Source organism: Lampris incognitus, chromosome 10 (genome assembly GCF_029633865.1).
Source record: "Lampris incognitus isolate fLamInc1 chromosome 10, fLamInc1.hap2, whole genome shotgun sequence".
Lineage (NCBI taxonomy): Eukaryota > Metazoa > Chordata > Actinopteri > Lampriformes > Lampridae > Lampris > Lampris incognitus.
In genome coordinates, this window is record NC_079220.1 from 55,630,502 (window position 1) to 55,744,437 (window position 113,936).

Consider the following 113,936-nt stretch of genomic DNA (forward strand, 5'->3'; position numbering starts at 1 on the left):
AGATGCGAGAGACTGGTTAGTGGTTACAGAAGACGTTTGGTTGAAGTAATGGCTGCAAAAGGAGGAGCCACAAGCTACTAATACAAGGGTTCACATACTTTTGCACATGTTAAATTTTCAGTTTTTGTGAAATAAACCACCTTTGTTGAATTAAATAATGAAAATATATCTCTTTTTGTGTGTGTGTCCATTATTTGGAAGGTGTGCTTTACAAATTGGGATTTGGATCTATGTGTAATAAGCTTATTTTAATGTTTTTACAAAAACAGTGACCATGTCTGGAGGGTTCACAAACTTTCAAGCAGCACTGTATCTGCCCAGAGTCCTTCAGCCGTGGGTGAAACATCAGCTGACAACAACATTTGAGAGCTGGACTGGATCATTGACAGAGAGCAGTTCACAGAATACCCATTGGGAAAAGTCACTACCAGTCCCTCTGGCCCACACATGACTGATGCCCCGCACCTCACCAACACATCCCGTCCCATCAAATTGACTGGGCACGCTGGTGATGAAATGTATTGATGTAAAAAAGTCTGTCCTGCCACCGTGGTAGTCAGAGGTGTCGTCAACGGCAGATTTTCTGGTTTACCCGAGAACCCTACTAGCTGGACGCTGGAGGATGAAAGGTTGGACCGAGACATGGCGCACGTGATAGTGGAAAACCTTGCACCTGTGTCAACTAGGAAATGCAGATCCATGTCCATTACCCTTATTTGCAGGTAGGGTTCTGCCAGCCCCAGCTGCCCTTGAGTTCCCGGGCCCCTTCAGTACTCATCCCCCTGACCACCCTGCATGGTCTGGGGATACTGTCCCTGCGGTGGAGCTGTTGCTGCATGAGGGTCTTGATGAAGTGGAACCATAACTGATGGCTGCCCTCGGACCGGGGGCTGCACATAACCACCCCTGTTGCTGACTGGACCTTGACCTCCCCTGGGTCCCCACAGCATGGGACACTCCCTGCTCCAGTGCCCAAGCTGGCCACATCCAAAGCATGTAAGTGGCTTACTTCTGGGTCCTCCGCGACCCCTCCCTCCTCCTCTCATACCTCCTGTTACTCTGACAAGCCTGCCCCCATAAGGGGAACTAGACACCCATTCAGGCACTGGGTACAAATTTGGGGTGTAGTTTTGTGGTGGCGGCTGTTGAACCATCTGATTGGCTACCTTTTGGTTTGTCTTTTTAGCATCATTTACCTTTTTCCTTGCCTCATCCAATTGGAGCTTTAGGAGCTGCACCTGGGCTGACTCTGTGCTCTGTCTAACCTCATCCTGTGTAGCCTTGTGTCTTTTCATATGATGCATCAGATGTGTTTCCCATTGCTCAGTAGAGCAGCCTGGGATGTCTGGATTGCCCTCCATGGCATCTTGTACTGTTTTGGGCATTCCAGCCATAACAGCTTTTCTAAACAGTGTGGTCTGTAACTGTCCTGAACCTGGATGGCTTCCTGCGGTGTCCGTCCATATGCCTTTGCATCTGCCTAAAAATGCTGACATGTCTTCTCCGTCTTTCATGGAAAAGGTCAGTGAATGCATTGCTCCGGGAGGAATGGGGAATTTATCCCTCATTGCCCCTTCCCACAGCTGTGGCTTCACTGGTAAATGGTTCTGAATCTGGTAGATAACTAGTGCCTGCCGCAGCCTCAATCTGCTGTATTTCCCACATAGCTAGTTGTTTTCCCAATAATGCTCTCCAATCTCCCATAGCTAATTTATATCCCAATGTGTGTTGGCAAAATTTCTCCATCCAGGGCCCTCCTCCCTCAGTGGGAGGGGGCATTTTATCCAGGATGCAATTCATGTCTGTGAATGAGAATGGTTGATACACATCCCCCGTTTGGGGTCCTTTATATATCAGTGGCAGTTGATGGTATCTAGCGGGTGGTTGTATCTTTTCTCTGTCCCTAAGCTGGTGTCTATGCCTGTGGTCAGCACAGGGCGCTATATGAGTCTGGCTGTGCCTGGTTAGTGCCCCTGTAATTGTGACCTGGTATGTGTCTTCGTCTCCCTCATTACTCTTCACACCCCCTGCCTCCGTACCTGCCCCCAATCTCTCCTCGGGACCTTCTGCCCTAATTACTTCCTCTCTTATCTCTCTGAGCTGTCTCTCCTGGAACCCATCCATTGTTTCAACCCCCTGACTCTGTATCCTCCCCTGTCCTGCTCCTCCCCCGTTTGGGGTGGAGGATGTTTCTGATACTGTCGTGGGTGAGTTTCTTGCCTGATTTATCTCTTCCTGTCTGCTCATCTGCTCATGTATTTTCCTATTCACTTCTCTGGCTTCCTGCATCCTGCGCTCTGCCTCCCTCACCAGGTCCTCCACCTCTGATATTCTCCTTGTTACTACTTCCTCTAACGTCTCCCTAATCTCTCTGTACTCCTTTCCTATTGCTGTCATTTTCATTACTCCTTCTTCCTCACGCACGAGTGGCATTTGCGGTGTGGGATAAGGAGGGGGTTGTATTCCGGGTATTTTGGGATATATTGGCGCCGATGCTTCTGTCTTTGCATTTCCTTTATCTTTTTCTTTGATTATTTCTGAGTGTTTTTGATTCATTTCTACTGCCATGCAAGCTAAGGTCATGTTGTGTAAGTGGGCTCTTCTCTGCTCATTTTCCTCTCCGTCTTTCTTCCATTTTCTTTTGACTAACGTGGACACTTTTTCCGCCTTCCAGTGCTCATCTGCTTTCTTTTTAGCTTGTTTTTCTGCCTTCCCTAGGTATAATATCAATCTCTTCCTTTCCTCCTCTTTGGGGACCTTACCCTGTGTTTGTAAGTCTTTCCATATACTGTCATACACCCCAATCTTGGTGTCCCGCTTGTTCTTAAGGAGCCCTGCAAACATTTGACTCCTGGTTCTTTCCCATTGTTGCTTAATGGTCAACATAGCATTGGGAGGGCAACCTCCGTATTCTTCACACTCCCTGTAGGATTCCCCTTCCATTGTGTTTTATCTGTCCCCCCCCAGTAGCCCTCTGGTTTGTATGGCACTTGTGTCCCGAGCAACCGACCCAGTCAGAGAAGAGTTCAGTAGCCAGTCAGTTTGTATGGCACATACGTCCCGAACAACCGACCCAATCAGAGAAGAGTTCAGTAGCCAGTCAGTTTGTATGGCACATACGTCCCAAGCAACCGACCCAATCAGAGAAGAGTTCAGTAGCCAGTCAGTTTGTATGGCACATACGTCCCAAGCAACCGACCCAATCAGAGAAGAGTTCAGTAGCCAGTCAGTTTGTATGGCACATACGTCCCGAGAAACCGACCCAATCAGAGAAGAGTTCAGTAGCCAGTCAGTTTGTATGGCACATACGTCCCGAGCAACCGACCCAATCAGAGAAGAGTTCAGTAGCCAGTCAGTTTGTATGGCACATACGTCCCGGGCAACCGACCCAATCAGAGAAGACTTCAGTAGCCAGTCAGTTTGTATGGCACATACGTCCCGAGCAACCGACCCAATCAGAGAAGAGTTCAGTAGCCAGTCAGTTTGTATGGCACATACGTCCCGAGCAACCGACCCAATCAGAGAAGACTTCAGTAGCCAGTCAGTTTGTATGGCACATACGTCCCGAGCAACCGACCCAATCAGAGAAGACTTCAGTAGCCAGTCAGTTTGTATGGCACATACGTCCCGAGCAACCGACCCAATCAGAGAAGACTTCAGTAGCCAGTCAGTTTGTATGGCACATACAGTGCATCCGGAAAGTATTCACACCCCTTCACTTTCCCCACATGTTGTTATGTTACAGCCTTATTCCAAAATGGACTAAATTCCTTTTTTTCCCTCATCAATCTACACGCAATACCCCATAATGACAAAGTGAAAAAGGTTTTGTAGAAATTTTTGCAAATTTATTAAAAATAAAAACTGAAATATTGCATGTACATAAGTATTCACACCCTTTGCTATGACACTCAAAATTGAGTTCAGGTTCATCCTGATTCCACTGATCATCCTTGAGATGTTTCTACATCTTGGAGTCCACCTCTAGTAAATTCAATCTACTGGACATGATTTGGAAAGGCACACACCTGTCTATATAAGGTCCCACTGTTGGCAGTGCATGTCAGAGCAGAAACCAAGCCATAAAGTCAAAAGAATTGTCTGTGGACCTCCAAGACAGGATTGTATCGAGGCACAGATCTGGGGAAGGGTACAAAGACATTTCTACAGCTTTGAAGGTCCCGAAGAGCACAGTGGTCTCCATCATTCGTAAATGGAAGAAGTTTGGATCCACCAGGACTCTTCCTAGAGCTGGCCGCCCAGCCAAACTGAGCAATCGGGGGAGAAGGGCCTTGGTCAGGGAGGTGACCAAGAACCCGATGGTCACTCTGACATAGCTCCAGCGTTCCTCTGTGGAGATGGGAGAACCTTCCAGAAGGACAACCATCTCTGCAGCACTCCACCAATCAGGACTTTATGGTAGAGTGGCCAGACGGAAGCCTCTGCTCAGTAAAAGGCACAAGACAGCCCGCTTGGAGTTTGCCAGAAAGCACCTAAAGGACTCTCAGACCATGAGAAACAAGATTCTCTGGTCTGATGAAACCAAGATTGAACTCTTTGGCCTGAATGCCAAACGTCACGTCTGGAGGAAACCAGGCACCTCTCATCACCTTGCTAATACCATCCCTACAGTGAAGCATGGTGGTGGCAGCATCATGCTGTGGGGATGCTCTTCAGCGGCAGGAACTGGGAGACTAGTCAGGATCGAGGGAAAGATGAATGGAGCAAAGTACAGAGAGATCCTTGATGAAAACCTGCTCCAGAGCAATCAGGACCTCAGACTGGGGCGAAGGTTTACCTTTCAACACGACAACGACCCTAAGCACACAGCCAAGACAACGAAGGAGTGGCCTCAGGACAAGTCTGTGAATGTCCTTGAGTGGCCCAGCCAGAGCCCAGACCTGAACCCCATTGAACATCTCTGGAAAGACCTGAAAATAGCTGTGCAGCGACGCTCCCCATCTAACCTTCCAGAGCTCGAGAGGATCTGCAGAGAAGAATCGGAGAAATACCCCAAATATAGGTGTGCCAAGCTTGTAGCTTCATACCCCAGAAGACTTGAGGCTGTAATCGCTGCCAAGGGTGCCTCAACCAAGTACTGAGTAAAGGGTGTGAATACTTATGTACATGCAATATTTCAGTTTTTTATTTTTAATAAATTTGCAAAAATATCTACAAAACCTTTTTCACTTCGTCATTATGGGGTATTGTGTGTAGATTGATGAGAAAAAAAAGGAATTTAATCCATTTTGGAATAAGGCTGTAACATAACAAAATGTGGGGAAAGTGAAGGGGTGTGAATACTTTCCGGATGCACTATACGTCCCAAGCAACCGACCCAATCAGAGAAGAGTTCAGTAGACAGTCAGTTTGTATGGCACATACGTCCCGAGCAACCGACCCAATCAGTGAGTCTCATCAGGCAGTTTACGTTGACACCAGTTAGGTTTCCACTGCTGATTCTTTCTCACTGAGACACTGCCTCCTTCCTCTCTGAGACACTACTGAGTTTCTACCACCCTTACGCAGTTTTATCAAACAACACACTTTTTAATCGTGCAAAATATCAAACATTCACACTTGCCGTTAAAACACAGCACATATCATAAACCAGTGAGCGCTGCTTTTATGGGGACCTCCGTTTTTTTCCTTTTTTTTTTATTCCCAAGGGTCTCTAAACCTACTCACTCAGGGTCTCTAAACCTACTCACTCAGGGCCTCTAACCCCTTATATGGACACGCGCTGCTTTTATGAGTTAATAGGGATTTGGTGGCTGCTAGGCAGGAGACAGTTATGTTTAAAACTAGTTTGTGTTTATAAGAAAGTTTACAACTAGTTTATATGTTTATAAGCAGTTTGTATGTTTATAACTGGTTTTTGTGTTTATAATCAGTCTGTGTTTAAAACTAGTTTCTATGTGTTTATAAGTATTTTGTGTTTATAAGCAGTCGTAGGCAGCACTTCCGCATGGGTGAAGAGTTGGGCCCTTGTTCCAAGGCCAGGACGGAATCCGCGTTGTTCCTCCTGGATCCGAGGATCAACTATCGGCCAGAGCCTCCTTTCCAGCACCCTAGAGTCGACTTTCCCAGGGAGGCTGAGCAGTGTGATGCCCCGGTAAGGGGCGCAAATGGTACCTTCAGCAATATTAGGTCAAAACAGTGCAGCTAGCCAAGCATGAGGACTGACTATACATTGGATAAGTGCAAGAATCAGAAGCCGTCTTATCCAAATATCCTATGCATCTCCTTCAGTGTGCCTGTGTAACAAAAGTGGCACATTTCACCTCGTGAGAATGGAAGTTGGTTTTTATTGCTCTTCAGTTTTGCAATCTGTTCTTTGCATCTCTCAACTCGTTCTTGAATAAAACATTTTCTTCATAGATTTAGAAAAGAAGAAACATGCCTGGAACATTTTAAATGGTTTATTCAGAGTTCAATAAAGATTCAGACTTAAGGAGGCAGAACACCACAAATAAATCCAGAATGAGAAAGGTGTCCTAATTACATGTGGCTAAACAGCAGAGCCAATCCTTGCTTATTACTTTTGATTATGAATGTTCGAGTTTTCCCACCCAATCTCTTCCTGTTATGAAACACCTCCCGGGTAACAACATGTTAGTCCTACCCTCAAGAACAACAACACAACACAGCATGTCAGCATTCACGTTCAACATCTTTTCACAGGAGTTAAATCTTCAGCAGTTCTACAGCGTTGGTTTGGAGCTCATTCGTGATACCAGGTACGTCACTGCGAAGCATTTAGGAAGCCATATAATCCTTGTGACATTACACAGAATGAGGTTAAGTGGAGTTACACAGCGTCGCTTGAAATGTTCTTGATGGAGCTATCACTATGTATGTACTTACCAGTGGAGTTTGGCTTAAAGGCAGTCTAAATGACTGGATTACCATTACAACATGAAGTGTTTTTCAAATGAGCTGCAGTTCACTTTTGAAATATTTCCCAAAAGGTTCCACACATGACGTTCTTCACAATCCTTCCAATTCTTCAAATTATGTGTGCAAAAAGCAGTGGTACTTACAGCTGTAACTAACCTGTTACTGGCAGGAATTCCCCTTCATCTAAGTAGTTAAATGCAAATGACCAAGTGAGGAAAGCTGACAAAACAGACAGGATTAGGTGGCAAAACCAATTAACAAGAGTATAGGGTCTAATTTTACAGGGAAATGCCTCCCAAAATACATACAATGACTTTCTGGCTGGAGATGGCAGGCTGCTGATGTAGTGCTCTTATGTGGGAATTCAACAAAATTATTTGACACTGAAGAAGTCGTTTCGAGAACTAACTCAGAATACAGGCCTAGCTATGGTCTACGAAGGTGTTTAACTTAATTAAGAGCTATTAATGAAAACAGATTTTTGAAATGAAGGACACAAGTTCAATGACACAATGGCATAGCAAGAAAATGTTCATTTTACATCAGCTAACATGCTGGAAGAAAATGGTGCCTACACGCAACAACACACACAAGGGCCTTCACCAAACTTGCTGCAAGTTTGGGGATGTTGAGATCCAACAGCTTGTAAGCTGTGAGGGCCCCTGGTTATGAATGAAAAGACAGAAAATGGTGAGACTTGCCTCAGGCTGAAACAGGGCTACACTGAGACAGGGCCTCAGCCAGTCCCCCATGGCATAGCTACAGGGAGAAGAGAAATCTTGGTTTTAGCACTGTAGCTTCTGGTACCCTGAGACCTTCGTAGCTATGCAATACACTCAACACATTAGAAGCAAGTATCCCCAATGCCATGTAGTTCAATTTAAAACAAAAACACAACATTCAATAATAATAATAATGCAATAGAACATCTTAAAATCCTGAAATTATGCAAAAACAAAAAACAAAAACAAACAAAACCATCCTCTTTTTTTTTAACTTCAGCCCAACAAAAGAGTTGATACAACTTGCATGAAGGTTTGGTTTGCCCAGTTGACCCTTGGGCCACAACAAACCAACCACCACAATCACAAGGTCCATCATACATGACTGAGTACAAACCTGCTCTGAGGGGTCTCTTTCCCACAACGTCCCGCAAAGAAGAGTCTTAAAATTGCGGCACATTTTATTACAATACAGTTTTACAACATTACATAAACAAATTCATTCGGTAATTGTATGCATTTGATATATCTGTGGTTTGGGAAGCAGTTACGTAATAAAATATCGTGGAACGTAACACAAAACGGTGAATGACTATACAATTATCTGAAGCCCTCACCAAACAAAGTTGGGGACACAAAGTCCAACAGCACCTAAATGTGCTGTGAAGGCCTCACCACTTTGCTTAAAACAATAATGGATTCACAAAAACTTGCCTTGATAAAAGGTGGGTACTGCTCATGTAACTCCAGCGCCTTCACAACACTACGAACCATATCTACTACACTTCTACACACCTAAATGAAACATAAGGAAAAAAAAAACCACAGGACAAGGATGGTTTGCAACAATAGTTCATAGTCTCCAATAGGTACAGTGTAAATATTGTGTCCCATGCGCTGTGGGATGCTTCTATAGATTTCTTTTGTTTGCCGTTTATTCAGTGTCTCTTCCTCATATTGCGAGTAGAATGTACAGTACATTGTTGTACTATGTTACCAATACTGGTTTGTCTACTAGCAGTTGAGGACATTAAGAAAAGGGTGGAGTGTCCAAACCTATAGTAGAGAGTAGAGCGGGCTTCAGTAGCGGGTTCCAGGAGACATAACAGGGGGTCTCATGCCCATGGGTGGCCGTGGTGGGGCTCCTTGATACCCTGGGGGAACCATTGGGGGACCCTGCCCATATGGAGGCATCGCCCCTGGCATGAAGCCTGGCATTCCCTGGGGTGGAGCACTGTACTGGCCTGAGAAGACATGGGTTAGACAGCGTTTAATTCATTTAAAAGAAAACAAAAAAAGTCTTACTGTACAAATACAAAATTGAATGGCTAAAACTAGGGCTGCATAATTTGGTGACAGTCATTATTGCGATTATAGTGGACAATATTGCAATTTGCAATTGCAGTTGTATTAAACAATGGTATCACGAGTCTACTTGCTTGTTTAAGGTGCTGATACAAATTTGTCTTGTTGCTGCATGATGTAGCGACTTTCATTTGGCATGTTTTGCACTGAGCTTGAATCCAAAATATCACCATATAACAGAGGCCGTTTTTTTTTTGGCCACCCGTCAGCCTGCTCTTTGGCATCCATTTCCACCTGGTTTGCACACCGGATAGTCATGTGACCATAGACTGCACACGCTTCACTGCCTAAACAGAGGATGACTGGTCATCTCTTAAATTATGGGCGTAGATATGCAGACTGCACACAAACAGACATCCACACACATACATTTTATTATTTAATTAAATCATAGCCTTTTGCAGTTATATAATTGCACAGGCTGGCATTACGATTGCGATTAGATTAATCGTGCAGCACTAGTCACTATCTTCTCCACTCCCTTCTCCTCACAGATATATGTTTACAACATAAAAAAATATCACACCTAATTTTATTGTGTAATGTTTGGCAAAACCACATTCTTTGTTCCTTCAGTAAGAAAATGTCTGCAATAGTTTGGCAGAGACAAGTGGAGACCAGGGTTGTGATGGTGTGACAGTTCCTCTTTTTGTTTTGATTTTTTAAACATACAGAAATTAAAAAAAATTTTTTTTTTCTATTTTTGCCCGTGCGGGAGGTGGGATTGTTAACACATAGCACATCAATGAACATAGCACAAAAAAGCAGAGGTAGAAAGTACACACCAGGCATGGGATGCCTTATGCCAGGCTGTTGAGGACTCATCATACCGCCCCCCATGGGACCAACTGGTGGAGAAGGAACAGCAGGCTGGCCTTGGCAGGGAACATTCCGCTGGTACCTGGGCAGTTGAGCACGCAACTCTTCCTACAAGATACAGAGAGAGCAAAAAGAAGCAGGACAAATTAGACAACCGAAGCAAAAGTCAACAGTGTTATACCAAAAAAAAAAAAAAAACATCACCAAACCAAAGAGATTTAAGGAATTGAATTTCATACTGCATAAATCATGTACTCATCCTGTAGCATAAAAGTGACAAAATAAGAGACGTATGGCTTTACTAACACCACAGACTAGCTCTGGACACAAATTGCCACTTACTGTAGAAAATAGAGAGACCATTCACGCTGGGGTACTCACCAGTGAGATATCCTCATCAGGGTGGATCAACTTACTGGTTGCACTGGAGATGGTGAGGGTTGCAGGCTTACTGGTCACAGTAGAGGGAGGCTTGGAGACAGTGGTGCTGCTGGCATTGGGACTGGCCACTGAGACAGTGGCCTGGGTATAAGCTGGGAATGTGGGTTTGGCGGGGTCAGAGGAAGTAGACGGGGTTGGGTGGGGGGTCCCTGACACTGTCTGCTGGCTCTGAGAAGGGAGAGTGGAAATGGACATTAGACAGAGAGAATGGGCAAATAAAGACAATGATCTTTAAAAAAAGAGGAAAAGAATCTTGTTGATCATACTTTAAAATTGCTGTCATGACTGTGTGATGACATTAGCTGTATATCAGTTTATGTATCGCTGTTTTTGCATGGGTAAGAGAGCAACTTGATAAAAGTATGAGCATAGTCAGACATTTCTTTAAACCTGCAAGGAAAGAAGAAAAAACAAAAAACATGCTGTGTTCTATTGTCCTATACCAAGTGAGAAATCATTAACCCACTTTACAAATCTGCAAAAGAAGAACAATCAACTAAAAAATATGATTGTTTTGGTCCAAATGTGAGAAATCACTTACGTACTTTATGTTGTTTTAATAATGCAGATTTGTGGTAAAGGGGGGAAAGGCAAATAATAGGGGAACAAATCCTTTCACAAGTCATTTCTACACACAAAGCTATTTGGATGTCACCTCTTGGTGACCACTAAACAATGATTTGCAGAAACACTAACTTTTCTAAACACCTTTTAGCAAAAATAAAACCTAAAAAAAATAAAATAATTGTGTCACACAAAAGTAAACAGAAATAAGATATCCAGTCTGCCCTACCTATCTACAAGCAAACTATATACAATTGGGTGCATGCCAATTGTAAAGCTGTACTTTATCAGAGTGGGGCAGGCAGACAGCTTCGTACTTGTGATGTGCTAGAGAACAGAGCTTTAGTGGAGGCGGGCTGAGAGTCTACACTCGATGAGCCCGCACTTGTACTTGGGCTCGCAACCCGATTCCCCATCTGTAGCACAGGAAAAGAGTAAAGAATAGAATGGTAAAAATATCCTGCAGTGAAAAGAATTACCTGGTAATTTCTTTTTTAAAATCACCCTGTGGGTTAATGGGAAATTTCTAAAATATTAAAAGGAGAGCAGAGGAGGTTTTTTTTTCTTTTTCCTTTTGGTTGTTTCGTGTTTTCTGATGATGGAATGAAGGAAGGCTTACAATGTAAGAGTTTTCAATGTCACAGTACCTGTCCAGCACTAGGGAAAAGGGGTTTGGTGACAGCAGGCTGGGAAGAAGGGGCAGTGGCTACAGGTATGGCAGGTCGAGTCAGCATGGTTGGCCCTACTGTGGGGGGACCCTGAGCCACATGTGTCATGCCCGGACGGTGGCCCACTGGAGGGGGGATCCCTGATAGTCGAAATGCAGAGACAAGTTAGCCAACATATGAAATTTGCATTTTTACTATACTTTGAAATCAAACCCTTGAGCGCAGTGGGTACCTGGTGGCATTCCTGGCATCATTGGGGGCATCCCTGGACCTGGAGGCATCATCCCACCCATTGGCATCATACTAAAGGTGTGAAGGGGAATAGTCACTTAGAAAATTCAAGATGGGATATTGACAAATTCCAAACATCACTGTCAAAAATTTTAAATATCATGCACATACCCTGGTGGCATTCCTGGCATTACAGGGGGCATCCCTGGCATCATAGGGGGCACACCTGGCATCATTGGGGGCATTCCTGTGACAAAGAAACAACTAATTTGCAAAAAGTGACATCCGTGGGTTTAAGTCCCTGAGACCTGTGTGTATTTCCCATAAACAAGACAGATTTAGGTCAAAACATAAATGTCCTTTACCTGAGTAGCTGCCAGGTGGCACACCAGGAGCAACATTCCCAGGGGGTATGCCAGGCTGGGTCATTGGGGGCATGTAGCCTGCCTGAGGCTGGGCAGCAGCAGGCTGTTGGAAGGAGGGGCCAGGCTCCTCATCTTCATCATACTCATCTGAATCATCTTGGTTCTGTTTCTTTTTCTGTGACTCTGAGAAATAAAACGGCACTAATTGGCATTAAGAATAAAGGTGATCTGAATAGGGGTCTGCTGCCAAAAATGAACACGTCAAATAAGGCACTCTGATTTTAGTAATACCTTGGGTTTTCTGCTCCAATACTCTTCTCCTTTCCTCCATGTCTTTCTCTGGAATACCCTCCATGCCATAGATTTCTAATTCAATGTCTGTTCTACCAGGTATTGCATTGGGAACCCCATCAATGGTTTCTTTATGAACCTGAAAAAATATTTGATCAATGTAAGTAACGTGATCAGCTGGCAATGACCTGGGATAAATGTCCAAGTAATACAACGAAATTAAACGAGTCATTTCTACGTCGTGGTTGAGGGATGAGTTTCCCTTACCTGCATGCAGTGGATTGCAAGGCCAGGCCCGGTGTACAACTTTTTATGGCAGATGTGACACTTGAAGTGTTTTGCCTTCTGATGCTGAATGAGAATCTTTTCATCGTCAAAATCTCTGTTGCAATACCTATATTCACAGTTGAGGAAACGGTTCACCCTTTGCAAAATTAAACGGGGAAATGAGCATATTCAGACATTTCTTTAAACCTGCAAAGAAAGAAGAAAACACATGCTAAAACATGCACCAAACATGTTTCAAATCTACTACTACTACTTTTGGCTGCTCCCGTTAGGGGTCGCCACAGCGGATCATCCGTTTCCATCTCTTCCTGTCTTCTGCATCTTCCTCTGTCACACCAGCCACCTGCATGTCTTCCCTCACCACATCCATAAACCTCCTCTTTGGCCTTCCTCTTCTCCTCTTCCCTGTCAGCTCCATATTCAGCATCCTTCTCCCAATATACTCAGCATCTCTCCTCCACACATCTCCAAGCCATCTCAATCTTGCCTCTCTTGCTTTGTCTCCAAACCGTCCAACCTGAGCGGTCCCTCTAATATAATCGTTCCTAATCCTGTCCTTCTTCGTTACTCCCCGTGAAAATCTTAGCATCTTCAACTCTGCCACCTCCAGCTCCTCCTCCTGCCTTTTCGTCAGTGCCACTGTCTCCAAACCATATAACATAGCTGGTCTCACAACCATCTTGTAAACTTTCCCTTTAACTCTTGCTGATACCCTTCTGTCGCAAATCACTCCTGACACACTTCTCCACCCACTCCAACCTGCCTGCACTCTCTTTTTCACCTCTCTACTGCACTCCCCGTTACTTTGGACAGTTGACCCCAAGTATTTAAACTCAAATGCCTTTGTCACCTCCACTCCTTGCATCCTGACCATTCCACTGTCCTCCCTCTCATTCACGCATAGGTATTCCGTCTTGCTCCTACTGACTTTCATTCCTCTTCTCTCCAGTGCATACCTCCACCTCTCCAGGCTCTCCTCAACCTGCACCCTACTCTCGCTACAGATCACAATGTCATCCGCGAACATCATCGTCCATGGAGACTCCTGCCTGATCTTGTCCGTCAACCTGTCCATCACCACTGCACCAAACATGTTTCAAATTAAAAAAAAACACAATAACGGTGAGAATTTAATGAATAAAAATAAAATCTTCACAGCAATTACTCCCAGTAAAGACATAAAAATCCCTGCGAGGCAGTGAGCTGGGAGCCTGCCAGGGGGGGCGAGCGTTAATCGACGCCAGCCTCGGGCCAGGCTAAGCGACAGTTAGCTAACTTTGGCTAGGCTAGGCTAAGCTAAGCGGGGGGGGGGGGGACGGCTGTTACCTAGGGTTGGCTAACGCAACGTTATCTCACCACAGAGCCTCACCACAGTATTCCTAAAATGACGCCGCGAGTATTAAAAGGATACCAGCACCAAGGTTTCATTTGCTTTTTCTTCTTCCTGCCCATGTTTTCTTTACTGCCAGTCGGAGCCCGCGGCCACGGCGACACAACACGGCGCAACTGAAAATGGCGTCGTCGCTCCTCCAACGTCCGACAACCCCTTGCGGCATGGCGCTGACGTAGTCTCCATATTTTTGCCGGCGGTTCGTCGTAGTGGTTTTGTAAACACAGATAAATAAAAAAATTTTAAAAATCATAAATTCTTAGCGCAACCTTTCGAGGGTAAATATTTTGACAATAAACGACTTAGCCAACGTCCACACCTATTCGAACGCGCGTCCGTGTGGAACCAATGAACGCGGTGTGTGGAGCGTAGTCGGACAGCCATGCCAACGTACCGCTGACGTCATACCGTCAGGCTGCGTCCTGAACGGGTACATGTCAACCCCGTCTGTGTGTACGGTTTATTTACTTCGCCCGTCTGAGTCGTAGATCCTAACGTACACAAGGTCAGATCAGAGATAAACGCGACACCGTCCACCTCCCATTTAAGCTCGCCTGCAAGAGTAGAAAACATGTTTACCTCGCAGACGTCATCCTTCCAAGACTCCATTGATGTGGATGAGAGGGATGACTTTGACAGTGAGGAGATCGCAGGATACAGCCAGAAAACTCAGCTGAGCTGCTACTACACTATCTATCTATATCAAGGAACCAGGTAACCGTTTGCGTTGGTAATGCTGAATTCTCAGCATACAGGTTGATTTCAGTTCCCCAAACGATGCCCACGTCAAGGGTGTCGTTGAACTAAACCATGGGTGATTGGTCGGGTGTCATCTCTTCTCTACAATGAAAAAGTGCACAAATAGTTGTTTTTGTGTTGTTCTGCTATTCACCGCACTGGTTTACGTGGTACTGATACGAGTCTTTATTTGCATTCAATAGCGACCTATTTGTCGTCCCAGTATTCACATCTCGCAGCATTTTATGCAGTAAATGTCCAAGTATTAAATGCCCGTGGGAGAACCATTTCCCACGTGCCACTGTGTCAGTACGATGCTCTCTCCTAAAAGCGTTTTTTTGCAGATATCCTGGTCTCTTGTTCCCGAACTGCTAAGGGCAGTAATTTACGCAAAACCACATTTGCATTCCAATATTATTCAGAAGATGAGTTAACTGTCAATTGCCCTAGGTCTGAGACCACTGGGGAAAATGTGGCATGGAACCAGAGAAGAACAGACTCTACAACCAGTCAGGATGACTTTAGGTAACCAAGGAGCCATCCGACTACTTCTCCTTGCTTTCAGTGGTTGTTCATCTGTGGTTTTCAATGTTTCGCATTGATTTATCCATGGGGCTGCCACTGGAATCCAATCAACATGGAATCAATGTTTCTTCACTGGTTGTGTTCTGATTTCATTTCACTGCATTGACAACTGACAGCACTGAGTTGCATTGCCTTAAGGCCTATCCCATCCCTAAGGGGCTCTTCTATGACCCTCATAATAGAGAACTCTGGTGAAAGATCAGGAATGAAATGACTGAAAGGCCTCTGAATGTCACAATAGATAGGTTAAGAGTAACGCTGAAACATGTTCTTTGAATGACTTTCTGATGTTAGAAATACAAGGGTAAGGATTTGTTATAGGCTGTGTGACTCAGCAATAGGTTTTTCAACTAGAGAAACCTATTGTCATTCTATTGTGGTCTTGTGTGGGTGCCTATGATCATCGGCTTCTTCCATCTTTTCTCCGCTGGCTTGAATGGCTATTTCCTCATCAAACCTGCTGTCTTCCTATTGCTATGATAACTCTCTTTGTCCTGCCCACAGTCTGACCCTGGTGGACAGTAGTCTGCCGTTAGAGGCGGAGCCCGAGCTGCGCTGCTACATCTCCAGGAGGCTAAGTAAAGGAGCCTTGTTAGGTGGAATGGGGAACATTGCCACTGTGGAGCTAAGGTGATCCTCTCTTATACAATGTAAAGTACTCAAAAACACTTTACAACCCCACTCATATTACACAAAATACTTAAAAGAAAGATATTTATTAAATGACCTGGTACTTGAGCTACCATTGGAATATACACACCATCAGTTAAAGCTATAAAAAAAATCAGGTTCTAAAGCAACCACATTATTTAAGAGATTCAAAAACAATGTTTTGTTTACTCTGTCCAGTGTCCCAGAGCAGGCAGTAGGTTGCTACTGCTGTCTCTTGGAGCAGGAGAAGTCCCCAGAGCAACCTGATGGTGATGGAAATGGATATGTCATCTGCTTTATGGGGGGCTCAGAGAAAGGACTCAATTTATATCCTTTATTGGTGGTATTATTTTATGTGGTATTATCCATCTGTGAGGTTGAACACATGTAAAAAGATGTCAAGCTATGTAACAAGCATCAGTTGTTCTATCATACATTTTATTCTTGGCTATACTGAGCTTTTTTCACTGTGTTGTATTACATTTACAAAATGCTAACTGTCGATAGAGCAGTAAACACCTTTTTCTATTCCTTGACTCAATACACATTCAGACTAGAGCTGGATAAGTATGTCCAAGGCCTGCAGAACAGTCTACACACTCCAGAAGTACGAGAACCTTTATCCATCAAATCTGTCTGTCTGTCTGTCTGTGTATCTACAGTAGTGATTCATTTAGGGATGTGCACACTTATGCAACCAGGTTATTATAAGTTTTGTATTTTTCTTTACTTCCCTAAAATATGTCTGATTATTTTTCACTTTATTTTTATAGATTGCAGTTTAAAAAAAAAAGTGGGAAAAGTGCTGACATGATTTATCTTGACTTCCTTTTTTTACGTCACAAAAACCTGACATTTTAAAGGGTGTGTGTAGACTGTATATACACTTTATCTGTGTATACACAGTGCTTATAAAAAGTATTCACCCCCTTGGAAAGTTTTTGTTTTGTTTTACAACATTGAATCACAGTGGATTTAACTTGGCTTTTTTGACACTGATCAACAGAAAGACTCGTGTCAAAGTGAATACATCTCTACAAAGTGATATAAATTAATTACAAATGTAAAACACAAAATAATTGATTGCATAAGTATTAATCACCTTTAATGTGACTCACCTACATCATACCTGGTGCAGCCAATTGGTTTTAGAAATCACAAAATTAGTTACATGGAAATAACCTGTATGCTGTCAATGTGTTTCAAGTGATTGTGATTTGAATACACCTGTATCTGGAAGGTCCAATATCTGGTGAATTAGTATCCTGGCAAAAACCAAGCAAATCTGCAAAAACATTATTGAAAAGCATAAGTCGGGGAATGGATACAAGAAAATTTCCAAGTCACTGAATATTCCTTGGAATACAGTTGAATCAATTAATTATCATCATCATCAGCGGTCACTCATTGTCAGGTATGACCGTCCTCCCTTCTGGTTCCCTCTGGGTCCTCAGGTGGCTGTACGGGCTCATCCTGGAGCCACAAAATGGGAGGATGTCTGCGTGTGACAGTTTTTTATGTGGAGTGGCAGATGCACCTGCAGCCACCACACAGTCCTTGAAGGGGTGGCCATAGTCCAACGGCATGGAGAACCAAGATGATTGGGGACCACCCTCTGTTGCAGCCTTCTGCTGCCTTGACTCATTGTGACCTGAAGACATCTTCTGCTAGTTCCGCCGTTGAGGTCTTTGTTGGATCGCGCTTCGTCTGGAACCTCCCCCTTGACCAATCCACCTTGGGTGACCCTACCAGGAGCCAAGCTCCGGACGGCATAGCTTTTGGGATCATTGGTACATGCAAGCTTCTCCACCATGACAAGGTAGCGATCCAGGAGAAGAGTTAAATCAATTATTAAGACATGGAGAGAACATGGCATAACTGTAAATCTGTAAAAACTGAGTGACTGTGCAAGAAGAGGAACTAGCAATGGAGGCCACCAACAGACCTATGATTCCTCTGAAGGAGTTGCAAGCCTCATTGGCTGAAATGGGAGCAACTGTGCATACAACAACTGTTGACTGGGTTCTTCACCAGTTGCAGCTTTATGGGAGCGTGGTAAAGAGAAAACTACTGTTGAAAAAAACTCACGTGAAATCTCAGCTAGAGTTTCCCCGAAGGCATGTGGGAGACCAAAGTCAGGTGGAAGAAGGTTCTATAGTCTGATGAGACCAAAATTGAGCTTTTTGGCCATCAGACTAGACACTGTGTTTGACGTAAATCAAACACCACACATCATCACAAATGCACCAGCCCCACCCTGAAGCATGGTGACGGCAGCATCATCCTGTGGGGATGTTTCTCTGCAGCAGGCCCTGGAAGGCTTGTGAAGGTAGAAGATAAAATGAATGAAGTAAAATACAGGGAAATTCTAAAGGAAAACCTGATGCAGTCTGCAAGAGAACTGCGATTTGGGGGAAGATGTTTTCCAGCAAGACAGTGACCCCAAGCATACAGCCAAAGTTGCACATGAATAGTTTAAAAACAACAATGTTCATTTCCTGGAGTGGCGAAGTCAGAGTTCAGACCTCAATCCAATTTAGAATTTGTGGCTGGACTTGAAAAAAGCTGTTCACTCACTATCACCATGCAACCTGACAGAGCTTAGGTAGTTTAGCAAAGAAGAATGGAGAAAAATTGCAGGGTCCAGATGTGCAAAGCTGATAGAGACCTATCCACACAGGCTGTAATTGCTGCCAAAGGTGCAGCGCTAATAAATACTGACTTGAAGGGGGTGAATAGTTTTTATGTTTTATGTTTATGATGTTTACATAGCATTATTTGTGTGTGTACCAGTTACAGAACCTGGAGACTGAAGTGCGTCCCTATCTTAGTCGCTGGTACGAGGAGTCAGTGATGCACATTTATCGGGTCATTCAGCTGGTCCAAGGTAGCATCAGCTTCCTGCTACATGCTGTAAGTCACCTTTCTGCATAAGTATATTCCATGTTAACCATGACCTGACTGACTGACTGATCATGTTTTGATCTCTGTTAGATTGAAACGTTCCTCACTTACAGTTGCTGGGAACCATTAGCACGGTGTGTGGATCTTTTGTCTAATTCTTGCCTTTAAGTTGGGTTTTTGATCCAGCACCTGTAAGAGTTTTTTGGATGTGCATACCCTACACTCTGAGTGGTCAGTTTGACAGGATTGGGCCGCTGGATCAGGTGACCAGCAACATCACTGAAGTTACATGATTGGTCGGCGGAGCGCCAAGATGTATGTGAGGGAGGGTGCACAGTTAAAGCACCCTAAATAACAATCAGTCTGACAAAACACGCACTGGCGGATTCATAAAAGGATTGCGTGGCTTTTACGGCCACTAAACCTGCACAAATAAGACAAAAAGAAACCGTGTAATTCCCAAAGCACCCACAAAGGGTAAAACACACCCCTAACTGCACTGCCAAGCAAATAGCATCTCGGTGCTACGGTGCCGTTTGCACATATTTAAATTAGTTAATATGCATACATTTGGCACAAAATTGGCCTATTGATGTGCAAATGAGCCTCGTTGAAAGAAAAAAGTCCAATTCACAAACACCAGTGCTAATAGCCACATGCAGTTAGTGACAGTTATTGGTGTCTTCAGAGAGTTGGTGATAACTGACGCCCAGACTTTCCAGTGACCATGGCTGCAGTGACTGGAGCGAGACGAAGGCGTCGTCATGCTGGGCGTGCTCGTGAGTGGATAATTCAAAGGAGGATATCACTTTTTGATTTAACTGAGACCGAAACCATTCGCAGATACAGGTTCAGGCAGATACTTGATGATATCAAGGAGGACATTGAACCTGCCTACTGTGTTCTTGGCACAAAGCCACCACTTATACTTTGCCACATGGATAATTGCAATCAGATGCAAAACAAGGGCAAATTGCACTCAGCCCGCAAAACTTTATGGGTGTATTTGCGCTGTGATATCTTTTGTAAATCGGATAACGGTTGCAAGTGATACGCAATTCATGGTGCTTTCAGCAGCTGCAATCCATTCTTTGTGAATTTGCCGGTCAACACAGTGAGTCTTAGAAAAACGAGACATCCGCAGATAGAAACGGATGAAAGAGGAGGGGGAGTTAACCTATAATTAGAATAGGTATACTTACAATTAAATTAAGTTCTCTTTCAAGTCAAACATCCCAAGATATGATTGGAAAGTATTGTTCTTGCAACTGTATTTATAAACTTTTTTTTAACTTAAATGTAGCTTAACCATGTCATGTGATCATAACAGAAAATTACAGATGAACTTTTAACATCCAGGAATTCACATTATAGACACTACCACTGACTATCCCTCTAACAACTTGGCCACAATTTCGAACATTGACCATGCAAGGGCCAGCCATATACTAGGTTTTTATTACTTAGTCTTGTCTTTTTAGCAACCTCTTTGTTGCTGAAACAAAGTTCAAATAACTGAAACTTTCCAACTTTTCTGTCAATTCCACCACAAGGTACATTTTGTTTAGCAACTCACAGGAATAAAAAATCTCTTGTGCATACTTTGATACAGATTACTTTTTTCAGTGTCACTCAGATTCAACTTGTGTGCAAGAGATAACAATTTTCCAAAACTAAACAGTGCAGAGAGATGCTTGACAGCATTTTTTTCATTCAGGCTCTGAGTCATACGCACATAGAGGTCATCAATTCTGATGCGAGGACAAAGGCTGATGTGGCCAGGTGAGTTTACACACCTGTAATGGCAATGCTATTTTAAGTCCTAAAATGACTGAAAGAGCAGTATCCCTTGGCTCGAAGATACGCAAGCAATCATTATCACAGCCTCTCGAGTCAAAGTGTACATTCTCTGGTTTGGGATTTCATCAGTAACGTTCTCTCCTGTGTCTCCTACTCAGTTTTCCTCATATCTGAATACATAAAACTTGTTGCTCTACGTAAAACAAGAGCAGTAGCTGTGACTGTCAAAGTGCATGTGAGATTAGGTTAGCTCTATATGTTACACCGATCAGCCAAAACATTAAAACCACCTACCTAATATTGTGCAGGTCCCCCTCGTGCCCCCAAAACCGCTCTGACCCGTCGAGGCACGGACTCCACAACACCTCTGAAGGTGTCCTGTGGTATCTGGCACCAAGATGTTAGCAGCAGATCCTTTTAGTCCTGTAAGTTGCGAGGTGGAGCCTCCATAGATCAGACTTGTTTTTCCAGCACATCCCACAGATGCTCGATTGGATTGCGATCTGGGGAGTTTGGAGGCCAAGGCAACACCCTGAACTCTCTGTCGTGTTCTTCAATCCATTCCTGAACAATTTTTGCAGTGTGGCTGGGCACATTATCCTGCTGAAAGAGGCAACTGCCATCAGGGAATACCGTTGCCATGAAGGGGTGAACCTGGTCTGCAACGATGTTTAGGTAGGTGGTATGGTTCAAAGTAACATCCACATGAATGCCAGGACCAAAGCTTTCCCCGCAGAACATTGCCCAGTCCTCGTGCCATCTCTTCCCCAGCTAAACGGCGCACATGCACCCAGCCATCCATATGATGTAAAAGAAAACGTGATTCATCAGACCAGGCCATCTTCTTCCATTGTGCCACAGTCCAGTTCTGATGCTCACATGCCCATTTTAGGAGCTTTTGGCAGTGGACAGGAGTCAGCACAGGCACTTTGACTAGTCTGTGGCTAAGCAGCCCCATACACAGCAAGCTGCAATGTACAGGTAGCCCCCAGGTTATGAACGCCTGATTTATGAACGCCCTTACGTACAAACCGACCTTCATAAAGACTTCTTTTTTTTTAATCGAGTTACACACAATGGTTCGTACTAACGAACGGACAGACTACTTTGCGTGACGCTCAAAACACTGCACGTTTTAGGCGGTTTTTTCAGCCTGAGGGAGAACAACGCCGCGCCGTCGTCACCATGTGAACTGTATGTAAGTGTTCCAACTTGCATACAAACTCGACTTAAGAACAGACTCAAAAACAGACCTCGTTCGTAACCCAGGGACTACATCTTCTGACACCTGTCTGTCAAAGCCAGCATTAACTTTTTCAGCAATTTGAGCTACAGTAGCTCTTCTGTGGGACTAGACCATGCGCCTCAGGCGTCCATGACCCTGTCACCAGGCCAGGGGTTGTCCTTCCTTGGACCACTTTTGGTAGGTATTAGCCAATGTATGCTGGGGACACTCCACAAGACCTGCTGTTTGGAGATGCTCTGACTCAGTCGTCTAGCCATCACAATGTGGCCCTTGTCAAAGTTGATCAGATCCTTACGCTTGCCCATTTTTCTTGCTTCCAACACACCAACTTCAAGAACTGACTGTTCACTTGCTGCCTAATATATCCCACCCCTTAATAATCAATGTTATTCACTCACCTGTCAGTGGTTTTAATGTTTTGGCTGATCGGTGTACATATGCATATGTATGTCACTGGAGGTCAGTTTTACATTCTTGTTTAATGTTAGGTTCATCAAAGCAGCCAGCTTGCAGGGTCTGTCTCAGCAGGATACTACAACGGCTTCACTGTGTAAAGCCATCTCCGAGGACATACGCACTGACGTGATCATAGACTGCTCCACCAGCCCACCCACACTCTCCAACACTGGTAAGCAGTACTCAGAGGCACAAATTCATAGATTCTGATAATTGCATGTGCCTGAGATGAATAACGGAAAATAATTTATTCATTCTACAAATTTCACAAAGCCTATTAGTCTTAACACACGTTGTATGTCTGCAGTCAGTAACCGTTTCTGTGACGACTGGATTCAGGCCTTCCTAAACGCAGCAGAGCGATGTAATCCTTTCTTGCTCAGACAGATCCTCGAGAACTTCAAACTCAAGGTGGGAACACATATTGACTTTTGACTTCTTTTAAAAGACAAGTTACTTATATTTTACTGTGTATCATACTGTGTATGATATAAACTTTTCACTTTTATCTTAGCTGGCTTTTGCCATCACTTTCCACTTTTAATCTTACTCTCCAGGCCATCCAGGACATGAACAGCCTGAAGCGCTTTATACGACAGGCGGAGATGAGTCACTATGCTCTATTCCGCTGCTGTCAGTTCCTGCAGGGCTGTGGCAATGGGGATGTCTTGCTGAAAAATGCAAGGGCTGAGCACAGTGACCTGCCTGAGGCCTGCAGCATCATTACTGTCTTGGAGGAGTTCCTCAGGGAACAAACCCAGGCCCCCCAGGTTTGATCCCTTAACATTGCTGGCCACAGTTTGAAAGTGTGTACCAGCTGACAGCAAAATGGCAGTACACTTTAGCACTGGCTGATAAGATTGTCGAATCAACCCCTTATTTCCCAAGTAACTTTAACTGTCAGTTTGACATGTAAAATTGTATGATCTGAATTTTCCTGTTATTATGGATGTGAATGAAACCATGAAATTAGTACACTTGTTTATAACAGTACAGCCTAGCCAGGATGGTGGTGATAGGTAGGGATGCTGAAGAAAACGTAAACCTATGTATCAAAGCTAGGCTACTTTATACCAATTTGCTCTTTTTGGGTTCTTGGACATAGTTTATAAATTCAGAAACTTTACTTGAGTAATGGTCCTACAAATTGAATATTTGTCATGTATTTTCCCTATAACTGAAAAAGAACTTCTATTTTTTTTCATTTTTGTTAGACACATTCTCACAGAGACACCTCTTTGAATCCAATGCTAAGATCAGCAACAATTTTGAAGGCCTTTGATTTAGCGTAAGAGTGTCCAACCAACTGAAGCATCGTCTTTTAGTTAATATGATAATTGTTACTGTTTCTAGCACATTTCCTCAGCATTGCGTATCTATTTATAGTGCTGAATGACCAAGTGCTTGGAATAAGTATGAACACTGCAAACCAAAAAGACATCATATATGTCCATTCATCCATTGTCCAAGCTGCTTATCCTAATTAAGGTCACGGGGATGCTGGAGCCTATCCCAGCAGTCACTGGACAGCAGGCAGAGAGACAATTCATATATGTCATGGGTTGAAAACAGTTGTTATTTTTTTGCTAAACTGACAATAGTTGCAATCTATGGGGCGGCATAGTGGCCAAGTGGTTAGCACTGTTGCCTCACAGCAAGAGGGCCAAGGGTTCGAACCCCAGGCCGTCCCAGGTCCTTTCTGTGTGGAGTTTGCATGTTCTCCTCGTGTCTGCGTGGGTTACCTCTGGGTGGTCCGGTTTCCTCCCACCATCAAAAAGACATGCATGTTAGGGTTAATACTCCTGCCTGGGCCCCTGAGCAAGGCAATGGAAAAAAGAACTGGAGTTGGTCCCCAGGCGCTGCAGCTGCCCACTGCTCCTATACAATAGGATGGGTTACATGCAGAAGACAAATTCATATCAAGAATACAGTTCGTTCTAACAATACAATGACAAAATAAAGTGGCTTTCTAATTTATCCAAGCTTTAGTTTTAAACAACAGAATTATTGATAGATTTTCTTTTGCCTTATTTAGAGTTTGCTTTTTGTATATGATTTGATTTTAATCTTTGTTATGAAGAGAAATATGTTTTAAGAATGCACAAATCACTTTTGGCTATTGCTTTCATTTCAACACACTACTTTTTTTTGTTATATAAGAACTGCTATCTTTGTCAAGTGACATATCTATTTAATCTCTCTGTGGGAATGCAGTGCTGTAGGTATTGTGTAATTTGTGTATATCAGGTGTATGCAAAGTATAATTGTTTACATACATTATCTTCACAACCTTCACCAGCCCAATAATCCCTGGTAAAAACAGATGCCCATCATCCATCACTGTGCCATATGAAGACAATTTATGACTGGATTTAGTAAGCTTTATTTAGAGGTTGCGTGGAGTTTTTAACCACACAAAAAAGAGTGGAGTAGCTACAAAAAGGAAAACAATACTGGTTGCGTCTACCATAAATTTGGCATTTGTATGTTGCGTGTTTTTATCATCATGCATCGGAATATCATAAGGGATAGTATGCGATAATGAATCATTTCTTGTCTGAGAATAAAATGTTTTTGTTTTTGTTAATGCACACTACCAGGGCCACAAAACCAGTCCAAAGTATGTGATAAAGCAATATCGATGTTGGTGGTATGTACTCTAAGCTGTGAATCGCATGACTAGTTGGTAAGTCCATTTGTTTTAGTTAATCATCCTATGACTGATGTGTGTGACTTCTTAACTCTTTACAGGGCAATATGTCATGTTGTGAATTAACACGGGGTTCTTGTACATAGGAGCCCAAATAAATAGTGCTATTGATCTTCTTGATGGTCAGAGTCATGGATTTGCTTGTTAGTCAACTTCATACTATTGTAAAAAAGGAAAGTTCAACAAATATGTTTATAGCTAGATAACATAGGCCTATAAGTTGTAATTACAGTTGTGAATAAAGGTATGAAAACTCCTGTCTGTTGACATTAGTCCCTGGTTCTAGAAGTATACAGGTGTATATGGTCTCTCATAGGCTGCTGGAGCATTCGCTAGGCCAGCTGATTCTCCCCCTAAACTGGTCATCATGTCCTCTATCGTGATTTCTCCTTCCTCCACTGGGTCTTCTGCAATGAAAAGCACAAACAGCTGACTGAACTGTTGTTTTTCGTTGAAACCATTTAGTAAACAGTTTAGTCATTTGTGTCCACTGTCTTGCTTCTCTATTCCTGTCATCAATAATGTTCAATTTGGTCTTTTAAATGTGAAGTGTAAAGTGGCTTTCTTCTATGTATTTTCTTTTGTTCATCTGAGAAATATCTCTAAAATTAGGTCTTTCTTATTCCGCAATGATCTGAGCAGAGCTGTAAATGCTTCTGTTTTTTCTTGGCAGGATTACTGCAAATCATTGCACTCTGGCCTCAGTCAAAGCTCACTACACCCGCTGCAGTCTGTGCAACATGTGGCGGCTGTGAGGCTGGTAGCCAGGTCTAAAAGATATGAGCACCAGTTTCTCTTGCCCTCACTGGCTCCCAGTCACTTTTAGAATTGATTGTAAGATTTTATTGTTGACTTTCAAGCCTCTTCACGGTCTCGCCCCTTGCTGAATCTCTGAACTGCACCTACGTGTATCCTGAGATCGTCCCATTCTGTCTTATTGGCTGTTCTTAGGTCCAGGTTAGCGATGAAGGAGATTGCACTTTTGCAGTCAGAGCCCCTTGGCTTTGGAACAGCCATCCATCCTGAAGAGCTTAGGTTTGCCAGTTGCATCAGGGCTTTTTTAAAAAATGTCTTTTACAAGAAGGTATTTTAATGCCCTAATTTAGCATGGTGCTTGTGTTTATATTTTATACACCATTTTAACAGTCATCACTGTAAGAAAAGGTCAAAAGTTGCTACAGATAACCCAACCTATGATGTTCTGCCCCTACAAAGGTAGCTAATGTGTTTAAATTGTTTATCTTATGTAGTAAAGCCACCCTGTGGGAGTTCATGTGCAAGTTAGTTTTTTTGCTTGTTTAATTCTTGTGTGCGGGAGGCAGACTTCAGCAACCAGGCTTCCGGAAGTAAACTCGTGGTTCGCGATACACATCGCCGTCGGTCATCAGCTCCTCAGTTTAAACGCCGTTCTTCTATATTCTGCTAGCTAAAGCAACGTCTGTACAGCTCATCTGACAACATATGTTAATATAACAGCAGGATAACCTGTGTCCGAATGAATGTCGAAGTATATATTTTATGGTAGCCGTGGCACTGTGTGGCTAAGCTAGCCTAGCTCTGCACCTCCATGCTATCTGCCTAGAACTCACCGTAACCTGTTGTATGTTTATCGTTTAATACTGTGTCTGTATCGTGCTTGCAGTGTCACAAGATTCTCAGTAACTACCACTACTACTTTTGGCTGCTCCCGTTAGGGGGCGCCACAGCGGGTCATCCATTTCCATCTCTTCCTGTCCTCTGCATCTTCCTCTGTCACACCAGCCACCTGCATGTCCTCCCTCACCACATCCATAAACCTCCTCTTTGGCCTTCCTCTTCTCCTCTTCCCTGGCAGCTCCATATTCAGCATCCTTCTCCCAATATACCCAGCACCTCTCCTCCACACATGTCCAAACCATCTCAATCTTGCCTCTCTTGCTTTGTCTCCAAACTGTCCAACCTGAGGTGTCCCTCTAATATACTCGTTCCTAATCCTGTCCTTCTTCATCACTCCCAATGAAAATCTTATCATCTTCAACTCTGCCACCTCCAGCTCCGCCTCCTGTCTTTTCATCAGTGCCACTGTCTCCAAACCATATAACATAGCTGGTCTCACTACCATCTTGTAAACCTTCTTGTAAACAAGATTCTCAGTAAACTTCATGAAAATCGATACCCTTGCCATGTTTTTTTTGTGTGTGTTTATCTGATTGGATAGTTAGCGTCATCAGCTAACAAGGCCTACACATATGATAAGAGTAGCTGATAAGTACGTAGAGTTAGACTTACCGAGAGTGTGTTCAGAAATCCGCCTCAAAAAAGAGCTCGGCACATCATAGATGCTCTCTGTCATCTCTCTGTACTCTGAAATGGAAGAAATTGACAGCAAACAGTCATACTCTCCTGGTTTATCAAAGTATGTAAAAAGCTCCTTTTTTAATAGCTGGAAAAATAAAACCTCACCCGCACTCCTGTTGGAGAGAGGAACATCATACACAAACTCCTCAGCTAAGTCCACTTGGGTATGGCTGATGTAATACATACCTAAAGTAATTTAACACAGTGGAATGGCATTGGATCAGATTGGACATTTAACAGTCAGGAGCAAGAGGATGCAAAATAATGTGCATTTTAATTTATAAATAAATGAAAATTCTCATTGCAACACTAAGAAGAACACAATACTATTTCGAGGAGGTAAAACGTCATAGTCGCCTGCTTCAGTCTCCTCCACACCCCTGAAATCACTGGACCAGTCGGCTCTATTAAGCCTTTCACCTGAAAACCACATATCAACATCACAGATCCATACAAGACAGAAGTTTTAGTGACGTGAAGGAATATCTTTGAACATATCAACAGACTGGCTTTAGTGAATCATCATTACCAAGACACTCTCCCATATATGATTATTGAGGCACAGTTTAAACCCTTAAAATGTATTTGAAACACGTGAGTCCCTCACATTTGCGTTCTGTTCTTAGTTCTTTAATTTCCCTCAAAATTGTTCCTTCTTAATGCCACGGCATTAACCCCTAACCCTTAAGCCTGCTGTTCTTGCACTCAGCGTAGGGTTCTTTTGATCAGAGCGTCAGATAGACACCTAAATATTACTCAGTGTATGTAGTTGCATGAGAAAACTGTGGAGCCCCTTCAGTTCCCAAAAATCTTTTTTTATATTTTGCGGGACCAAGATGTCAGCTTGTGGGGAACGAGATCCTATGATGAGATTTGAGAGCGAGAGATACTCTATTGAACCCCAGAGGGAAATTACGCTCTGCATTTAACCCATCCTAGCTGTGTAGCTGGGAGCAGTGGGCAGCCGCCATGCAGCGCCCGGGGACCAACCCCAGTTCATCTTGCCATGCCTCGGTCAAGGGCACAGACAGGAGTATTAACCCTAACATGCATGTCTTTTTGATGGTGGGGGAAACCAGAGCACCCTGGAGAAAACCCACCACAGACATGGGGAGAACATGCAAACTCCACACAGAGGACGACCTGGGATGACCCCGGGGTTCGAACCCAGGACCTTGCTGTGAGGCGACAGCGCTAACCACTGGGCCACTGTGCCGTTTTGTTTTGGTTTTTTTTGATACTCTATTGATCCCCGTAGTGAAAGTGGGGGAGGGGGATGTGGGAACAAGTCATTAAATTGAGCGCACAATATCATTTAATATGAACGGACATGCTTCTTTTCCATGCAGCTTGCCCATATCAAGCACACAAGTCTCTTCAAAATGGAGCAAACCAAGATAATCAAGTTTTATTTTTACTTCAGAGTCAGAACATCATACAAAGACACTCTTCCTGCTTCAGCTCAAAAACACGTGATTGTCTTCAACAGGAGTCATCTGCCGCATGTTTTACATGACAGTAGACTTAGCCAATGTGAGAAATGTGCAGATTTAGACAGTGTTATTGATTTTATATTGATAGCACATCCATTCATATGTGGCCTACGGTTACATAGAAAAGCATTTTGAATTATATTAAAATTGTTGTATGTGCACAGTTTACTAACTCGTTCCCAAACCATATGGATCCTTTACCCACATTATTATAACCTCTCCCCACAACACGAGATCTTGTTACCACAAGTTAAAAAAAAATCAGTTTTTCAGGAATTCAGGAGCTGCGTAAACAGAACAACGCACACTAAAAACTTACATGGGTACTTGGCGGGTGGCAAGGTGTCCTGGGAGGTGGCCTCCTCACTGACTAGCTCATCAGGGGAACACAAAGAGGAGGGAGTGCTCCTGTTGTCCCGGTAGTAGCTCTGAGCTGGGGCGGCAGGGTCAGAAGTCACCCTACCACCCTGTGACTCCATCACACTGTCACAGTCTGAGTGACTGGATGTGCTTGAGGTATCTCTGTCTCGCTGCTCACACACCTCCAGTCTGAAGAACAGAATGAGATATGCAAGGCTGATTAGTGGGAGCAATTTTGCTAAGTTTTCACTCGGACACACACACACACACACACAGCTCAATGACAAGCATCTCATTGTTAATATCCTGCCTATTTCACAATGGAACTTTTTTTTCTTCTCCCTTTTTCTCCCCAATTGTACCTGACCGATCACCCCGCTCTCTGAGCCGTCCAGGTCACTGCTCCACCCCCTCTGCAGCCCTCACCACATGCTCACTTGACGGTGAGGAGTTTCGCCAGGGGGACGTAGCGCGTGGGAGGATCACGCTGTTCCCCCCAGTTCCCCCTTCCCCCTGAACAGGTGCCCTGACCGACCAGAGGAGGCGCCAGTGCAGCGACCAAGACACATACCCACATCTGACCAAGCCGGAAGTAACATGGGGATTTGATCCGGCGATTCCCGTGTTGGTAGGCAACGGAATAGACCGCTACGCTACCCGGACGCCAACAATGGAACATTATAATCCAGAAAAGATTGGTCATCACAGCATAACTGTTATGAACAATCTGTTGTGGGTTAAAATGTTGACAACAATTATACTGTGATGTGACATTACCGTGTATTGCTAATTCTGCTGTATAGAATTCATCTGCTGATTGCGGACTCTCTTGTAAGTCACTTTTGATAAAATCATCTGCGGGATGAGTAAATGTAAATGCTAAGTCCTCTGACTCCTGCTCGAGAGTCTGAACTGGACATGGTTCTGGTTCTGGGATCCAGGGCGTCTGTGACTTGAGGTTTGCTGAATAGTGACACTGGAGCTGGTAGGGATCCAGTGTCTTGACTAAGGACACTTAAGTGGAGCACATGCTTGGCAATGTGGAGGACGCAACCCAGGCCCTCCAGCTGAAGGGAAAACTAGCCACAGCATTCATTCATTCATTCTCTAGACCTGCTTTTTCCAATTTAGGATTGCGGCGGTTCTGGGGCCTCTTCCAACAGGCACAAGAGACAGAGGTAAGGGAGAAAACTAGAAAGTTCACCAGCTCTGGCACAGCTTTTACACATCAGTCACTCACACACAGGCAAATTTATGCATGTCTTTGGGCTGTATAAACTCTCGCAAATACACGGGGGAGAACATGCAAAACTCCTCAGAACTGGGGGTGGGATTGAACCTGGAACTTTCCCCCACTGTAAGAAAAATGTTGCTGACCGTTACACTAGTGTCACCCCTTTGTCTGCAATGAAAGACTAGCACAGTGCTAAACTTACTGTATGTTTACAGGGTCTGAGCCTGCAGAGTAGGAGAGATGCATGGCCCGCCATAGATGCTTTATCCACTCCTTTCTGAGAGCAGCTGTCTCCGCTGCCTAAACACACAAGCACACGCACTCACAAATGAGAAGGTGAGTGGATAAGCACAGACAGAACCCATGCACTCACCACCCAAATGACCGTTCAACAAGTTGAACTGGTAATGCAGTCAAACTTCAGAAGTAACTCACCAGCACTTTTCTCTTTCCGTTGTTCATGAGGATTTCAAACACAAAGCGCTTGCCGTCCCCTCTCTGTATTTCTTTCACCGACTGCACCTGGCCACAAGAGGTGTATATTCACATACATCAGTTCTATGGGTGGTGTCAGCATGTTGCCATGGATTTACTGCAATATTGAGTGCAATAAACTCTGAATTTCATGCACAAACCCACAGTATATATGTAGTACATGCCTCTCAGGTGTGACTGTGGAAAGAAGAAAGTCATGATCATATGATTTACTTGGACCATAAAAAAAGGATTAACAGTGGACACGTTTTTGCCAGCACTGGTGTTTTTTTGTTTTTTGTTTTTAGTTCGGTAACCCTTTAACTTACATGCCATTGCGCAGAAATAACTGAGTTTGTATACAAGTAAAATAGATGTAATTAAATGATGAACAGTGGTAATTACAGAGTAATATAGGAGCAGAATAGGGGCTTTTCTTGTTTCTAAAGGTGATGGACAGGTTGATAGATGAGATCAGGCAGGAGTCTCTGTGGCCTATGATGTTCGTGGATGACATTGTGATCTGTAGCGAGAGTAGGGTGCAGATGGTGGAGAACCTGGAGAGGTGGAGGTATGCACTGGAGAGAAGAGGAATGAAAGTCAGTAGGAGCAAGACGGAATACCTATGCGTGAATGAGAGGGTGGACAGTGGAATGGTGAGGATGCAAGGAGTAGAGGTGATGAAGGCGTATGAGTTTAAATACTTGGGGTCAACTGTCCAAAGTAACGGGGGGTGCAGGAGAGAGGTGGAGAAGAGAGTGCAGGCAGGGTGGAGTGGGTGGAGAAGAGTGTCAGGAGTGATGTGTGACAGAAGGGTACCAGCAAGAGTTAAAGGGAAGGTTTACAAGATGGTAGTGAGACCAGCTATGTTATATGGTTTGGAGACAGTGGCACTGATGAAAAGACAGGAGGTGGAGCTGGAGGTGGCAGAGGTGAAGATGATAAGATTTTCATTGGGAGTGATGAAGAAGGACAGGATTAGGAACGAGTATATTAGAGGGACCGCTCAGGTTGAATGGTTTGGAGACAAAGCAAGAGAGGCAAGATTGAGATGGTTTGGACATGTGTGGAGGAGAGATGCTGGGTATATTGGGAGAAGGATGCTGAATATGGAGCTGCCAGGGAAGAGGAGAAGAGGAAGGCCAAAGAGGAGGTTTATGGATGTGGTGAGGGAAGACATGCAGGTGGCTGGTGTGACAGAGGAAGATGCAGAAGACAGGGAGAGATGGAAATGCATGATCCGCTGTGGCGACCCCTAACGGGAGCAGCCGAAAGTAGAAGTGGTAGAATAGGGACTTTTCTGTATCTCTAGTTTCCATCATTGTCATGACAACATGCTGTATGGGATGAATTCACAAATCACATTTCACCAAACATGAATATTTTGAATCCTTTGTGTTACATGGATAAAAATTAGATAAGGTGAATATTGAACGTGGTACTATCTTTACTGTGGTTGTGTTACTCAGCAGGACATACAATACTGACATATATTCAAGTTTAAGAGCCAATTACTAGTTGTACTTGCAACACAAAGGATTCAAAATACTTGTTTGGCACAATGTGATTTGTGACTTTGTCCCCCACAGTGTTTGATGTAAATTATATAAAGCCCCACACTGAAATAATAATCATAATGATAATAATAATCATAATAATACATTATATTTGTGGGCGCCTTTCAGAGCACTCAAGGACACCTGACAGAAGACAGTAAAAACCAGCAGCACTGTATCAGACAGCATCACATCAAAACAAAGCAGGTAGACAATAAAAAGTTAACACAACAGATAAGTATGAAATCATCATCTGCACACAGCTCAGTGCAGCGTGGATCAGACAGTTTGAAAAGGTGCATTTTGAGATGGGATGTGAAGGTTGAAAGAGAGTCAGTGTTGTGAAGGTCTTGGGGAGAGAGGTCCATAGGCGGGGGCAGAACGACTGAAGGCTCTAGACCCCATGGTAGTGCAGCGGGCCGATGGTGTAGTGAGTTGGAGAGCAGAAGAGGCTCTGAGAGTGTGGGAGGGCGTGTGGCTATGAAGGAGTTCAGAAAGATATGAAGGAGCTAGGTTATTAAGGGCCCTAAAGGTGAGGAGCAGGATCTTGAAGAAGTCAGTACGGTATTTAACAGGGAGCCAGTGGAGCTGCTGAAGAAGAGGAGTGATGTGATCTACGGAAGGAGTTCTGGTACTGATACGGGCAGCTGGATTCTGGACCAGCTAAAGTTTATGGAGACACTTGAGGGGAAGACCCAAGAGGATAGAATTACAGTAGTCAATACAGGACATAACCAGGGTGAGTGAGTATGGTGGTGCTGTTAGGTGTAAGTGACGGGCGAAGACGATCAGTACTGCGTAGGTGGAAGTATGCAGGCCGAGTAACATTGCTGATGTCAGCTTCAAAAGATAATGTGCTGTCCAGGATGACACCCAGACTCTTAACCTGAGGCGGTGGAGGAACTACAGAATTGTCAGCAGTCAGGGAAAAACTATCAGGTTTGGCCGAAGCAGATTTCGTACCTACTAGGAGGACCTCGGTTTTATCACTGTGACGTTTGAAGAAGTGGTATGAAAACCAGGATTTAATTTCTAGTACGCAGTCAGAAAGGGAAGTGGGTGGGAGAGTGGAGGTAATGACAAATGACCTGGAAATGATAAGGAAACAAACAAGAGGTACACATAAAAGCTCCCATTTTACAAATACATGACTAGTATATGAGTACAAACCGCTCATCGCAGTTCAGTTTCATCCATTTTACTTGTATACAACCCGGTTATTTGTGCGTAACGACTTGTCGATCATTTAAAGTGTGAACCCATGTTCATAAACAGAGGACATGAGCGGGACAGTGACCAACAACACAAGGCTGGAGCTCACTAGGTGAAGTGTATGGTTAATTTACCGGTGTTGTGTGTTTTTTTAAACAACAGAAATTGTACTTACAGCAGTGCCATCCTTTTTAGTATAGAAGAATAAGGTTGTGTTTTGAAGCCTGAACCAGTACGTTGACCACCTCATTTTCTAGACGCAGGGAAAGAACGTGGAAACAGAGAAAGTTCTAGCGAGACACTGAAGAGATTGTATTTGATTCGGTCTTTTCGTCAAATCGAATTACGCCCAAATGTACTACCTGCCTATTCGTCGCTTCGTAACTACTGGATGACAAATGAGGCAAGCGGTAAATTTTAGACGGTACATGTGACGTCACTCGGGGCATTCTGTCCGACAAGCAGGTCAAACGTGTTATTTTTCAAACGCCATCGTATCGAGATACAGTATTTCATACGGCGCCTTACCATTCTATCTTTTCTTTTCCTTAGGAATCCCTCAAACAGTACCTCGGTCCCCTCAGCTGACATGTTGGCGTGGACTAGGTGGCGAGCTGACCGCTGGCTAGCTTAGACAACCTGTGCCCGCGATGACTTCCTCTTCACAAACCCCATCACCTACTCACTTCTCTTTTTCTCTCCACAAAGAGCCACTCAGTCTGGCAATATATAGGATTTCCTCTGCTCAGCGTCTGGTCTATTGAGGCTGTATTAAAAAAGAAGAGAAGGAGACGCCCACACGACCACACCAGATCACACACTTCTTTATTGAAAATGCTGGAAAAGTCAATGAGAAGAAATATTTCTGCAGTTTTAAGGTGGGACAGGTGCGTTGAAAGGCTGTTGTTAATAATAGCATGATTTCTAGCTTTGTGGCGTCTCTAAATTCATAAAAATAGAATATGAGGGACGAAGCGCTATTCGAAAACCAGAAAATAAGAACGGAAGCAGACAGTCGTGATACACATCATGATGACAACAGCGTTGATAATACCAGATACAAAAAATACATGAAAACACAATTCCCCTTAAATGTCTCATGCGGTGCTCAGGACGCCGCTCAAAACAGACACACACAAAAAAAAAGCTTACGAGAGAAAAATCAGGTTAATAAATTAATGAGAAAAAAAAACGTGGACACCAAAGACCCTTCTGGTGTTAAAATGGCTTTTTTTTTGTTGTTGTAACTCTTGTAGGCATGGTGTGAAGAGCTGCACTGCAAGTCACTGTGGCAAACACTACCTCGGGCTCCTGATCTCAAACGGATGGGGGGGATGGGGGTCTTATTCTAAAAAAAACCCCCACAGAATATATATAGATTTCCTGTATATGCACATATCTACAAGCAGATTGCTTTTTAAACCCCTTCTGTGTGAGCCTGTCTCGTCTCTCACCGTGCGGCCGGTACCACCGACCCGAGAAACAAAACGGACCGGGTCACAACGATACCACTGACCCGAGAAACAAAACGGACCGGGTCACAATGATCTGTTAAAAACAACCAGCGGGCGCCGCTGTCCGACCCAGACTAGGCCAGAACAACGGGTGCCAGGATGCCTGCAGTTACGTTTGATTGACAGGTGTGATTTTTTAAAAAACAAACCAACCTCCTCCCCTTAGATAACCCAGAGAGAAACTTAACTGGAAGAAAAGGCAGTCTGGATCTCCAGAATCTACATGAGCTGTGTCTGCAGGTCCAGTGTTGGTTCTTTTCGATAATGCCAGGAAATGAGGGGTGTGGGTGGGCTATTTGGTTGGTTGATCTTCAGTCTTTCGGGTAGGTGGGGGGCAGGCAGAGAGGACACTGGGAGTGGGAAGGAGGGTTGGTCTTGGGGGGGGGGGGATGTGTCATCTCATGCTTTCAGTTGGCCAATCATCGCTGCTTGAGAAGCGCTTTGTACATGGCGAAACCGAGAACAGCAAACACTGTGGCACCGACGCTGGCTCTCAGCCAAAACGTGGAGTTCTTCAGGTCTGCCTGAGCCATGTGCCTGAGGGGCAAAACCAGAAAGAGAGAAAGTAAGTGAGGAGAAAATAATGAGAAAAACACATTTTCATTTGTTAAAGCCACATTGACGCCAGCTGCCAAATGACATAAAAAAGAAAAAGAGTCAAACAAGTTATGACTCATGAAGAAAGGTCTTGAAGCAGCCGTTGGAGGAAGGCAAGGGGCTGGTGGTATGGCTGATTTCTTATAAATCTCAGGTCACCGAGCCTGTTTCACAAGTGAAACAGGCTGGGAAGAGGAACATAAGCACAGCTTCCTTCACCTTAACTCTGGTGAGTCGTCCTACAAGCAAGAAAACTAATTTGTCTGCGAACAAACATACATCACAATTAAAGTGTAGTTAAATTATATTATTATCCAAATGAGAGCCATTTTTTAACCGCAAAAACCTACTGAAGCTTGTCCTCAAGTAAAAGCAGGTCTGAATCTTGGAACAAAAATCATCCATCCATTATCCGAGCCGCTCATCCTGCTCTCAGGGTCGTGAGGATGCTGGAGCCTATCCCAGCAGTCATTGGGCGGCAGGCGGGGAGACACCCTGGACAGGCCGCCAGGCCATCACACAGGGCCGACACACACACACACACACACACACACACACATTCATACCTAGGGACAATTTAGTACGGCCGATTCACCTGACCTACATGTCTTTGGGCTGTGGGAGGAAACCGGAGCCCCCGCAGAAACCCACGCAGACACGGGGAGAACATGCAGACTCCACACAGAGGACGACCCCCAAGGTTGGACTACCCCGGGGCTCGAACCCAGGACCTTCTTGCTGTGAGGCGACCGCGTTAACCACTGCGCCACCGTGCCGCCCAAAAATGATCCATATACCAAAAAAAAAAAAAAAAAAACCTCGAGGAAGCACTCGCTTGCTTTCTTTTGTCATGTGGCTTGGCGTTGGGGTCGGTATAAAATACAGTCAACCAAGAGGGGCAAGGAAGAGTGGTGCTGGACTATGAGAGTCAGCATGGAAGCAGGTCTAAGAAGCCAAGACAGACAGACGGTCACAAAACCAGTGAAACACTACAAGTTAATATAGGAATTGTTCAAATCCGGGAGCACCTGCTCTTTTCATACATGTCCATCATTGTGCCGGCTGAATGTAACGGTGTCAGGTTTGGAAGAAGCACAGACAGTAGGGAGACATGTGGACTTGATGAAGATAAAGCGGATGAAGGGAATAGCCAAGCAGATACGGAAAAACACAGTTTCGACGTACACAAAGCGTGAGCAGGTGCGAGCAGTCAAAATGTTGGACAAATAAAAAGATTTGACAGGACAGATTTTAGTAACCTGTGCAGAAAAGCTGTATAACTGTTTTATGTGTATCAGGCCGAATTAGATTCATTTGTATCCCCACAATACATAATGCTTGAAAAATAGATCAGAAAATAAACTGCTCTGACGTCCGGGTAGCGTGGCGGTCTATTCCGTTGCCTACCAACATGGGGATCACCGGTTCGAATCCCCGTGTTACTTCTGGCTTGATTGGGCATCCCTACAGACACAATTGGCCTTGTCTGCGGGTGGGAAGCCGGACGTGGGTATGTGTCCTTGTCGCTGCACTAGCGCCTCCTCTGGTCGGTCGGGGCACCAGGTGAAAAGAAGCAGCTGGTGACTCCACATGTATCGGAGGAGGCATGTGGTAGTCTGCAGCCCTCCCCAGATCAGCAGAGCGGGTGGAGCAGCGAGCGGGACAGCTAATAAGAGTGGGGTAATTGGCCAAGCACAATCGGGGAGAAAAAGGGGGGGGGGAAGTAAAACTGCGGCAGGCAAAAACGAGAGCAGTCCTGACTATATGACTTGTTAGTGCCCCCCCCCCTTTTCTCCCCAATTGTACCGGCCAATTACCCCACTCTTCCGAGCCATCCCGGTCGCTGCCCCACCCCTCTGCCGATCCGGGTGGGCTGCAGACTACCACATGCCTCCTCCCATACATGTGGAGTCGCCAGCCGCTTCTTTTCACCTGACAGTTGGAGTTTCGCCAGGGGGACGTAGCGCATGGGAGGATCACGCTCTTCCCCCTAGTTCCTCCTCCCCTCCGAACAGGTGCCCCGACCGACCAGAGGAGGCGCTAGTGCAGTGACCAGGACACATACCCGCATCCGGCTTCCCACCTGCAGACACGGCCAATTGTGTCTGTAGGGACGCCGGACCAAGCCGGGGGTAACACGGGGATTCGAACCAGCGCTTCCCGTGTGTTGGTATGTAACTGAATAGACCGCCACACCAGCCCGATGTACTTGTTGTTTTTTGACTGGAAAGTACGTTACCCTACAACCAATCAAACTCTAAGATATGAGAGAGCAGAGCTTCTAAGCAGAGAATGCCAGAGATGATTATGACTATAAACTGGTCAACGTCTGAAGGGAAAGATGAGAACTTGGGTTATTTTGCTTCAGAATACGAGACACATCCTCAGTGGGAAGCAGGACACAGGGTGGACACAAGGCGGGACACCTGGTCATCCAGCTTTTTACCCTCGGATCACCTTTGTGTGTATGGTTCAGAGCCTAAAGGTCCTGAATAAAGTGGTCCTGGACAGCACAGCAACCTTCCTAGGATTTCGGACGGTGTTTTCACAGGATCGCATAGGTGTGAAAGGGAAAATGCATTTTCTGCCCTGGATATACAAGTGCAAAGACTTCGCAGCCGACTTGCCAAAACACTCCGCACTGTAACCGCAGCATGGAGCTGATGGGATTAGAACAGGAACTACATGTCGTGTAAATACTGGCAATATGTGAGACTGCAACACATCAGAACACTGCAGTCCAAGAGCCGTTCTTTTTCAAGCTCGGTGACGTGACGGTGACGTTCAGGAGGCGATCATAGGATAGGACGGGACCTGACGTAACTGAAATCCAGAGAAAACGTCTTTCCAGAATAAAGAAAACTAGAATCAACCTGAGAGGTGTAAGAAGGGGTTTAATGAAACTAAGCAAAATACCAGGATTTTGGTGTGAGGCCGGTACAGTAACTTGGGACTGGAAAGTTAACTTTCTTCCAACCTGTGTAGGGAACACATGATGCTCATGCAAAGACACAAGTCAGAGATCCACGAGGTACAAACGAAAGTGTCAGCTGAACCTAGCTGGTCCACAGTCAGGCCTACCATGCAAGTTACAACCCCAGATGTATACTTTAAGAAGCAAAGTTCGCCTTGAAATGTAACACAGATCATCCCAGTCGTCTCTGCTGGAAACAGAAACACATACTTGTAAAAAAAACCACAGTACGCCTACAGACCTAGGGGACCTGTATCAGGAAGAACCATTAAAACCCTTTGAGGCACTTAGGCAGGAATTCGACTTACCACACACTCAATTTTGGAAGTATTTGCAGTTAAGACACCTGCTGGTACAAATTTTCAGCTCACCCCTCAATAGCCCCATCTAGTGGGGCTATTGAGGGGTGAGCTGGGGCTAGAGGGTCCTTAGGATCTTTGGACATGGTCATGAGGCTTCTGTCTACTACTTTATGATCCTCACAGCCTCAGATTCCAGTATATTGACCCTAAACTTGACATGGGAAACTGATTTAAAGGTTGCATTTTCAGAGGCACAACGGGGCAGAATACTTAGGAACGGGGAAAACATGTCAAGGGAACTGCGAACAAGGCTGATCCAATTCAAAATTATAAACAGAGTCTGCCGGACGCCACCTAGGCCGCGTAGAGTGGGTTTGGTGGACGGCTCAAAGTGCTGGAGGTGTCCTGACAAAAATACAGGAGTTCTGGTCTGCTATACATATCTGGTCTGCTATACATACCGATTTTAAAAAAAATTACCGGCCTAGACATCCCTTTCTCCTCCAGTCTGTTTATTCTGGGTGACCCCTCTGCATTAAGTGAGTCAGTAACACTCTGTGTCATAATGGGACAACTGACACACACACACACACACACACACACACACACACACACACACACACACACACACTTATCGTTCTGGATGCCATATACCTGTTTGGGGGTACTAGTTGTTCGGCAGAGGTCTCCATGAAGATGGACTCCTCTACATTAGAGACAGCAGTAACCTGCTGCACCAAGCTGTACTCTTCCTCAGGCAGCAGGTAGGAGCCCATACCCTCCACCCAGCCCAGCAGCCTTACACACACACAAACACACACGACGCATGTGCATACACAGAAAAGGTAGGGAAGTTCAACCTCTACCCAAACCACACCATCTGCAACAAGCTCAAACCAAAACTGAACCCGGGTGAATGACACGGCACACAACCAACAACGCCAGACGATGCGCACACCTCATATATACAGGCTGTACACACCACACCACAGCCAGATGTGAAGGCTGCTGTGATGGTCGGGTGGCAACGTTTTTTTTTTCAACATTTTTTTTCTAAGAATAATGTCAGGATTTGACAAATACTTCTTGTACATCTGTGTCTATGGAAATTCTCTCGCCAGCTTTTTTTTTTTTTTGATTTTTCCTCCTTTTTCTCCCCAGTTGTATCTAGCCAATTACTCCACTCTTCCGAGCCGTCCCGGTCGCTGCTCCACCCCCTCTGCCAATCCGGGGAGGGCTGCAGACTACCACATGCTTCCTCCCATACACGTGGAGCCGCCAGCTGCTTCTTTTCACCTGACAGCGAGGAGTTTCACCAGGGGGACGTGGGGAGGATCACGTTATTCCCCCCAGTCCCCCGCCCTCCCGAACAGGTGCCCCGACTGACCAGAGGAGGAGCTAGTGCAGCAACCAGGACACATACCCACATCCGGCTTCCCACCCGCAGACACGGCCGATTGTGTCTGTAGGGACGCCCGACCAAGCCGGAGGTAACACGGGGATTCGAACCGGTGATCCCCGTGTTGGTAGGCAACGGAATAGACCGCCACGCCACCCGGACGCCCCTCTTTTGCCTGCTTTTTGCGTTGCCAATCACATGCCTGTGTATTAGAAGATTGTGTCTGACTTGAGGGACATGTATTAGAAGTGGATGAGAGGGTTAAAGCTGCAGTAGGCAACATGAACATTCCAACACAAATCCTTCTGCCTCTCTCTCTCTCTGCTGCCTCGTATCACTCCGCTAAGCCCCGCCCACTAGATGACCTCCGCATCACTCCTCAGCCCCTTACACTCGTGTACAACCAGGAAATGTCAAAGCGAGACTCATGAAACTTGTATCCTAGTTGATAATCTATCCGTGTAATAAAATATTTTTTTCAGTGAATCTCTGAAGCAGCCATTTTGAATTGGTCTCGTTGATTTTCAGGGTTACAACCACAAGCCACAAGTGGGGCGGGGCAGGGCGGATGCAAATTGATCGCGTACACATGCATCTGCATTTGTACAACAGCCAATAAGAACGCCCTCTCTCTCTCAAATGATCCGTGATTGGCTGAAATCTTCTATCCCAGGCTATTAGTTTTTCAAGCCTGAATACAGAGCCAAGAGGAGGTGCAGAAGTCTAGTTTTTTCTCACACCACTTGAATTCTTGAATTACAACATGCTGAAAGGTTATTATGGAAATTTTTGCCTAATGACACCATAAAAAAACTACCCGCCCCAGCTTTAACCTCTCCGATAAAGGGCTATGAAGTATTAAAAATGAATTTAGTTGCATTTGTTTGGCGAGGGAAACGATTGTAAATTGATGGAAATTTTTGGATGAGTCCGGTAAAACCTGGCCACTCAATCTGTCTCTAAAGAAAAGCCACAAGGGACCTCCAAAATTTTGTTTCTGCACTTTTTTTGGGGGGGGGGTCCCCCTTTCTCTCCCCAATTGTACTCAGCCAATTACCCAACTCTTCCGAGCTGTCCCTGTCGCTGCTCCACCCCCTCTGCTGATCTGGGGAGGGCTGCAGACTATCACATGCCTCCTCCCATACATGTGGAGTCACCAGCCGCTTCTTTTCACCTGACAGTGAGGAGTTTCACCAGGGGGATGTAGTGCGTGGGAGGATCACGCTATTCCACCCAGTTCCCCCTCCCCCCCCCAAACAGGCGCCCTGGCCGACCAGAGGAGGCGCTAGTGCGGCGACCAGAACACATACCCACATCTGGCTCCCCACCCACAGACACGGCCAATTATGTCTGTAGGGACGCCTGACTAAGCCGGAGGTAACACGGGGATTCGAACTGGCAATCCCCGTGCTGGTGGGCAACGGAATAGACCGCTACGCCACCCGGACGCCCAAAATGATCAAATCTGAATCTTAAATGAAATGTTTCCTTCTCATTAACAGAATCATTGTAGAGTTTTGTTGGGTCACTACACCTGCACACCTCACTAATGTTTACTTTATAAGTGTTGTGGTGAAGACTTTTTAACTTCATGCACTTGTTGCATTTCACAGCTGCACTCGTTGTTAGTCAGAGTGGCAAGGAGGACCCGCTTGATTCTCAACACGTAAAATGTTAATATTCAACAAAGTGAATCTGAACCAGCCAGCCATACCCACTTCCTGGAAAACAAACTGTCGTCAACGTGGTGTGTGGCTGCCTGAGTCAGGGCCTGTTTAGTGTCATACGACCGTCACCTGCCGGAGGTTAGAGAAGCATCACCACAAGTCATTAGTATGTGACAAAGTACAAACTAGGTGTGCCTGGGTCTGTGAATACCCAACCCTTATGCTGGTTTCCTAACAAGACAAACAAGTCTAATAATCTCAGTAGTCCAAAACCAGCAATGATTATAATGTGCAAATGTCCCAGTACAACGTGACAACGCCCAGTGTGAGCCGACCACGCCTAACCGTGCTCCACCAAATCATCTAATACAGACCGACAAGTTCAAGGATGTGTTCCAGTCCGTGTTTAAACAGTCACTCCTCATGTGGCCGTCCCCTAAACTAGTCCTGTTCCAGAGAAGGGACTAGGTGTAGTTTAGGCCTCGATGGAGCAGCATTAAATGTTATCCATGGACTGGAACAATATGGTATTAGCTCTACTTGCTTTTTCACCAAGAAATCATTTCCTGGATTGAAAGAGCCAGTTGCAATTGAAAGCGATGACAACTATTGTGGGCTCCAGCAGGGAAAATATATTTTTTTTTACCTATTTGCATAAATCTGGACAACTATCACTTTCATGTGCAAACTGTCATTCACTTCTTAGTCAGGCAGCCAATAACGGTGGTGAATAGTTTTTGTGTGGGAAAAAAAATGTGCTTCACCCACTGAAAACAGAGAAGTGAAAAACTAAATGACTAATTTTGATTACTTTTTCAAAAATAACTTCACTAATGTGTCACATAGATGCCTGGAATTACATAAAATTGGGGAAAACCTTATTCGCAATGTGCGGTAAGTAAACACTTCTGCTTCTAGCAAGGGAAGTGTGACTAGATAACAATGGCAAAATAAGATGGGAGTGCGGCAACGGCAAGCTTTCCTTCTTTTGACCCAACAGAAAAATGGAGACTAATGATGCAGAGACAGTCAATCCCTTTGACATTTAGATGAGTGCACTATCCATCCATCCATTATTCGAACCGCTTATCCTGCTCTCAGGGTCGTGGGGATGCTGGAACCTGTCCCAGCAGTCATTGGGCAGCAGGCGGGGAGACACCCTGGACAGGCCACCAGGCCATCACACAGGGCCCACACACACACACACACACACACACACACACACACACACACACACACACATTCTCACCTAGGGGCAATTTAGTATGGCCGATTCACCTGACCTACATGTCTATGGACTGTGGGAGGAGGCCGGAGCCCCCGGAGGAAACCCACACAGACACGCGGAGAACATGCAAACTCCACCCGGGACGACCCCCAAGGTTGGACTACCCCGGGGCTCGAACCCAGGACCTTCTTGCTGTGAGGTGACCGAGCTAACCACTGCGCCACCGTGCCGCTATGAGTGCTGAAAGATAAAAAATAAAAACACTGATGGAGTGCAACAAAAAAAGAATGAGAGCAGTAGGCTGCCTAACAAACTATTAATTCACTATAAATTAAAAAAGTCTAGTCTCTTTGCCTGATTTTTGTGCATTTGTAAATGTCTTCACCTTCTTGTCAGTACCTAATTACCTACATCTTTTCATTTGTCTCTACAGGAGTGTTAATTCTATGTGTTGCAAATACTTAGTTGACATGGGGACGGCGGTTCGAATCCCTGTGTAACCACCGGCTTGGTCGGGAGTCCCTACAGACACAATTGGCTGTGTCTGCGGGAGGGAAGCCAGATGCGGGTATGTGTCTTGGGCAATTGGCCAAGTACAATAGGCCAAGTACAATTAGGGAGGGGAAAAAAAGGAGGGGGAGGTCCAAAAAATAAATACTTAATTGGGTTTTTATTTTTACATTAGAACCCCACCCCACCCCCCACTTATTAACGAAGCGAAGATGTGAGAAGGCATCAAGTGTCAAAGAAGGAATTTGCCTTGAACATACAACTATCACACCAGTATGTAGTAGTTTCTTACAGTGATCCTTTCAGACTTACTCGGCAACCTCTTGTATTATTGCACTGTGGACACGTGAGGCAGGGCGCTACGCCACCCGGACGCCCCTCCCCTTTTACACTCCTTACGGACGGGAGGAAAAAGCAATGGAGACGGATCAAAGAAAAGCTGAAACTGCATCATCACACTTAAACTGGCGACACATGTACTCAGGACGGTGTCCGGAAACAAAACACTGGTCTGAATGCAACGTAGCCCTCGTCCTCTTAAAAGCACAGCACCTCTTTCTTATCGACAGTAGATGGCGACGTTGCGTAAAGAACTAAGAACCAGGACTACCCCAGAGACACAGGGCCTGAGAAACAGGTGAGACATGCAGACACGACAGCAGGCAGGCTAGCAGAGGGTGAAAACGTGCAACAGGACGAGAACGAGGGGCAGCCAAACACGTGTGTGAAAACACCTACACAGAGTGAAAGGGGGAAAAAACACAAGAGGAGGAAACAGAAGTACAAGGCAGAGAAGCAGAATGAAATTAAACAGATCAATAGACATGGTAAAAAAATCAATTCAAATACACAAACCAAAAGAAGGACACTGGATTCCCTGCAGTCTGTTAAGCCAGTTCATAAAGTTTAGATTTACAAGAGACCCAGACTAACGGACTATAGAAATCGGGGTCACGACTGTTCCCCAGAAACTGCAACATGGACTTGCATCAGTCAACCACGTGACTGACATCTCAAAATGATGAGCCTCTTGTAGATGTAAACTTCGGAATGTAGGTTATGTTAGAAGAACAACATCGGGCCATACAGGACCAAAACCTTCATGAGCTGAAGTTCTCGATCATGAAGAAACCTCATCATGCATCATCAGTCATGAAGAAACCTCATCATGCTCTCTGATCACTGACAATGTTCAGCTTTTTGTTGTTGTTTTTTTGTTACTTTCCCCCCCTTTTCCTCACCAGTTGTACCCGGCCAATCACCCCACTCTTCCAAGCCGTCCCGGTCGCTGCTCCACCCCCTCTGCCAATTTGGGGAGGGCTGCAGACTACCACATGCCTCCTCCCATACATGCGGAGTCGCCAGCCGCTTCTTCTCACCTGACAGTGAGGAGTTTCGCCTGGCAGTGAGGAGTTTCACCAGGCGGGCACAGCGCGTGGGAGGATCACGCTAATCCCCCCCAGTTCCCCCTCCCCCCCCAAACAGATGCCCCGACCGACCAGAGGAGGTGCTAGTGCAACAACCAGGACACACACCCACATCCAGCTTCCTACCTGTAGACACGGCCACTTGTGTCTGTAGGGACGCCCAACCAAGCTGGAGGTGACACGGGGATCGCAAGTTCGAATCCCCGTGTTGGTAGGCAATGGATGTTCAGTTTTTAAGAAAAATGGGTAGACAAAAACACTCAAAACACACTTTTAGGTGATGGAATGATCACACGGCCAAACATGAGGACATACAGACTTAATAAGGTGAAGGGTTTAAATGCGATGAAGCAGAAACCAAACAAGGCTAGTTGCTCTAGCTTCAAACTACAATCCTGAAGATGGGACTTTTTTTTTTTTTGTTCGGTGCAGTAACACCTATAGTGACACTGGTAATTGCCCTGATGTTTGAGCCCTTTAAATCCCTGACATCCATTCAAAATTAAACAGTTGTCAGTGCTGCTGTGTCAGCAGTACCTTCTGCAAAAGCGAATAAAAACACCAGCCTGTGTGTCCTCAAATCCAGACCTTGGCCTCTAACGCCGTTTGCTCGCCACACGTGACAGCGCCTGCTCTGCATCCTCCTCGCCATGTTGTCACCGTCTGGGTGAGGGATGTGCCAGGTTCTGCATGCTGTGTGTAGGAGTGCTCAATCCTTTGTCACCAAGGCTCTACAACAGTCAGATGAGGATGCTGCATGGGATGACACTGCTTTGCGATGACATCTTGGGGATGATGCGTCATATGCTACTGCATGCAGCACTATCCCAGTTGGCCATATTAAGAGTTTATTTACCTTGTGTTTTTCATTGTTTTGCTAACACTAAGTTTCATCATAAAGTATTTTCATCCATCCATCCATCCACCATTATCCGAACCGTTTCTCCTGAACTCAGGGTCGCAGGGATGCTGGAGCCTATTCCTGTAGTTATTGGGCGGCAGGTGGGGAGACACCCTGCACAGGCCATCACAGGGCCCACACACACACATTCACATCTACGGACAATTTGGTACGGCCGATTCACCTGACCTACATGTCGTTGGACTGTGGCAGGAAACCGGAGCACCTGGAGGAAACCCACGCAGACACGGGGAGAACAAACAAACTCCTCACAGAGGAAGACCCCAGGACGACTCCCAAGGTTGGACAACCCCGGGGCTCGAACCCAGGACCTTCTTGCTGTGAGGTGACTGCGCTAACCACTGTGCCACCATGCCGCCAAGTATTTTCATAAAGTACTTTATTTCTAAAACCGTTACCCCATTTATGCCCACCTGTTTTACGCCTATGCGTCCTGAGATAACCCCTCTTGATGCTCTTCCTTAACTTTTCCCCTTTCATTTATTTTTTTCCATGTGGAGGTTTTCCGCATCCGAATTGAAGGGCCAAGGACAAGAGGTGTAGTTTAGTGTATCTCATCGTTTCGACTGTCGGCATGGAAAGCCCCTTTGAGACTGTCACTGTGACTGGGGGGCAGATAAATAGAACTGGACTTCTGCATTTGGCTGCTATGATGAAGCTGTAAAACACTGGTGTCAAATCACTTTCTGTGGACAGTCCTATCCAACAACAACCATTAAAATGAACAACTACAAAAGCACTCCTGGTTCTGATATTCATGGAGCGTTCAGCTTGGCAATGCCAATTATAGAAAATATCACAAAAGGAAATTTGTATGAATGTAAACCTTCAGGATTGTAGTTTATTATGCAGATAACATGCCGATTAGTCAACATTTACACTTTGCATATCCACCGCACATGACAGGAAGGAACAAACAATTCTAGACGTATCCTGCACACGGGCAGTTGTAGGCCATCTTTCAATATTATCGATCAATGACCAACATAGCGGGCAAATATCAGGAAGTAAGGGATTAAAAGAAGAATGTGGTGCCCCTGCTTTATTTTCCAGGATTTGTAGTTTTTTTTAAAAGTATTTGTAGCAGATTATGCCTCACAACATATCCAGGTTGATATTAGAAGCCAGCATTGACATGAAAAACTCAGTCCAGTTGAGACATCATGCAAGCAACCTTCAGAGCAAGACCACACACTGTTACCTCCCTGGCTAGAAGCCGAGGCGTTAGGTGGTGCAGCCTGTCAGAGAGTACGGTCAGGAAACGCTGTGTCAGGCCAGACAGAATGGAGGTGGTCTTGATGGAGCTGGAGAGACCGAGACACATCATCACAACCTCATCTCACGGCCAGGGCATGAGCGGAGCGAGCCTCGGCTCACGTGTTTGGTTGAGGAGCGACGTGCCCATCGGACATTGCAAAAGATGTTTCCAGTCACTACGGAGATGTGCGAAGAACGCGGACTCCGATTGTCTGCCCCATAATCAGTTTGGAAAAAGAAAAAAACGCATGCACATGTATGCGTGCACACGGACGTGTGCACACACACACACACACCAATAATGCAAGTGAACCATTTTGCTTCCTGGGCAGCGTTGTGACTTACTGGTTCCAGAGGCAGGGCCACACAAGTTCACATTTAAATCCCAGCAAAAACCTGCTCTGCTATAGTGTCACCCCAGAGTACTGGTCTGCAGCGGATCCTGCACTTGACCTTACGTCAAGGAATCATCCGTCTCAACAGGGGGCGTAATGCATCAGCACTGGGCCCTACTGAAAGGCGGTCAAAGCGGGCCCTATAGTAGTAGGTCGGGTTAGGGCTAGCTGCTAGCTGCTGCTGCAGCAGGTGCAGCTGGCTCTTGCTCAGCTGAATTGGTCCTGCTTTCTACCCCCTCGTCGTTCTTTTATAAAAAAGACACTATTTTTGGGAGCTTAGCTTTTTCCTTCTCTGCTGCTTCTTTTAATTTTCTTTTTTGAAACCCTCTTTTGTGTTTGTACCCCATGCTGCTTGCTTTCAGTTTAGCTAACATTACTGGTCCAATTCAAGCTAGCTGTAGGCTATCGTATAGTCTCGTCGCATGACCGAATTGAGACTCGACATTGGGCAACAACAACATGCATGCAGTATTACCCAGCAATCATTGCATATTATGTGTAAAATTAGCACTCATTCATTTAATTGAACAGTTTTAGTTTATTTATCGTGTTTCATAGTTTACAGATTGCTACAGACTACTTTATGTAAAAACATAACGGAGAATACCTTTTTGCGGGTATATATGGCTCGCTCCACGGGCCCATTCACCTCTGTGGGCGGGGCCCAGTGCAGCCACGCTGCCTGCCTTGGCTATATTCGACCGAGCAGGGCCAGCCCCAGATCATCGCGGGCCCCTATGCAGCTGCATACCCTGCATATATGGTAGTTACGCCCCTGCATCTCAAGTGAGTTCTTTGTGTGGAAATATCCCTTTCCATGTGGTGGATATGCAACGTGAACCAGACTAGCTGTCAACAACGAAGAGCCTTCACCATCACAAGTGTTAAGGAGTTACACCTCTCTAGGACCCATCTTGGACATCCCAAGGAAGTGGGAGTCAGAGAGAGGGGGTGGAGTGGGGGGGGGGTCTATGTTAAACCATTAAAGCTTGTTCTACAGTAAACGACCTGTTGAAAATGACCCTGTGGAGCTGGGCCTTAATACGGCGCAGGAGTTCCGACTTGAGGATGTTCTGACACAGGCAATAGGTGCACCTGTTGCAGGCGCACGTGCAGTGAAGACGGGCATGGCTGCGGAGAGATATACATAAAAATGCGTGCGCACACACACACGCGCACACACACACGCACACACACACACACACACACACACACACACACACACACACACACACACACAAAACAGAAAGCAAGAGGAGGTAAAGGCCACACCGTATGAAACCAGGTGGGCAAATACCTCACAACTACATCAAAAGAGATCCTGAGGACGGGGCTATAATGTGATAAAGGGGTAAAAGCTAAATTTCATCTGTACCCCAATAATTACTTAAATCGAAGGATATATAAAAAGGGTAAAAAGAAAACACTTTCAGAGACAACTGCTAATTTACAGGAAAATAAGGGGAGGGAAGCCACAAATAAAGAGGGGGAGAGAAGCAAACGAAATGCAAAAGCTCTTGAAATCTTCTTAATCTTTGGGCCCCGCCGAGCAGATAAAGCCTTCTTACCTGCAGACCCGCTCACCTGCAGCTTTTTCACAGGTAAAAACAGTATCGTGCGACTCCAAACTGTCAGGTTTTCAATATTAAATGAGCCGTATAGAACAGGAGGGCTGATCTGAGGTCTCCGGTGAAATCCCAGTCTCTTAGCCACCCTCTCAGTGTTAAAGGGTCATTCCGGTATTTTAAACCTGGACCCTATTTTCCCCTCCATTTGGGGTCTAAATGACTAAGAGGGACAAAACATTTTTGGAATTGGTCCAGTACTGAGCGAGAACGCTTCAGCCGGCTGCCATGAAACAGGCCATTATGTAATCCTTATGGGCAACTGCACCTGTCAAAGCACATCCACTAAAAGTGCTTGTTTTCACCACTGACAGGCTCAGATTGTTATCATAAATGTCTGCCAACATTATGGAAAGGATCCCCACATATATAGACCTTTTTCTTTACGTTTTGCTGCTTCTGGTCTCTGTTGTAGTATCCCTTACCGTTGCTACTATTTATACGGGGGTGTGGTTTCAGATGTTTACAAAAGAAGTCGTCACGCCGAATCGTATCAGAGCTGACCATTCATTTGAGGCAGCGTGGTCTGAGACATCGAGGAACTGCTCGCAATAACTTATTTCCAACGTCCGATTTCAATAATGTGGACGAGGCAACTGAATTCGATGGTCGCCCGTATTTATTTGAGCCAGAGCATGCGGATGAAGAGCTCCTAGAAATTGAAGAGAAGATGAGGAGCGACAGAGAGGGGGGCAACAGGCAGACGAGGGTGAACCAGCTTCTTTGGCTGGCCGGGGTTTTGCTGTTAGAGCCCCCACATTATGAAACTCTGCCTACCAAACTCAGACACACCAAGTTTCTAGCTTCTTTTAACTCTCTTCTTAAAACTTTTCTCTTAAGCTTTTGGAAATGTTTGATATTTATTTGTATTTATTCATACTGTTTTTATTTCTATTCCTATTTATTTGGTCCTATTCATTTAGTCTTTACCTCTTCTGTGCTCGTGTCCTTTCGTCTTATTCTCATCTTTGCTTTGTCTGGTTTTATTTCTTTTGTAAAGCACTTTGTAATATCATTAAGGAAAGTGTTATATAAATGTTTATTACTATTATTATGATTACTATACAATGCTTTTAATAGTTGAATAATTACTAACTTATGCTTATATATCGCTTATATATTATATACTAATATAACTTTATAACTTACCATGCTTACATATATCATGTACTTATATATTATATATTTATCTATTATATTATTATATATTATAAATTATTTTATAATTATTTTATAATTATAACATAACAGTCATAATTTGTAAACAGTATACAGCTTCTGGATGAGGCAACTATTGTACACATGAGATCGGCACGTGCTGCACACATATGCAGATTTCGGAGACAGGCGGCATTGAGAAATGCTTTTGTAGCATAGCAGTCCACTTCCAGGTTTGGTACAGTTGTTTTCACACCTGATGCGAACTGTACCCGAGTACACATGAACCATAATTGAGCCCGTCTTTTCAAGTGGGCCCGGCACAGTTCAGTGATCCGTGCACGGTTCGTTGATCCATTTTGCAGGTACGGTACAGATCAGAAGGTTTCAGCATCAGATAATAGTTGTTTTTTTTTTTAGCCTGTTAAACTGAGAATTTAGTGGGCCAACTCAATTAAGAGCTCATTAGTCTACGCTAAAGCCTAATCTGATTAGTAAAACTTGAAGAGCTAAAACAGTCAACTGGCCCTTTGAAATGGATTTTCTGGGAAGAAAGCCAGTAGCTGGTATGAACATGTGCACACACACATGCACTAACACAAGCACACAACAGCACAGCTGACAAGAGTTTTGCTTTAAGGCACTTCGTGCTGAGGGACCTGTGTGGTATGCATTTGTTTCTGTCTGAGCTTGGAATTGCCTCAGATTCAAACCTGAATACCGACTTTGACTTCTAACCAACAGGCCAAAGTTAACCAAGCAATGTAAACTGGGCAGGAAGCCAACCTCCTCATACAGAGATAAAAGTGGTTGGTGGATTTCAATACCAAACATGAGTCTGGTTGTTAACTTGCCATGGTGACTGGTAGGGTTGAAGAGCACACTAACCAAAACCACGGACTGCCAGCATTAGGCTGGTATATATTTCCTACCCCAGAAGGCAAAGCATTAAAAAATTGAAGTGAAAGTATCACTGCTGCATAGACCCTAGGAGAGGTGAAGCGAAGAATAAGCGTAGGCAGGGGGCAAGGTGAGTGGTGTGCAGCAGGAGAGATGCAGAGGGCTAAAACTGTCACAAAGGGATCAGAGTTTGGATAAATCAGATCACAGGTTGGTCAGGTAAAGAGCCTCGGTACTCACGGATACATGGCCATGGTGGTGAGTTTGGTGTAGATGTCTTTGTTGGGCGCGTCGGTTGTGTTGCAGGTGAATGGATGTGGTGGGTGCAGTTTGTGCTTCCGGCAGAATTCCAATGGCAAGAGGCTGTACTGCTGGCGCACTTCATGCAAGTCTGACTTGGCGGCAATAAGCATGCATGGCGTCTTGCTGTCCATAAAGAATTGCTGCAAAACAAAATCATCAAATGTTACTAAGGAGTAATGGCAACTTCTCACCCACTGACATGTAAATATGAATGTTAGTGTGTTTTATTTCAATATTACAGACAATTTTCCCTTCATGGAAAAATATTTTATGCATGTGTCCTCATATCAACCTAACAAGCAGAAAGGATTATGAGTATTTCTGATAAAATGAAAAAGGTCAGACAGCTGCAAACTTGGCGACACCAAATGATGTTTGTTTGTACAAGAACTGCTTACCATGATAAGATGCCCTACGTTGAGTCATTTAAGTGTCATTACAGAAACTTTAACATTCTGTCACATACAAGATGAGGAACAAATTCAAAATGCCGCTCAAAGTCTCTTCATTTCCCCGAGTACTCCTTCACTTTATCCCTACCTATGACAACATACTCAGTACACACACCTTATAGACCCTGGCGCAGTATTCGAAAGAGTGAGGGTTGTTGACGTCATACACCAGGCAGACTACGTCGCATGCTAGGTCTGCCTCTGACAGGAAGTCAAAATCTGGCATCACCTCGTGGAGCTGGGAGAGGGACGAAGACAGTTTGAGGTACAGAACCAGAGAGGGGAAAAGGCAGAGGGACAGTGAGAGAGTAAGAAAGTGAAAGAGAGACATTGACAGTGAGTGAAAGAGGACAGATTGAAGGACTACCTACTGTGTAGAACACTACTGCTGATACACAACATGCTGCAGTAACACACTGGGATTATATAACAGTAACCCAGAGTGCAGATAGCCCGATTCCCCTGCTCAGGGTGGTGAATGGTTCTTACCAGCAGGTACTTCTCCTGCCCATAGACATAGGTGGTGCTGATGGCGTAGAAAGACTTGTGGTCTTCTCTGATCCTCCTCTGTCGCTATGGTGTAAAAAGGCACACATTTAATAACACACACCCAATAAGGACCATTTCCACACCAGTTATCTGAACACTTTTTTCTGCTTTAGTCTGGTTCATCCCCACGTTCCCTAGAAAAGGTACACTAAAGGAAAATATGTCAGACACAAAATCTAATATACATTAGCCAAGAAATGCTCCAATTACAATAGTCTTGTTGGGCAGCTGTTCACTCCAGTCCACAAGCCTGCTGTGCCTATCGGGGCAGGTCTAAAAACTGATTTGCTGGCTGGGCATCTGGCAGAAAAGCAGTACTTGGGCCTCTGAGGACTGGAGTTGAGACTGATGGTCTAGGTAACTAAGCAGCAAGACAGGGTGTGAGCGTGGGATTTTCTCTGCATATCAAACCGGTCAAAAAATGTCAAGGCAGCTACAACAACGAAGATTTTCGTTCAAACCGTCTGACTGCTTGCTCAAGCTGCCAAACACGTTTCAACAAGCTTCAAACACTATGGTTCCAGTGGTCTTCACCAACCTGCAGATTCCTGCCCAGGAAGGCTTGGAGGAAGCCACTCTTCCCACTGCCACGCGCCCCCAGGATGTTGCAACAGAAGACACTGCGCTGGGTCTGTTTCTTCTGCAGGTCGATGCGTTTGTTACGTGTCACTGGGGAGAGTTTTTACATGTTTACTTAGAGTATGTGAACAATGGAAATGTGTAACGATTATGGCCAACTAATAAGTTAATGTTTTATCAGTTTATCTGAATAAAAAGAAACAGTATATATACCCGTTAGAAGGAAGTCAATCACTAAATATGCTGTCTTCACCTCTGTTTCTCTGCTTCCTGTCTCGCTATCAAAAAGAGAGGACTGTATGACATCCACCTACCTGTAATGGCTGCTGCTTGAGACTCCTGTTCATAGATGATGGAGTAGCCCAGGTAGCCCAAGTACTCCAAACTACGCTGTACATCTAGGTAGGTTGTTAACCTAACCCATGACACAAATGACAAACCATGAGTCTGAGACTGTATTAAAGAGACATTATACATGTCCATAATGTCTGCTGTATGTGCATTTGCAGTAAATGTATGAACGCACTCAGTTTTATACCATCCAAATAGGTGTTGCATGTATTTATAGGTATGAGTCCGTGTGATTACTACTCACGTCCACTGCGAGAGGTATCCCTGGTAGGTGATCCAACCCTGGTCATTGGTGCACACCGTGTTGTTGACATCTGGACCCCAGGGCATGTAGGGGAAAACTTTAAACAGGTCCTTCACCTCCTCTGGTGACAGTGCACAGTCTCTGTCCTACAGCATCCAAGTGAAGACACAGACAGACAGATACATACACAGACATACAACTAAAATTAACATTAATTGGGTGCGGGTCTCTAAATAAAAATAAAATAATTAATTCGGGTGGGTGGCGGGTGGACGATATTTATGTGTACATGTGGATTCGGATGACGTCAGAGCCGATCCGCACATGATTATTCTCGGCCGTCGCTCCGCGTCACCTGTCTGGCTCCATTTACTCCTCTTCCCGTACGAATGGCGAAAAAAGACCCTGCTCACTTTTCACAATTTCCCAAGAACTCCCCAACAAAAATCACCCCAACCACTCTAGAATGACCAATTCTTTCCAAATAAAGCTACTCAAGTATTCTGGTGAAATTTTTTTCATATCGCAATAAATATCGCAGAGGAAAATGAATAGTACAATGTGAGTTTTTTTCCAGTATCGTGCAGCCCTATGCGGTATGTTATGTTAAAAAAAAATAATTTAGAATAAAAATGTTGGGGGATATTTGAGAACACACAACAGACACATTTCACTGCTGTCCAACTCACTTTGTCGTGCTTGTCAAAGACACTCTGCAGAAAGAGGTACGCGTTGTGGTTGAACTCCGTGGTGCAGTCTGGGGGTATCTTAATCCTGGCATACGGAGACAGAAAGACAGAGTTGAGAGTTAACTGGTTGTGATCCTATGTCTGTCCACGTTTTGGTCCAAGTTTTGATTTACATGCACATTTCTATATTTGGTTGCCTTATTTAGAGCACATCAAAAATTGTTTTATCAGAAAGTTTGCTCCCACTTAACATTTATTCATTTTAATAAACATTTTATTTTTTAACTATTATTATCATCATCATCATCATCATCATCAGTAGCAGTGCCTGTTTAATGTACTGTCTGTGTCTTTTTATAAGAACCCCTATCACCACTAGTAGGGTTGGGTACCATTCACATCTGAACCTATACCAGTACTTGGAGTTCGGTACCGCTACCCAATGGTACCTTTTAATCGATACTTTATGCCCTCTGTAATAACAAAAATGTATTTTCAGCTGTAAAAAAAATACGCCAAAACTTCTAATTTTCAACATTGTCCACACAGGGCCGGCCATGCACCTGCGGCGACAACAGCCTTCTCCTTTGCTGCCCCCTCCCTCTGGAACACTCTCCCCAAAGACATCAGAGACTACATCGATCTGTCCATATTCAAACCATTCATCAAAACACTCCTCTTCAGAATCGCTCTTAATGTGCGATTAATGTTGTGTTTTGTGCTTTTGGTGTGTTGCCTTTATGTTTATTTTATCATATGTGAAGCATCTGAGTATTTTGAAAAGCGCTGTATGAATAAAATGTATTGTTGTTGGTTGCTATCTATCTATCTAGTTATTTATTTATTTAGAACATTTTGTTGTAACACGCCACACAAAATAAAACCCCTCCCTACCTCTCTCTCCCCTCCCAAACATGTCCCTACAACCTCCACCCTGTCAGTCCAACCTGGTATCACGCCAAAGCGTGTAATACACCCGCCAGTCCAACGTGTCAGTGTCACGGTTTGCCTTGCTCAGGCGAGAAAAGTACACGCGTGTATGAAGGTGCAGTGCCAGCAGGGGGCAATGATTAAGAGGTGAAGGCAGGTTAGGGTTAGGGTTATGGTTAGGGATTTTGGAAAATGCTGTATGCTTCGTTTCCTCCGAGGGGAGTTGCTGGCATTGAGTTAATCATCGACCCCTGCTGGCACTGCACCTTCATACACTTGTACTTTTCACGCCTGAGCGAGGCAAACCGTGACACTGAAACGTTGGACTGGCGGGTGTATTCCACGCTTCGGCGTGATACTGGGCTGGTCAGTCACCAGGGTATAGCGTCGTGTGTGTCTCGAGGGCAGCACATATCCTGATCCAGGAGTCGTACCAGAGAGGTCAGTTACTGTAGTGGGGTTTGGAAAAATAGAAGATTAAAAAAAAAAAGAAAGAAAAAAACGACAATTTTTTGTTTGCCATTACCCTTACTGTGTTGGACTTGAACAAGCTGTATGTTTCATATGCCTACAAAGCTATGAGTTCAGTTCAAGCCAAACTTATAACCTGTGTTGCATGTCCAAATAAAAAATAAAATACTGCCCCGACTGGCCACTCCCCCAGAAAACAGAAGTTGGTTAATAAAGAGGAAATCTGAACTCACAGCGGGAACAAGTAGTCTTGTGTGAGCTCCAGGTCATCGTCGTAGCCAAACCTCCTCAGCACGGTCCAGGTGGTCTCGTGACGGCCCCTCTGGATGAAGAGTGTGTGGAGAAACAAGAAGCCTGCGTGCCGAGAGCCAATCAGAGAGGAGACAGGGCAGAGACCAGTCACACAGTAGTTAACGAGGAAACGGTGACAATGTTTGTTGTAAAGGAAGCACACACTGTGGATATGGGTGGAAAGGAAAGACAGGCAGAGGGAAGACATGCAGGGGCAGCGTAGGGAAGTAAATGAGATGTAAAGACAGCTGTACAAGAGGTCCCTCAGACCTTTCAGTGTGAGTCCATTGTCCTTCACTCCGTCAGTCATGTTTCTCCTCACAACATTTTTAACGTCCTCTAAGGCCTGAGGCGCCAGTGGCGTATTGAAACATGTCCTCTGAAAACACACATATACATATACACACACACACACACACACACACACACGTCATACACAATGAACAACATGGTGTTTCTGAGACTATAACTAACTCAACTGATGTTTGCTATTAGACAGATAATGCACAGTTGCTATACTGTGACTGTGTGATTTTAAATTTGCCACATAAAGGACAGTTTAATGTCCCCCCCCCCTTTTCTCCCTAATTGTATCCGGCCAATTGCCCCACTCTTCCAAGCTGTCCCAGTCACTGCTTCACCCCCTCTGCCGATCCGGGGAGGGTTACAGACTACCACATGCCTCCTCCGATACATGTGGAGTCACCAGCCGCTTCATCTGACAGTGAGGAGTTTCACCAGGGGGACGTAGCACGTGGGAGGATCATGCTATTACCCCCAGTTCCCCCTCCCCCCTGAACAGGACCCCCGACCAACCAGAAGAGGCGCTAGTGCGGCGACCAGGACACATACCCACATCCGGCTTCCCATCCGCAGACAAGGCCAATTGTGTCTGTAGGGACGCCCGACCAAGCCGGAGGCAACACAGGGATTCGAACTGGTGAGTCCCGTGTTGGCAGGCAATGGAATGGACCGCTATGCTACCTGGACGCCCTGGACAGTTTAATATTAATGTTCATCTATAGAAACAAGTTTTTTCCGGAGTTATTTCAGGACAACCTACACCAACTTATTAACCAACTCTTTTGCAGCAACAGCTGCTCAGTAAAGCGTGAAGCGCATCTGGCCCCTCAGAGCTGAAATGCTGACTCAAGCTACGATTCCTGCAGCAAGGGAAGGAAGTGAAAGCTGTTACCTGGAAGAAATTCAGCTCGTTGTCATTGAGAACTCCGTCGTTGTCCAGGTCAGACACTTTGAAGATTCGAGTCAGTGACTTGACGCATGACGGCTTCATCTGCAATGAAGAACAACGCTCCATGAAAGGGCTGGTTACACATCACGGTGGTGCTTTGTGAAACCAAGGAAACAGCTCAAATAAATAAATAAAAACAATTCCAATAAAGTAGGAAATATATAATTAATCAAATTTAAAAAGGCTATGATAAATAAAATACACATTTCACACAACCCTGTTTCTTAGAGGCATTTAGAATAGTTAAAAAAAAAAAAGGATCTTTGTGGAAGTGTGTGAAAATGTGTAACACTATTTGTTATTGATGCACTGGGTCCCCGAGACTGTCACCCATCCAGAACAGTCTTCAGCTACTGGTCTCACCTCCTTCTCCTCTGGGCAGTAGAGCGGTCCTGTGGGGTGGAGAACAGCTTTCTGGGCATAGTAGAACAGCTCAGAGATGTTCTTCAGGTTTTTGGCAGAGCACTGAGCAAACAAGGGAGGGGGGGTATCATGTGAATGCCCTTGGGTGGAGCAAGTCTTAAAAAAATGATGCCTCCTCTCACAGAGAGAGGCCTGTGATGTCAAGCTGCCCACACAATGAACAGTTAAAATGTAGATATTTCAAGATTCAAAGGTTTATTCGTCACATATCAGATCAGATCAGATTGATATTTCAGGTACAAATACAATGAGCAGTGAAATAATTTTTGGCAAACTCCAGAAACTGTGCAACAAAAGAGGAGTGGAAACAATAAAATAAGAATAAAATAAAACACGATGAAATTTTAATAAAAGTCAAAAAGTTAAAATTCTAAAAAAGGTAAAAATCCAGGGAGGATAGAGACGGTATATCCCGACAAATATCCATGTACAATGTGCAAGTTAGTACACAAATGCAAGTGTGTGAATAGTCTGCATAAGTAAAATGTAAAGTGTCGGAGGCAAAGTGGCGGTAGTGACAGGTTCTTGTTTGTATAAATAGTATACACAGTGTGAGTTACATGTCCAACCCTAACAGGCTGTGTTTAAATGCCTCCATGTGTGTCTCCACCGTGTTTGTGTGTGTGAAAGAGAGAGAGAGTACGTGTGTGTTTGTATGCGTGCATTCACTCACGTCGCCAGTATCTACTTTTAGCTTGGGATCGAATCCAGCAGGGGAAAGCATGACCGAGTCATCACGCGAGACAGAGGGAAATTTAAACGGACGGATGCAACGTGAAGCCATTTGCACCGATGCGTCTTTAGGACACACTACGCTAAGTTGGCAAACTGTGCCGACTTCACGTAAAAGTCTGAGGCTGCGGCCACAGAGCACAGGGTTCAGCACCATGAACCCATTAATCAGTTAGCCTACGGGGTGTATGTAGAGCCAGGAGCTGGGCTCTACATGTACTGCATGCAGCCAGCCTCACGTAGACATGCAGTACATCTACTAGACTTTCTGGCAGCCTGTCCAGGGTGTCTCCCTGCCTGCCGCCCAATGACTGCTGGGATAGGCTCCAGCATCCCCTTGACCCTGACAGCAGGATAAGAGGTTTGGATAATGGATGGATGTATGGATGGATCTGCCATTTCATCACTTTAAACTTCTTCAACAATGTTTGCGTCAATATTCATCTACAACAGAGCAGGCCCTCACCATGCTGCCTGTTTGGACCCAGATTTAAGTCAGTAAAAATCTCTGGAAAGCAGACAGTGTGTATGGGCCCTGGTGAGTGTATGGTGTGCTCACCTCCACACAGGTCTCAATATCCTGGTACTGATTCATAATAGGCAGGATGGTCTCCATGCTGCTGTGCTCCACAAGGTCCGACTTATTTCCCACAAGGATCAGCGGTACCCTACAATGACAAGGCAAAGTAAAGTGTCAGCCTTTTGTATTTGCATTATTTACCTTGAAACATACACTAAAGTTGCCATATGGCAACAGTTATCTGGGAGGGAGGTCGAAGGAGAACTGTGTTGTTATTCACAGAACCAACAGGTGAACACAATACTTTTTCTTTTATCAAAGTCAACACTCTCAGTCCTCCATGTATCATTACACATTGTCCAGAATACAGTCAATCTATTCCTCGAGTCAGTGACAAAACACACCTGACACACAGGAAGAGAATGCTTCTTTGTGGAAAAGTTTGAATAAAGCCATATTTTTTGTGCTGTTGCAAGAACTAGCCTGTTACAGGGGGGGCAAAGTCCATCTTGTATGAAATGAAACAGTGTGAAATCTACTGTTGGAAACAAGGGTTTGAACCACAGGTAATATGGAACCCACTGGTTACTAAGCACATTTTCTTATTGGGCTAAACCTAAATAAGCAAGTCAACACCAGGTCAGTAGATACTTTAGCATTACACACTGTGCCCTGTAAACATAAACACAGATCAATAAGCTGGCCTTCGTATTACCAGCCCAGCTGTCCCTGACCCAAGGGGAACAAAGTCACACACATAAGGACACACAATCCCTCACACCTCTCAAAGTCATATTAACACACCTGCTGTCCTTGTCTGTCCTGTCGTTTATGAGGGGAATCCAATGGCTTGTCACCTATTAATGCAGAAGAACAACATCAGTCAGTACAGCCAGTCACAGACATTCACAACCAAAATACACAAGGTCATTACCGCCAATTTATTTTAAACAGCAGACAACAAAACACATCGAGAGCCAGGCTGTTTCACACTGAAGAAGAAGAAGAAGACGACGACAAATGATGACGACTTTATTTTGTCATTGTAATGTCACAACGAATTTGTCTTCTGCATGTAACCAATCCTATTGTATAGCAGCAGCGGGCAGCTGCAGTGCCCGGGGACCAACTCCAGTTCTTCTTTCCATTGCTTTGCTCAGGGGCACAGGCAGGAATATTAACCCTAACATGCATGTCCTTTTGATGGTGGGAGGAAACCAGAGCACCCGCAGGAAACCCATGCAGACACGGGGAGAACATGCAAACTCCACACAGAAATGACCCAGGACCTTCTTGCTGTGAGGCAACAGTGCTAACCACTGGGCCACCGTGCCGCCCCCAGAAAACTGCAATTAACTTATAAAGTGGAAAACTAGAAGACTGCACTCTCCCCTTCTCCGGTGCTCCGGCTTGACAACAAACCACCCCTTTTTTAGCCTACCGGGAGAAGGGAAAATATGGAGGCACTGCCTCAATATCTCCCCTTCTCTGGTTCTCGGACTTGGACAAAAAACCAGCTGAGGAGGCAGCACTCAATTGTTGTATAAAACAGTTTTTGCAAAGGTTTGGAATCACCGCAACCACGAGAGGTCCTTGATCATAGTCATAACTGTGCACAAAAATTATTAGGCTGACAGGCCCAGTAGTATGCGAGCGCTCAAGCTAAAAGAAATCTAACTAATAAAAACGTCTTGCCTGTCAGTCTGGATGCGCAGCCTCCTAGGTGGACCCATGCACAAATGCGACCAAGTTTTCTATAAATTTACACCTTCCAAAGAGAAAAGGCTTGATATGCGACCATTTTGGTCAAACCCTTGTCTTGATTTGCATAATATAAATAAAGCTGGGTAAACTCTATGCTCACGCGTGCGCAACTACTATCTACAGTTGAGCTCGGGCAACGACAAAAATACGCAACACTTCTTGTTTTGACTGCAACCTAGAGGAATTGTTCCTTTATAACCTCTGCATTTTTTGGATTATCAGAATTCTTTTAATAACTTTTGATCATATGTGACTCACACATGCTTGACTTAGATTCAGCCTGGCAGGGATAATAAACTGTGCCAAATTATATATTTCATTCACTGAGGCTCAAAGAAGAAGAAAAAACATACTTACTTTCTCAATCGACTTCTTGTTGTTGACAGAATAGACTATACAGATAACATTTGCCTGTAGAGAACAATGGCAATATTAGTTATTACAGTAATGTACACATACCCATAAATAAAAGCTCAACAAGTATAGACTGATGGACGTTAATGGGTCAATTTTAAGGGTAAAATTAAGATGATGTCCAACAGACCTTGGAAATTTCTTGATACAGTTGCTCATCTGACTGCTCTGCCTCTGCAGGATTCAAAAGACACATTAGTGAACTGTTTTATGCATGTTTAAATCTTTCTGAGTTCCTTTTAATGAATTACAAACAGAATTTACAGGCTTTTAATCAAAGCAGACGTAACCTTCAATTGAACACATTAAACATATTGCACTGATGAGAAGTTGTGATGTGGCCTAACAATGCAACCACATTTAGTGATGCTGGGTACCCGAGTAGTCGACTATGTGTGTGGGGACCCTCTCTGGTGTGACATCGGCTGGAATGGTGATCTCCTCGGCACGGAGGGGAACCTGAAGCAAACCGCACAATAACAGAAATAAGTGCTACATACTATATAAGCAGGGTCTAATGAAAAAAAAAAGTACCGTAGGAAAATTATGAGCGACCTGATTTCCTGTAAAACAATCACGGCTCAAACTGTGCAGTAGTTTTAAGCCCATAAATAAATAGCCGTTTTGTGGTGCCCCTTAGTTTATGATAGCAGTAATTTCGCAGTAATTTGATAAAGTAGGTTTATGATCCATAAGCTATGCTCAATACATTAAACCAAATATCACTGGATATTTTAGAGCAGCAGTATCATCCCTAGTAAAAAAAAAAAAGCAAGATGGGAAATCTCAATGTTTGCATTAAAGTTGACATGTTCACCCACTGTCTGTCTACCTTGCGCTTTTCTTTTCACGGAAAATAATTGGGCATCGTCTGCAACCATATCCACGGATCAGTGGCTCATTTCACAGGCTGCAGAACCTACTTACTTGCGCTAATGAACATACAAACAAGGGTGCACTTGCAAATATGACAGCAGCATTAAACCAAATATCACTGGATATTTTAGTGCAGCAGTATCATCCCTAGTAAAAAAAAAAAAGCAAGATGGGAAATCTCAATGTTTGCACAGGGTGCACTTGCAAATATGACAGCAGCATGCTGCAACAAACAAGACACGTGTCCACAGACAGCTGGATCAAGAGAAACGTTCACCAGCAAGAATGGGTTTATTCCAAAAACGAAACCTGTCTTGTGTGATGGCTCATACCACGTACCTCGTCAGGAAACTCCTCACTGACCAGTGACATGATCAGCGACGTCTTGCCCACCTTGGCTGTATGGACAAGAGGAGAAATGGCGTCAGCGCATCAATTCATATCACCCAGGGTGACCGAGGCTCGACAGATCATGTGAGCGCTCCCAAAAACCCCCGTTAGAAACCACAACGGTGCACTATCCCAGCAAAGGTCGGCTGGCCGGAACACAGCGCTAGCTAGATGCTACTAGCATCCTCGCTGGAAGGACGGCTAGTGAACTAGACCACCTTGAGGGGTTGTCGCTTATTTTCTGGTTAAAGCCTACTACTTACGTTCCCCTACGAGCAGTATCCTCACGTCCTTCCTCATTTTGGTTGGTTTTTGCGGGTGTTTTCTTTTTGTTGCGGAGACGGGGGGGCTCCTCCTTTAGTCTCTCATCTATTCTCCCGGACGGTTTCTCTAACGTCCGGCCTTGCGCCCCCCGGCCGCTGTCAGACTCCCGGCGCCTTTGTAGGACAAAACGGACGGAGGCGTTCGCGTCCCCCCTACCCCCCCGGGGCCCGTCCTCGTTTCTTCCGGACTCAGGAACGGTACGACCCCCCTCTCGCCGCTCACCGAAACGCGCCGAGGGGGAATAAAGCGCTATTTACTCGGCTTTGGGAGAAATCGTGGCACTCCGCAGATGTGGTGCCACAAGCGCGCTGCCCGACCTCCGGCGCCCGGCGACTACGACGAGCGGCGCAGGACAAACTTACCGCCAAACTTCGAGCGCTCTCTACTGACCCCAAGCGCCCGAATACGGGAACTGCACGACTGCTCAGCTGTCTTTATGTACCAGCACGGAGCCAGTGTAAGGCAGTGGTTCTCAACCTTTTTGGGGTCCTGGACCCCCCTGCGCATTTTTGATCTACCCTGAGGACCCCCTCCACCTGATCTTGGGGGAGGGGGGTTGCACTTTGTAGAAACAGTAGAAACTGCATTTTAAATTGCATTATAGCATTTATTCACTCTTTGGGGCAAAAATAAGAGCTTTCAGTTGTAACTTAGATATAGTTAACAAAACAGAATTCTTATGCAGTAACTTTCAGATATATGTAACAAAACAGAATATGTATTCAGTAACTTTCAGATATATGTAACAAAACAGAATATGTATTCAGTAACTTTCAGATATATGTAACAAAACAGAATATGTATTCAGTAACTTTCAGATATATATAACAAAACAATATGTATTCAGTAACTTTCAGATATATGTAATAAAACAGAATATGTATTCAGTAACTTTCAGATATATGTAACAAAACAGAATTCTTATGCTGTAACTTTCAGATATATGTAACAACACAGAATTCTTATGCAGTAACTTTCAGATATATGTAACAACACAGAATATGTATTCAGTAACTTTCAGATATATGTAACAAAACAGAATTCTTATGCAGTAACTTTCAGATATATGTAACAAAACAGAATATGTATTCAGTAACTTTCAGATATATGTAACAAAACAGAATATGTATTCAGTAACTTTCAGATATATGTAACAAAACAGAATATGTATTCAGTAACTTTCAGATATATGTAACAAAACAGAATATGTATTCAGTAACTTTCAGATATATGTAACAAAACAGAATATGTATTCAGTAACTTTCAGATATATGTAACAAAACAGAATTTTTATGCAGTAACTTTTAACAATGCAAACGGGAGCGAGATCTCTTATTAAAATACAATAAATTACACTTGTGAAACAGATGTAATTAGAGAAAAAAGTCCTGTTACCCTTTATAGTTTAGGTAGATAAAGGTCTCAGTCACATTTGAGTAAAATAATCCTATTTCTACAAATGTCATAGGAGCTTTTTTTTAAAGATATTTATTTTCACTGACCCCTTGCAATTACACCACGGACCACTAGGGGTCTATTGCCTTACACTGGTGTAAGGCAATAGAACAGATCAGTTTGCAACTTCTAGGGACATTCTCAACTCATCGTGACTTTGGCTGGTCAGCGACGAGCTAGTGAGCTAACAAGCCAATGAGCGTTAGCTGACACTGAGTTGACGGTTTGAATTTCTTTGTCTTTTTCATTTGCACGTTTCTTCCGTTCGCTCGTAGCCCAAATAATGTCATGTTGCGAATGATTGACACGGTGACACTGTGACCTAAAAATGACGTCAGAAAGGTACCGCTGGCTAGCATAAGTTCTCTTGTAGTGCACGGGACACTGGAGAATGCTTCCTTCCATCCATCCATCCTTCCATCCATCCATCCATCCATTATCCGAGCAGCTTATCCTGCTCTCAGGGTCGCGGGGGATGCTGGAGCCTATCCCAGCAGGCATTGGGCGACAGGCGGGGAGACACCCTGGCCATCACACACACACACACACACACTCATACCTAGGGTCTTTGGCCTGTGGGAGGGAAGTTTCTTTGAGGGAGGAATGCTCTTTGCAGCCTTAAGTTTCTGAGGAGCGTGACATATGTACATGTGGGAGGCCTCACGAAAATGGTGGTTCTGCCCTCACACACCCCTCCTCCATGGTACAGAACACAGAATTTGAAAGTTGGCTGTTATTGTCTTAATTAACTTCCATGTAGAGGTGCCACTGGTACCATTTTTTTTAAGTAGTGTGGAAACATGCCAACACCTTATGAATGTGCTTTTACTTTCCAGATCATGTGCATGCCAGGGCTGTGTGGGTGGAGCACGGAGAGGAAGCGGAGGGAACTGTCCCAGACAACTGCACTGATGTCGACAACAAAACTATTAGATGACCAAAAACAAGGGCAAAGGCAGCTTTTCCCAATCACCCCCCCCCCCAGGATGACTGGATGACATTCACCTTGGTGAAACGTAAAATGACATCCAGTAAGTCGGTATGAATGATCTAATAAGGTTCATTCCTCTTTGTCAAAAATAACATTTGTAAGGCAGCCAAATGAGGAAAATCAAGTCAAAATGTCAGCAGTACCATAATTTTTATTGTAATGATATTGTCTGTGACTTTAACTTGCAGTTAGCATGCATGGATGCGATGATTTTGACATGACGAGCCACGCTGAGGGGGAAGAGGAGGAAGTAGTTAAGAGGAAAAAGGCCAAACGCAAGTTTGATTACTATGTTCTTGGTATGCTTCTATGACAATTGGTGAATCTGTCTTGGGCATCAAAGTCTAGTCACTGAATATACACGGGGGCCTCAAGTTTCAGGTCACATTTTAAAAACTGGTAATTAGTGCATGTTATAAAAGATGTTAATTTGTGCAATTACAGAATCTGACAATTTGTACGAAGAAGAGGAGAACATGACAGGTAAGTTTCCCAAGCTGTTGACATTTCACACGTGAGTAGTCCCTATAGAATTGCAACGTTACAAGAGTTACAAGGTTAGTGCTCATTATTTTAATGACTGATGCTTCCATTTATTTGATATACTGCCTCTGTTTAGGCGTCATTGTCGAGGCGCCCGCCTTTCCCATTCCACCAACAAAGGTGACAAAGTCCATCCAGATGGGGTCTGCTGGATTTAGCAGAAGATTCACTGTTAGTAAGTATCCATCACTTGAATCTACTAATTTGTTATGTGCATAATTTACTACTACTACTACTACTACTACTACTACTACTACTACTACTACTACTACTACTTTCGGCTGCTCCCGTTAGGGGGCGCCAAAGCAGATCATCCGTTTCCATCTCTTCCTGTCTTCTGCATCTTCCTCTGTCACACCAGCCACCTGCATGTCCTCCCTCACCACCTCCATAAACCTCCTCTCTGGCCTTCCTCTTCTCCTCTTCCCTGGCAGCTCCATATTCAGCATCCTTCTCCCAATATACCCAGCATCTCTCCTCCACACATGTCCAAACCATCTCAATCTTGTCTCTCTTGCTTTGTCTCCAAACCGTCCAACCTGAGCTGTCCCTCTAATATGCTCGTTCCTAATCCTGTCCTTCTTCATCACTCCCAATGAAAATCTTAGCATCTTCAACTTATCTGTCGTCTTGTTTCACCCCGTTTATTGTAAAGCGACTTTGAGTATTAGAAAGGCGCTATATAAGTTTAATTTCTTCTTCTTATTCTTCTTATTCTTATTATTATAACTCTGCCACCTCCAGCTCCACCTCCTGTCTTTTCATCAGTGCCACTGTCTCCAAACCATACAGCATAGCTGGTCTCACAACCATCTTGTAAACCTTCCCTTTAACTCTTGCTGGTACCCTTCTGTCGCAGATCACTCCTGACACTCTTCTCCACCCACTCCACCCTGCCTGCACTCTCTTCTTCACCTCTCTTCTGCACTCCCCGTTACTTTGGACAGTTGACCCCAAGTATTTAAACTCATACGCCTTCCTCACCTCCACTCCTTGCATCCTGACCATTCCACCGTCCTCCCTCTCATTCATACATAGGTATTCCATCTTCCTCCTTCTGACTTTCATTCCTCTTCTCTCCAGTGCATACCTCCACCTCTCCAGGCTCTCCTCCACCTGCACCCTACTCTCGCTACAGATCACAACGTCATCTGCAAACATCATCGTCCACGGAGACTCCTGCCTGATCTCGTCCGTCAACCTGTCCATCACCATTGCAAACAAGAAAGGGCTCAGAGCCGATCTTTGATGTAACCCCACCTCCACCTTGAACCCATCTGTCATTCCAACCACACACCTCACCACTGTCACACTTCCCTCATACATATCCTGCACCACTCCTGCATACTTCTCTGCAACTCCTGACTTCCTCATACAATACCACACCTCCTCTCTCGGCACCCTGTCATGTACTTTCTCTAAAGCTACAAAGACACAATGTACCTCCTTCTGGCCTTCTCTATACTTCTCCATCAACATTCTCAAAGCAAACATCACATCTGTGGTGCTCTTTCGTAGCATGAAACCATACTGCTGCTCGCTGATCATCACCTCTCCTCTTAACCTAGCTTCTATCGCTCTTTCCCATATCTTCATGCTGTGGCTGATCAACTTTATACCTCTGTAGTTGCTACAGTTTAAGCATTTAAAGTGCACTGAAGGGTGAGTAATTGCCACCTCAATTTGATTCATGGAGAAACCACCACTGAACACCATTTAAATGGGAAATGAACAGCCAGGATCCACTGTCAGGTGATATGAGTGGATAGCAGGCCGCAATCGTACGGTCACAAACAGAAGAGTCTGAGTCTAGCACCACGGTGCTTTGCTGTGACACAGCAGAAAAGTTTAGTAGTGTGAGGAACGAGGTTGGGGTGACAGATTCACCATTCATCCATGCTGCTGGTCATCCAGTCACTTCGGTTTCCAGATGCCGCAGCCCTGTCACCTACGGGGATTCTCTGTTGTTGCGGCCGTATGTGTTTCATCTTTTTCTTCTGATGTTGGCTTCAGCTGGGATTAGAAAACAGGTTTTAGACAAGGGACATCACATGATGCACGGAAAATGTACAGGGCTCGGTTTTATAACAGTGTTGCTCCATGTGGACACGTGTGTGTGTGTGTGTGTGTGTGTGTGTGTGTGTGTGTGTGTGTGTGTGTGTGCACTTTTGCCAGGATGCTGTTGTGCGCGTGCATACTTTGTGTGTGCCTCCTGCATTGCTTACTGCTGTAGTCCTGAGGTGCCATGGGCCTGGAGATGACCTGTCTGAGCACCTCCAGCCACTCCCTCTGCTCCCGCTCCTGTTCACACATGAACACAAACTGCCGGTCGGGGGTCTCAACAGCGATGCCACAGTTCCACTTGTTCCCTCGGGCACTCTTTGGGACACACTCCTTCACAGCGTAACCGTTTTTCTCTGTGCCAATGAAAATCACCCCCAACTCCTCGGCATCCTTTACTCGGGGATATGAGCAAACGATATGCGCGCACGTGTGCATGAAACACAAACATAAATACACAAACCAACAACAATGGTGGGCAAAAACGCACGACAAAATGTAAGTTTGTGTAACAGGGCTGAACTGTGTGTGACGGTGACCGGTGAGCAGGGACTGATCCTCACCAGCTGGCCCTTGAAGTAGAGCAGCTTCCTCTCCTGAGAGTCGAGGACGAACCACCGCTTTTTGAACAGCTCCCTCTGCTGTTGGACATGTACGCACAATACAATTTAAACCCACTGGGATTTCATGAACATCCACACTCCCCTCTCTCTTCTGCAAGTGACAGCACCATTCATGTGACCCTCCACTTAGCTAGGCAGCAACACACTTAGCACTAAAGGCCCAAGGGGACAGGCAATATCTGTGAATGAATCTCACCAAAACACCAAGAGAGCAGGCGTGTTTACTTCGGTCAGCCTACCTTTGGGCCAGTCTTTTCCATGAAGCCCTCTTTGAGGTAGTTTCTTGTTATCTTGGGCTTCAGCTGACGGACATAAATAATCAAGAAGGCATTAACGTCAAAATTGAAAGAAAAGGCGTTTCCCACTTCCCTTCGTCAGCCGAATCAAACAGCTCTTGTTGTCTTGGTCTGTCAAACCAGCAGTGGCTGGCGGACTGCTGTGCAGTAACACAATAACCCCAATCTCTTTAACTCCTCCGATAGTGACGCTTTGCTTCATTGCTTTGACAAACGCCAAGCCTTGTTTGACTGCTGGAAGGTGCGAACATGCGCTTATTAAGTGTTTTGATGACAGCTATCAAAAAGTGATCATATCATTGTTTCAAATACAATGGACGTTATTACCCCCGCCCCCGGGGGGTTACAGCAGTCGGCCGTATGGACTACAGCCCCCCCTCCACAGTACATACACAACAGTTATGATCCGCCATTTAACTTCTGCTCACTGCTTACATCTTCATCCCGTCCAGTAGGGTAGGCCGTTCTTAGGTAGGCGTAGCGAGCCGCACGGATGGCGTTGTACCATATCACAATCTCCTAGACAAGAGAAGAAGAAAAGAAAGAAAGCTACTTCATTTTGTCGTTGTGCAGTTGTTCGGTTACAGTAAAATGTGTTCTCTGCATGTAACCCCTCCTATTGTATAGCAGCAGTGGGCAGCTGCAGTGCCCGGGGACCAACTCCACTTCTTCTTCCCACTGCCTTGCTCAGGGGCACGAGCGGGGGTATTAACCCTAACATGCATGTCTCTTTGATGGTGGGAGGAAACCGGAGCACCCGGAGGAAACCCACACACACACGGGGAGAACATGCAAACTCCACACGGAAAGGACCTGGGACAGCATGGGGGTTCGAACCCAGGACCTTCTTGCTGTGAGGTGACATTGCTAACCACTGTGCCGCCGATGAAAACAAGAAATCAGTAATAGTGAGCTCTGCCAAGCTGAGAGCACTAACTGTTGGGGAATGACATAACAACTATCCTGATCATTGACCACCTCAGGCCTTTCATGGTAAACGTAGAGGTTCCTGGTATGGCTGTGGCTGTCCTCATGGTAAGTCAGTTGGAGGCCGTGGGGATGGCCAATCTTCTCAGGCTGGAAGGTGGCATTCAGGTCCTTGATGGAGATCACCGCCTTCGGCACTTTGGAGTCCTGGAAGGTGAATAAATGACTTGGTATTGTAGCTCAAACACAGAAACGAATAACATGTTATCAATCTACAATAAATCACAACTGGATAAGCGAAGGGGTTGTGTTTGCACAGCGTTTTTGTTCTTTACCGTGTGTCTTTGTTGATCTCTCGGGGGCGTGTTGCTTTTATTTCTTTTCCATTTTACAACTGATTTTACCAAAACTAGTTAAAAGATAAACTGCGGGATTCCAGTTTTGACACGACCGAGCGGGGACGTGTTCCACTAAACTGTCATCCACTTCCTACAAATATGGCGACTGAACTCTCGAAACTGCGCACACTGCTGTTGTAAACTACTACTAACTAATTCTTAATGTCGGGAAGAAAGACATACCTGTGGAGGCATGGGGATGTTTAGGCAGTGGAGATTTGAACTAGATTGCTGAACACAATCCAGCCTCTTCCACTCCTATCATTACGTCTATACTGGAGCAGCTTGGCAGATTTTCAGGGTATAAACTGAATTTTCAGAGAAGGGAACTTTTTCCTATAAACCCAATAACCACAAGAATGCCTCATTCACTCTTTCCTTTTACATGGATGGATAGTGGGTTTAAATACTTGGGCATTTTCCTCACTAAATCATTCCCTCATATTCTCAAGGAACATTTCCTACCTTTATTAGAACGTTGTAAAGATTTTAGCCGTTGGGCCACTCTGGCCCCTATCGCTGGCTGGCTGTATTCGCCTTATCAAAATGGCTGTCCCACCCAAATTCTTACACCTCTTCCAACATATCCCAGTATTTATTAGGAAACACTTCTCCACAAAATTAGATCAGACTTTCTCCTCCTTTCTATGGGAAACAAACCACGGCACATTAAGAAAGTGCATCTCCAACGGCCCAAGTTGAAGGGCGGGATGGCCCTTCCAAATTTTCTTAATGACTATTTGGGCATGTAGGAGGCACTTTAGTCTTAATAGACCAGCCTCTCGTTCCCCCGATATGTCCTAACCGCCTGTTTAAACCATGGTGTATTGAGCTCACCTTTCAAACTGGGTTTGACAAAGGAATCAAAAGTGTCGGGAGATCTGTACAGCAAAGGGACTTCCATGCACGTACTGCAGGAACCCCACTGTTCCTGTAACGGCATGACTTGGGGGGGGGCTTACACATGATACCAGACATCATCTTCACATAATGGTCATTTCATCTTCCATCTGACTACGTCACCTGTGCTACACGCAACATTCTGTGTATTGCTGCTTGCCGCCACGTTTTTGTTTGTCGGTCTTTTAATGCCAACAGCCCCCTTCTTTTTTCCTGTTTCTCTCTGCTCTGGGGATGGGAGGGAAGGGAGGGAGGGGAAAGAGGGATCGCAAAACCCAATAAACAGATTTAAAAAAAAAAAAAAAGATAAACTGCGAAAAACATAAAAAAAACGAGACTTGGATAGTGACAGACGTGGACTGTATGATTATCTGATGGAAGGATTAGTTGTAATTTAACATGAAATCTTGACCTGTATTCAGGCACTGCTCTAAAGAAGAAGAAGAAGAAACCTCCAAAATTTGCACAACGGGCGTATGAAGTGTTGAGTTGTGTCAGAGCTGCTGAGGACGTCGTCTTACGTTGTCCTTGTTGTAATAGGTCAGGGTAAATTCCCTTTCAGAGAGAACGAACTTCCTCCTCAGGAACTGAGCGTTCTCCTTCCCCTTCTTCCACAGCACCCCTTCATGGAAACCTGGAATCAACCCAAGAAGCGTGCTTAGGTCTACCTCAAGTAAAATGCTGTGTCGGTCCAGAAGGATGAATGAAGCACCCACTTCCTCCGTCTCAACTTAGGATTCCGAGAAGAAGAAAAAACAAAGCTTTTCTTGTGTATGAGGAAGTACGTTGTTCTTGTTTCACCAATAAAAAAGACACCAGTTGGAGACTGGACATGTTATGGGTTGGAAACATGAGACAAAAGCTCAAAAATACCATCACACTCCACCACTTCTGCAGGGATTATTATCATTGTGCGGGCGAGGTGTAAACGAGTAAATACAGTTGCAAGGTTCACCTGTGGTATAACTGAGTGGCGGGTACTTGGTCTCTCCCGTGAACTCCATCCTCTCGTATTTCGCTCGTATCCACTGTTCCCTCAAGACACTAGGAATAAGACACAAGTCAAAGAGCCTTTGTAGTCAGAAGGTGCATATTTACAGTGTGTCAGTCTGTTCTTAACACATAAAACATTCAAAAGTCAAACACGCCACGCAAAATCCAAATGCTACGTACCCGGCTCGTGCATCTCCAAAGACTTAATTGTCAAACATTAATAACATCCCGGGAAGCCAATAATCAGTGTACTGTAATCTATCACAAGCAGATGGTCATTTCTTCATTTTGGATCTAGCAGCAGGTAGTTTGGGCTATTCACACTTTACTTCTATAGTCAGTGGTTCAACTTCTCTTTATGTTGCTTCCTTCCCCTTAATCTAATTACAGCCCCTTGGCCGTAGCCTGTGTGACTTCTCTGAGATACTGGTGCCCATCCCAACGACTGAACAAGTTAAAGCTTCAGTCTCACACAGTCTACGTGTTTCGAGAGAGTAAACCTCAAATCTAATTCCTTCTGCTGCTTATCCACGAGTGGGTGGATTGTTTTCTGGGGTATACTTACGCACAGTCGTTTTGATTGGGCTGGTAATAGTACACTGGAACAGCTTTTTCATAGTAAGCTCTGGCTCTGGTGTTGCCGTTGGATTTCATAAACTTCAGCAATCCCAGTTCCCAGAAACACACACACACACACACATGCACACACACACGTGCACACACATGCACACACACACACACGCACACACACACATGACATGAGGATGAGTCAGTCAGTTCAAGCCTTCAGAAATTCTCCACAAGGAAGTTAAAAAAGAAAAAAAAACTGTGCCGCTTGAAAGCAGTAACAGCGCCTGGAAGAGGCGTGGGAATAGAAGAGTTTATTATACCTCCACCAGATCATCCTCCCAGAAGTCCAGCTTTAAGGATTTGACACGGCTGGATAAGTTGCGGTGGACCCCCGAACAGTTCAGACACACAAAGACACCTAGTCTGTGGGACGCCCAGTCTGGATCTAAGTTGTGTAAGAGGACGAGGAAATCAAACATGCACCATGTGGGTGAAAACATGTGGGTGTGACCCAACTGATTCTTTTGACTAAGTCCATCAAAGCCCAAATCCCAGTCACATTTAACCAGACTTTTGGCCAGTGAAGCTTAAAGTACAAGCGAGCTCACTCTAATTCGGTTTCCGTTACATGCAACTTAGGCATCTCGTGAGGGAAAACATCCCCCATTTTGAGTCCGCTCGTGAGAGACGCACTCCTCTGGAATTGCTTTCTTTTTCACCAGAGTAGGAAGACAACCACCAAATTTGTGAATTTCTTCTGGAAGGATTCTGCATCTCCTGTGATGGCCTGGCGGCCTCCCAGGGTGCCTCCCCGCCTGCCGCCCAACGACTGCTGGGATAGGCTGCTGCAGCATCCCGGCGACCCTGAGAGCAGGATGGGCGGTTCGGATAATGGATGGATGGATGGATGGATGGATGGCTGATTCAATACACGGACACAGGATCACTGTTGCTCGCCATCTCTCGGTCAACATCCCTGTTTTGTGAAGCACGTTGGTACCGAACTAGTTTGTGACTGAGAGGGCTTCGAGTTGGCTTGTCGTGGCAGAATGAAACGACAAACACCGAATAAGAGAATCCAAACGAAACGCCGTAAAGCTGGGCTGCTTGCTGCGAATACTGACTGTAAAGAATCGGTGTCAAAGGTTGGCCATCAACATTAAAAGGGACCACGGGAGTCAACGGCACTCAAAAAACTAAAACTCACAAAAATAAACCCATCATTTCATCTGACATACTAGTACTTTTGACATACTTTTGACATACTAGTACTTTTGGAATTCATCTGACATACTAGTACTTTTGACATACTAGTACTTCTGGCATTCATCTGACATACTAGTACTTTTGACATACTTTTGACATACTAGTACTTTTGACATACTTTTGACATACTAGCACTTTTGACATACTAGTACTTTTGGAATTCATCTGACATACTAGTACTTTTGACATACTAGTACTTCTGGCATTCATCTGACATACTAGTACTTTTGACATACTAGTACTTTTGACATCCTTTTGACATACTAGTACTTTTGACATACTTATGACATACTAGTACTTCTGGCATTCATCTGACATACTAGTACTTTTGACATACTTTTGACATACTAGTACTTTTGACATACTTTTGACATACTAGTACTTTTGGCATTCATCTGACATACTAGTACTTTTGACATACTTTTGACATACTAGTACTTCTGGCATTCATCTGACATACTAGTACTTTTGACATACTTTTGACATACTAGTACTTTTGACATACTTTTGACATACTAGTACTTTTGGCATTCATCTGACATACTAGTACTTTTGACATACTTTTGACATACTAGTACTTTTGGCATTCATCTGACATACTAGTACTTCTGGCATTCATCTGACATACTAGTACTTTTGGCATTCATCTGACATACTAGTACTTTTGACATACTTTTGACATACTAGTACTTTTGGCATTCATCTGACATACTAGTACTTCTGGCATTCATCTGACATACTAGTACTTTTGGCATTCATCTGACATACTAGTACTTTTGACATACTTTTGACATACTAGTACTTTTGGCATTCATCTGACATACTAGTACTTTTGACATACTTTTGACATACTAGTACTTCTGGCATTCATCTGACATGCTAGCACCTCCACTCAGCGGCGCGCTGAGTGGAGGTGGTTTGGTCGCTCACCCGGCGCGCCACAGTCCGCACACTGGCTGTTGTCCCGCTGTTTCACCATTTCTAGCAAGATCTTCTTGTTTCGCTCACTGCTCGCCATCGTTGTTGGCAAAGATCACTTCTGCAACACCAAACACTGTGGAAACTGAGCATGGCGGTCACATATGAGTAGCGGCGCTCATGGCTGAAGAGCACAGGAGCGGTGCGCGTCCAGACGGCACCGGGACGAGAAGAGGAAACTCACCGCGACCGCTCGTCACCGCGCCGCCTCCCAACTGCCGCCGCTGCTGCAGGTGTTACGCCAAAATCTGCGACCGGTGGAAACTGGGACCATAGATAAGTCCAGCAAAAGAATGGGGACGATTGCAGCGGACCTTCCGGTTAAGTTTGGGTTAGGGTAACCCTCTCGGAGGGAGGCCGTCCTTTTAGTGATGAAGGTGAGGCGCACGGTCTGTGTCTTAAGGACAACCGATTGTGATGTGTAGTAAAGGTGCTTAACCGCTAGGGGCGCTGTGAACTTACTTACCTGCTGAACAACTTGTGATGCGACAGAACAAGAATCACTCGGTGGAGTCAAGTCAACACGCATGCAGAGCTCTCCGTCTCAGTTTGTATGCACTCATCCAATAATCATATATCCATGACACCGATATCGTCATCATTTTGGACTGTCGCAGATTTTGGTGCAACACCAGCGCCTCATCGCTTACCAGTAGGGTTGCCGTCTACTTGCGACTCCAAATCCAGGATATCTGTTCTAATTATTTAATTGTAATTGTCATGGGAAGTGTGTCTGTGTGTACATGCCTTACAATTTCACTGGTCCAGCTACTACTACTGGCTGCTCCCGTTAGGGGGCGCCACAGTGGCTCATCCGTTTCCATCTCTTCCTGTCCTCTGCATCTTCCTCTGTCACACCAGCCACCTGCATGCCCCTGTGTGTGTGTGTGTATGTATGTATATATATATAATTCACAGGGTCCATGGTGGTCTCATAGGTGCTCAACAGGGTAAGGAGCAGAGATAGCCTTTTTTTTCCGAAACCGTCAATGGTGTTGTTATAAGTGCTCAACTTCGTGCGCGACGCACGAAACAGGCCTGTAGTGCTATGTATTAAAACTTGTTTTTCCTGCATCTGTATTGATATTCCGCTCCTCGTTAGTTGAGCACTTATAACATCATTGACGGTTTCGGGGAAAAACGCTATATATATATATATATATCTATAGATCAACCCAGATGCAGGAAAAAAAGTTTAATACACACACACACACATATATATATATATATAAAACTTAGCACAAAAAGTAAAGAAATGTGTTTGGTAGATTATGTCTTTGTTGTAACAATGCTTCTTGGCATAAATCTTATATCAGGCAGCTGATTGTCAGCACCTGGGGTACCAGAAGCTCAAAACAAGAGTCAATAGCAGCAGCAAAATAAGCTGTTGGGCATTGGCAGAGAAGATTTGGCAAATGTCTCATGGGCGCAGCCCACATACTCAGCTCTGCTGCTCATCCCACAACTGCATGTTATTTACAAATGTGGCCCCATTTAAAAGGGAAATAAACAGGCTTTCCAACGGTATAAGATTTATTGCCAAGAAGCATTGTTACAACAAAGAAATAATCTACCAAACACAAAATCCCTTACTTTTTTTGCCAAGTAATCCAGTGAGCCAAGTGGCAATCTAGTACAGCCGATTCACCTGACCTACATGTCTTTGGACTGAGGGAGGAAACTGGAGCCCCCGGAGGAAACCAAAATTATATCTGGGGGAGCAAAAAAGGGCAGAAAGCACATGGCACTGAAAGCTGGATCTAAAAAATGTGCAAAATTTGATTTAAATGTCAAACAGAGGACATGCAACGCATAAAAATATGGTATGCTTATTGGTGGGTAATAATCACATCCATAAATACACCCCCAGCGATGGCGGCTGGTCACCGATGGTGAGAAATACAATTTTTTTTAGTAGTGACAAACCTTTATTTGAACCTTTAATCAAGTCTTCAAAACTCCATTGTGAATGATGTGTGAACAAAGGGCTGGAAAAACTTCATTGTGAATAACGTGGAAAAAACATTTAGGGGCTGACAAATTAAACTGTCAAGTGGCCTGCTTTTGGTATTTAAAAAAATGATATAAAATTCATAGATCTTGCGAGCATTAACACGATTTGCAGCACCAAGTTTGACAAACTTCATAGCCTTTACATGGCCTTTATACATACTAAATACCACATTTTATTTTACATGTTAAAACTTTACAAAATGTTAAACGTCCACATTTGCTGTCGAAATGCAATGTCTCACATGGTATATATAAAACTTTCAAAACTGCACATTACACTGGAAAAAAAACCCCAAAACATTCATTTACAAAACACAAAAGTCTCACACTTGTATTGCTTACATTACAAATTCAGATTAAGTAAAAAAAAAATAAAAAATAAAAAAAATACAGCACTTTTGGAAAGCACCACGATGTGCTTTTTTAGAAAAGCGATGGATTTGAGTTAATTACCCATAATTGTTCCACAGAATTTACTAGGCTGATTATGTGCTGTCAAGTCAGAGCGCCATCTCTGTGCCAACTGCAGCAGCTGCGCTAAAGCAGGAGGAGATAGCCGAAACCTCAGAACCGTTCACCTGTCCATCTACTGATGGAGCCCGGTGGCTCATCTTATGCTTCGGCTACTACGATACTGGTGATTCACGATTCCATCCATCCATTATCCAAACCACTTATCCTGCTCTCAGGCTCGCGGGGATGCTGGAGCCTATCCCAGCAGTCATTCAAAGTACATAATATTGGCACTTTATGTCCTTGTTACCTGCCCCCTCTCACTTTTCAATACATAAACAGACAAATACTTTACATTTAAACTTCAGACAGACAGCTGACACTGTATTCAGAAGGTTCAGTTGTGTTCTCAAGGCACCTTGACTTGACACAGTGCTGCTAATGGACTCACATCATGGCTGAGATTCAGAGATACTTTCTTTAAGCCCTAGCCCAACCAGCTTACTGTCTCATTAAGCAGGTCTGGGAGCTGCTTTAGAGTTTCCCAATGTTCAGCTTGAGAAGTTTAACAGCTAAACAAGAAGTGGACTTACAATCAAGTCACCTTAAAAGACCAAAGCTTAAAGATTGGAAGCAGTCAGACCTTGTGAATGACTGTGAGGAATACCCCAGCAGTCCTCAGCAAGATGCTCCACACTGCTCTTGGGGAGACCCAGGTGGATTGCATCTAGGTAGTGCAGAAACCTGGAAGAAAACAAAATCTCCATTTTCACATGTGACATTTTAGGGAACATACCAAAACCGTAACTCTGTCCAGCAGGATTAACAACTCAGTTTGTTCGTGTTGCATGCAGGCATTAATCCCGCACAATCAATGCAACGTTGCTGTTGCACTTTACACATTTTTTTTTTTAATTATTATTATTTTCCCCATTTTTCTCCCCAATTGTACTTGGCCAATTACCCTACTCTTCACATCCGGCTTCCCACACGGAGACACGGCCAATTGTGTCTGTAGAGATGCCCGACCAAGCCAGAGGTAACGCGGGGATTCGAACCGCTGACCCCCGTGTTGGTAGGCAACAGAATAGACTGCTACGCTACCCGGGCAACACATTCACAATGTCTCTCCCCCACCCCCCTTTTCCCTCCCCAATTGTACCTGGCCAATTACCCCACTCTTCCGAGCCATCCCGGTCGCTGCTCCACCCACTCTGCCGATCCAGGGAGGGCTGCAGACTACCACATGCCTCCTCCGATACATGTGGCGTCGCCAGCTGCTTCTTTTCACCTGACAGTGAGGAGTTTCACCAGGGGGACGTAGCACATAGGATGATCACGCTATTCCCCTCAGTTCCCCCTCCCCCGAGCAGGCGCCCTGACCGACCAGAGGAGGCGCTAGTGCAGCGACCAGGACACATACCAACATCCGGCTTCCCACCCGCAGACACAGCCAATTGTGTCTGTAGAAACGCCTGACCAAGCCGGAAGCAACACGTGCAATGTCTTTTCTTTTAATTTTAGCTGCATATGGCCTTAACAAGACCACATAAAAGACCATCTCATTAAAACTCTTATGAGTCAGCCAGTGGTTGCCAAGGGAAGCATTTAACCACATCCTAACAACATAGCAACCAACTGTTTTCCCCATGCACAATAGCTGAAGTGCAGCATATTTATTTTGGTGTGCTCACCTTCGTTTGACCTTGCCCTGCTCCTTGAGTTGCTCCGATTTGCAGATGGTGCGTAGGGTTGGTAGGTAGTCCAGTGCTGCTGCCAGCCTGTTGCCCAGCATACCAAACACTCCTCTGGACAAAAGGTTTTCAATCACCTCTCTCCTCCTCTGGACCAGCCTAAAACACAGTGAGGACCAATACTGTAGATTAAAAGGACCCTTTCACAAACAGGCCGAAACAGCTTGAATGACCCCATTTCTACATTTATTGAAATCCATTCATGAGTTAAGCATATAATGCCTGAATTTAAGCACTCTGCAAAGTAATAAATGAACACTACCTCTATTAGAAGACTTACTTTGATGAATAGGGGTCATCCTGCGTGAATTTTAAACATTCTCTGTGTGGAGTCACAGGGAGGGTGAGCTCTGCTGCCGTCTCCTCACTCAGATCCCCTTCTAATACCTGGACTTTATCCCAAGCCTCTCCCACCTCTTCCTTGCACCTCTGGAAGCTCAGGGCTTCCACAGCTGCCTGAATTTCTGCTGCCCTCTCTCTCTCTGCCCAATTCCATCTGTCAAACTCCACCCTGGCCTCATCCAGCATACCATCTTTCACTTCTGCACAGACTGGGAAGTTGATTGTGCATGGGTGGGTGTTACGCCCCGGATGTAGGGAATGGAGAAGGGAGGAGTCCAGGTAGGACATATGGTCTAGGAAGTCAGCTACTGAGCCCAGACACTGGGAGACTGGGATGCTCTTGGCCCTCTGCTGAGGGGTCAGTGGAATCCTCTTCACCTTCACTGGAGCTGCAGATGCTGACGCCTTAACATCTTGCACATCAATTCCCTCCTTTCCACAAGAAGCACTTTGTGGCTTGCAGAGAGAGAGGAAGCCATCTTCTGAGTCAGAGTCAGATTGCAGGAGGTATTTGTCAGGTAAACAATTGCGCTTCTTGTTCTTCCTAATCCTGTTGGACACTTTGACTGGACTCTCATCATCTGAGCCCTCAGCCAGTTCTTCTGCCTGTGGTGCCGTGGCATGTGACAGCATGGAGTCGGGCTTTGAGGTGGTGGAGGGCAGATCTTTTGGACCAGTGCAAGAATGGTCTGACATTAAGGAGAGTGGTCTGTTGGTAAGGATGGTGAGTTGTGTGAGAGGTAGAGGTAGCAGGTTCTCCATGTTAGAGTAAAGTAGGTCCATTCCTCTGTGCCTGCTCTCTTTAAGTAGTTCCCAGCATCCCGTCTCCTGCACCGGAGACTATGGGCAAAACAGAAAATTATACACAATAAAGAACGTTATTAATCCTATTTATGTGGAAGCGTCCATAAAACCAATTAAAGATCACAAGACTTCACAATGAGGACATAATAAACCCACAAAGAGAGAATAAAAAAATCACAAGCTATGGATTAATGAAATGAAAGCTCTACAGAACATTCAGTTTGGCCCGTTTTAGCATTAGACTATCTCTAAAGCAAAGTTTTAATAACAATGAACATGCTGCTGTTCTCATTCATGAATTAACTTCAGTGGCCATTGAAAAGCTTACCCTAAGCAGCTCCTTTATGTCTTTCTCAGGTTCAATATTCAGCAGACCAAGCATGCTCTCAGTGCAGCCAGTGTCACAGGGAGGTAGAGTGGTCAGGATTGTCATTTCACACACAGAGTTGTCTGATGCCTCTGCAGGTGTCACTGGTTTCAACTCAATATCGGTGGCTTGGAAAAGGGATGGCAAGAAGCAAATAAGGTGATTTGTTTATTTCAACATGTATCTTGTCTTTCAAAAATCAGCAGCACAAAACAGTGAAAACCATCAACAGCTGTTTAGGGCCCACATTAACACTGACTTCAGTGTCAAGGTCTTGTGCTACAGATGCGACAACCACAAGTGTTTGTGCAAGGTCTTCAGGGTCTACTCACCACAGCTTCATCTACCCTTGCTTTAGCTTTATGTATCACTATAAACAAGCTGAAATGGGCTTATTGGTAAGCTGAACAGAGGGCAGATATAAGTAAGGAACTCATCTTTAAATATTAAACTTATTTTCAATATAAAATCCTATTCTTTCAGTTATTTATCTGGCAAAAATGGAAAAGTCTAAAATCATTTAATTTCTTGTGACTTGTAAGCACATTTGATACACACATCAAATAAGTTTGAAAAAGAACAGCTCAAAAATGCATTTGAATCTACAAGACTTTTGCAGTCCAGTCAAGCCCTTAGTCAGCATTTTTATAACAAGACTATAAATATATCAGACCGAAACTATCTACCATACACATTATTCAAACACCCCCTGTGGTCATTCCCATCTCCTTACCGCTGTTCTTCAACTGTGTCAATGGCTTGACTGTCTGGCGCCCCCCACTGCTACGAGTCCAGAACTGCAACTGTAGCAGGCTCTGCCTGACGTCACAGTGGTTGAAGCTAAGCATGGAACTGATTTCTTGGGGGTCAATCCTCAGGTCCTCAGCAAGACACAATAGCTGCAGATAGCTGCCTATATTCAACTGAATCAGGTGCATATGGAGAGATTAATTAATCAACAATACCACACACAAGAGTTTTCACCAAGTAACATCACTCACTTGACTAGTAAAGCATGAGTCACTCCTTCATAAGGCACTCCAAAGACACTAAACTGTTGAACTTGATCACTAACTTTTTTTACATTTATATTCAGAAATGCCCTACTCACCAGTGGGGGAGTTTTGAAAAGGATCTCTTCAAAGTTGCCATCAAACATGGTGCTGAAAGCTGGATCTAAAAAATTTGCAACGTTTGATTAAATTTCAGACGGAGGATATACAATGCAAACATACATCGTTACATTGACAGTAAATTTCACCCTTTCTACTGACCACTGGTGGTGAGAATAACTGGTCTCTTGGTGGTGGTCATAAAAGTCTTGATGGCTGCCAGGAACCCCCAGTCATCATCAAAAATTACATCTACTTCTTCAAACAGGATGAGTGAGGTGGCCCCCTTCTTGCCCTGCTCTTCACTGAGAGTGTCATTGGAGTAGATATTTGCTGGTGGGCTTTTCGTTGCAAGCTCTTTAGACTCACTGGTAACCTTGGGCTCCTTTGTTGTTTTCATGACAGCTTAAAGAAGAGAAGTGGAAAATTTGCCATTAACAGCCATATGTTACACTATTAGGTACACTATTAAACTACATGTATGTGGATTCATCAGCACGGACACTAGATTTAAAACAAACAAAAAAAGTGATAAGCCAGATTTTAAAAATATTTCACCTGACTGTTGTGTTTTATCACTGTCAGCAGGTTCCTTGTTGGCGGGCTGTCCCACTTTGAAGAAGTTAGCCAAAGAAGTGGGGGCCAGGCTACCTTTCTTAATACCTTTTGGGGACTGGGGATGTCTCCTTGGAGAAGAGAAGATCCTGTGAGGAGAGTTTCCCTTCCCTGGAGTTTAAAGGAAGGAATAAACAAATAAATAAATAAAGGTCCACTTATTCCTTTTGATCATGTCATCTTTCTATCCCTATCCAACCACAACCACAATCACTCATTAAAGACACTACTGTGCATATAAGAGTTTTGTTCTTACTGGGAGAGGATCCAGGCCTGGTGGTGCAGGTACTGCTACTGTAGCTGTTGAAATATGAGGGTTTGTGGGCATTGACCCCCTGGATGTCCACCTGGTGGGATTGGGTGGCTTCTTTCAGCTGGGACAAGATCAACCGGCCACTCCGCTGGGACGAGGCATTCACTTCAAACACCTGGGGCGGGGAGGAAAAGGAAGACAAGAGGTTTTAGATTCTTATTAGTTGGGTCAGATAAAAGCAGCAAACCAATTTGTCCCCTTGGTTCAGGTTTTGGGATTGACAGTGTTGTAGAACTTGTGTACCTTGAACCCCAGCTCCTGGGCACAGGCATAGACAGCAGCAGTCTTACCCACTCCAGTGGGTCCTGTGATAAGCAGCGTATTACACAACACATCCTCTCCATCCTGAAAATCCTCCTCTCCCAACTCCCAGTCAGAGTCTAGACACAGAGAACATGCACTTAAACGGTCAGCGCAGAAATTCTTCATACCAATGGAACTGAGGACAGGTTACTGACTTTTCTCATGAAAAGGCTGCGAGTAATCCTCTCTCAACACTTACCTCCTTCCTCCCGTTTCTTCTCCTTCTGTCTTCTTCTCTCTTCTCGGTCAGCACGAAGTTTCCATTCCTTTAACCAACTATAAAAATGAACACATCAGACATATTCACCGTTTCTTTTTTTAGCCGACTTGCACACTTTTTTTTTTTTTACTTTGGGAGGAAACCTTTAATGGCCCAGGATCTTTTCCAACCAGCTCCACAACTCAAAATTTACTGTTATAGTTTTAAATGTCCTGGGTCCAAGAGCAAACCTGCATTTCACAAATTTGGGTCCTGTGCTGAAAAATTAAAAATGTGTAAAAATTTCAAATTGATGTAAAAATTCTATCACAGGCTATTTTTACCCATCATATTTACTTGCATATTAACCAATTTTTTTGCATCGCATTTGTGTATGTGTGAACTACAATGCTTAATAAAATTTTACAACAGGCCTTACTAGGGCTGTACTTCACAAAAATTTTAAGTTATGTAACTATGAAAAAAAAGGCTATTTTATTCACACTGGACTCTTATGCAGGTCAGCAACATTTGAATAGACTTCTTTTTTTTTATTTTTTTTTTATTTCTGATTTTTCCCTTTTTTCTCCCAATTTAGTGGCCAATTGATCCCTATTTTAATTCAAACACCCACCCTCGTATTGCATGCGTTCGCCAACTGCATCTCTCCGGCCGGCAGTCTCGAAGGAAAGCGCCTCCCCACTTTCGTGACAAGGCGAATCCAAGCCGAACCACTGTTTTTCCGACACACACAGAGACGCATTCACATGACGAACACAAGCCGACTCCGCCCCCCTCCCGAAGACAGCGTTGCCAATGATTGCTGCTTCATCGAGTCCGGCCATAGTCGGATCTGACGAGACCGGGGCGCGAACCCCAGTCCCCAGTGGGCAACTGCATCGACACCAAGCCGATGCTTAGACCGCTACGCCACCGCGGACCCTATTTGAATAGACTTCTTAAAACTCTAGGAGCCTAACTTACAGACAGCAGGATAACTATCTCTCATGTAGATTACATTTTGATAATTCTATAGCAGAGCAGCGATATTCGCTTCTCATATGGATAAACTCTGCTGTGTGATATTGGTTTTGCTCCAATATATCCACACTGTAACTGACAGGAACTAAGTCCGTTTTTTCAAAAAGCCAACAAAGCCGACTCCTTATGTTGAGTCCATTAAAATGACAGATGCCATTTTGAATTATCCCTCAATGCTTTTAAAATGTGATAAGTGACAGAAAATTCTCACTTAACACAATCCCTGGCCATAGTACAGTGGATATAAAAAAAAGTCTACACACTGCTGTTAAAATGGCAGGTTTCAGTGATGGGGAAAAAAAAAAAATTAAACCAAGATAAATCATGTCAGAACCTTTTACAACATTAATATGAAATTTCAACCTATAAAACTCAAGTGAACAACAAACTGAGACCTTTAAGGGGAAAATACATTTTAAAAAATTACAATAACTTGGCTGCATACTTGTGCACACCCCTAAACTAATACTTTGTTGAAGCACAGCTTGACCTGGCAATGTTTTCCCACTCCTCCTTGCAAAAACAGGAGGTTTACGGACGTGGTGAGGGAAAACATGCAGGTGGTTGGTGTGACAGAGGAAGATGCAGAGGACGGGAAGAAATGGAAACAGATGATCCACACTGTGGCGACCCCAAACAGGAGCAGCCGAAAGAAGAACACTACAATACACACACACACACACACACACACACACACACACACACACACACACACACACACACACACACACACACACACACACACACACACACCTCTTGCACAATGGCAAGTGGAAGCACTATTAGCCATGTTACACCATCAGGGAATACCATTGCCATGAAGGGGTGTATCTGGTCTACAACTTTGTTTAGGTAGGTGGCACATGTCAAATTGACGTCCACATGAACGGCCGGATCCAGGGTTTCCCAGCAGATCATTGCCCAGAGCATCACCCTCCCTCCACCGGCTGTTGTCTTCCCACAGTGCATCCTGGTGGCACCATTTCCCCAGGTAAACAGTGCACATGTACGTATATCGATGTCATCTAAAAGAAAATGGGACTCACTGGACTAGGCGACCTTCTCCCATTGCTCCAAACTCCAGTTCTGATGCTCGCGTGCCTATTGTAAACGCTTTCGACAGTGGACAGGGGTCATCATGTGCACTCTGACTGGTCTGCAGCCCCACACGCATCAGGGCACAACGCACTTTGTGTTGTGACACATTCCTCCTGTAACCATCATTAAAACTTTCTGTGACTTGTGCCACAGAAGACCTTCTGTCAGTTCGGACCAGACAGGATAGCCTTCGTTGCCCTTGCGCATTGTTGAGCCTCGGGCGCCCAACACCCTTTTGCTGGTTTGTCCCTTCTCGGACCACTGTCGGTAGGTACTCACCACTGCTGACCGGGAGCACCTCACAAGCCTTGCCATTTCAGAGATGCTCTGACTCAGTTGTTTGGCCATAACAATTTGGCTCTTGTCAAAGTAGCTCTGGTCTTTACTCCTGCCCATTTCTCCTGCATCCTACACGGTGACTACGAGAACTGATTGTTCGCTTATTATCTAATCTACACAGACCTTGACATATGTCCTTGTTTGGAGATGATCAACGTTATTCAGTTCACCTGTGAGTGGTCATGTTTTGGCTCATCAGTGTATATCCACTGTATATAACCATTATAGCGCCTATAGATTTTTCTGAGGCACAAAGACAGCAGACAATTTTTTTACCTGTGCAGCCTCAGGACCGAGGCGGTGTTGCCTATGATGTCACTCGAGTGCTGAGGCCGATACTTCTCTGTCCACAACACATCCTCCTTCACCATGTCTGAGAATAAAACACACAAGCCAAGATTCCATAAAGCTATAGCTTCAGTACCTGTTGTCAATGGAAGAAAAATATGCTGCCAACTTTCTACATGTTCTATGTGGTGTGCTGTAACTGATTCCAACGCTATGTAGCAATGACGCCTGATTTATGCTTAAATGTCTGTCTGCGAGTGTGTGCATTGCGTTAATGATGACATTTGTACAGGTGTTTCTTTACATACTTGAAAGTAGCGCTTGCATGTGCCTTAGAGAGCAGTGTTGCATTTACAGAAACAAAATCAAACAGGAATTTCCAAGAAAATCTGGAAATGTAAACAAGTGAAATTAACAACCCCCCTCAAAAAATATAATTGAAAAAAAACTGTAAATAAAAGCATAGAAACACTGTTTTGTGTGTAATTTGTTTTGTTCAGCATTGTGCTGCCCTTCATTCTATCCTATAGCGTGTCTGTCTGTATTTTGACCCCCTTGTCCACGTTTAAGTTCTTGTTTATGTCATACTACCTTGCCATATTATGTCCTTGCCAGGTTTACCAAACAGCGCAGGCACAAGGCATGGGCCCACAGATACAGGTCACACACTGTTGAGAGTTTGGAGCCTAGCTACAGAATACCACCCTTGGAGCTGGCAGGGTGTCAAGCTTACGCCCACTTCAGTAGGGCAGTGGCTTTCTGTCAATGGGATTGCAGTGGGGCCCTCTGGTTATCTCCCAATGCACTACACCATTCTGATCCCCTCTAAGATAACTAAACCGACAGTGTGCTAGTAAGTTTGTTTAAGTAGTAAGAATTGGCCTCAAACCTCCTCTCTCCATGTTTCTTTCCAGAGGAGAGTCATCAATCACAATCACAGAGTTGTCTTGGGAGGGGAGATGAGTGGTTTCTACTGATGCGTTGGCCTTCTCCTTCTCTTCTAGTTTGCGTCTTGTGGCACGGCTCATACGACCCACCTTCTTAACGGGCTCAGGCGTTAAGTTGTTCTCTTCTGACTGGTTGGACCTCTGTCTTTTAGCCACCTTTCTTGGCGTTTCCCCTTCATCCATCCTCTTTCTCTTTCCCCCCACTGTTTCGGCTGATGCTGGGGTGCCCCTGGCTCTGGTCACAGTCTCTGCTTCTAAACATCGTGCAAATAGAGGTTGAAAAAGATGGTGAAAAGCATGCAATACAATGAATGAGTAACTGCATAATGTTGACCGTTGTGACTGTATCTGTCAAAGTATGATCTGATACATCTATGCAGGTATCTAAATATCTGTATACAAATATATCAGCTACAATGATTTATGGCAAATTTCCAATCCATAATTTTTGATTTATCAGTTTCTCACCAAAGTATTTTTTGGAAACACAGGTCAGCCAGCTAACATGGTAGGCCTGGAGTAAGCACAGGTGGACTATCTTGCTTGGGAATACTTTGAAAGTTATGGGCAAACAGTGGAATTATACCTGGTTCCTCTTGGGAACCAGGTTTGTCCATCCAGTCCATCCTGCAAATGGTCTAGCTCCATGAGTGATCTCCATTTTTGTTAGTCTATGCTAAACTGATATTATATGATGAAAATGAAAGCCACTTTATGATGACGGTATTCTTGCTTAAAAAAGGTAAACAAATATTGGGAGAAAAAAAATCACTTAACACTTAAAATGAGTGATGACGGCAGTCAAAGCATGGATGCAAATACAATGCTGTTGACTGAAATGTTGCAAAGCAATAAATCCAAAATTTAAATCACAAGTTGTTTCAATGGTCTCGTATCTCCATTGCCAGTCTGACCTGAGGCAGTGCACTGTTGAAGGTGCTCGGCTCGTTTCTTCAAGAAGAGATTTAGAAACTTCCGGGCAGGGAAGGAAGGGTTGGTGGCAATGACCTCCTCCAGGAGGAGCTCACGGACACATTCAGAGAGCTCTTTCCTCCAGCCAGACCCCTGAGAAGGGACATATTCCAATAACAAATACTGCTAGCCTTCCAATTAGCTACTAAGGATATTCACTTGTACAAGCATTTCAACCTACCCTTTCACAAATGGCTTTGGGGGCGGACTCTGTCTTACAACCAAAGGAGCCATTGAGAGATGGAAGTGGGCTAGGTGCTACACACCAAGACTCCTTCAGACAGCGGAGGAAGGACGATTCAGGCCAGGGTAAATTCCTAAGAGGGCAGTCTTTTTAAGAACACACCACACCAATAAATATCAAACGTACAGATTCACAGCAAGATAATTAAACAGTTCTCCATAGTTACAAATCAAAAATATATGTACATATCTAAACCTCCTGTGATGCCGATAAAAACATATAGACAACCAAGGTTTTCTGTGGAGTTTTTCAATAGAATCAAGGGTCTAAGAATAGGGGGTATTGTACATTATAATCTTTTCTATTTACATGTTGTAAGAATGAGAATTTAATCCAATTTTAGAACCCTCTGGGGCACAACTGTGATTTTGGGCTATACAACTACATTTGACTTGACAACCATGCGTACAGCTTGCTGAGTGAATCGCTTACTGTGTGGCATTTGCTCCACATGTACAACAGGTTGGAAAGAAGAACAAGAGAGAAAATAAGCATCCCAAGTGGCAGCAGTTTTAGCTATGTGCTTCTTGAAGGACTCGGGCAGGCCGCTCTTGAGGAACTGTCTTCGTGCTCTGAACTGCTCATCATCCTGAGAGTTCTCTGAACAGTCTTGGCTGCTGTCATCACAGATTGATACAGCTATAGCTGTCCTCTGAGCTTTTTTATCCTGGAATATGGCTGCCACTTTGGAAGCTAATGGAAAAATAACAGCAGAGTTGGTCTCGTTCTTGTGGAAATTAAAATCAAACGGTACCTTGAAGTGCCAACTAGAGGAAGAAGATACCTTGGGGAGTCTTTGTCTCCTTGCTGACAGGTGCAGCTTTCCCAAGGACATCATTCAGACTGCGTAATGATTTCTGGGATTTTCTCCTTAATGATGCTTTTGGAGGAGAGGCACTCTGGTCATCATCATCATCCGAGATTGACACCACCGTAGCCGTTGTCTGAGCTTTTTTATCCTGGAATATGGCTGCCACTTTGGAAGCCGATGGAAAATAACAGCACAGTTGGTCTCGGTCTTGTGGAAACTAAAATCAAATGTTACCTTGAAGTGTCAACTAGAGGAAGAAGGTACCTTGGGGAGTCTTTGTCTCTTTGCTGACAGGTGCAGCTTTCCCAAGGACATCATTCAGACTGCGTAATGATTTCTGGGATTTTCTCCTTAATGATACTTTTGGAGGAGAGGCACTCTGGTCATCATCATCATCATCCGAGATTGACACCACCGTAGCCGTTCTCTGAGCTTTTTTATCCTGGAATATGGCTGCCACTTTCGACGCTGATGGAAAAAAACAGCACAGTAGATCTCGGTCTTGTGGAAATTAAAATCAAATGCTACCTTGAAGTGTCAACTAGAGGAAGAAGGTACCTTGGGGAGTCTTTATCTCCTTGCTGACAGGTGCAGCTTTCCCGAGGACATCATTTAGACTGCGTAATGATTTCTGGGATTTTCCCTTTAATGATACTTTCTGAGGAGAGGCACTCTGGTCATCTTCCAGGCAAATCAATGAATCCTGACAAAACAAAACAAAACATGTATTTAGCTTAACAAAAGAAAAAAAGCGAGACTTGCGAATTGCAAATAAACAATAAGGGGTAGAGAATAACTGAAAAGGTAGAGAACAAATTGAGTTTTAATTTTTGTGTGATTCCATTTACAACATGATATTAGGTTACAAATGTTTTGCAGTTTGCAATGATTACCTGGATAAAAAAAAAATCCTCAATGAGCAGAACCAAACTCCACCATAATGTCTGACTAAAATATTCAAGTGCATGCATTCAATTTTTACGCTATGAGTCTTTTGTTGTTAAACAGAGCACTTGTCCTTCTTCCTTCAATTCTGATTGTAAGAGAATGGCAATGGAGATGGTGGGGAGGATACACATGAGAAAACGCTCTGGTGGGATTCATTCCAGAGACAGTAGGGGCACCTGTGTTTTTGTTTAACTGTACCTCATCCTCACAGTAGTTAACAGTGGAAAAGGTCTGAGAGCGCAAGGACCGACGCATGGTGGTCTTATCAAAAACAACCGTTTTCTTGCTCTGCTGGATCGCTTTGGCTTTCTCCACCAGTTTCTTGGCTTGCTTCCTTGTCTTGGAGGCACCTGATGCCTAAAAAATAATACATATATATATTAGCCTTATCTCATATTGATTTTTCCTTGCCCAAGTTATTAATGCATGCACAGGACAAAGCGAGTTAGTAGATTTATTTTTACCTTTGTAGCCAAAGCACTGAATATTTCAAAATCCGTTCCTCCATCAGATGTTGACATATTTCGATGGACTCTGGTAATTTTCATCCTCAAAGAAAAATAACACATTTATTTTTATGTTGGCATTAGGGCTGAGCAACATTAGGCGAGTTTCCATTACCTGCTTAATGCGCAATTTGAAATTGCGAACTAAAAAAATGAATAATGGATACGTGAATTTCAAAAAATCAAATATCGCAAAAACATTTATAAGCTCGCACAAGGTGGTTTTTCAGATGATTCGACAAAGCAATATTTCATAAAATTGAAATGGAAAATTTTTTTACATTTAAATCAAGATAGCCACGCCTAAATGGACCTACTGTTTATTTTTTATTATTATTTATTTTTGTTGTTGTTTTATTATCTATTGTTTTACTGAGCCTATTGTTACAACAACCAATTATTCCAAAACCCCAATAGTCTGAAAAATGTCCCATTGGACTGAAAGCCCATTTGTCTGACAGCCCATTACCCCGAAAACAAAAGCCCACTACTCCAAAGGTCCTTTGTTTTGAAAATACACTCTTCTTGGAGTTTTTTTTTTTTTGCCCTTAATAGCTTCGTGTATTTTGAGGTGCAAACGCGAAGATACCGTTCAGTACTAAATCCCGTGAATAAGAGACTTAACGTTAAAAGCACTTGTGAGAATGTCCTCTCTACTTCACCAGAAATATCAACTTTCCTGTATTTATCTCCAGCCAGTGAGGATCAATGATTTGCAATGGAGAGTTTGTATTTTCGGAGCAACAGGCCTTCGGAGCAGTGGGCTTTTGTTTTCAGGATAACGGACTGTCGGACAAATGGGCTTTCGGTCCAGTGGGACATTTTTCTGACAATTGGGGTTTCAATGGGCTGTCAGATATGGCATGGCACCTTATAAAGAGCAATGGCTATGTGCTTCTGGGTTGGAACTGGCTCCCTCAGACATGGTACGCAGGTGCCATGAGGGGTCCTATTGCGTTGGATAACTCATTAAATGTTAAGCGGGTCATTCTGAAGTTTTGGTCCACAGGACCCCTGTAAAACCAATGCAGACAATGACCTCCCAGAAATCCCTGATAACACTACCATGACCATTGCTGTGCATAAAATCAAAATCACCGTACCGACACTTATCGGGTCTTGGAGATTGGTCGCCATATCGCGAGGAGAAAACTCAGCTTTAATCGCATTACATCACTCAATGGAAAAACACACCATTGAGTATTTGTGTTTTGTCGACTTAAAAAAAAAAACACTTCTATTTTGCACAAAACTGCAATGGAAACACAACTATAGACAAAATCAAATATCAAAATGTTTTTACATGAAAATATTTCGATATAGATAATGCGATAATGTTTTGGAGATGACTACTGGTGCTTACATAAGATATTCACACACAAGATTTAGAGAAATTATCATTAGTAAATTTGATATGGTGACCAAGCAAGTAAAGGCATTCATTGGTCACTGAACTGAACCAAAACAGTCTACATTCAAAGTTCAGAATAGGTAAAACAAGGTAATGACAACATTTAAGTTATATCACAATATTGTCTTTATGCATGCTCAATAAAATCACAGAAAGTTGAATCAGTTTATCTGGACACAAGGTTTATTGACAGAAACATTTCATCACTCATCTAAGTAACCTCTTCAGTCTCAACTGACTGCAGGTGTCCCCACCTTTATAAACAATACAGTGGCATAATGACCAAAAACAACGATCGGTTTCATATGCAAATTACCGTACCGTGATCATTAACTAGAGTTACAATGGCCATCTGTACTATTCACAGAGGACAGGAATGTTTGCAATCACAGCATTGCAAGATGGCGAGATGTACTCTTACCCCGCCCAGTTCAGGGATGGTCGTTCCCTCTTCACATAGATGGCCTCTTTTGACTCCCCGTTCAAACCAGCGTTCCTCCCTATCAAGGATGTGCACATCCTCATCCTTGAAAGAGTTGCCACTGGCCTGTAACCTTAATTAATGGTCACTGTATTTTGCATATGAAACTGGTCGTTCTTTTCAGTCATTATGCCACTGTGCTGTTTATAAGAGTTGGGGATACCTGCAGTCAGTTCCCAGTTGAGACTGAAGTCACTTAGATGAGTGATAAAATGTTTCTCTCAAACGTTGTGTCCAGATGAACTGATTCAACTTTCTGTGATCACAATATTACAATAACCAAAATCCCAAACAATATCAAGTCTCATATCATGATATCATTATGTGGGTATATTACCCAGCTCCAGCTGGCAACCAAAGCAACATACAAAGGACATGTGCAAAAGATACTAAAAACAGGTTAATGCCATAATAACAAAATAATTAGAACATGCATGTGTCACCTGATTGGGCTTCCTTTCTTGTCAGCTGGAGAGACCAACTCTGCCTTGAACATGCAGCGTCTAGATTTGTGCATCTTTGGGGTGGACATCTGAACAGGGCTGCTCCGGAGCAACGCAGTTTCCTTTGACTTTTTTTGACCTCTAGTTTTGAGGACAGGTGTGGGTGCCATGACCTCAGGAGCTTGCCTGATGGCAGTCTCTCTTCTGGACCTCCTCACAGTTGTGGTGGAGGTAACTGAGGTAGTTGTTGGCTCCTCGGTTTTGACATCAGCCTCTGCATTCAAGCAAGTAGGCTCTTCTTGAGCAGTCAAGTCGACTTCCGCATCTACTCCTGTATGGGCCTTCTTCTTTCCCTTTCTTGATGGTTTCCTTTTAGCAACCTTCTTTTCTGAGACACCAGCACCTAGTTGCTCCGCTGCAACTACAGCATCCTCCTCAGCTGTCTTGTCCTTGCAATCTGAGGTCTGTTCTGCATCTGCAGGCTGCTTCTGCTTGCTCTGGCCCTTACCAGGCTTGGTTTTGGCCCCATCAAGGCTAGGCTGTTTAAAGGCAGCAATGAATTGCTTCCTCTCTGACTGACTACATTTAGGTGTGGATTCACTCTCAACCACAGCTAGTTCCAGATCTTCCTCTTGGAGAACCACGTTTGATTTTCTTTTGGGTGTTGTAGAGACAGGTTGGCGCTCCTGTCTAACCTGTGAGTGGGGAGGCAAGGCCACCTCTACAGAGCTGTCCGCCCCCTTTTTCTTGAAGATGGAAGCTATTTTTCCCAGAGCCTTATCTGCTTTTTGCTTGGGAGAGACTGTATGCACCTCTGCCTGGATAGTTAGGGTTTGGGGTGACAATTGGGGGGGACATAGCTCCCCAGAATGTAGTTTTTCATCAGCTTTTGGAAATTTCAATTGGTCAGTCTCCATTCCCTCTGTCACCATAATAACATCACTCACCCCCTCCTCTCCCTTGTCCCCGCTATTCTCTTCTTTACCTTCCACCTCCTTCTGACTCTGCAAAAAATCCTCAAAGGAGATGGTAATTATGTTTGACTGAGAACCCTTGTCCCTGCTTACTTCCATGTGAACATCACACAATGACTGCTCTGCCTCTTTCACCTCTAATTCTGACTGTTTTGCTTCTTGTGGCTGCTTCTTCCTGGCATTTCTCACAGCAGCTTTGGCCCTTTTACAACTAATTTCCGGTCTACCTTTAACAATGCTCTCACTTTTCAAGTTCTCTTCATGGAGCTCTTTTTGGGTCTGCTCAACACTAACTACCCCAGTGTTTTTCCCCTTTGAAACACTGTCCTCCACACAAGTGTCAACACTGAACTGTGCCAGGAGAGCTGCTGTATCACTACCCATGATGCCATAGCTTCTGATCGACAGCTCTGCTGAATCGCTACCATCATCTGGTTCATCCACAACCTGGCAGTTGCCCTCCTCTGAGGAGCTGACAGACTCAGGTTTCAGAAGCCTCCTTGCAATTTTGCTAGGCCGTCTTCGTTTCTGGGAGATTTTGCTAGACTGTTTTAAAACTACCTCTTGGGTGGGGGGTTTCTCTGTATCTTGAGACTTCTGAAAGTTCTCCACAGACTCCTCTGGTGTGCTGGCCTTCTCCTGGGACGGTGGACCTTTCCGCCTGAAGTAGTCCATGATGTTGCTGGAACGAGGTGGAGAGAAAGGCTTCTCCACAGGTTTGGATATTGGGTAGAAGTAGTTTGTGATCGTCTTGACAACGGGACTGTCGCCATCTTTCCGTGATTTCTTACAAGGCTGCAAGAGCAGGGGCAGGGATGATCAAACACCAAGAAGCATATGAACATATGGAACCAAAATTCATTGACCTCATAAAAGCAGATGTATGCGAAACAAATTTTAATCACAGCGTGTAAAATCACCTGAGTCTCAAAGTCCTCAATGGCAGATGCCATAGCCACAACGCCAGCCATAATTTTTGACAAACCTAGTGGAAAACAAGGTGTTAAAACTGTGGAGGCGTAGAACAGTTGTCAAAACCTCAGCGAACCACCAGACAGCGGTTAATAACGTGACACTGATACTGTAAGCGTACTAATACCTGCCGGCGAGAGAATAAATCAGCCCAACTGCAATTTATCACAAGCTGGGTGACAATATCAGGAATATCACTTTGTAGTGGTTATGGGGCTACATAACTCCCCTTATTGAGCTGGTAGGAACGTTAGTTTACAGCCGCCGTTTCCTCGGTTCCGGTTTACGGTGACACTTCCGCTGCGCGGGTTTTGTTGTTGTTGTAATGGTGGAAGGAATAAATGGGGCACGTTGTGCAGCCAAAAGAGAAAGTTGTCACGACTCCTGCTTGAGCTCCTCTACAACTTCATATTAACCGTGGCCCCCTGCAAAACCTTGTTGGGGGCGGGGGGGAGAGAGAAGCCTTGAAGGGGGGACACGGAGACGAGCGACGTCAATAAATGACGGCAAATAGACAACATGTCGTCTGCGTGCCAGGCAGGCCCGAGAGACGACCAAAAAAACAAAGACAACTTACCGAGCTTGGGTGCTGCAACTTCCCCAAAACACCGCCCCCCCCCCAGTCTCGCTGCTCTCTTATTCCCGTCCCCGCACGTATGGCAGAACAGTGGAAATGCTCATCGTGTAAGGGTGACAGTAGCTCAGCCTGCCGTTAAATAAACGTCCAACGTCAACTCGGTCGGGTTAGACCTCCAGGCAGCAGGCTGGCTCGGAGTTCACTCTCGACTCCGTGTAAACTGACGTGTCGCGCAAAAAAAGGTCACACTCACATATTCCCGATTGCTCCGCTAGCCGAGGTACGCCGTACGTTGCGCACCTTATCCCACCTCGCAAAAACCGCGCCAGGGCAGTCAAAGCGCGCCAAATATACGTAACCTTTGACTTCGCAAAACCCACCAATCACAAGCGAGGGAGCGGCGCCGCGTCGTTATTTTGCTTCCCTTTGCGCATGACCAAAAAAAAAATGGCTTCCCCCCCCCCAAAAAAAACCAAAAATGGCTTCCCTGAAAGGGTAACCACTGCCCCCTATCGGCGCTCTTCTATCCCCCCCGAACCCAAGGAAACGTTCGCTCCGGTTCTTCGCTCCTCCCCCCGTTAGACCTCCCGCTTCTGCGCAGCCCTGACTCCGCTTTTACGCCCGCCCCGCCCCCCCACCCCCACACTCCCTCACCGCCTGTATTGTCGTTTCTTCTCCCCCCCTCTGCCATGTCGGAATACCGCGCGGCGACGCCGCCCGGAGCGGCCGCGGCTACTCCGGGCGGCCAGGTGGCTGTCGGGAACGGCGGAGGCGTCAAGAAAGATGCGTTCGCGGACGCGGTGCAACGGGCCCGGCAGGTGAGCGGAGCGGCGATCTGAGCGCATCACCTCCGGGGGGGAGGATGCGAAAGCCTTGTTAGCTAGCTTTCATGCTAACCGCTAACCTATTTGGGGGGGGGGGGTACAGCTTGTTATTACAGCGCTATAACGCACGGCGCTGCGCCTGTGTGCGGACGCGGTGCAACGGGCCCGGCAGGCGAGCGGAGCGCGTCACCTCCAGGAGGAGAAAGTCTCTCAGAGAGCTATGGTAGTTAGCTTTCATGCTAACCGCTAACCTATTTTTTGGGGGGGGGTGGGGGGGTTACACCTGTATTACAGCGTTATAACGCGCTATGCACCTGTGTGCGTTCGCCGTGCAACGGGCCCGGCAAGCGAGCGGAGCGGCGATCTGAGCGCGTCACCTCCAGGAGGAGAGAGTCTCAGAGAGCTACGGTAGTTAGCTTTCATGCTAACCGCTAACCTTTTCTTGGAGATGCAGCTTGGTATTACGGCGCTATAACGCGCGATGCTGCACTTGCAGTCAGTCAATCAGCCGAACACCGCCTATAAACACCGCGCTTCCTATGTTAATCAATGCAATGAGGGCGTCCGGGTGGCGTGGAGGTCTGCTCCGTTGCCTACCAACACGGGGATCGCCGGTTCGAATCCCCATGTGGGCATGTGTCCTGGTCGCTGCACTACCGCCTCCTCTGGTCGGTCGGGGCGCCTGTTCGGGAAGGGGGGGGGGGGTAGCGTGATCCTCCCACGTGCTACAGCCCCCTGGTGAAACTCCTCACTGTCAGGTGAAAAGAAGCGGCTGGCGACTCCACATGCATCGGAGGAGGCATGTGGTAGTCTTGCAGCCCTCCCCGGATCGGCAGAGGGGGTTGGAGCAGCGGAAGAGTGGGATAATTGGGGAGAAAAAGGGGGGACATTTTTTTTCTAGTTTCGAAAAAACCAGAAAAAAAACCTAGCGTTTCAGTGGCCATGTGTACTGCTCACAGAGGAATAGGGAATGTTTGCAATCACAGCATTGTAAGATGGTGACAGATGTACTCTTAGCCCCCCCACCCCGGTTCAGGGATGGTCGCTCGCTCTTCGCATAGATGGCCTCTTTGACTCCCCGTTCAAACAAGCGTTCCTCCCCATCAAGGATGTGCACATCCTCATCCCTGAAAGAGTGGCCACTGGCCTGTAGATGGTGTAGACTGTGGAGTCCTGGCCTGCCGTATTACCTCTCCTGTGTTGTGCCATCCTCTTGGCCAGCGTCACGAGAATGGCACAACACTTCTATGTGAAGAGGGAGCAACCGTCAACCTGAAACGTATCTGCCAATAAACGTTGTGTGCAATGAGACAGTTTGAAGGTTGTTGTTTTTCTTTTATCCTCAACTGGCTTTACACACGTGCGCCCACAGATTGCAGCGAAGATGGGGGGTGATGCTGGTCCTCCCTTGAACAACAGCAACGAATCAGACAGCTTCCCGTTCTCTGGACAGAAGCGAAAGCTTGAGGATGCAGGTATTGAAGCGTAGACTTGTTTACCATCATTACATTTGAAAATATCTAACACACACTCATTACACACAGATTCTGAGGCTGAAGGTATTGTTTAGTGTCCCAAAGACGCAGAAAAAAACTTCGGTTGCGGAGAAATCAAATCAGTCAGTCAGAGAGAGAAATCAACATTGATCAGATCAGAACTAGCGTTTGATAAAGTCTGTTCTGTCTAAACGTTAACTGCTGGGGTAAATCTTGTTGTGGGGCATTTGATTTAGTGTTTGAGTCTCTTTTCTTCTGATCCGTGAAAGTATTGTGTGTGTCATCTCCGCCTATAAGTACACCCTGTCGGTTAGATGTCGTTGTTGTTTTCTGTTGTGACAGATCAACCGGAGAGTAAGAAGATGGCGACACAAGGTGACTTGGAATCAGCCACGGCGCTGTGTAAGTGTCAGCCCCTTGTTTTACAGTCTATTCACCTCTATGTTTTAAAGCAAACCTAATTTAAATTCAAAGGCATTTACTGAAATGACCCTGCTCTTGAGTCACTAGTTGTCCCTTCAACCTTGTCTAGCCACACTGCCTTCTCCGTTGCCCGTCATATTCCCACCTACCAGACCGTTAGTAATTTGAAACTTCTCTCTCTCGCTCTCTCTCTATCTCTCTTCCCCCTCTCTTTCACTTGCAGTCATTCTTGCTTTATCTTTTTCTGTCTCTCCGCAGCCATTGGAGCACAGCTGGCTGCTCTGGCACAACAGAGGTGAGCTCTATTCAATTAAAGGAAAAATCTTTTCTTTTTTTTTTTACACCCAGGTTCTTATTTTTGTATTTTTTGCCATTGTGCGTATCGGTTATGATATCATTTTACTCAACGGCATCATCATTTTGGAGATCTTGGACAAAGGACCACCACTGAACACAGCTTTACACAATTCTTATGGCATATACACATCAGACATCCATCCATCCATTATCCGAACCGCTTATCCTGCTCTCAGCGTCGCGGGGATGCTGGAGCTTATCTCAGCAGTCATTGGGCGGCAGGCAGGGAGACACCCTGGACAGGCCTCCAGGCCATCACAGGGCCCACACACACACACACACACACACACACACATTCATACCTAGGGGCAATTTAGTACGGCCGATTCACCTGACCTACATGTCTTTGGACTGTGGGAGGAAACCGGAGCCCCTGGAGGAAACCCACGCAGACACGGGGAGAACATGCAAACGCCACACAGAGGACAAGGCTCGAACCCAGGACCTTCTTGCTATGAGGCGACTGCGCTAATCACTGCACCACTGTGTCACCACATCAGACATGTTTCAACAAATCCAATTTAAACCAGTTATCAAAGCCACAGTTTAAAAGCTAAAGTTAAAAGTTACTTGTAATGTCCAATAGTATCAGCGGTGGACCGCGTTGGCGAGCCACTTCCTGGTTCACGTTGCACGAAAGACAAGCCTGTACCTACCATAGGTGATCGTAACCAGGGATAAACTACCTGACCAGCACAGTTGAGAAGTCGTACTGTCGTTAATGGAAAATCATGTACACAGCATAACCGTGGGACTCGGGTTTGTTTTTTGTGCTGAAACGGCGGGCTCGAGGATCATATTCTGTGGCACAAAGACGATTTGTAAAAGCTGTGTCCTGCAGTGGTCCCGTTTCCAAGGTCTCCAAACTGAAGCCAGGAAGGAAAAAGATATCATAACAGATATGCACAATGGCAAAAACTACAAAATAAGACCCAGGTTGTAAATAATGTGAATTATCCATCAATAACATATGTTGTGTGCTCTGTAGAAATTAACATTACAGAGACTGGTTTACTATTTATGACCATGACAGTTTTAGAAATTCTACAAAATATTTTTTGTTGGACTACAAGTTTCTTGCTTTCTCTTTGTATTCTCCCTGTTAACCCCCCGTCTCCCCCTGATGGCATCAGGCCCTCCTCATCCTCAGAGGAGTACTCTGTTCCAGACAGCATGGTTGGACTCAGTAAGTTCAACAATACTGGCCCGCATTACTGATTTTAAAGGCCATCAGACAGCATGTTAGCAGTTAACACACCCACTTCTCTCGTCTGTTGCTAGTCATTGGCCGCGGAGGGGAACAGATCAATAAGATCCAACAGGAGTCAGGCTGCAAGGTTCAGATTGCCTCAGGTACTGTGTGTCCTTCATAGGACTGACTGGTGTGTAACCATTCAATAGGGAATTTCCACTCAGTAAACATTTAGCTTTTACAGTTGTGCTTGATGGTTGTGGTTTTGTTGTTGTGAAGATTAGTTGCGCATTTACCTTTGTCTGTGTGTCCAGACAGTGGAGGTCTTTCAGAGAGGAGCGTCTCTCTTACAGGGTCCCAGGATTCCATAGAGTAAGTGTCAAAGTCTACACAAGTCCACTGACTATTTTTGCGATTTGACCTACTGCATTAGGAAAAGCTGAAATATCATAAAATGGAACATATCACTGCTGCTGAATATACCTGATGTCATTTCAGCTCTGAACAACAAACACAACAGGAAAAAACATACAATGTACATCATGTATTCATAGATTATTGCCTCCAGAAATTACAATTTATTGTAGCTGATGATAAAAAAAATCTTAAAAATGGGTATAAACTCTGGTTTTAACCAACAAAAAAAATAAAATAATTATGAGGCCTAATTTAGACAATTAACTGTTCATCAAAATGCAGTGCGCCTAACAGAGACATATTTCTGCCAATATATTGTAATTTATTTATTTATTTGTTTATTCATATATATATTATATTATATTTATTTATTTGCATTTTCTGCTTTATTTTAAGTGTCAGTAGAGATAGACAGGAAAGGCAGGGGAGAGAGAGAGAGGGGCTGACATGCAGCAAAGGGCCCGGGCCAGATTCAAACCCAGGCCGTTGCGGAATATATTGTAATTTTGACATGAAAATTACCTGATTTCAAAGCTTACCCAATTTATCTTAAGGTTAATTGTCAGTGTTCAGTAGGGTTGGGCCCCGATACTCGGGGGCTGAATGGCCCCGGGGCTAATTTTTGGAAATACCGAGGTATTGATAAGGTGCGAGCTTAACGGTCCTGCTATCGGTACTTCACTTGAGTAGTCACTTTTTTCGTATTTTTTCTCACTAGATAAAAGTTATCTTGCCCTTATCTTGCACATTTATCTCATCTCACCAACTCCATCAAATATCCGCTTTGCATACTATATATTTTCACTACTCTTCCAGAATTTACGATCGTCTGTTTAAATGCGACTCACTCTGCCTGCCTGCAGCTGGGGTGGGGGCCAGTTACACATAGTACACACATGCTCGCAGCTCGCACGAAGGGCTCCAGTGACAGAGAAGCGATGGCGGAGAGAAAATGGTCAAAAGTTTGGCTCTATTTCACTAGAGCCGACAATGAAACAGCCCGTTGCCACAATTATGATACTAGTGTCAAATACCCGCCTTGTATATTAGGCTGTATGTTCGCTATTCTCCCAGAGAGGATGAGAGGTCTGTCTCTCAACGTGACTGCCTGCCTGCAGGCTGTGTGTGTGTGAGCGAGTGCGCTGAGGGCAGAGAGGCGGGTGACACACAAACAGATAAACACAGGCGCACGTGCTTGCGATGCTAGGAGGCTCCGTGTGACTTGATGGCGGAGAGAGCAAAACGTGCTAACTTTTGGCTTTATTTCACTAGGGCTGACAATGAAACAGCCCGTTGCCACAATTGTGATAAGCATTTTGCACGCAAGGGTGGCAACACCAGCAATCTTTCAAAGCACCTTGCCAAAGTGCATCATCTCTTCATTCGAGACGACAAGTGTATGGTACCGATAAGAGTACCGTTAAAGTACCGAACCGATAAGCAGTACTGTTAAGAGTAGTAGTATCGATAAAACCCTTTAGGGGCCCAACCCTAGTGTTCAGTGCATTTATTTATATCAGCGGAGGAAAATAAGTCCGTATGTCACAAGTTATCGGCATTTTTGAGTACTCATTATACGCCCCAGTTTTAACAAATACCTGTTCATCTATCTATAGTTGTAGTGAAGGTAACCCCTGTCTTTGCCTCTCCCTAAACAGGAAAGCCAAGATGCTATTGGATGAAATAGTGTCACGAGGGCGGGGTACGCCCCCCTCCTCTTTCCATGAGTCAACCAATGGGCAGAATGGGACGGTGCAGGAGATGATGATCCCTGCAGGCAAAGTGGGCCTCGTCATTGGCAAAGGAGGCGAGACCATTAAACAGCTCCAGGTACGCTGTATGTGTCACACGCATGCATGTGGGCTTCTGTGCAGTTTTCCCGTTGGAATATTTTTGTGGTAAAGGTAACCATTTGAGAAGTAGGTGAACTGGGTGATGAACTGAGCTCTGTTTTAGACGTCTGCAAGCCCGATGGGTCCCGACACGCTGAGTTAATTTGGGCCATGCTTCGGCCTTTTTTGTTTTTTTAATAGATCCGGCTCAGGTTGGACTCGGGCTCATTTAACTTCCCATATACGTACTGAGCACACATAGGCCACTGTATGAAATTTTGTTATATTGATTATATTATAAATCTTATTCATACACATCTGCGTGTGCATTACACGTGACAGTTGACTGTGCCGTGTGTGTGTGTGTGTGTGTTTGTGTGTATCAGAGAAAACGTGCATCAGAGAGTGTGCATCAGAGAGAGCTTAAAGGGATATTGGTGTCGGGCTCAGGATGAAAAATTGCAGACTTTATCGGGCTGGGGCTGGGCTAGGGCTTGGAACGCCATGAGCTAGGGTTGGAGTTTTTGGCCCGTGCAGGGTTCGACTGTTTTGGGGTATCCAAACAAAGTGAGCTCTGTTTTGGGGCATCCATCAGCGTTAATGAAGTAGACGAGGCAGGGCCGAAGCTGATTTGTGTATATGTGTGATACTCCAGGAGCGTGCCGGGGTAAAGATGATCTTGATCCAAGACGCCTCTCAGGGGCCCAACATGGACAAACCTCTGCGCATCATTGGAGACCCATACAAAGTCCAGGTATGATGACATTATTTCAGCACATACAAGATATCTTATTTATCCCCATCACTACCCCATCCCAAGTCACACAAACTTAAGATAATAATAATGTGTGTATATATGTGTGTGTAAAATTACTTACTTCTACTCAGCATGCTCAGGAGATGGTGGAGGAGATTCTAAGGGAGAGACACCATGGCAACTATGGAGAAAGGAATGAATATGGCTCCCACATGGGGGGAGGCGTGGATGTAAGTCTGCATGTATACTGTCTGTAAAGGGTGAGATCATGATCAGTGTCCAATAAAACAAACCTGAACTCAAAACACGGGCAATCTCTGTTACCTGACTAGATCCCCGTGCCCCGACACTCAGTGGGTGTGGTGATTGGCCGCAATGGGGAGATGATCAAGAAAATTCAGAATGATGCAGGAGTAAGGATACAGTTCGAACCCGGTAGGGTCCTCTAGCAGGTTATCGTAACATTGTTACCTGCAGTTTGTTTGTTCACACTATGTGCTATTACAGCATAAAAATGCAAAACACAACGTCACTTATTCTGTTATCATTGCTCTTATTTTGACGGGGACATGATGTTGTCAGCATTGTCGACTTAAATCTCTCCTTTTCTTAGATGATGGGACGAGTCCAGATAAGATCGCCCACATCAGTGGTCCCCCGGACCGCTGTGACCATGCCGCGCAGATCATCAATGACCTGCTGCAGAGCATCAGGGTCAGGGAGGAGGGACAAGGGGTATGGACCCCTCCTCACATGCATGCACGCACACACTCAACAGTCAACACTCAGTGACACAGTCTGCTTGTGTCCTGATTGATGCAACCATTGAAAATTCCTAGCAGTAAAGCACCACTGTCCTAAAAAGATTCGTCTCAAACTAAGTGCATTGTTGCAGCCTTGAGGCCATTATTGTATGTTTGAATACGCAGTTCAAAGCAGATTTACTCCCCAGAAGGTCTGCATCAGGTGCACTTAGTAAACCCCTGTGGAATGGAAATGTCCGTTGCATATATGTGAATGCTTAATAAGCCATACATACTGTACATTCATTATGTATAAGCTGCAATATAGAGCAAGCACCATATTATAATTAATCGTGTCTGTATGTCCTTCCTCATCCATAGGGACCCCCAGGGCCACCAGGCATGCCTCCAGGCAATAGAGGACGAGGCAGGGGTCAAGGCGGCTGGGGGCCCCCTGGCGGGGAGATGACCTTCTCCATCCCCACCCACAAGTGCGGCCTGGTGATCGGCAGGGGTGGAGAGAACGTCAAGTCCATTAACCAGCAGACAGGGGCCTTTGTGGAGATCTCCCGCCAGCCTCCCCCGAACGGAGACCCCAACTTCAAGCTTTTTGTCATCCGGGGCGCCCCACAACAGATTGACCACGCCAAGCAGCTGATTGAGGAGAAGGTCGAGGTATAGTTTGTCCCTCTTTTTTGACACTAAAGAAACCGTGTGATACTACTTATGACACGATATGTTGAACTTTATTGATCCCAAATGGAAATTGCAGCAAATACAAGGGTAGAGACAAAAGCTCAGGTTTGATGTGATGATGTTTAAGTCCTGCCCAGGTAAAGTACTTTCCTCTAAGTAAAGTTCTATTATGTTTACTTCGGCTACTGGGATGTTCTAAAATGACTATCAAATCTAGTATTTGTGCACAGTCTTGTTTTCAGAATGCAGAAGATTCATTGTTTAGCACAAAAGATGAGTTAGTGGTTGAAATTATCATAATTACTCACAACTGTGATATAGTGAATGATGCTCACAGTCACTTTTTCTTGGTGTTGTGTATCTGGCAGTCAAACGTCAATATTTCCTTTTTTTTTGTTAAATGTATATTCTACAAGATGAGGCCCGCTAATAGGCTACCTCAGCAAAATAGTGCCGTTATTAACTATAACAGTGCTATTACTACATTGGAACATACTTTTTTGCTATGCAGGCATGTTTGTCATGATTATTTAGTGTACTGTCATTTATAATATTCTTAATTTGTCAGCCCTGTATAAATGTCAGCATCAGTAAACCCAACTTATTTAGCATATTTTTGAATAAAATGCAGCTGGGATACGAATACAAACAGTTTCTAAAAAAGAAAAGAAAAGAAAAAGCACGGTGGCCCAGTGGTTAGCACTGTTACCTCACAGCAAAAAGGTCCTGGGTTCGAACCCCAGGCCGTCCCAGGTCCTTTCTGTGTGGAGTTTGCATTTTCTCCCCGTGTCTGCGTGGGTTTCCTCCGGGTGCTCCAGTTTCCTCCCAACATCAAAAAGACGTGCATGTTAGGGTTAATACTCCTGCCTGTGCCCCTGAGCAAGGCAATGGAAAGAAGAACTGGAGTTGGTCCCCGGGTGCTGAAGCTACCCACTGCTGCTATACAATAGGATGGGTTACATGCAGAAGACACATTCGTTCTAAGAATACAATGACAAAATAAAGTGGCTTTAAAAAAAACCCACTTCGTTAAATGGCTGTGATGTGGTTTCCCAGGGTCCTCTGTGTCCCGTGGGTCCAGGGCCAGGAGGACCAGGTCCTGCTGGTCCAATGGGTCCCTACAATCCCAACCCTTACAACCCTGGACCGCCTGGAGCCCCTGGACCCCCGCAGTAAGTACCTATAGCAAATGGACAACTACACAGATCAATATCACAAATCATCTTGCAATACTTTTTGTGTAGGTCGTATTATTTAACGCTACACCGATCAGCCAAAACATTAAAAGCACCTGAGGCCACTGCCATCAGGGAATACCGTTGCCATGAAAGGGTGTACTTGGTCTGCAACGATGTTTAGGTAGGTGGTACGTGTTAAAGTAACATGCACATGAATGCCAGGACCCATGGTTTCCCAGCAGAACATTACCCAGAGCATCACACTGCCTCTGCCGGCTTGTCATCCCATAGTGCATCCTGGTGCCATCACTTCCCCAGGTAAATGACACACATGCACCTGGCCATCCACATGATGTAAAGGAAAGCGTGATTCATCACACCAGGCCAGCTTCTTCCATTGCTCCATGGTCCAGTTCTGAAGCTCATGTCCCCATTATAGGCACTCTCAGCAGTGGACAGGGGTCATCATATGCATGCTGACCAGTCTGCTGCTACACACAGCAAGCTATGGTGCACTGTGTGTTGTGACAACTGTCTATCCTAGCCAGCATTACCTTTTTCGGCAATTTGAGCTACAGTAGCTCTTCTGTGGGATCAGACCAGACGGGCAAGCTTTTACTCCCCACACGCATCACTGAGCCTGGGGTGCCCATGACCCTGTCGCCAGTTCACCGCTTGCCCTTCCTTGGACCACTTTTGGTAGGTACTGACCACTGCATATCAGGGACACCCCACAAAACCTGCTGTTTTGGAGATGCTTGGACCCAGTCATTTAGCCATCACAATTTGGCCGTTGTCAAAATTGCTCAGATCCTTACGCTTGCCCATTTTTCCTGCTTCCAACACATCAACTTCAAGAACGGACTGTTCACTTGCTGCCTAATGCCTCCCACCCCTTGACCGGTGCCATTGTAATGAGATAAGGTTTTTCACTTACCTGTCAGTTGTTTTGATGTTTTGGCTGATCAGTGTATACTGTTGTATCTCCCATATGGCCAAATCTGTAGGATGGATCTGTAAATTTTCAAATTACTCAGATTGTCAAAAATGTGTATTTTAGAAGGCGGTAATACGTATTTTTTCTCTTTAGCGGTGGTCCCCCAGGACCCCATCAGCATCCCTCTCAGGGCTGGGGCAGCACATACCAGCATTGGCAACCCCAGGCACCCCTTGACCCCAGTGAGTCACTTTCAACCCTACTGCCTCTGCTAGCAGCCAAAAAGCTGAGAAGAAGATATCTATGTATTTATTATACTTAATCTTGCTTATGTTAAAGCAGAAATGTATGATTTTTCTCTATTTATATATGGTTATTTTATTCATCTGGAACATGGAGTCAGGTTACATAATACTAACTGGCATTTTTACAATGGTTGGAGTCACTCTCCATAAACGACTGTTGCCTTTTTTCTACTGGGTATGATGAACACCGGTGCAGCAGCAAATACCTTCCTACTCATGCAGGAAAGTGAATTGAAACATGATGGCGATATGGTGGCGCTTATGTTGGACAGATCCCAATTCTACCACGAATACTACAGTAGAACAGGGTTCTCATACAGTTGGGTGTAGTTTAAAGTACATTAGATTGCCTGTGTTCGCTTTGGTCCCAGGATGCAATTTTCATAAGAGTGGGAAGCGTTTACTGCTGACGGCACACAATGGATTTCAACTTTAAGAGTTCGCTTTCTTTTTTATTTCTATAACTACATATACAATGCTTTCACTCCGGCTATAAAAATTGCACTACAGATGAATGGAAATAATTGTTCCCTGTAAATCTTTGACTTCTAATAGGAGCACTGGTGGAAATGTGATGGGATACAATACATTTGCATTGAGGAGGCATGGCTAACCCTATCTCTGTTTCTCCCCGGTCATCAAGCCCGGTCTCCAGGCAACTAGCAGGAGCTCACCCTCACCCTATGAGGACCTCACCCCCTCCACCCTGCATCTTTTTTAGGCAAGGCAGCAGCCACCGATCCTAACGCGGACTGGGCGGCCTACTACGCCCAGTACTACCAGCAGCCATCAGGGGCTGTGCCAGCTCAGCACCCTGCCAATCCGGCTGGAGGTGCCTCAGCCTCAGGAGACCAGAACCAGCCCGCCCAGACCCCGGGGGGCCAGCCAGACTACACCAAGGCTTGGGAGGAGTACTATAAGAAGATGGGTGAGCTGGCCAAAGAGTATTTTGTGTTCCTGTCCTTTCTCTGTGTGTTAACTATTCACTCTGGGTTAACTATTCACGCTAGAAAGAGAATATGTATTGTTTAATGGCCTCACCATATTATTTCCGATTGTCCCAGAGTCCATGTTACCTTTAGCCCATGGAATCTGAGACAGTGGCTTTAAAGTCTCACAGGCCTAAACGTCCCACGTATTTGAGCCTGCTGGAGTTAACACTGGTATAAAGGGAAACAATCATGATTTTCATCTCTCTCTCTCTCTCTCTCTCTCTCTCTCTCTCTCTCTCTCTCTCAACGTCCAATGGGGGGGGGGGATCTGTCTTTTGTCATGATTTATTTATAATTACAAAATAGGTGCTCATATCTATGTCTTCTATGTCTGCAACTGCTGGCCAGTTCATTGCTGTTATTCAGTGTGGACATTTCTGGTTTGCAGATGATGGAGTACTGTTAAGTTAGACAGACTCTACTGGTTGAACATGCTTTGTTTCTTGAGAGGATTTTCCAGGTGGTTGAATAATTAATGTTTCTGTCTGCCAGTGACCAAATATAATGGCTTAGAGATGTTGCATTCCTTAAACTGTTGTTTCTGAAGCTGCACATGTGCATTAAACCTTTTTTTTTTTAGTGTTCCCCCCCTAACAGAGGGACCATTCAAAAAGGTTTAATGCACACATGTAGCATAATGAACTTGTGAAAATGTCTGTGATGTGTTGTCTTTCTTCTCTTGTTGACGTGTAGTCCTCATAAAGCCACAAGAGCAGGAAAAAAGTACTTCACTAATAAATGGGGAGGAAATGCTGTTTCAAAAATCTGTGAGCTTATCGGTCCTTAAATCTTCATACGATAGCTTTGTCTCCTGTTCAAGGTTTTATTTATTTTGATGATTCTTCATTTCATTTGCACATCTTTGGAGAACACCCTACATCCAAATTGAATGACTGCCCAAGTGCTTGCTTTGCAAATTGCTGAGTTGTTAATGAGCCTTTGTCTCTTGTGTCACTCCACCAGCCCAGGCAGGAGCCCCTGGCCCTGGAGCAGCGGCTCCTGCCCCAGGAGCAGCAGCAGGCACGGCATCCACCGCTGGAGGCCAGCCAGACTACAGCGCAGCCTGGGCTGAGTACTACAGACAGCAGGCTGCTTATTACGGACAGACAGGACACGCACCTGGCCCACCAGCCCCGCCCCAGCAAGGACAGGTTAGTAGAAAGGTAGTAGACAGGTTAGTAGACAGGATAGTAGACAGGTAGTAGACAGGTTAGGAGACAGGTTAGTGGACAGGATACCACTGGGATGTCAGCACAGTATGTAGAGTAGATGCAGTGCATCCAGTCAGGATGGGCACGAGGTACTCTTGTACTCATTCAGAACCTTGGTATTTTAAAATGGTCGGTGTACCCACAACTATATATATAAAATCCAGTGAGTCAAGTAAATTCTGTATGAGACAGTACAAGCCTGTTTCATGCCATAAGCAATCATCAGCTTGTACTTGTACTTGAAACAGGCTTGTATTGTCTCATAAAAAATTTACTTGACTCTCTGGATTATTTTGCTCCTTATTTGTTGAGCACTTTCCCTACTGTTGAGTGTTTCTTTTAACAAATATATATATATATATATATATATATATATATACATACACACATACATTAGCAGCTGATGAGTATGCGACGCACGAAACAGGCCTGTACTGCTATGTATTAAAACTTTTTTCCTGCGTCTGTATATATATATAATATGTGTGTGTGTGTGTGTGTGTGTATATATATATACATACACACACACATATAGAAGACACACACACATTAGACTGATTAATCCAATGATTCATTTACCAGTAAATACTAATGGATGTTTATGATATTAATAAAATTTTATTTCCATGAAGAATTGTAAAATAACAAACTTATGTTGAAATACTTTTAATAATACTATTAACAGTTACGATTCAAGCACGTCAAATCCACACACACACACACACACACACACACACACACACACACACACACACACACATACACACACACACAATGGTGACTGCCAAGGTGTGGAAATAGTTTGAAAACTGATAAATCGTCCGTACAGTGCAGGATACACAACATCAAAATTAACAAAACAAATATGGGCCACCGTTGGCAAATATGTGGCACACAGGGCATTGCTATGGCATGGTTCTGGCCCAGATCTGGCAAACAGGAGCGGACCGCCCAAGTGCCATCATACCACGCGGTATGTGGGCCGGATGAAAGTGTCGGTGTCTGGAAGTGTCAGGATGGGTCCGGCCCACAGTGATTTTGCTATCTGGGTCTCGTCTTGAGTTGAAAGGGCCGGGCTGGGAACATTTTGCCTGTTCAGCAAAAGAGCATTGTGGATGTCAGAGCATCAAGTTTGTCCTGTGTTGTCTGCATAGCTAAACTGATACCAGACGTGGGTAGGGCCCCACATGTTGTTGAGTCATCATGGGGGCTTACGTTTGTTTGTGTTTTAGACGCAGTGACAGCCCACATCAGAAGGACGAGGAAGCTGCGGAAAAAGAAGGAAAAAAGAAGCTTTTCACCCCGGACTCTTGACCAGGATCTGGGCTCTTTTATTTTTACATTTTGCTTCTTTCAAGCTTTGTTTTTATTTAATTTGTTTTAATTCTCTTGTTTGAATGCTGTGCCCACCTCCATCCATCACCTGGACCCCCTCCCCCCTTTTTCTCTCCAGTTGTACTTGGCCAATTACCCCACTCTTCCAAGCCGTCCCGGTCTCTGCTCCACCCCCTCTGCTGATCCGGGGAGGGCTGCAGACTATCACATGCCTCCTCCGATACATGTGAAGTCACCAGCCGCTTCTTTTCACCTGGCAGTGAGGAGTTTCACCAGGGGGACGTAGCGCGTGGGAGGATCACGCTATTCCCCCCCGTTCCCCCCCCCCCCCGAACAGGTGCCCCGACCAACCAGAGGAGGCGCTAGTGCAGCAGCCAGGACACATACCCATATCCGGCTTCCCCCTGCAGACACGGCCAATTGTGTCTGTAGGGGTGCCCGACCAAGCCGGAGGTAACACAGGGATTCGAACCGGCGATCCCCGTGTTGGTAGGCAACGGAATAGACCGCTACACTACCTGGCCGCCCTCTGGACACTTTTTAACATAAATGTGAACTGAACAAAGGCGTTTCCAGTACTTGGCTGCTGAGAGGAGGAGAAAGATTGGTATGCAGCCATGACAGCCATCACACTTTTCCATATCAACCTTCCATTTCTTCTCAAAATGTACACCATCGTGAACATTAAGTCTTGAATCACTAACCTCATTGCCCTGGAGACTGACTCATCAAAACTATTTCATATGCCTCAACTCTTGCTAGACTTCCTTTTATCAACAAGCAAACAAATCCCCTTTTAAAAATACATAATTACTGTAAAAATGATTACTAATTATTATTGCACTGAATTACACATAGACCTGAGAAGATTAAGACTAGTTGCGCTGGCAAAGAGGGTGGCACAACACAGGAGAGCTAACACGTCGGGCCAGGAGTCCACAGTCTACACCATCTACAGGCCAGTGGCCACTCTTTCAGGGATGACGATGTGCACCCCCTTGATAGGGAGGAACGATGGTTTGAACAGGGAGTCAAAGAGGCCATCTATGTGACGAGGGAATGACATGGCCATTGTAACTGTAGTTAATGGTCACGCCCATATTTGTGGACATATTTGCATATGAAACAATCATTGTTTTCGGTCGTCGTATTGTTTATAAGGGTGGGGATATCTGCAGTCAGTTGAGACTGAAGAGGTCACTTAGATGTGTGATGAAACCTTTCGCCCAATACATTTTGTGTCCAAATGAACTGGTTCAGCTTTCTGTGATAAGAAGATAGTGCATATATATATACATCCATCCATCTATTATCTGAACCGCTTATCAGGGTCGCGGGGATGCTGGAGCCTATCGCAGTAGTCATTGGGCGGCAGGCAGAGAGACTCCCTGGACAGGCCGCCAGGCCATCACAGGGCCCACACACGCACACATTCATATTTAGGGGCAATTTAGTACGGCTGATTCACCTGACCTACATGTCTTTGGACTGTGGGAGGAAACCGGAGCCCTCGGAGGAAACCCATGCAGACACGGGGAGAACATGCAAACCCCACACAGAGGACGACCTGGGACGACCCCCAAGGTTGGACTACCCCGGGGCTCGAACCCAGGACCTTGCTATGAGGCGACCGCGCTAACCACTGCGCCACCACATATATATATTTACATATATATTTATATATATATGTGTATAAATATTAAATCAGGCACTTTTCATGCGGTTGTTTTGCTCGTAACTTTCTTTCAATTGGAAGTGTTTCCTCTGCCCAAGTGAGTTCTGTGTTCAGCTGTTTCTGCTGAAGAATTTTCTTAATTGCTTCCCTTTGCTTATGAAATTGTTCACATTTGTATGAGTGAGACGGTTTTGTAGTGAGTAGATCCAGTCACTCATTGCTGATCTGCACGTGTGTGCGTGTGTGTGACACGTGACGGATGGTATGTGGGAGGACTCATTGTGGACAGCTAGTTCACACAGCCATCTACACCTCTGTATACTGAACAATAGGAATTTGATAAGGAGTTGTGCCATGGTTTTGTCTCTCCTCAAGTTTGCATGCATTTGTTTTCACATATTATGCCCCTTTTTTTGTGAATGTTGAGAATTTGTCTCTAATCACATACTCCTCAGAATCTTCGTTCATGCACAAAAGAGTAAACAGTCAAAACAGTCTTCCAGAATCAGCCACTGTATGGTAAGTTGTATTAAGCAATATACAGCATCTGGCTTTTACTGAGAAACGAACCCGGTAGGATTCTTGAACTCAGAATGGCAGCAAAGTGTTGAGACTGTCAAGAAATGACCACCAGCAGCATACTGTTGAATTCAAGAGGGGAAAATGTTGGTTTATTTTCAGATGTTTATTTGCCACTTTTGCTTGTGCTTTTACTAAGGGAATTTGAATAAAATGTACTGTTGTGACAATGACTATATTTTTAAGATCTGTTTCACACACACACTGTATATATCCATCCATTATCCAAATCGCTTATCCTGCTCTCAGGGTCGCGGGGATGCTGGAGCCTATCCCAGCAGTCATTGGGCGGCAGGCAGTGAGACACCCTGGACAGGCCACCAGGGCATCACACAGGGCCCACACACACACACACATTCATACCTAGGGACAATTTAGTACGGTCAATTCACCTGATCTACGTGTCTTTGGACTGTGGGAGGAAACCGGAGCACCCGGAGGAAACCCACACAGACACGGGGAGAACATGCAAACTCCACACAGAGGACGACCCCCAAGGTTGGACTGCCCCAGGGCCTTCTTGCTGTGAGGTGACCGCGCTAACCACAGTGTCCGCCATATATATATATATATCTACATATGTATATATCAGCACAAAAAGTAAGGAAATGTGTGTTTGGTAGATTATTTCTTTGTTGTAACAATGCTTATTGGTAATAAATCTTATATCAGGCAGCTGATTGTCAGCACCTGGGGTACCAGAAGCTCAAAACAAGAGTCAATAGCAACAGCAAAATAAGCTGTTTGGCATTGGCAGAGAACATTTGGCAAATGTTTCATGGGCGCAACCCACATACTCAGCTCTGCTGCTCATCCCACAAATGCACGTTCTTCACAAATGTGGCGCCATTTAAAAGGGAAATAAACAGGCTTTCCAACGGTATATATATATATATATATATATATATATATATATATATATATATATAACTGTACTTTTAGTGTGTTCTTAATTGCACCAACAGTGCAGAGTAAAATTGCTGGTGCATGTAATGCACATGGCAACTATCCATCCATTATCCAAGCCGCTTATCCCAGCTAGGTTCGCGGGATGCTAGAGCCTATCCCAGCAGTCATGGCAAGTCGTGGCAACTAGTCTTTCCGCTTGTGACCCAGGAGGACACAAGCTAATTTACCACTAGGTGTCGCTAGTAAGCTGCTTTTGTTCCCCCCCAAAAAAAACACATACTCGGTGGTTTTGCGTGGGTTAAGCTTTGTCTTTCACGAAAAGGATTTTTAATAAGTGATCTCAGTTGCGGAACAGTGAGCCGAGATTAATGTGTGCGGCTGACGGGACTTCCGTGCGCACGCTTCCATATGCTCACTACGCACGTGTTCCGTATGGCGTGAGGCACGTGCAGCTGAAGTTAAGCGCTCGCTGCGCCCTTCCGTCAGGCCGCTGTGCACGGCGGCAGTTGTGCGAAGGGTTC

At 44.8% G+C, this 113,936-nt stretch overlaps 7 protein-coding genes across 12 annotated transcripts; 2 read left to right on the forward strand and 5 right to left on the reverse strand.

The window, feature by feature from the left end:
• Positions 1–6,408: 6,408 nt before the first annotated feature.
• On the reverse strand, positions 6,409–14,342 carry LOC130119408 (BUB3-interacting and GLEBS motif-containing protein ZNF207-like). 3 transcript variants are annotated; one of them, XM_056287896.1, is made up of 11 exons: positions 14,066–14,342; positions 12,634–12,760; positions 12,367–12,505; positions 12,076–12,258; positions 11,882–11,957; positions 11,712–11,782; positions 11,459–11,619; positions 11,129–11,227; positions 10,188–10,415; positions 9,773–9,914; positions 6,409–8,866 (listed from the first exon to the last, which is right to left on the reverse strand). In XM_056287896.1, the coding sequence occupies exons 1-11, from the start codon at positions 14,104–14,106 to the stop codon at positions 8,703–8,705; spliced, it is 1,431 nt and encodes a 476-aa protein (XP_056143871.1). In that variant the 5' UTR covers positions 14,107–14,342; the 3' UTR covers positions 6,409–8,702. The 3 variants fall into 3 exon arrangements, with proteins under 3 accessions (XP_056143871.1, XP_056143870.1, XP_056143869.1); XM_056287895.1 differs by lacking the exon at positions 11,129–11,227 and having other exon boundaries at positions 6,409–8,417; positions 8,679–8,866; positions 14,066–14,334; XM_056287894.1 differs by lacking the exon at positions 11,129–11,227 and having other exon boundaries at positions 14,066–14,333.
• A 116-nt stretch (positions 14,343–14,458) lies between these two features.
• Positions 14,459–23,209, forward strand: c10h17orf75 (chromosome 10 C17orf75 homolog). Of its 2 annotated transcripts, XM_056287884.1 has the most exons (10): positions 14,459–14,758; positions 15,233–15,307; positions 15,872–15,997; positions 16,217–16,345; positions 16,565–16,625; positions 18,812–18,931; positions 20,640–20,704; positions 22,457–22,596; positions 22,732–22,835; positions 22,982–23,209. In XM_056287884.1, exons 1-10 carry the CDS (start codon positions 14,616–14,618, stop codon positions 23,198–23,200), a joined length of 1,182 nt encoding a protein of 393 aa, XP_056143859.1. In that variant the 5' UTR covers positions 14,459–14,615; the 3' UTR covers positions 23,201–23,209. The 2 variants fall into 2 exon arrangements, with proteins under 2 accessions (XP_056143859.1, XP_056143860.1); XM_056287885.1 differs by lacking the exon at positions 15,233–15,307.
• A 2,175-nt stretch (positions 23,210–25,384) lies between these two features.
• On the reverse strand, positions 25,385–34,170 carry LOC130119405 (uncharacterized). Its single transcript, XM_056287886.1, has 10 exons — positions 34,163–34,170; positions 33,976–34,053; positions 31,198–31,230; positions 30,994–31,080; positions 30,761–30,858; positions 29,284–29,513; positions 27,799–27,891; positions 27,577–27,657; positions 27,403–27,477; positions 25,385–25,541 (listed from the first exon to the last, which is right to left on the reverse strand). The coding sequence occupies exons 2-10, from the start codon at positions 34,048–34,050 to the stop codon at positions 25,417–25,419; spliced, it is 897 nt and encodes a 298-aa protein (XP_056143861.1). The 5' UTR covers positions 34,051–34,053; positions 34,163–34,170; the 3' UTR covers positions 25,385–25,416.
• A 444-nt stretch (positions 34,171–34,614) lies between these two features.
• Positions 34,615–63,538, reverse strand: rhot1a (ras homolog family member T1a). 2 transcript variants are annotated; one of them, XM_056287259.1, is made up of 20 exons: positions 63,169–63,538; positions 62,855–62,913; positions 62,017–62,098; positions 61,770–61,813; positions 61,583–61,636; positions 60,266–60,318; positions 59,501–59,609; positions 58,150–58,251; positions 57,730–57,828; positions 56,805–56,913; positions 56,477–56,597; positions 54,843–54,927; positions 54,154–54,299; positions 53,873–53,973; positions 53,518–53,648; positions 52,920–53,003; positions 52,546–52,668; positions 51,916–52,118; positions 49,001–49,123; positions 34,615–35,851 (listed from the first exon to the last, which is right to left on the reverse strand). In XM_056287259.1, the coding sequence occupies exons 1-20, from the start codon at positions 63,203–63,205 to the stop codon at positions 35,734–35,736; spliced, it is 1,983 nt and encodes a 660-aa protein (XP_056143234.1). In that variant the 5' UTR covers positions 63,206–63,538; the 3' UTR covers positions 34,615–35,733. The 2 variants fall into 2 exon arrangements, with proteins under 2 accessions (XP_056143234.1, XP_056143235.1); XM_056287260.1 differs by lacking the exon at positions 49,001–49,123.
• Positions 63,539–68,092: 4,554 nt separating this feature from the next.
• On the reverse strand, positions 68,093–75,430 carry adap2 (ArfGAP with dual PH domains 2). Its single transcript, XM_056288177.1, has 11 exons — positions 75,183–75,430; positions 73,307–73,431; positions 72,982–73,073; positions 72,379–72,467; positions 71,945–72,057; positions 70,177–70,332; positions 69,634–69,717; positions 69,142–69,204; positions 68,843–68,920; positions 68,444–68,672; positions 68,093–68,231 (listed from the first exon to the last, which is right to left on the reverse strand). Exons 1-11 carry the CDS (start codon positions 75,268–75,270, stop codon positions 68,203–68,205), a joined length of 1,146 nt encoding a protein of 381 aa, XP_056144152.1. The 5' UTR covers positions 75,271–75,430; the 3' UTR covers positions 68,093–68,202.
• Positions 75,431–78,303: 2,873 nt separating this feature from the next.
• On the reverse strand, positions 78,304–95,269 carry atad5a (ATPase family AAA domain containing 5a). Its single transcript, XM_056288473.1, has 22 exons — positions 95,108–95,269; positions 94,929–94,993; positions 93,035–94,803; positions 92,929–92,938; positions 90,392–90,550; positions 89,832–89,948; positions 88,867–89,155; positions 88,372–88,520; positions 88,133–88,283; positions 87,161–87,472; positions 86,260–86,356; positions 83,500–83,582; positions 83,247–83,383; positions 82,947–83,118; positions 82,634–82,801; positions 82,238–82,480; positions 82,075–82,139; positions 81,670–81,886; positions 80,925–81,091; positions 79,731–80,632; positions 79,391–79,549; positions 78,304–78,440 (listed from the first exon to the last, which is right to left on the reverse strand). The coding sequence occupies exons 2-22, from the start codon at positions 94,977–94,979 to the stop codon at positions 78,317–78,319; spliced, it is 5,541 nt and encodes a 1,846-aa protein (XP_056144448.1). The 5' UTR covers positions 94,980–94,993; positions 95,108–95,269; the 3' UTR covers positions 78,304–78,316.
• Positions 95,270–96,206: 937 nt separating this feature from the next.
• On the forward strand, positions 96,207–112,674 carry LOC130118902 (far upstream element-binding protein 2-like). Of its 2 annotated transcripts, XM_056287194.1 has the most exons (18): positions 96,207–96,375; positions 97,754–97,856; positions 98,220–98,279; positions 98,559–98,595; positions 99,791–99,843; positions 99,939–100,010; positions 100,164–100,221; positions 101,925–102,096; positions 102,754–102,852; positions 102,987–103,085; positions 103,188–103,290; positions 103,469–103,590; positions 103,980–104,273; positions 105,351–105,466; positions 106,563–106,651; positions 107,436–107,642; positions 108,670–108,857; positions 110,150–112,674. In XM_056287194.1, the coding sequence occupies exons 1-18, from the start codon at positions 96,247–96,249 to the stop codon at positions 110,156–110,158; spliced, it is 2,010 nt and encodes a 669-aa protein (XP_056143169.1). In that variant the 5' UTR covers positions 96,207–96,246; the 3' UTR covers positions 110,159–112,674. The 2 variants fall into 2 exon arrangements, with proteins under 2 accessions (XP_056143169.1, XP_056143170.1); XM_056287195.1 differs by lacking the exons at positions 108,670–108,857; positions 110,150–112,674 and having other exon boundaries at positions 107,358–107,492.
• The last annotated feature ends 1,262 nt before the right edge of the window (positions 112,675–113,936 follow it).

Coding starts and splice junctions, on each gene's coding strand:
- c10h17orf75 (XM_056287884.1), top strand. CDS start 14,616: ATGTTTACCTCGCAGACGTCATCCTTCCAAGACTCCATTGATGTGGAT. Junction 18,932..20,639: donor TCAGCTTCCTGCTACATGCT/GTAAGTCACCTT, acceptor TTTTTCATTCAG/GCTCTGAGTCATACGCACAT. Junction 22,597..22,731: donor ACCCACACTCTCCAACACTG/GTAAGCAGTACT, acceptor GTATGTCTGCAG/TCAGTAACCGTTTCTGTGAC.
- LOC130118902 (XM_056287194.1), top strand. CDS start 96,247: ATGTCGGAATACCGCGCGGCGACGCCGCCCGGAGCGGCCGCGGCTACT. Junction 96,376..97,753: donor CGGTGCAACGGGCCCGGCAG/GTGAGCGGAGCG, acceptor GTGCGCCCACAG/ATTGCAGCGAAGATGGGGGG. Junction 99,844..99,938: donor AGACAGCATGGTTGGACTCA/GTAAGTTCAACA, acceptor GTCTGTTGCTAG/TCATTGGCCGCGGAGGGGAA.
- rhot1a (XM_056287259.1), bottom strand. CDS start 63,205: ATGAGGAAGGACGTGAGGATACTGCTCGTAGGGGAAC. Junction 58,252..59,500: donor ATATTGAGACCTGTGTGGAG/GTGAGCACACCA, acceptor TTGTTTGCTCAG/TGCTCTGCCAAAAACCTGAA. Junction 56,914..57,729: donor ACGAGCTGAATTTCTTCCAG/GTAACAGCTTTC, acceptor GTGTGTTTTCAG/AGGACATGTTTCAATACGCC.
- LOC130119408 (XM_056287896.1), bottom strand. CDS start 14,106: ATGGGCAGGAAGAAGAAAAAGCAAATGAAACCTTGGTGCTG. Junction 11,783..11,881: donor ATGCCAGGAATGCCACCAGG/GTATGTGCATGA, acceptor TCACACCTTTAG/TATGATGCCAATGGGTGGGA. Junction 10,416..11,128: donor TGTTCTCTAGCACATCACAA/GTACGAAGCTGT, acceptor CTCCCTTCTCAG/AGCCAGCAGACAGTGTCAGG.
- atad5a (XM_056288473.1), bottom strand. CDS start 94,979: ATGGCTGGCGTTGTGGCTATGGCATCTGCCATTGAGGACTTTGAGACT. Junction 88,284..88,371: donor CCAAAGCCATTTGTGAAAGG/GTAGGTTGAAAT, acceptor GTCCCTTCTCAG/GGGTCTGGCTGGAGGAAAGA. Junction 82,802..82,946: donor CAGGCCTGGATCCTCTCCCA/GTAAGAACAAAA, acceptor TTTAAACTCCAG/GGAAGGGAAACTCTCCTCAC.
- LOC130119405 (XM_056287886.1), bottom strand. CDS start 34,050: ATGAGGTGGTCAACGTACTGGTTCAGGCTTCAAAACACAACCTTATTC. Junction 29,514..30,760: donor TCAGACCCTGTAAACATACA/GTAAGTTTAGCA, acceptor TCTGTTCTTCAG/ACTGGAGGTGTGTGAGCAGC. Junction 27,658..27,798: donor CGTTTTACCTCCTCGAAATA/GTATTGTGTTCT, acceptor AAATTACTTTAG/GTATGTATTACATCAGCCAT.
- adap2 (XM_056288177.1), bottom strand. CDS start 75,270: ATGGCGAGCAGTGAGCGAAACAAGAAGATCTTGCTAGAAATGGTGAAA. Junction 73,432..75,182: donor TGCGGACTGTGGCGCGCCGG/GTGAGCGACCAA, acceptor TACACAACTTAG/ATCCAGACTGGGCGTCCCAC. Junction 68,921..69,141: donor TGGAAAAGACTGGCCCAAAG/GTAGGCTGACCG, acceptor CATGTCCAACAG/CAGAGGGAGCTGTTCAAAAA.